Raw genomic sequence first — 144,179 nt, 5'->3', positions numbered from 1 at the left:
CCACTGTCTCATCTCCTGGTGATTCATTAAATTCTGCTCGTGGAGTGAACGCTCACCTGCCAAAGTAGGTTCAAGAGTTAATTCAGGGAATTGTCAGTTAAACAAACAAAAAAAAAAAGCAAAAACAGAGTGGAGCCTTGTTTAGACGTTCTGTTTAACAAATAACTTCTATCAGTCTTCTGTGTATTTTCATTCTCATGGGAACAAAAAAGCCCACTGCGCGTACTGTTAGTCCCCTTCGGGGTCACACGTCCTGAAGCCTCTGGGGCTCATCTCTTTGAACACCGTCATTGAGAGCTTCAAAAATAATGTCTGTTATTGAAACGCTTCAGCCAAGAGGCTGTTAGCATGTCCCTCAACCAGTCCTTGAAACTGGTCCTTGAATCCAGATTTCCCGGCTTAAGTGTGACCGTGATCTTCCGTAATTAATACACACCCTGTGTTTAACCCCAGGGTCCTGAAAATAAAGATACTTCTTGACCGAACACACCGGGCGCTGGACGTCTCCACGAACTGGGGGATGTGAACGTGCTTTGTAAACTTGAGCGGCTTAATCAAAGTGTGCGAGGACCCTGGAAACACTGGGAATGGAGCTGCAATTCTGGTTTTCTGTCACGCCAGCTACACAAGACTCCAGCTCACAGTCCTGTTAGGACTGGAGCCTTACAGCATGTTCCTTCACATTTGCTCACCCACAACCAGGACTCACAACGCGTCGGCGGCAGGAAGGTTGTGTGATTGGCGACAGAACCTGCTCTCCAAAATCTGCCCTGATTCCTTCCTGAGAGCAAGCTGTAGTCCTGTGCATTTGAGGCCGTCTGATCGTGTGTGTGTGTGTGTGTGTGTGTGTGTGTGTGTGTGTGCGCACGCGCACATGTGTATGTGTGCAATAGTTAATTTTAAGTGTCAACTTGCTGGGGCCAGGGGGTGCCCACAGTAAACCTTATTTCTAAGTGTGCCTTTAAGGGTTTCTCCAGATCAGATGAGCATTTGAATCAGCGGACTGAATAAAGCAGATTGTCCTCCCACCCCCACCATGTAGGTGGGCCTCGTCTAATCATTTGAGGGCCCGGATAGAACAAATGTAACTAATATACATCAGAGTGACATATATATGCATGTGTTAGAATATTTAATAGGTGTTACCTGTAAGGATACATATCCCCAGGCAATGAACCCCCCCCCCACAACGCCTACATGCCTGTCTGTCTTTGCACTGTTCAACCCTGAGGCACCACCAAAACCCATTTGCGCGTGGAGGAGGGGGCTGCCCGCTCACGTGTGCCCTTCTAAAAATGAGGTCTTTGGAAACAGGCACTCAGCAATAGGGGCCACCCCAACTTTTACGTCCTAATGAGAGTCGCACTCCAGCTCTCAACGCCAGAAAGCAAAGTCACTTCGAGTAAGAGCAAGGCAGCGAAGCTGGGCTGCAGGAGCGTCCCGCAGGGGCACGGTCCAGCCACGCCCGGGGCCGCGGGCGCGCCTCACCCGGAGCACGGGCGCATCGCCACGCGTGTTTCCTCACTAGTTAGGTTCCACGTTGTCTTTGCTTTTTCCTGATTGCACCATCCTTTTGATTATTATGCCCTTGGAAGCAAGCAAGCCTGAAGTGTGATCTAGAAACCGGAAAAGCTGTGCTTGAAAAAAAAAAAACCCTGCTCTGACCGCTCATTGTCAATCCAATTGCCAGTGGTCATCTTAAAATAAAAATAAATTTAACAGGGCAACTCACTTTGCGCTGGAAGGTGACCCGGTGGCCCCAGCGATCAACTTACAGGCAGTTAGCACCGTTGTGTGAGTTGCTTTGATGACTGAATGCCGGGACTTTGCGGTCCGCTCACTTCGAACCCTCACCCACCGCCGACATCTCACTCACCAGCCATTTCTGTCGCTGGTCCTGTGCCTTGTCAACTCCACGGAGCAGAAACGTTTGTCTGATTTGCATTCCTGTGTTGAATGGTGAGGTTGAACATTTTCAATAAGGAACTCATAGTTCCTTTGTTTTTGTGCAGCGTGAGCCCGCCTGGTTACAGGGTGTGAACTCGACAAATTATGCCAGAGATGACGCGTCTGATTAAAGGTGAGCCAGGCAGGGCTGAGTAAAAACAGCAGAAAGGCCTCCACGACTGTCCTTTTTTGGCATCTTGAGAGGAGAGATGCATATCCATCCGTAGGCACGGACGATGCCAAGAACAAAATTGCGTTAACCGTCTTCCACCCGATCATCGTGACAGCTGGTGCCGACAGCCCCGAATGTCTAATACGGAGCACGTGGGAACCGGCCTAGACTCTCAGCTTTAAAGGGAATATTCATCATCTCCGTAATGAAGCTCTGAAGACCAGCTCACTGATCAAAGAATCATAAAATAAAGAACGTGAGAGCTTGGAGGCCGTTCCTGATTGCATCTTTTTCAGCCCCTTCCTTCTTGTAGATGAGAAGCCCTTTGACTTCTCCACGGGCGGATTTTAAAACTTCCTGAACTCCTGCAGATCAGAGTCCTGAGATGGACATCGCACCCTGCAAGGGACTCGCACACACACACCCTTCTGCCACGACAAAGTCCTGCCTAGGCGTCGACTGGCTGAGTTTTCCCCACAGATGATTGCAGGAAGAGATGGGTCTTCCAAGTCAGGGATGTCGGTCGGGGCGACCGCCTGTTCAAGGTGATAAAAAAAATTTGCAAAACACCCTGCTAGCCTTTTCTCATTCAAAGTTCCAAGCGCCTACACTCATAACTGCTCCATATCACAAAGACGGAAGACGGAACCTTGTGCGTAAGTTACCACCGCCCGTTCACAGTGTGTAAGAACCGACGGGACGGTTTCTTCCGGATTTGCAGATACTAACTAATACATGTATCAAATAAATAAACAAGTTTATACTGCACAGCACGGGGAACCGTATTCAGTATCTTGCAGCAACCTGCAGCGAAAAGGAATTTGACAATAGACATACGTTCGTGCATGACTCAAGCCCTGCGCTGTGCACAGAAATGGACACAACGTTGCAAACTGACTGTACTTCAATAAAAATGTATTTAAAAACTAGAGTTTCTTCTGGATATTTCCTTCCACCTAACCTTGCTTGCATTGATCTAACACCTCTGTATTTATTGCTCATTCTTTCGTGACTCTGCATATAACCACACACCTAGCAATTAAAGACATGGGTCCCATCTCCACATTCGCCCGGGGGACCTCAAATCCCTAACTTTCACCTGCATAGTCCTCATTCTCGCCATGTTTCTAGCTTTCCACAGTAGACAAAGGAGACCCGCTCGTGTGCTTGGAGCATTTTGCTGTGTTTCTTCAGTACCGAACGCCACAGTTTACCACCACCCTGGCCTCCAGCCCTCCGCAAAACGGAAGCTGATTTTGTTTTGAAATGACAAAGCATCCACGGATGCGTTCGAACAGCCCTCTCCGCATCCGAGCTCAGGAAGTTGTCTTAAGGAAGATAAATGTCTCATAGGGGAACAAAGTAAAAAGTGGTGTTTTTTTTTTTTTTTTTTTTTGAGTTTTCAATCTACACCACCGGAATGGCAAAGGAGAAATGAAAGAGAGATAGAAATCTACTTGCTTCTGTGGACCAGAGGATAAAAATCAGAGAGCTTCTCCACATCCAGCCACTACGGGGCCAAAGTCCAGGTAAAGTCCAATGAGATGTGTCCCTTTTCCAGTTAGAAGGAATACCCTCGTTACCATAAAGGTTAAGCCTTCACACCCATCCAGCGTCACGGCTTCCCCGCAGCACCCTGAGCCGCCAGGACGCACTGCTCTCCTTCCTTGCCGGGTCCAGCGCGGGATCGGTTACCTAGAGTCGCTGACGGTGCACAAACCCACATGGTTAATAAAACCAGCTCCTTGCACTGCAAATCCCGAGAAATTATTCGTCATGTAGGACTGAAATTCGGTACTTGTTGAACAAGAAATTCCCGTTTCCCGGAACCCCCTCTGCTGGCAACCATCCTTCTGGGGTTTTTATTTTCTTGCTTTTATAAATCTGACTATGTTATTTTATTGATTTTAATTGAAGTGCAGTCAGTTACAATGTGTCAGTTTCTGGTGTCCAGCACAGTGTCCCAGTCATGCATACACGTACATGTATTTGTTTTCGTATTTTTTTCCATTAAAAGTTATTACAAGATATTGAACATAGTTCCCTGTGTTATACAGAAGAAAATTCTAAAAAGTCTATTTTTTATATATAATGGCTAATATTTGCAAATCTCAAACTCCCAAATTTATCCCTTCCCACCCCCTTGCCCCAGTAAACATAAGATTGTTTACTATGTCTGCGAGTCTGTTTCTGTTTTGTAGATGAGTTCATTAGCGTCCTTTTTTTTTTTTTTCCCCACATATGAGTGATACCATATGGTATTTTTCTTTCTCTTCCTGGCTTAATTCACTTAGAATGATGATCTCTAGGTCCATCCATGTGGCTGCAAATGGCATTATTTTATTCTTTTTTTACAGCTGAGTAGTATTCCATTGTAGAAATATAACATAATTTCTTTATCCAGTCATCTGTGGATGGACACTTAGGTTGCTTCCATGTCTTGGCTATTGTAAATACTGGAGCTATGAATATTGGGGTGCAGGTGTCATTTTTGCATTAGAGGTCCCTCCAGGTATATAAAACTCTGGCTCCTTTTAGATGCTGCATGTAAGTGGAATCCTGCAGGGTTTTGTTCACTTGAAAACAATTGTTACGAGTGTGCATCTCATATTAGGTGTTCCTCCCACAGCAAAATGGAAACAAACGGATACAGGGAACTGTTTGGAGGTGCTGTGTATGTTTATGACCTTGAGAGTAGCGATGTCTGCAGGTATCCAGATTCCTCAAACTGTGCACGTTAAATGTGTGCAGAATTTTCTTTTCCCCAGTTATACATGAGTAACCCTTCGGGCGGGTATAGGGAAGGGTGGGAGGAAGTTACTCAGGACATGACTTGGCCATTGTAAGAAGGGAAATCTTCAGTGAAGATGCACATTGCAAAAATGAATACATTGTCTCCTTATCCGCCTGCTTGCCTGGGACCACGTCCCTGGGGAGGAAGCTCTGCACGCTTGGCAAGAACAAAGATCTTACACTGAGGGGCTTTCCCCACAGTGTGGGGGATGCGATGGCTTCATTTGGCGCATGCACGTGCACACATTCTAGAAGCCGATCTGCAAACAAACACTTGCACAGGTCGCAGGACGTGTGACGGGACAAAGGCGCTGCTGGGAAGACGGTGAGACGGGTTTCCGCCAGGTGGCACTCGCCTTTGTCCCCAGGGCTCCGCCGTGCCCCTTTCCTCTGCGAGAGCTCCGCCGGGCACTCCCAGCCCGTGCACCCTTTCCCCCGCCTCTCTGTCTGCACACGCTTGGCCCCAGCAAGAGCGCACGTCTGCCTTTACCCTTGCAGCTAACGAAGGAGCCAGAGGAAGTGGCAGCGTCTGCGAGGTTAATCGGGTGGCTGACCTGGGAGCTCAGCTAGGAGCCCTTCTGCCTTTCACATGTATAAGCAGCTTGTGCCTCCCGCAGCGCAGCCCCACTGCCCTCCCCCCCCATGGCCAGAACCGCAGGACCCATCCATCAAGACACCAAGAATCACTGTGGCTCTTTTTTTTTTTTGGTTCAGTTGGGAAGGAAGAGCTGGACTGCGCACCCTGGCTGTGTGCCTTTCACGGGACCACAGCTCCCTCTGTGGTCCAGATGCCTCCCCACTTACCCAAAGGATGATAACCAAACTGGGGGAACATTTGCTTTGCTTCTTGGCACCTTGAAAACATGCACCTATCAGATGCGTCTGGTCGTGCGGCAGAGGAGCTGGCTGAGTTCAAACTTGTAAGTCCTCTGTGGGATTTTTCTGTGTCAAAGAGCTGAATGCCCCAAAGAAACACAAGGAGTGCTTCTACTTACAGGGCGATTAGAAAAAGACATACATGAGTCAGTGTATTGCAAAAAAATCACACTGAACAAACGAGACCACTGTGAGTTGCGGGAGGGGTTGCATCACAAAGAGAATTTTCAGAGACGGGGCATCTTTCTAAGACAGGTAGGATTCGATTCCCAGGAACCTTGTGAGGAAGCGAATGTATCTTGGGTTTGGAAGGGATGTGAATCTCTGGGTGTGGGGTGTGATCAGAAGGTGGTCTGGTGTAAGCAGGCTTTTCAAGATGACCTCCATGATTCTTGCCTCCTGGTATGGGTGCCCTGGGAATTTAATGAGCTAGTCAGTGTCCTAATTAATTTGCACTATATACCCAAGGGGAAGGGATTTTGAAAATTTAAATATGGACCCTCATCTGGTCACTGGGAGTTGATGGAAGGGAGCTGATCTTGGGTGGGCCTGGCCTAATCGGGTGAGCCTTAGAACACGGGTCCAGATCTTCCCCAAGAGAGAGAGTCAGTGTGGGGGAGATTCTCCTGCTGGACTTGAAAAGGCAAACAGCACAGCCACAAACTGCCCTTGGAGGGCGTCTAGGATCTGAGCATGGTCCCCAGCCAACAGTCAGCAAGAAAGCAGAGACCTCCTTTGTGCGACCCCCAAGACACGGATTTCCCAGACAACATAAAGGAGCTTGAAAGCAACACCTTCCCCAGGCGAGCCCCCAGGGAGGACGCAGCCAGCCGACATCTTGACTTCAGCCTTGTATAACCCTATGCACAGGACCCAAGCAAAACACTCCAGACCCCTGACCCAGGGTCTCAACACGTGTTGTTTTAAGATTCTAAGTTTGTGGTAATTTGCTCCGTGGCAATAGAGGACCAATATATAACAGGTTGATGTTTAAGATATATACATACAACTCAACAGTAAAATATCCAATTAAGTAATGGGCAGAGGATCTGAGCAGATATCTTTCCAAACAAGACATTCAAACAGCCAAGAGGCACATGAAAAGCTGCTCGACGTTATTCATCGTCAGGGAAATGCAAATCAAAGTCAGAATGAGATGTCACCTCTCTCATGTTACAATGGCTGTTATCAAAAAGAACAGACGTAAGTGTTTGTGTAACAAGCGTATGCTCTGTTGGTGGGAATGTAAATTGGTGCAGCCAGCATGAAATATATATGTGGAAAAATTATACGTATTGTATATATGGAATATTACTCAGCCACGAAAAGAATAAAATCATGCCATTTACAACAACATGGATGGGCATCGTGTTAAGTAAGAGAAGTCAGACAGAGTAAGACAAATACTGGAAGATCTCCCTTATATGTGGAATCTTAAAAAAATATTTTAAAAAACCCAAAAAACACTAAACATAGATACAGAGAACAGATTGGGGGTTGACAGAAAGAGGGAGGAGGGAAGTGGGCCAATAAGTAAGAAAAAAAAGAAGAAAGAAAGAAAAGAAGGAAGGAAGGAAGGGAGGAAATGAGACCCAGAGGAAAATGGAGGACTTGTTCCTGACGTGATGGGTGGTGACAAGGACCTAAGACTGGATGGTGAAGAAAGATGAATGACCAAGTGAGGGTCCAGTTTGCAGGCTTTGAAAACGCAGAACACGACGTTTCTTGGTGTAAATGAAAAACCCCTCCCACCGAATCCATGCAGCCATCAAGGCATCACGGCGCAGCCGCCCTCCCTCCCGACCGTGAGCCCTGAGGGAGCTCAGGTGCACATAGAAGCAATGATTTCAAGGAGCCCAGACTTTTGCACCTTCCCACACGTAGAAAAGTGCTAAATTCCTTAACCTGAGATGCCTGGTTTTGTTGATTTAACAGTCATCTCTTGATGTTCCGACTACCTGGTCTTTGTTGCAACGACTTCGGTCTGTCCTGGGCCCCCCTCTACCTCTTCGGAGCCGTCCCTCGGAGCACCCTGAGAAGCTGTCTCCCGGGCTTGCGGTCCTCAGGAAGTCCACCGAGTCAAACATCGTTCTCAATGCTCACACTGTGCATATTTGATTTTTCAATCAACATTTGCATTCCCGTTTTTCTTACTGTATAAACTACCCCCATAGCATGAGCAGACCTTTATTGTGAGAAAGATTGAGTTGACAGCTTTATTTAATCTAACATTTTAGAGGAGCCTTGTTGGAACCACGTCTGATTTCGTTTCCCCGTCTGCAAGACTGGCTTGGGTGAAGTGCCCCTTGCGTCGCTGACGCTGAAACGCTTCGAGAGCCCGCTGGAGGGGGTTGCAGACGCCACGCACTTGGTTCTCAATCAGAACTGAAGCCCTAGAAGGTTGGGTCTACATTTGCATTCGTGATTTTAACTGCCTAGGAGCTTGCCCTACCTCAGCTCTCACCAGCATCCATTGCACACACACACACACACACACACACACACACACACACACACACACACACACACACACGCCAGCAGCCCCGTGATAACATGACAACCTTCTAGGTCCTTCACAGAAGAGGTTGCTTTCCCTTCTGCTGGCTTCTTAAAAGCACCATCCTTGGGTTCTTCTGAAAATACATTGACCATCTAAGTAATGAAATTTTCATCTCAGGGAAAGCAAGTGTCTCCGTTCTTTTTTTTTTCTCTTTGACTGTTGCTCATGTGCAATTTTTTAAGACCCAGAAGAGGGAGCCCACGGCCATTGTTCTTGGCGTGAAACGTTCGCTGTACAGGAGACACGGGCTGTACTGCAACCGCCAAGCACACAGGCATCCATCACCGAGAATCAGTCCTACCTTGCAACCCGCTTCTGCTTTCAGAGCCTCAGGGCAAGGGAAGGCTCTCCTGTTGGTGGAACAAGAAAGCCCTCTTTAGTCTAGTCAGAAGCTGCGATAATTTTCAGGAAGACGTGGGCGCAAGGACGTTCCACTCTCTTGCAACAAAGGACAAAAGATGAACTCTTAAAGGATTAAGGGTTTTCATGAAACCCTTGATAATTTCCACGAAACTCTTAGTGAATTTCCAACGTCACAGAAAATGATTTAGAGGGTTGAATGTTCTCCCTTCGATAGCAAATCATCGGGCGTGGAAACTCAAGATTTCAAAGCATGTTCTCCAGTCACTTCAGTGATGGGCTGGGGTTTCATTTCACGCCAGAGGTGGACCTCCGCTGGCTCCTTGGAGTAAATCTTCGTCAGAAAGAGTCTAATTACTGCCATATAAAGTTACATGCCTGGTTAAATATATATATATATATATATATATATTTATAAATATATAAATAAATAAATATATATATATATAGTGAGAAAGAAATGTAAGAATTGTGCAATGCAAAGACAATGATGCACTGGATTTTGCGATGCATGGTCCTGCAAGGTGTGCAAACAGCTTTAAAGCAAAGAACGATTCCTCCCACAGGGAACACTGGGTCTACTTTTTATATATTTATGTCTCTCAGTGTATCCATTGACATCTCTCTGAAAGTTCTTTACATTCAAAGACAAACATGATGGAGGTATACGATTCTACACCATGAAAGTGCTCCTTCCGTTTGGGAAATAAAGCCTGCAGAATATTATTACATTATTACATTTTTTTCCCGGTGTTGAACTCTTGCGGCATCTTCTCTGCAGGTAGCTGGGTATAACCCTCGCATCTGTGTTATGAACCCATCTAGATGTAACTTCACTGTTACAGGAAGCTCACAGATCCTAAAAGGAGGTTGTGTTCTTGGGACCTGAGCGTTTTGCAAGGAATTTAAAATAAAACCTCTTCTACTTTTTTTTTTAAATTGAAGTATAGTTAATTCGCAAGATTGTGTTAGTTTCACAAAGTCTACAGCCAAGTGATTCAGATAAATATAAACATATATGTTCTTTCTTAGATTCTTTTTCATTGTAAGTCGTTGATTATAGTTCCCTGTGCTGTGCAGTAGGTCCAAAACCTCATCCGTAAGCTGAGGAATTTCCAGGAAGCCAGACAAGATATTACCTAGCTTAGACCTATTTTCAACTTCTTTATGCAAAAAAAAAAAAAAAAAAAGTGGAAATCATTCGTTCAGCAGAATTCAAGCAAACACTCTTCAGCGATGAACACAGAGAGGGCAAAGAATGGTTCCTAAATCCCGAAAGCAAAAACGAAATAAAACGAAGACAGCGTCCCAATTTCCAGCGTAGTTTACTGAAGGGCTGCATTTTCCATCTGACAGCATTGGGTGACGGGGAAGGACACAGAAATGCATTTATTTTCAATCTCCACGTCAAGACCTGCGTGTGTAACTCAGAGAGAATCAGAGATTGTGAGTTTGGAGAAATGCGTGCAAGTCGGTGGTGGGGTGAAAAACTCCAAAATACATGGGTGTTTTGTTTAAACCTGTGAGCGTAGGCATTGAAGGTCCGATGACTCCTTCCAGGTAAAGTTGGCGCCGCCCAGCTCCTCAGTGCCGCTGACCCTGCTCCGCCACATTTGGAATGTCCTTCCTTCTGGAAACGTTTTCACAGCCTAGACCCTGCTTTTATTTAATGCGTGATTAAGGCCATCTCAGCAGAAACAGATCTTCATCCTTTCCAGAACTGTTTGGGGTTCTGGCAATATTACGGGTCATTTTTCAACAGAGGGATGGGGGAGAGGGCACAGCTCATGGGTAGAGTGAGTGCTTAGCATTACTAATCTGAGGCGTCCATCCCCAGGACCTCTGTTAAAAATAAATAAATAAAAAGCTAATTAACTACCCCCCCCAAAGGAAAAAAACTAAACAAACAAAAACAATCGACAGGGGGATGGCTACAATGCCTTTGGGAAATTCAAAAATAATTTCCAAGATACATTTTTGACCCACGGCATCAGAGACCAGAAGGAGTAAGACAGGAGGAACTGACACAGCCATTTTGCATGTCGAATCTTCTTTGTAGCAACAGTGTTCCTGCAGCACATCTTCAGGTTTTATCAGCATGCTGAGGACAGACAGTCTCAGGGCAGCAATGTCCTCGTATTTGCCTTTGACAAATCACTTACCCAGTTCACCCAGTTAACATAAGTGGCTTTGGGAATTGCAACAGGAGAGCCAGCCGCATTTTACACGTTTTGAGTTGTTCCAAGATCAAGACAACAGTTGAACTATTTACAGCAGCCAAGGCATGCAAGCATCCTAGATGTCCATGGACAGATGACTGGATAAAGAAGTTGTGGTGTATTTATACAATGGAATACTACTCAGCCATGAAAAAAGGATAAAATAACGCCATTTGCAGCAACCTGGATGGACCTGGAGATGATCACACTAAGTGAAGTAAGTCAAACAGAGAAAGACACACATTATCTTGTCAGATATAGGTGGAACCTTAAAAAATGACACAAATGAACTTATTTACCAAACAGAAACAGACTCACAGACATAGAGAACACACTTACAGTTACCAGAGGGGAAGGAGGGCAGGGAATGATCAATTAGGAATTTGGGATTAGCAGATACAAGCTACTGCATACAAAACAGATAAACAACAAGGTCCTACCGTACAGCACAGAGAACTATATTCAACACCTTGTAACAAACTATAACGGAAAAGAATAGAAAAAAGAATATATATATATATATATATATACGTATAACTGAATGACTTCGCTGTACACCAGAAACTAACAAAACACTGTAAATTAATTATAGTTCACCAGAAAAAAAAAAAACAAACAGCTGATCTGTCCAGCAAGAGATGTGGGTCTCGCCGGCTAGCCACAGAGGACGGAGGCTTTGGGAGTTACACGTGATCTGTTGACCAGGTAACGCCAGCCAAGTGGAAGTCAGCGAGTTTCCCCCCAGTTTGCGGGGGGTGGGTCATCCCAGGCTCACGGTTAGACCCCCAGCTGTCGCTGCTGCTTCCTGGGTGCCGCCCCACACGTCTCGACCACTTGCGCCAGAAGACGTCCTCAATTTCAAATGCGTGGTGACTGATGGCTGTGGGTAACAACATGCCACAGACTTAAAAGAATGCTCTTTTCCTGAGAGACTGAATATGGAAGTAGACTATGGATGGGCCATCTATAAAATGAGACCTGTGACCCACGACTTGCAGCCGCCAGCTCCAGACCCCAAGCCCTGATGCAGAGTGACCCGCCTCCCGTAAGTCAGACTTGCAGGAAACCTCCCTGGCATCTCTGGTCCCAATGCCGGAGGCTCAGGAACTTCTCAAACCATCAACCCCAAATGGGTAGGACTTCATCGACAGCACACAGCTTCCCTGTGGTCTGCTTCTGCTTCTGCTTCTGACTGAGGACCAGGCACACCTGATCCTACCCGGGCACCGCGGTGAAGGTCCCCACCCCTCCGCCGGCCTCGGAGGCTCTGCTGACCTCGACGGCTGGTGGCCGACTCCCCCATTCCGGCAAACGCTCAGCCAACACGCTTGGCTCGCTCTCGTCTGGGTGACCTTCATTTATTTCCACACTCAAAATGCGTCACAGACTTAAAACGCAAACACTAAAACTATCAACTTCCAGAAGAAAACCCAGGAGAAAAATCTTACTGAATTCAGTGTCCACCAAGATTTCTTAGGAAACAGAAAGTGTGAACCACGTTAGAGAAAGAAAAAAAACCCTGATGAATTGGACTTGATCAAAACTAAAAACGCCTGCGCTGTGAATGACATCGTGAAGAAATGGGGAAAAAGCCACACAGTGGAAGAAAATTCTGCATAAAACATTTATCCTGTTGGCGCAAGGATGGTGTATTCAGTACGCGTTCAAGAACGTGTAAACAACTCAATTATAAAAGGCAGACAACCCAATACACTGTTGACTGGGTGTCTGAGCAAACACTTCACGCACAAAATATCTATAAATGGGGGCAACAGGCAGGTAAACCAAAGACACTCAGCACCGTGAGTGACCGGAGTGCTGCAAATGGCAGTGACAGTGAGCTGTACACACTTTTAGGTACGAAGTAAGCTGAGGACCTAGGGTGCAACACGGGGCATATAGCAAAATTTTTATAATAACACTAAATGGAGGATAATGTTTAAAAATGCCAAATCCGTGTATGGGACACCTGTCACTTATAGAACATCAGACAGCAACTACCCTTCAATTAAAAAAAAACTAAAATACAGTCAGTTACAATGTGACCATTTCTGGCAAAAAAAAAAAAAAAAAATTTTTTTAATAAATGAATAAAAACGACAGGGAGATACCAACACAAAACCAGGAGATTGAATAGAAATTTAAAAACCGGACAGTAATAAGCATTGGATGTGGACCACGGCTACGATACGTCGATGAAAAGAATAAAATAGAATAATGACTGAAAAATCGTGCTCGACACGAGAAAAGGACACAACATTGTAAACTGACTGTAACTCAATAAATTTAAAAAAGAGAGACTTAAAAAACACACACACACAAAAGTAAAATAAAATAAAATAAAATTAAATTAAAATTAAAATTAAATTAAATTAAATAACAAAATAAAATGACAGATAGCAACACCCAGCCACTCAAGAATAAATAAAAATTTAAAAAGCAGACAGTAGCAAGCATCGGATGTGGACCACCTGGAGTCCTCACACCGTTCCCTTTACAACTCATCACCAATTCACCCGCTCAATCGCACGTGAGACTTTCTCAGGAAAACGCTCAACGTGTTCAAAAATCATGTTTCTGCAGGGAAATAGAAAAATGCTGGTGTTTGGTGCCATCTAGTGGCTGCAAGTGTCCATTGCGCCTCAGAGCACCTCCGACAAAGGGAACAGACGGTCGTTTTTACCATCAGCGAACACGGAGAATCGTGTTTTCAGAAAAGACTGTGAACCCGCGCTCAAAATACTGAGACTTGTATTTTGTTTAATTTCAAAATCCTTTTTATGTATTTATTTGTTCATTTTTAATTGAAATAGAGTCTATTTACAATGACACCTGTATTTCTTTCTGAATACCTGACTTAATCGTGTCAACTGAGTTAAAAAAAAAAAAAAAGTGCAACATAAAAGGTGCGAATTCTGTTTTATTTGGCAGACTTTCTGAGGCCGTAAGCCTGGAAGGCAGCCTCTCTGCACTGAAGAGACTGGGAAGGAGCCAGGATATATGCATTTTTGCAACAACAACAAAAAAATCCCAGGTAGTCGGAACATCAGGAGATGACTGGAATTTAAAGAAAAACCAGGCATCTCAAGTTAACAAATTTAGTGCTTCTCTTTGTGTGGGACGATCCAAGAGTCTGGGCTCATGGAAATCAGTCCTTTGCTGTGAACCTTAGGGCCAGCGTCCTGTGTCTCTCCCTCCGGAGTCCCCTCCGAGGGCACCGCCTGGGCAGCTGCAGTGGTTGCTGGCTTGAGACCCTGGGATCAGGGCACGTGTTAGGCTGAGGCTGTGTTCAAGGGACAGAAATAGCAGCGACAAGAAGATGCCTTTCTCAGCACAGAGACACAACAGGGGTGTCCAGCAGAGCTGCTCAAAGCCGCTGATCATTCTAGCTGGCTGACTCCTCTGGATCGATCCAGAAGGACAGCCTTCGCCAAAGTGTTCATTTGTTTTTATGGCCAGTAGCAGACTCTTGCGGGAAAATGTCAACCTTCACAGCCACACGTTTCCCAGGAGAGATCGGTCCTTGGACACCCAGGTCCTTTGGCTTTCCCACTCATCCCGAAAAACCAGCTCACAGCCACCCTCGTCCTCCCCACAGTGCATCTCACGTGGGACGTGCCCACCTCAGACCTTGCGGCCTGCCATCTGTTGATCTGGAAAAAGGCGCCTGGAATCATGCATTATTTTGACCGGTAACTGATGAAGAGGACCTGACAGCAAGCTTCTCCTCTGTGTCTGTGTCTCTCCTTTTCTGTCTCTTCTAAGGACACTGTCCTTGGATGCAGGGCCACCTCCTCCAGGAGGACCTCCTCTCAGGTCCTTCACGTCATACCATATGCAAAGACCCTTTGTTGAAATAAGGTTGACTCCACTGGTTCTGGAAGTTACAGTTTGGACTTCTCTTTTTTGGGGGGTGGGAGGTCGCTATTCCATGCAGTACATCTCAGTAAGGAATTCACGCTCCAAATTGCCATAGAAGTCTCATATTGGGCAATATCCACTTTAAAAGCTGCAACAGTCACTCTCCCTTGCTTGACTGTATCACACGTTCTCCTCCTGTATCCCTTCGTCTTGCTCTCTTGCTTTGCAAGACGACACCATATTCTGTTTTTGTATAACTTTGTGTGTGCCTGACTCCAGATCCCACATACTTCTTTTTATTTAATTTTATTTTATTGAGTTATAGTCATATTACAATGTTGTGTCAGATTCCAGTGTACAGCACAATTTTTCAGTTATACATGAACATACATATATTCATTGTCACGTTTTTTTTTTTTTGCTGTGAGGTCCCACAAGATCTTCTATATATTTCCCTGTGCTACACAGTATAATCTTATTTATCTATTCTGCACATATATGCCTGTCACTTTCTACAAATTTCGAACTCCCAGTCTGTCCCTTCTCACCCCCTGCCCCCTTGGCAACCACAAGTTTGTATTCCATGTCTATGAGTCTGTTTCTGTTTTGCATTTATGTTCCTTTTTAATTTTGTTTTTAGATTCCACATATTTGAAATCTCATATGGCATTTTTCTTTCTCTTTCTGGCTTACTTCACTTAGAATGACATTCTCCAGGAGCATCCATGTGCTGCAAATGGCGTTATGTTGTCAGTTTTTATGGCTGAGTAGTATTCCATTGTATAAATACACCACCTCTTCTTTATCCAGTCATCTGCTGATGGACATTTAGGCTGTTTCCATGTTTTGGCTATTGTAAATAGTGCTGCTATGAACACTGGGGTGCAGGTGTCTTTTTGAAGTAGGGTTCCTTCTGGATATACGTCCAGGAGCGGGATTGCTGCAGACATCACACACTTCTTAAGAATAAACCCAGACTTTGTTTCCCAGTGAACCCCTGCAATACCTTGCCCAGTACCCAGCACATAACGTCTGGCCATTTGACATGAATTTATCCAAACCATAAGCCTTTCATTCTTTCTTTCTTTTTTTTTTTTTTTAAGAACAATAGCTATTTTTTCCCCACATCATTTCAGACTCATTCTCCAGTTACGCATGCCCTTTAGGTGAATCCAGGGAGGGTTTCAAAACCTTTTCTCATTTCATACATCATTTGCCGAAACGCCCTTTAAAGTGGAACGGAACACGAGGCTTTAGGAAAACAAAATTCTGTAGAAAATAAATTACCTTCGTCCTTCGTCTGGGGGCCCAACGCTCTCACCGTGTTCAGGACGACAGCCGAAGTGCAGCTGCGCGGGGGCCGCCGTGACTCCCACGAGAGCCCCGGGGCGCAGCCCCACAGCCAGGCTCCCTCTCGGGGGTCCCAAGGAAGGAGGAAGTTTTCATGGGGGACGCAGGGCCAGGGCGCATGGCACACTGTCACCTGATCTTGCTTCACTCAATCAAAATCAAGTTATCCTGTGTAGGGAAAAAAAAAAAAAAAAGAAGAAGACACATGTGCTGTCAGTTAGGGTTAATGCGAACGGCTTTAGTGCAGGAGTCCCGCACCCCAGCGCCGGGCACCGGGCGCCTGTGCTGCGCTGCTGCGGCGGGCCTGGCCCCGAGCCCTGGCCTTCTCGCTCTGGGGCCAACGCGCCTGCCGCGACCTGTCTCCCGGTTCATCAGGGTGTCACCGCGTGATCCGGGGGCACAGGGCGGAGAGCGTGGGTCCTCCCAAAATGTGGGCTCGATTGCACCCACCCCCTGCGCCGAAGTCACTCATCCCCGGCCTCCCCCAGCTCGGCGCCCCGGGGTCCGTGTCTCGGAACTGTCCCGAGCTATGGTCCTCAGGAAGTCTCTGAATAAAACTAAAAGTCCCCACCCTCATGCTGAACATCTTTTATTCCAGCAAGCAGAGTTTTGGGAACTGAATAGCCCCTACTCATGCACTTTCCAAAAAAAAAAAAATGTATATTTTAATACTTTGCTCACCCTTAGAGCTGTTCTTGGCAGGGCTGGAAATGGCTGCCCTGTGATGTCTTGTTTTCACACACTTGACAACCTGCACGGAATGAGCGTGTAAAGTCACATCCGTGTGGGCTAAGCAAGCAAGACCCCAGGCCGGGAGTTGCTAAGTGTTGCCTTGCATGTCAGCATTTGCCCTGCAGACGACCTTCACAGAAAAGCAATCGCGCGTTTTAGAGATGGGTTTACAACGAACTCCCCTCGAGACCGGACGATCAGAACAAGACTTGGCAGCCTGGCCGTGAGGCAGCCCTGAACACGTGCACCCAGGGGCCCAGAAAACGCTTCAAGTTCCTTTTCGTTCAAAGAGAACGGGTTGTACTTTGTATCGATATTTCTGAAGTAGTGGCTTCCCTTGTCGACTGAAAAAAAAAAAAAATGTGCAGCATGAGAGCTGGGAGCTAAGTTTTATTTGGGAGCAAAATGAGGACTGTAGCCCGGGTCACTCTGGGGAAATACTCCGAACAGCTAAGGGGGCAGGCGAGTGTACGCGTGAGCTCGCTGAAGGGAGCGGCGTGCCGGCAAGCACACACGTTTTGCAGAAGGCTGCTGCCGGCCTCGTGAAGGCCACCGCTGGTCGCAAGGAGCAGATGACTCGGTTAACGATGTTTAGCGCTTCTCTCGATATGACACGTTGCAAGAATTCAGGCTCAGAAAAATAGTTGCCTGAAAATCTCTCACCGCCGCAAGGTCTGATCTGCTAGTTTGACCCAGAACTCAGAGCAACCCATTCCTGACCTCCACCCTGGACGCCTTTCGTTCGTGAATACCAGGAAAAGTCTCTATAACCAGCACCTCTGCACAGAGAATACCAAATCAGTGATAGGACGGAAAAAAATACAGAATTACAAAATAACAGAGCATTCAGAATCGAGAGGAATACCCCGGGGAAGTTTGTAAGCCTTTGAAATTCCTTGATAGTTCGTTGTGAGAGCTCGTGTAGGAATGGGGCCACTGGCGTAGCCAGCCAGCATTTATCAAGTCGGCTTAATTCTCCCCAAGGGGATTTTTAATAAATATTTAATTAATAATTCCATTCTCACCTTTTGTCCCACTATCTTCCCAAGATACATTTGGTGACAGGCACCACATGTATATATTCATATCATCTTGAAGCAATATTGTATTCTGAAGGCGTCTCTGAGCATTGCAACACTTTCTTGTGTCTCAGTTTTTCACAAATCATATTCGAGACACAGCCAAGCCTTTTTAGTCATCGAGGAGACACGAAACACACCCTGAAAGACGAAAGCTAAGAAAATGCCCCCGCTCTGATGCACGGTTGGCGGGAGCAAGACACTTAATAGTCAAAGAAGTGACTTTTCCCACAAAAAAAAAGACATGCACCGACATTGGTGGAGTCATTGGTCATTATCGCCGCGAACGGGAAGCGACCGAAGGTTCACCAACAGAGAACAGGTCAATACGCTGCGCTATTTTCATACACAGAAGTAGGTCCAAGCAATGAAAAGATAAGAAATATTGAACGAACCTAGAACTGGACAAAAAGAGTAACCGTGAAGCTTAAGAACAAGCAGAGCAGACTGACAGTTGTAAAGACGGGGTTTTCCGGTGCTTCGGAGATCCCTGAGTTGCCAGAAATGCGCTGTATCTGAATCCGGGTGATGGTTACATGAGGGTCTACACGTAACGCTCCATCCATGGGTATGTCTCCCTGTATAAGTCGCACCTCAATCAATACGTTTTTTAAAAACAAAAAAATACAGAAAAAAATGTATCATTTCAAATTTTTAAAAGGAGAGATGAGGATGAAAAAGATGGATTCTTCAAACTACAGACTGCTGAATTTTTTTCTTTTTAATGCTGGGTCCCAGCAGAATTCTGGAATTATTTCATAAAAAAAAAATGTTTCTGAGAAATGGGAGTCATTCTGGATTCACTAGGAGCAGGTCACACTGAGGTAACGTGCTTCATGATATATGCAGTAGACTAGCTGCGCATGTCTGTTGTCATGCGGTGATGGTTAATTTTATGTGTCAACTTGATGGGGCCATGGGGTGCCTGAATCGTTGGCCAAACACGATTCTGAGTGTTTCCATGAGAGTGTTTTGGATGAGGTTAACATTTAAATTGGTAGACCGAGCCGAGCAGATTGCCCTCCCTCGTGTGGGTGGGTCTCATCCAATCAGGTGAAGCAGTCAATAGAACAAAACGGCGGACCCTCCCCAAAGCAAACGGGAATTCTTCCTGCCTTTGGACTAAACTGAAACATCAACTGTTTCTGCTCATGAGATCGTCACAAGTTTAATCACAGAAATAGAATCAAAAACTCCTGGGGAAGCATGAGCAGACATACCAACCTTGCACCCAGAACCTTCTAGTGCATTGCCAAGATTAGCAGGGGGGTTGGGGAGAGGGGGTCCTTTGGAAAGCTGGTTGCACAGTGACAACAGATCCAGGACACGTAAGGTCAGCACTGCCCCCGTCACTGTGGGGGGACACAGAGGGAGCTGGCTGCATTTTCAGAGCCAACTCAGAGTACCCATATTCACTTTTCTAACTGCACGTTGCTTTGAAGCCCTGCGTGCCTATCACAGACCGCCTGAACCCTAAGTGTGTTCACGACCGTGACAAGCAGCCTCCACTTCGTATGGTCTGTGGGACACACTTCCTGCAGTTCTCTGAAGCACGGGGTCAGGAAGGCGGTATGGATGACATAAAACAGCGCCAAATACGTCCTGCAAAACTGACCCTGTTTAAATAAAATTGCATTCATGTCTTCAAGTGGGTAAACCTTTCTCTCATACACACACACACACACACACAATCTGTATCCTTCTCCTTGGGAACCAGTCACTTTTGTGTCCTCCCTGGTTAAAACCTGTCGGCCAGGAGAGGTGGCTGCATGTGGGGGGGACCCAAGGGGTGCTGTTCCCCCATGGAAGCCCCAGGCTGTCAGGAGAGCAGCTCCTTAAAGGCTTCATTTGTTTTCTCGCAGTCTGACGGCTCATTTCTTAGTGAAACCCCCTAATGTCTTGTCAGAGGGAAAAGAGGATGAATCCTGTTTGAGAGGAGCCTATGAAGGATGGTTATGAATTGAAAAATCATAAAGAGAAGAAGCAGAAAGCCAGGCAGTGTTCTTCACCCGTGCGGCAGCCAGATGGCCCCTTAGGCAAATGCAGGGTAAGCTGTCTGCACACACGGGGTGGATGCATCCCGTGTTTACACCTTACAGCCTGAGCCCCGGTGCCCCATCACACTTTGCATGGTTCATAATATTTGTCTTTGGCTCCCGAAACTCCTTAAGTTAATATTTCATCTCAAGCAGATCTCTTTGTTAGCCACGAGAAGACCTTCTGCAACTGGAGCACAGAAGTCATCTTCTTCGGTGAGTGGAAAAGTGCTTTTCTTTGACACTGGGTTGCAACCTTCCTTGAGCTCTGAGCCAGGTGGAACCCCAGGGCTCAGACGACTGGGCGCGCCTCGCCGGGGCTCACATAATTAACTCTCCGAGATGTGGATCTCTCATGGGCGCAGGGACACTCTCTCAACCACCAGGAGGAAGAAACAGCTACGATTTTCCCTGCTAACCCCTCAGGGCCCACAGGCAAACTTTATGATTAACCTACGTGCAAAATAAACACAGTGCTTCCGTATCAGGAACCTATCTGCATACGGGGAGACTTAAAACATGATCAACCAATACTTCAAGGGTTCAACGATCAGATTCTTAACAACGTGTTCACTTGACGTAAGAAAATACTCATTCTGTTTTTCTACTGTTGACTGAAAAAAAAAAATTGCAAACCGAAAAGCTGAGAATTATGCTTTATTAGGACTTACTGAGGACTTCCAGCCCGGGGGGGACAGCCTCCCAGATGGCTCTGAGGGACGGCTCCGAAGAGGGAGGGGAGGAGCCAGGATATATAGGAGCTTTACAACCAAGACCAGGCGGTTGGAACATCAAACAATTACTGTTAATTAAAGAAAACCAGGCATCTCAAGTTTTAGCACTTCTCTGTATATGGGAAGGTGCAAAAGTCTGGGCTCATTAAAATCAGCCCCTTGACCTGCACCTTCGCTCTCTAGGGCCAGTGTCCTGAGCTTTCCCATCCTGAGTTCCTTCAGGGAAACGCTTGCCCTCCTGGGTGCCCTTTACCCCCCACCGGCTGCGAGAGCAGAGAGAGAAACTGGGGGCCACGTGAACCCAGGGAGCCGAGGGAGGGATGGCAGGCCCCCAAGTTTATCGTTTCAGTCCCCGCCTTTCCTGTCCGCGGGCTCGGGGTCGCAGCGGCCCTCCAGCGATGCTCTCCCAGCATCCTTCCCGCAGGTGCAAATGCCAGGCTTACCCGGGAAGCCAGGGGCTTTCTTCCTGAGGCCCCTTTTCTCAATCACATACACACACACACACACACAAATCCACCTAAAGCAAGAAACCCTTGCAGGCGCAGACTGGTGCCAAAGAAGACTCATTTCACAAGCTCTGCGGTTACCTGTCTCCCAGGGGCCAGGGGACCTCGCCCCGCCCCACCATCACCTGCAGAATCTCACTGGTTCCTTCAAAGCCCGGATTCGGGGGGTGGGGTGGGGAAGGGGAGGGACCCACCTGTCTGCAAAAAAAAAAAAGAATAGGGGGCCAGCCTTCTGCAGACAGATTCATTCAGGGCCCGTCTTCAAAAGGCTCGGCTTGAAAGGTGGGGTCACAGGTCCCCTTTCCAGGGCCCGTGTGGGACGGGACCGGGAGATTGGGTTCCATCCCAGGCACTTCTGCTTTGTTGGGAGAACTCCCCGGGGAGCCCAGAGGAGCCAGGTCCCTCCCGCAGCCCGACAGGCTCCCTCTTCTCTTCTTTGAGGCCTTTGGAGCGGCCTCCCGGGGAGGCGCACTGCGTGGCCTCCATTTACACAGCATCTTTGCAGAAGCCGGTGGAGAAAAACATTTATTGGGCGGGGGGGGGGGGCGGAATGAGAGCTCTGCCTGCTGTTTCTGCGCCACACTTCCTGTGCACCCGGTAAGGGTGAAGGAGAAGTTAGCCCCGTGAGAGGCCAGACAGAGGGGGCCCCTCACCTCTGGGCTTCTGCAAGAGCCAAACCTGAGGACTATGCAGCTCTAAACCTGCTTCTGGCAGCTGTTTATTTCCTACGTTGGGCAGGTGGCCAGCACGTGTGGGAAACTCCTTCGCGAAGCACCCAGCTCACGAAGGGGAACTGACGACGCCAGCGATGGTCGCCAAAGACCCTCTCTGCAAATTAAGCAACCTTTCCAGGGCCTGATGAGACGACTGTGGGGCACAAAGCAAATTCTGGTCCCTGGTGCGCACTTTCTACAGGTAATTTCCAAAGCAAGTTAGTCTCTGATTGCAGCTCCCAGAAACTGCTTACCCGGCTGGATTTAAACAGTCTCTCCAACGGCTCGCATCTTGAAAACTGGGTTTGTCACGGGAGAGAAATCCTGCTTAAAAGCTTTGGTTTCCTGCTGTGCATTGAATAAGATTTAAAAAAAAAAAAATAATGACACACAATGGGGAGGGTATAGCTCAGGAGTAGAGCCCCTGCTTAGCATGCACGAGGTCCTGGCTTCAATCCCCAGTACCTGCATTAGCAATAATAATTAATAATAATTATTATAATGCATGGATTTTTTTTATTCAGTGTAATTTGGTGCTAGCAGGATACACAGAAACTTTTTTTCAGCTTTGTGGAGATAAAGTTGACAAATAAAACCGTAAGATATTTAAAGTGCACGTCGCGGTGATTTGGCACATGCATACATTGTGGAAAGATTTCCACCGTCTAGTTAATTGACACATCCATCACCTCACACAGTCATCCTGTTTCTTTTTTGGGGGTGGGGGTGAGAACTGTGGATGAAAAATGTCACCTGCCGTATCAGTTAGAAAAAGGTGTTGCTGTCATGAAGCCGTCAGCCACTCCAGACGCCCAGACGGTGCCCTGTGGGGATTCAGGATGGAGAAAAACAGCTCACTGGCGCCAGAGAGCAGAGGTGCATATTAAAGGAATGATTTCAATGAGCCCAGACGCTTGCTTCTTCCTATACATAGAAAAGTGCTAATTTAGTTAACTTGAGATGTCTGCTTTTCTTGCATTTACAGTCATCTTTTCATGGTCCAACTACATGATTTTTGTTGCAAAAACTCCTCGATATCCCGTCTCCTCCCTTACCTCTTTGGAGCAGTCCTTTATTGTTACGTGAGAGGCCACATCTTGGGCTTGAGTCCTCAGAAAGTCCACTGAATAAAACGTAATTCTCAACTTTCAGATTGTGCATTTTTTTTGAGCCAGCCAGTGGAGACAACATTCATGTAATTTAGTTAATATTCTTGTATCACTGTCCGTGCATTGGTCTTGCCCATCCAGGATGGCCAGGTGAGAGGTCACAGCGGAGGGAAGCTCATGGGATGGTACCCGGTAACCTCATCCTCTGGTTTGCAACACCTCGTGTGTCTCCTCAATTATTTCAAAGCAAAACGTTTTAAAAAAAAAAAAAGAAAAAACCAAAACCTGGTGATGTTTTGGCTGGTCTACGCCCACACTTTAGAATCTGATGAAGAGAAAAATGCCACTTCCCTCTATTCTAAGCCTTCAAGGGACCCACAGGCACCAGCCCCACAGACCCATTCTCAAGATGCCTTGAGTCTCTTAACCTCTCAGTTCAGATCTGGGTCCAAGTCCAAAGCTGTGTGAGTGTATGTGGTGGATGGTCGCAGGCCATTCTCATTCTCATTTGCAAAGTCACCCCAGACACTGAATTGGCAGAGACTGAGCCATCAGCCCTGGGGGGCATGCTCGGTTGGGTTCCTGAGAGCCTCTGCTCCCAACGTCTTCATCAGCTCATCGATATGTAACCTTGGTTTGGGTGCGTTTCTGTTGAACAGACTCCTGATTTAATCTGTGGTTTTGACGCATTCACATTGGACTCTCAACCAACAGCACTACGGCTCGGTACCCGAATGAAGCTTATCTGACACGGGTTCTCTGTTAGGCCTTCTTCCGCGTAGAAACTCTGAACAGCACTTCAGCGCTGCCTGGGGGGCACTTTAAGCAGAAATTTCACCAACTCAAAGCACAAAAATGCAAAAAAAAAAAAAAAAAAAAACCCAAATTTGGCACTAAATGGATGAGGAAATGGAGGCAGAGGGTCACCTTCCTCAGCCTCAGCTGGGAGCTGGAATTTTTCCCCGGGGGCTGCAGGTCCTCGAATGACGGGGAAGGTACCGCCATATTGGTTTGGTTTACAAAGGAAATTGTAGCAAATAGTCACATTTGTGAACAGAGGACCCACAAGTAATGAGGACAGACTTTACTTCGAGGATCCCTGATAAACCTTGGCCCCTTGTATTCGTACCCCCACCGTAAGCAGCTTTTGGCAGGGAAGAGCTCTCTGCACGAGGCCCCTTTTTGACTGGTCACTAGTCTTAAACCAGGTGCCCCCATGCTCTACCATCCCCGGCCCGAGCACACCTTTCAGATCTTTTGATCACCCAATCCCTTGCCTAACCTGTTGGTTCTTTCCCAGATCAAAAAAAGTAGAAATGGAGAAGAAGTAATTAACAGATGACCAGATTCTCTCCCCTAGCACCCCCTCAGTAATCTCACAAACATACTGGGAGAACAAGGTCGCATCTAAAGAAAGATCAGGAGACGTCAACAAGCCTGCACGCAGGGGGAGGTGGCAGTAACTCTGACCCCCACCATCTCAATGGCTAACTAGGTCACGTCCCCTTTACCCTTTAAAACTTCATGGCAGGGCAGAATCTTCAGAGACAGTTTTTGTAGACACTGAGTCCAGCATCTCCCCAGATTGCTGGCATTCTGATGAAAACCGACCTTCCTTTCTACCAATATTTGTCTCTCTTGGGTACTGATTTTTGAGCAGAGAGCTGCTGGACCTGAGTTCGGTAACACCATGTGTCCACTCCCCTGGAACTAGGGTGGCCCTGTGACGTGTGTGTCCTACACGACTTGGCAGAGGGTGGCGGTCCCCATCACAGGTCTAAGAAGGGTTGGGAGCTTCTGCCTCTGTGACATGGAGTGCAGCCTCCCTGTAGAAATCACCACCCTGAGACTCCTTCCCGCTGCCCCGTGCTGTGAGAAGCCTGACTTAGCCACAGGGACGAGAACCAAGGCTGGCCAACATTCCCGGCGGGAGCCACCAGCCTCCACTCATGCACCCAGGCACTGCACGGGGCCATTTTGGGAGTCAAACCTCTTGCGTATTCAAGTCTCCCGTTCCTGCCCGTGCCTCACAGGGCAGACCACACTGCGCCTGCAAAACCCTGCAGAACCTCCAGCAGACGACCAGGAGGCATAACCCTTTGTCATCCATTCTCTTTCTACCTGCTGTGCACCTTCTCCTCGGAGACGGTTACCTTGACTTCCCAGGACTGTTTACCCAATCCCCAGATGATTTGTGAGCCTTCTCAAAGCCACGCATCTCTTCTAAGAATTGAAGAGACCAAATGGGATGCCTTAAGCATCCCTGAAACATCCCTAGATGACCTTCATCAATCAAGCAAAGACAGCTACCAGGAGGCTCTGAATTTTTTAAAATATCCATTGCTACCATTTTCCACTTTGTTTTTGAAGCATCTATGTTTTTCCCATTTAGGTGGGACTGACGTAAATTTTGTGTCAACCCTAATATTTATATTTGAGTATAGCTACCAAGCACTTCCTTCCAAGGCTTTCTCCAGATAGGGAGGAAGCAGGGGGGACCTGAAGGCATTGCCAAGCTCTTACTGTGCCCTGAAGGTTGATCAGCTCAAAGTAACTCTTCATTAAGCAGAACCACGCCCTCAAAACCCTGGAAGGATAGGAGGACCTGGTGTGAAAGAGAGTGACACCAGGATTTACAAAGCAGAGTTTCCCAAGTGTATCCCTAGCAAGGGGCGGGCAGCACACAGGATGCTGTGTTTATCTCAGGTACGGCAGCTTGCACCCCCAAAGGGCCTGCGACGGGCAGGCCTGGGCAGAGCAGCCCCGAATCTGTTATACGAGAACAAGGCTCAGCTTAATTACATGGGACTGTGGCAGTGATGAAACACGTCTCCAAGCTTCTCCAGGGCTCCGTGAGGATAAATCCATCCTGGGAAACAAGCCCCCGTTGCCTTGGCTCAGAATAAGTTCTCAGTCTCATTAATTACATGATAGCTCCAGAATGTTCTGGGGCACCACATCCTGGGGGTGTCTAGGGATGTTCAGGGCAGCTCAGCTTCCCAGATGAGACCAGCAGTGACGTCCAAAGCTGGGTTGCTAAGGAAAGCCTGTGGAGCTGGTGGAAAGATGCTGTTTGAAGGAAGGAACCAGAACAACGCCAGGTTTGCTAAAGACAGAGAAATAAAACAAAGCCACCCACAGTGCATCGGTGTTGTCAAAATGCATTAAGACTAAGGTTTGGGTCTGAGTGCAGTAACTGCCCAAATCTCCCAGCTCCTCCATATGCTCATAGAGAATGGCCAAGAGGCAGACTCATGATGTGTAAGAGTTCTCGTAAAAATGATGTGACGATTCCTCATAACCCCTTGTGAAATGTCTCTGTTCTACTGATGTTGGGCTCCTTTGAAACATCACCTGAGGGGGAAAAACTAACATCACTCTGTGTCTCTCTTTGAGCACAGTGAAATAGGAAAATTAAATAATACATCAATAAAAAATGAAAAATGAGGGGTAGGATATAGCTCAGTGGTAGAGTGCATGCCTAGCATGCATGAGGTCTTGGGTTCAAATCCTAGAACCTCTATTTAAACAAACAAACAAACCAACCTAATTCATTGCAGGCTATAAGGAAATGGCAAGATACATTCAAAGTCCTGAAAGAGAAAAACCTGCAGCCTAAGACACTCCACTGAGCAAGACTATCCTTTAGAACAGAGAGAGAGAGAGAGAGAGAGAGAGAGAGAGAGAGAGAAAGGATTTTGCAGACAAGCAAAAACTAACAGAATACAGCAACACTAAACCTATCTTAAAAGAAATGTTGAACGGTCTTCTCTAAATAGAAAAGAAGCAGGAGTCTGTAGAAAAGAGCAAACCACAGTTGGAAATGTGGTAACTACAATGAACAGCAAGAGAATACACATGAAGATGTAAAAAAGGACATCAAAATTATGAAACGTGGGAGAGGGAAGCAAGAAAATGTAGACTTTAAAAAAAATCTTTTTAGGGTGAGTTTGAGCTTATATGATTGCCTGTCTAAAGCAAACATATAGTAATGCGTTAACATACTTGAAAAACAGAGAAACCACAAATCAAAAGCATACAATAGAGTCAAAAAAAAAAAAAAGAATAATGAAGCAATATTGACTTCGAGATTTTTTTTTATTCTACGTCTCCTGGAGTGAATAGATGGTAATTCTGATCAGGGGAAGTTACCTTCAGCCATTGCCTGCATGTGAACTATTCATTTGGATCACAGTAAACAATAATTCAGTGCTATTGGCTGCAAACTAGATTCAGGAAAAGGGTAAGAAATTGCTTATCAGCTTCAAGAGTAAAAGGAAAGAGTTGCCAGAACTGGGTTTCTGGAACTTGTAGTCCAGTGCAACCCTCCTGAGAGTCTTGGTACCTTCCTACCACCTTGGTAGTACGTGGTAGACAGAATGGATGGTGCCTCACTGGAACCATATCCGTATCCTCAAATATACCCAATTTCCCCTGGAAATGGAGTGAAACAGCCATGCGAGACAGAGTGAGACATTTACAAAATTTCTTAAGCAGCTACTGGGGGTATCCCACAAGGCATCTTGATGTGGACTATTTCATCTTTTTTCTAAAGCAGGATCAGATTTGTAGAACTAATGTGAGACCAGGACTTCTTTCCACATCAGGATATTTGGCCTTTGAATAGCTGCTGTGAAACAGACTGAATGTCTTATTTCAGACACGTGGGGAGGCTCTCTATTTCTAGAAAAGGACCACTGACTCATTTCTACCGCAAAAGAGCAGTGTATTAGTTAGGAATTGCTGCATAACAAGTGATCACACTCAGTGATTGTCTCATTGCTTCCAGGCACAGCATGGCTGGGTCTTCTGCCCAGGGTCTCACAAGAATGAAATCAGGGTTCTGGCCAGAGCTGCACGTTCTTCTCAGGGCCCTTCCTCAAGCCCACTGGCTGTTGACGGGACTCAGTTCCTTGCAGGTGTATGGTTGAGGCTCCCAGAGGCCACCTGCTGTTCCCTGACACATGACGCCTCCCGTCCACAAGGCAGTTTGCTCCTTCAAGGACAAAAAGAGATTACCACTGCTGCCTCAGATCTCTCTGACTGCAGAGCAATGAAACGTAGCCTGGGATGCTTTCCACAAAACTGGAAAGACTTTAGACCAGAACAGGGATAAAGTCCACAAAAGTGCAGAGGAGATTCCCGCAGGCAACTGATGTCCACCTGACTGAGATTCTGCAGGTTCAAGTCACTGTCTTGGTGGGTTTCTCCACTGACTTTACAAACAAACTTTTTTTTTTTACTGCATCTATTGAGCTGATCATGTGGTTTTTGTCTTTTCTTTTGTACATGTGGTGTTTCTCACATTGATCCATTTGTGTATCTTGAACTATCCTTGAGACCCTGGAATGAATCCGGCTTGACTGTGGTATATTCTTCTTGGTAGAATTCCACAGTGAAGCCATCTGGTCCTGGAATTTTGTTTGCAGGGAGGTTTTTTTGTTTGTTTTTGTTTTAAATATTAGATTCCATTACACTTCTAGTGATCCGTCTGTTCAGATTATGTGTTTCTTCTTGATTCAGTTTTGGTGTGTGGGTGCTTCCAAATCCTCCAGGGATCTGATCACAGCGAAGAGTTTGATGTCTCCTCTCCTGGAGTTACCTGGCGCTCCAGGGAGGAGCCTCCAGGTAAAAAAGACACTCATTCACTTCCGTCTCACTCTTCCCTACTCTCACACCAGCCCCAATTCTCCTGTAAAAGGTCCAGGTGGAGATAAAGAAGTCTTGAGCTCTTTTGTTAGTCCCCCCCCCCCACAAGCTGATTGCAGGTCAACAGAAACCAGCCTTCCTGTCTGCCGTTTGCCCTTAAGTTAAAAGCAGACCCCTGCAGTCTCAAGGTCTTTTTCTCTCTTTCTTCAAAGATAAGCCCTGTTATCTCTTCCTTAGATCTTTTCTGAGAACTGAAAAAAAAAAAAAAAAGAAAGAACGAAAAAACCTCAGGAAACTGTCGACAGCTAAACCACTCACCCAGCATAGGAGCAGGAAACAAGATACCAAAATGGATAAGAACTCTGGGTCCTTTCCTCATTTAAAATACAATCCCGTTTATGTCAGAATGTGGATTAAATGGTAGCTAAAAAAAATGTAGCAAGTATGGCCAAGACAATGGCATCTCGAGGAGTTATGGTACGACAGACATGATTGTGAGTTGAGCATCTTCCCTCTCTGGGGAAAGAACAAAGCTGAATATCCTTCGTGGCCCATGGAGAACCTAACCCCGTACAGGATGGAGGAGGGCAGTGGAGAGAATCATACAATCATAATTCCACAAAGAGAGACCAGGGTTCAGGATGACTTCAAGCCAAAGGGTGTCCTGCGGGCTGTCGGGTCCTGAAAGATGATGTGGGAAAACTCCATTACACGTCTCCTTCCTCTTCCTGCATTTCCTCTTCTTGCTAATTCCTTTAACCTTCTCCCTCTCTCTTCGTCCACTCTGCCGACCCTAGCTTCATCTTCTACCCTGCAATAGGCTCCTCATAGGATGCCTGCCTGACATCCATTTTCTCCTTTGTCTTTATTATCTGAAGCCTGATTTTATTGTAGGTGGCTGTCTGCCTAGCTTCAAAACTTAAACTCATAGTCTCCTGTTGCCCTGCAGAATCTCCAATGACGTGTGATCAGAGGCTGTGCGGTGGCTCCCCTGTGAACCCCTCTGAATGTACAGTGCCTTCCGTCTTTCGTCTCCTGCCCTGCGTCTTGGACATGATGACTGGGACTTGGAGGCATCACCTTGAAACATGAGTTGACAGTGAGAATGGAAGTTCTGAGTCAAGAGGACTGGAGTAGAAAGACACGTGTATCCTGGTCTCTGAAGGCAATGTAACAGTCACACAGACCCTGGCCTGTCTCCTTCAGAACATCTCCAGAATAAACCTCTGCCTTGTTGAAGCTCATTGCATCTTCTTTTATATGCAACTGTATCTACTCCTAACTGACATCCAGCCTCCAAACGGAGGTCTCTCTCTCCCTGGGTCTCACTGTTGACTTCTTATAAGCAGGAAAAGGAGATACAGAGAAAAAGGATAAATTATCCTGGGGGTAGGTATCCAAGAAAAGTACAATGAGTATTTTTTTTCCTTAATTTTCATTTGAAATCTGTGTCTAGGTTATATCTTCCTTTTCATGCAAATACCACTCTATTTTTCAGTGGAATGTCAAGGAAACCAAAATTATTACTTATAATACATAATTGTACAGACAGCTCTCTCTTGGTGTTGCTGGTGACTAGGTTCTTATCTTGTCACAGAAAGAATTCAGACATGAGACAGGGAGGTGAAGAAAGTGAAGTGAGGATTTATTAAGGGATGGATAGGACGCTCTCAAGGACAGAGCGGGCAGACTCAGGTGAGCAGCTGCCCTGAGTTTCTTTGGCAAGTTGTTTACATAGAGCATAAAAATGAATGGGCGGGATATTCATTGGAGAGGGGAGGGTTTGGGGTTATATTTCCTGATTTTTTATCCCAATTCTACTTTCCCCAAGGGAGGAGGGATTTTTGTCCTTGTTTAGTCTGGATCAGAAGTGTCATGGTGTCAGTGCACGGTGGATACTGCTAATCTGCAAGGCTAGTTTTACTGAAATGAGGGCATAATGAGAAAAGGTTACATTCAGACACTGGAGAGTCATGCCTTTCCCCACCTTTCTTTGTTGGCCTCCAGGACACTTGTCACCCCAAAATGTGTGACCACTTATCAGCCCAGCGGTTCCTGCTTTCCTTTCTCTGCCCAGGGACCCCTGCTGTTTACATGATGTAGGGCTTCCTGCATTGGGCCCGTGCCCCACCTTTTGGCCCAGTTCCTGCCATTTGGCCTATGTCCCCCTGTCTCTGCTCATATCTAGCTCTCTGCCTGCTCTGACACTAGCAATTGAAGAGATGCATTGAGTTGAAGGCCAGTTTGATGTATCGCTGCTTCTTCTCAGGAGAAATTTAATTTCTCCTGCATTGAAAAGGAAGACATATGTCAAGAGAAATAACTTTTCGTCCATTTAGTAGAGTCCAGCCACCCTCACCACCAGGGAAAGACTGTAGAGATAAGGAAGAGGGTAATAGATAAGGTTTCCTTTACAGGAGCAGGTTATTGATTTGTATCTATATTGTGCCGTCAGTAAATGTCTTCTGTGAGACGTGGAGGGGGGAGAGGATTGCGGCAAACATCATTTCACAAATGCTCCCGGAGTTGTTCTGAAAGACTGCCCCCGTCTTCCGCCCTTTTTCTACAAAGAACCATAGCCCTGGAGAACCATGCGTCTCCTCTCTAGACAGCCCGTGTTAGGGGAAAATGTTGCATGAGAACAAAAACCATCCACCCTCATGCTCGCCCTGGACCTTGAGGGATGAAAACACACGTTAGTCTCTACTTTACTACGATATTGTTATTCCTCCATCACTTCAAGGCAAGTCATTTGATGGTCCAGGCAAGCTTTCGATTGCTCATTACAGGAATGGCCCCAAAGACGCACCAAGTCTTCAATGGAAAGAAATCTCAGCAGACAGTATGCATGCTGAGGCTCTTTGGATCCCTCCCATGCAAACCCTCGCCACGCGGCTTCCCCCAACCCTAGACTATCGTCACTTGACCCGTAACTCAGTGCGAATCCACACTCTTTCATCGAATGACCTGCCTTAACCCAAACCCTCAAGTCTTAACAAATCCTTCCCCTGCCTGCGTCTGAGATGCCACCACTTTTGTGGGATGCTGTTTCCCCCACTGGGGCAACGAAGTAAACTTTGTATCATCAACAGGTTGCGTGAGTGATATTTGGGGAGCCAGCTTGTGACATCTCCACACACCTCTCAGTTGTGCCAAGAAATGTTTAATCCCATCCCTGAAATCAAATATTGCCACATTTAAAACCTTTTTTTTTTTTTTCATTCAGGAGATCTTTGGCAACCTGTCCTTTTCAAAAGGAGAATCATAGAACGAGCTGCATTTTGCCCTGATATTGAAGATCTATTCTGTCTACAGGTGCCAGTTACATTGTGTTGGATTTCAAATTTCCTCCTGAATGGAGGGGGGGTGAGTTTCCAACTCTCTCACCTGACACTCGTAACCTGTGTTAGAAAGCACACACACATGACTGTGTGAAACTATCTGCTTTAAAAAAAAAAAAATTTAAGGGAACTCTCATAAAAAATTCTCCTAGGAGCTGGATAGCAGTGAAACTTGACCAAGTATATAGATAAAACCATAAATAAAACTCAACAAGCAAAAAGCCCACTGCAGAGAGACACAAACACTGCGACATCATTGCTATAAACGTGGTGAAAAAGTATTTGAAATAATACTCTATCCAGTTTCAGGCAAAATATCAGCATAAGGAAAATGTGAACGCAAGTGTACTTGTGTCCCGTGACTCCTGTAAGCAATGGCCATAAACTTGGTTACTTGAAACAACAAAAACTTATTTTTCTTATGGTTGTGATGTTCACAAGCCTAGAGTGGGTCTCATGGGGGCTAAAACCAAGGTGTTGGCAGGACTTGGGCCCAAAGGGTGAATCTATTCCCTTCTGATCTCACCATAAATGTCACCTCTTCAGATATGCTCCCCACCAACCATTATGCCATCTAAAGTCATCACGAAAACATCGTCTTATCACCCTGGTTCAGTTATCATTTTCTTTGTCTGCACGGTCCTTTATTCACTCGGCCGTCTCCAGACGAGAATGCAAAAGCGAAGAGACTAGGCATCGCACCTTTGCCATCAGAACCAAAACGGATTCTGACACATGCAAGGTAAGACATTCCATTAACAGCACAGAAATCATATGTGTATTTAAATACTTTATCAGCTCCCAAGAGATGCTGAAATGATTATAATTCAGTATGATTTTTTGCCTGCCTAGCTTCATATGCGCATTCTTCCAATCATGTATACATCTATATAATTCCAGTCATGTGTACATATATATGTCGTCTTTTTCAGATTCTTTTCCATTATAGGTTATTGCAAGATATTGAATATAGTTCTGTTTGCTATGTGGTAAATAAATCCTTGTTGCTCATCTGTTTTATACGTAGCAGTGTGTATCTGTTAATCCAGAATTCCAACTCAAATTGATAACAATTTAGCCAGACTCATCGAAAAAAAAAAAAAAAACGGAGAGGGTTGAAATCAATAAAAATCAGTAGTGAAAAATGGAGGAATGACCACCAACAGCCCGGAAATACAAAGGACCGTATCCTTTTAAATAAAATTATATTTTTAAATAAAAATATATGATATTGAAGTCTCAGAATATTAATCATTCAATCCTAATACATTGAGTGAACTATAAATAATAGTACAGTTGGAGGAATAAAGAAATTCTAAACTCAAAAAAAAACCAAGTATTCAATTGTACATTATAGTCATTCTACGAAGATTTATTGGATTGAACTGACCGTGAAAGTTCTCACCCTAATGGGGACTGTCCCCTACTCTGAGTTAATTCCTCTAGATTAAATGCCGGGGCGGGGGGGGGGGGGGTCTTAGAAAGACAGTTCTACTGGATGTTGACCTTCTGGGAGTTGCCAACGAAAGGTACACTGGCTCCTTCAATCAAAGCGTGCCGTGTTTTGCCCCCCGCCATGCCTACCCACCAGTGTGAGCTGCAGAGGGAACTTTGCATTCACCCGAATGTCCAGAGGGGAATCCTGAATCACCCCGTCCCACAAAGAACAAACTTTCATGCCCAAATCAGAACGCCCAATCATACAGGAGAGAAACGTTCTCTAAATGCCAGAACGTGTCCACGTCGGAGCCCCTCAGAGCAAAGCCAGCACTAAACGATTAGCAGCATGGGGTCCTTTATTTCCTTCACCTCCTCTCATCTGTTCTGCATTAATTATCTTCTGACTTCCAGAAAGCAGACGGGGTGGCTGAGCCACATACTCTGAACAGACTCCATCAACTCCAGCCTCTCCCCATTGCTTCAAAAAAAAAAAAAAAAAAAAAAAAAAAAAAAAAACCCACAAACAAAAACATGGAAGAAGCTTGGAAATTCGTCCCTCCAAGGAGGTAATTAAGCTCTCAGACCACCCCTTGTGCACAGTTTGGGGTTTTATTTATTCGCTCAGGGGCACATGTCACAGAATTCGTCTTCCATCTAGAGATGCAGAAGCTCAGATGCTAAATTCTGACCGTGTGAAACACAATGCTGTGTAGAACATACCAGAAACCTCAATATAATCAAGCCAGATACAAACCCCCACCCCAGACCCACTGAATCAAAAGCTACGTTTCCACAAACCCTCAGCGTGTTTTTCGCCCACACTGATGTTTGAGAACCACCGTCTGAGGTCTCACCTTCTCGTAAGTAGGATAAAATCACACGCGGTGTCTGGTTTCTGGAATCACATTAGCGTTCGAACACAGCAGAAACCACAACGAACAGAAGCCATTCTCGAGACAATGACTCAAACGTCCGCGTGTCTGATGAGATGAGGCAAAACTGACCGCCAGCAGGGAGTCGGTGCTTAGAAAAAGATAAATTACTTCTTCGCGAATCCTGGGACGAAACACATTGCCTTTCTGCGGTAAAGCGTCTTCTTGAAAAGGATGCGTTTGCCTTGAACTTGTGCGTGAGGAGGTTTTGGGTTGGAGGGTTGTCAGGTTTGGTCATGGATGGCTCACGCGCAGACCTCACCTGACGTGGTTATCCGGACATAACCGTGGGCGCACAGTCCCTCCTTTTAAATGAATAAAGATGGGTATATATAGAAAGGAAATAAAATTTGGAATCTCAAAGAGATGTCTGCACTCTGATGGTCATCGCGGCGTGACTCACAGCAGCCACCACACGGAAGCAATCTGTGTCTGTTGATGGATGGATGGATAAAGAAATTCTGGTATGGATAAAAAAAAAAAAATTTCAGCCTTAAAAAAAAAAGAAAGAAGTTCAGCTATTTCCAACTGGGTGAGCCTGGGGGACATGATGCCACGTGGAGTAAACCAGACACAGAAAGAGAAGCACTGCCTGATTCCGCTTCCAGGTGACATCTTTGAGAGTCAAAGACACAGAAGCACAGAGTAGAAGGGTGGTCGCCAGGGGCTGAGAAGCTGGGGGGATGGGTGATGTTGGCTAAAGGGTAAAAAAGATGACGTAGGATAAATACGTTCCGAGGATCTCGTGCGCAGCATGGTGGCGTAGTTAATTATGCCGTACGCTATACTGGGAATTTGCCAAGAGTGTAAATCTCAGGTATCCTCACCACACACACACGTAAATGGTAACCAGGTGGGTAGATGGACGTGTTGATTTGCTCAAGTCCAGTCTTCGTTTCATCAAGGCTCAAGACACGTACCCTATTTATCAAAACATGTTGTCTATGTTAAATATACACAATTTTGTTTTTTAAATAGGAGCAAAAGCAATCTATATCTTAAAAAAAATTACAATGAGTAAAGAGACATCATTTGAATTTGGAATTGAAGGGGTACCTCCATTTCTCCATCTGGTATTTAATTTTCACCCAAGATCCTATTGAGAATCTTTCCCGCCCAATCCTTGGAAGGAAAACCTATCGCTCTGCCCCCAGGCTGCCTTTGCAGAGATGAATCCACGGTTATCGGTTCCAAACGCCTCATTTTGGCTGTATTCTCCGGGTACATTCAAGACGGCTAAACATCCACCAGGCAGAGCTTTCAACAATCCAAATTCTGCCTTTGGTTCTGCTTGAAGTTTACCCTCAAGTAGACGCTTTCAAGACATACGCAGCTTCAGTGAGTTTAGCCCACAAACATTTTATTTCTTTAATTATTCAGCAACACTCATTGCAATACACACCATGTGACACATTCGTATATTTTGTTGCGTTACCTGGAAAACTTTATATTGATATTAACGTCACGGCTGAGACAGCCGATGTCTGAAAATTTTAAGGACGTTTTCCCCTAGAGCTAGAATCAAGGATAACATACGTTTGAGCGAAAAGAAAAGGAATCCTATAATTCTGTTTCTACAAAAATTAGCATAAGATGAGGGATTGCTGAACACTTGTAGACCTGGACAGATGTTTGGTTGTGTGCAATAAAATCACACACTATGCTGGGCACTGGTTTTTGCCCCCAGGTAATCACGGAGCCCAGAACTGCGCTTATAACGTTTCTGTTTCCTTAAGTAGGAAATGCATACTACAAAGAAACACTCCATGTTGAGTGTCATGATGTGGATTGGTGTGTTTAAATTCAATGCAAATGTGCTTTTCTCTTTTTTTTTTTTTTCCCTGCTCCTAAAATTAAAACACTATCAGTTAAAAAAAAAAAAAGCTCACATCTTGAGTGTCCTGGCTTCTTATAAGTTACTTCAATTCTCGTGCTACAAATGGAAAAAAAAAATGGGAGAACAATGACCTTTCTTCAACATATACATTCTTAAAGTCTGGGTGTAATGAAATTAAAGGATGCTTCAATCTTTAAGATGCTGTCTCTTTCAAATCAGCACAAAAAAAAAATGTATTCTGCAGACCTTTCAAATGATTTGAGGTGGTTCTTTATTGCTGTAATCATTGGGCTTAAGAAACCTCACAGTGAAGTTGTATCATTAAGGGATCTCGTTGTTATAAAGAAAAAATGGACGTCTTCATTTATCTGCAATTCACTTCCGATAGTACCACCATGAGAGTTCATCTTTTAAGAGATGGAATATCTTACTATTTTATCAAAGAAAAGATAAATTGATTCTATGAAAGTAACTGATATTCCTTCAAATCTGGAACATGGACAAAATGAGGTGAATACAGTCGGTCTCTCATTAAATTAAATAAAATTGCAAGGTATTTCTCCAAATGAAAAAGCAGTCAGTATTCAACCAAGGACGGATTCAAAGAAATTTCTAAAATCATTCTCCAGGTGGGGCGAGTATAGCTCAGTGGCAGAGCACATGCTTGGTACCCACAAGGTCCTGGCTTCGATCCCCACTACCCTCATAAAAAAAAAATGAGAATAAGATAAAATCATTCTCCAGAGAGAAGCAAAAGATGAAGTGTCTTAGTATTTTTTTAATCTCTGCAGAATTAAAAAAAATTATAACCAATTCACTTCATACTGTAGTTCACTGGATTCATCCTAGTGGAAACCATTCTCACTAACCATTTATAGGACACGAAATTTTGACTTCAGAAGCTATAGCTCAACAATGAGACTGTTTTCACATATGCAAGCAAAAATGAGTGAACAAGAAAAAACGAAAGGCAAAAATCCATGTGAAAAGGGGGTCTAACCACCTTTCCTGAGGATGTCCTCTCTTTCTGATCCACTACAACCCAGTTCAACTTTCCCCACCCTACTCCAGGTTCCCAGAGAGTGACTTGGATGAATGGCATCAAGCAATTACCTACCTTCAGCTTTCATTAATCAGAAGAGCGAGATACACCAGCAGAAGGGAGGAGTGAGAGACAAGAGGGAGGCTGACCACATTCCTCCCTGGCCAGGTGTCCCTTCCTACACAACCCTCAAAGCCTCAAGATTCTGGTAAGTCTTCTCGCTCCTGCTCCTTCGTGACCCAGATCTTTGCACTCTTGCCTGGAGTTTCCCTGTGTCCTTCCCACACCTTTGAAGCCAGGTCCTTTGTAAAAATCATCCTCCAATCACAAAACTTGAGGCTGCCGTGTGTTCCCATTCGGAACCCACATCCCCCTCCCCCACCATTTTTGAAAGAAAACTTGCTGGCCGATTTAGGGTTTTAGGCACGGACTCAGCTGCATGATTATAACCCTATGATATAAAACCCATCTGCTGCCAACACATTCATTTTCTGCTGTGTTAGTGGGTAAGCCTGTCAAACGGTGGTTTCCTTCTGTTTACCTAAATGACAACTGAAATGCTGTTAGGTTATTTGAGATGGTGTCTAGAGAATGCTTTGGTTTCAAATGACTTAGAGGAATCTCTTGACTAGAGGTACTTAAGGCTTCGTTGACTAGGACAGCCTGTGAATTATTTACATGCAGCATGAAATCTGTAATTGTGAATATAATTGATAATGCAATGCCTACGGCAGGAAATAAGGAACAATTTCCACAGTCCTGCTCTTAAACTTTTACTTTTGTTCTTAAGACTGGTCACAGGGAGGGACTTGAAGCTTTCGAACCAAGCCAAGGCACCTAGGAAAGCCATCACTGTGAGTGATGAGAGATACAAGACTTGAGAAATCCATACAAAATTCAGCAATATAAGTTAATTTAACTCCTTCATGTCCTTTAGCAAGAAAGCTCTTACTGAAAGAGGCGGATTTGGGAGATGAAGCCTGCACGTTGATAAAATTAACGGATTCTTTAGGTATTTCTTCTTGCAAGGAACACTAATCTAACCCAATCTTTAATTTCTGTTACACGTACTATTTATTACTCACAGCATTTAACCACACCGTTATGAGGGTATCTCATTGCAGGTATGTAAATGTGGGAGGTATTGAGGAGTAAAGGTGAATTTGAGAACAAAATTCCTTCTACAATATCGATATAACGTAACCAAAGTGTCATCTGTTGCTGTGGTATGGCCAATTTCATGCTATATAGGGACAATACTATTGAGTATTGTCAACATTGCTTGGGAATTTCCCCAAAAGCTTTGGATTTATACTTTACCTAAAATACTGGGGAGCATATAGTTCAGTGGTAGAGCATATGCCTAGCACACACAAGGTCCTGGGTTGAATCCCCAGTACCTCCGTTAAAAATCAATAAATAAAAACCTAATTACCACCTCCTTCCCCAAAATAAATAAATAAATAAAACTTTAAACTTTACCTAAAATACAGACAAAACAACTGCCTTTTAAGTCCAGAGTCTCAATTTGAATTTGGGTAGGAAAAATAAAATAAAATGTTTGGCCTACTGCTTGTTTCTGAAACTCAGTGTTACACTTTTTCTGATACTCAGTCACACTTCTTGTCTGAGGTCCTCAGGGTTGCTCTAAAAGATGTAATAATTATTTCCCGGTATTTCAGAGGATAAGCTGATTCAAGGTCACCAACCTAAAAGGAACCACTGGGAAAGAGAGAAATAGAAGAGTTCAGAGACAACATTCAACCAATGACTGATAACGTTGAAAATGATGGCAGCCTTTGTGTTATCTTGCTCATGTTCAAACATCATCAGATTCTCTGGCTAGCCAGGTTATTCAATCACTTTGTAAACCTTTAGAATGTAATGAATTCCAGTGAGACTTAGTAAAGAACTTTATCAAAGCAGATGGGTTTAAAGGGTATAAACGTCCCCTACTCCAAATCTTCATCTGCTTGCTTTTTTTTTTTTTTTTTTTGCTTTCAAATTCCTCTTCTGCTCTTGTCAATGAAACTAAAGAGGACGTGGATCTGTCAACATCCACTTGTGTGAGAATCCAGGAGTCCTGGGACGTCGACAGAGCCCACTGAGCAGGTGAGAAACCAAGATTGAAGCAGAAGAGAATAGAAATAACACATAAGCATGGGGAGAGGAATGCAGTGGGGTGTACATGAATCCTGAATTTAAAATAGATGGAGGTAGGGGGGAAGGTATAGCTCAAGTGTTTGAGCGCCTGCTTAGCATACACAAGGTCCTGGGTTCAATCCCCAGCACCTCCTTCAAAATTAAATAAACCTAGTTACCTCCCCCCATCAATCAATAAATTAATTAATCAGTTAAATTTAAAAAATAGAAGGAAAAAATCTTTTTTAAAAGATGGAGGTAGGAATCCCAGATCAAAACGCTTGAGCAAAGTGATGATGGAAATCGGCAGGTAAGATAGAAAAGAGGACAGGTGAGACTTGGCATCTGGAATCAAGACTGAGCTGGGAATTCTATGAATCCATGCGGGAGGGCTGAGTGGGACATCTGCTAGGCCTTCCCTAAAGGATGCAGGCTTGGAGTAGCCAACCTCACATGGTGCACTTGGTGGCCACTTTTGACGTGCCAGGCAGATTGGGGATCCTTGCCTTCACAGAAAGCTCAGGAACCTAGGTCCCCCAAGACATGAGAATCAAGCAAAGGTGACGCTTTGGGGAAGGAGACGAGAGTTAGGAGACGTACATGATGGGGCAGACTCCAGCTGTGTGCTGTCCCCGCCATTTCCTGTTCGTGTCAACAGCACCCTGTGGAGGGCTTCTGCGACTTCCCCTTGAGACGTTTCTCTTCTGCTCCTCAGTGTGCTGAAGACTGGGACAGTCCTCTGCCAGTGGTTAACTGGAAACCGGATGTGATTAGCACGGCTACCTCAGACCATTGGGTGACAACCTTGAGTTCCCTGGGAGTAGGGGGTTTTGGTTGGCGAGAGTGGCTCCTTTCTCTGGTTGTTATTCTTTCCTGGTCTCGCCACACTGGTCCATTACCATCAGGGTTTCTGAGATCCTAACCCACATAAATCACACCAGGAACATTCTTCAGCTCAGGGCGTGTTTCTGGGGAACCCCACCAAGACCCACAGTCCTTACGGAGATCAGAGAGGGGCAACACCATTGTGTTCATTGTGCTGAAGGGAGAAATCTGAGGGGTTTTCATAAATGGGCTGACATTTGAGTAGGAGTTCAAAAAATAAACCACATTTGGATAATCTGGGGAATTGGACATTCTAGGCGTGGGCGCCATTGTGGACAAGGATGTAGCAAAAATAGTTGGAATAAACTGGTAATGCAAAATAAGACCGCACAATCAGAAAAGATGAGTCCTTACTCTTATTTAACCTCTTTGTTTAAAAACAGCAAAATAAAATAAAATAAGATAAAAGATGTATTCCTGTTTCCCCACTACATGCTAAGCAGTAAGAGGAAAACCCAAAAACCAGTGTCCTGGGGCTTCTGATTTAGTTAACAAAATCGTTTTCCCATGTCTTGCCAAAGTGGCTAACGAGAAAACCAGTGACAATACATTTACGAAGATGAAACACCAACGATGATCTATGTGGAAGCGTTAGCAAAAAAGCTAATTCCTCCAATTATTCTCCTTTATTTTACTGTTCAGCTTGGGCATGTTCTATGCATAATGTTTATTTGTAATTTGCTAAAACTTGAAGGCGCTAAAAAGAGTTTGATGAAAACTATTTGCTGCCCAATGAAATTATCATTTCTCTTGTGAGCTGCAATTTTTTTCTTTTTCTTTTTTTTTTTTTCTATATAAAGAAAACCTTATTAATTATAGGACAAAAACTTATTTGGGTTAATGTTCAAAAGCCGTAAGATTTGAGTTGCTTCTAGATTTGGAAAAATAAGTTATCCACACTCATCCAAATTTCTTCTTTCTTCAGTTACTTTTGCCAAACTACTTTTAAAAGTGAATGACAGATATGCTGTGTCTGGGAGTTCTTTATTGATGTGTTTATCTTTCAATTGAGATGTAATCTGTTGGTTAATAAAAAAAAAAAAAAGAAGCATTAAATTCAAAATCTTTGAGGATTATACATAAAATTCGAGGTGAAATTTTTGGCCAGTCTCTCTTAGAAAAACATTCATGTAGGTAGAGTCACCTAAAATCAGTTGGAGAAAACCAAAACAATGTGTGATTGTTAAAGTACCTCCCTGTGGTTTTCCTTTGGTGGTTTTAAAAAACAAGAATGACATACTCCAAAGAAATGCAAAATCGTAGGAAGAAAACATCTATTCAAACTTTACATCCCAAAAGTCAGATGCTCCCAAATGATCATTTTTTATGTCCAAAGCCCTGGGCACATGTCTGAAAGAAAAGGCCAGCAAGTGCTTTCTGCAAAGAGCCAAAGAGTTAAAACTTTTGTGGGCTATAGAATCTGCTTCAAAATATCCAACTCAGCAGTTGTGGCAGGAAACAGCCACAGACAGTACTGATATGCAAATGAGTGTATGTGGCTGTGTTCCAATAAAACTTTATTTATAAAGGCAGATGGTGGGCCAGACTTGACGAATGGTTCACAGCCTGCTGACACTTGAAATAGAACAATGTGGCCGTTTCCAGGAGCTTATTAAGAGTTTGCAGCTGATATGTGAGGCCATGGAATCTCACTTAGATCCTCCGTTCCCCGAATCCTCAGTTAAATGTTCTGTTTCATTTTCAAAGCACGTATCTCTGCCTCTACACAGGAGCTTGACCACAAATCCATTTAAATTCTTAATGAGGAAGGTTCTGGAGACTCTCAGCGAGGAATTCTCTTTTGCCTCTGCATTAGTGACCACAGGCTCTCAGGAGCCTTTCAGGACAACGCCCTGCTCATTACCAGCAAAATTCTAGCTCTTAGCATTTCACAGGGAGTGATTAAAGTAAATCCCATCAAAGGAAATGCTTGTCTGTATCTGGCAGTGCTTCTCAAAATACACACGAAATCTGAACCAGTGCAGAAGTCCTACCCAGCCAGGCTCTAGAAATTTCAAGTTACAGCAACTCCTCACTCTTTCCAGTCTGACTTTGCATCAGTCTGTTTTTTTTTTTTTTTAATTTTTTCCCTATAATGAAGAAATTATTGAAGGGTATCTTTAAAAAACAACAAAAGGAAAAGATTACTTTTGGATTCCAGAGGAAGCTCAAATGTTGGGGTAAAACAAGAAAGTGCTGATACACAAATGCATAACCTATTTTAGCTCCATTAAAGGAATTATCTGTGAAGCACGTGGCTTGCGCTGAAAGCCACTGCTCACCACTCCCAGTAGGTCAGCACCCTTGGGACGAAATGGTATCACTCTCTCCTTGAACCTCATCAGTCAGCATGTGCAGGTAACTCCTCCTCACATCTCTTGAGCTGTTTTTTGTTGTTGTTGTTGTTTTTTGTACAGTTGATTTACAATGTTAGGTTAGTTTCAGGTGTACAGCAAAGTGATTCAGTTATCTATATATATATATATACATATATCTTCTTTTTCAGATTCTTTTTCATTATAGGTTATTACAAGCTATTCAATATAGTCCTCTGTGCTGTATAGTAGGTCCCTGTTGTTTATGTATTTTGTATACAGTAGGGTGTATCTGCAAACCCCAAACTCCTGATTTATCCCTCCCTGCCACCCTTCCCCTTCGGTATCCGTAAGTTTGTTGTCTATGTCTGTGAGTCTGCTTCTGTTTTGTAAATAACTTCATTTGTACTATTTTTTAGGTTCCACATATAAGTGATACCCTGTGATATTTGTCTTTCTCTGTCTGACTTACTTCACTTAGCATGATCATCTCCAGGTCCATCCATGTTGCTGCAAATGTCATTACTTTATTCTTTTTTATGGCTGAGTAGTATTCCATTGTATAAATATACCACAACTTCTTTATCCAGTCATCTGTCCATGGACATTTAGGCTGTTTCCATGTCTTGTCTATTGTAAATAGTGCTGCTGTGAATATTGGGGTGCAGGTGTCTCTTCAGATTAGAGTTTCCCCTGGATATATGCCCAGGCATGAGACTGTTGGATCATATGGTTAGTCTATTTTTCATTTTTTTAAGGAGCCTCCATACTGTTTTCCACAGTGGCTGCACCAAACTGCATTCCCACCAGCAGATTACGAGGGGTCCTTTTTCTCCACAGCCTCTCCAGCATTTATTATTTGCGGACTTTTGAATGATGGCCATTCTGACTGGTGTGAGGTGATACCTCATTTTAGTTTTGATTTGCATTTCTCTGATAATTAGCGATGATCGAGTATCTTTCTCATCTGATCCTGGGCTCCTGTTACATCTCTTCTCTCCATTCTATAACTCTGGATCTTAAGCATCAAGGTCTCCAGTACAAACTTCAAGCTTTCTCCTGGGAATATTTTTGTTTCCTCAGGGTCAGAATTCAAAAAAAAAAAATAGTATTTTATTAAGACAGCTTTTTCTAACTGCACAGATAGAAAGAACCAGTTTTGGAAGAGTTTCGTCTTAACGAGTTTTCTCCAAAGAATATTCTGGCCACACAGTGTTAAATCATTTTTTCCTTAGTCACAGGTTCATAGCTATCATCAGGCCATTTTTCAAAAATGTGCCCCAGAGAAAATCCAACTAAGTAACATGATTGCAGTGGAAGTACTAGGTCAGCCTTCCTGCCAAGCCCTCTGGAAAGAGATGGCAGGTACCCTCCATTTAGTCATTCTCTCAAGCAACTGATAATTATTTGTGTTGGTACGGAGTGCCCAGGAGTGGGCTAGACACAAAGAAATATAATGGAAACAACCTAACGCAGCAGGACCAAAGTTCAGATAAGGAACTGATTTGGTTAATAAACAAGGTGCTACTGGAATGCGCAGGGAACTACATTCAAGATCCTGTAATAAACCATCATGGAAAAGAAGATGAAAAAAATATATATGTATAACTGAATTACTACGCTGTGCACCAGAAACTAACACAAAATTGTAAGTCAACTATGCCTCAGTAAAAAAATTAATAATAATAATAATAAAAACAGAACAAAAAGAAAAGAAAAAGAATGAACTGACTTTTGGACGTTCCTTTTGTCTTTGCAATGTTGATCCTTTTTTTAATGAATGAGAAACCTCAGGATGTTTTAACATGGATTCAAATGAGCTAGAACACACAACACATACACACACTCACATTAACATACATACAAAATGTGTGTGCATGTGTATAAAATATATATTTTTTTACATGCATTTTTTCTGTGTAGATACAAACACAGGACATATATGCATATACATTTATGTGCATGTACAAGTAAAATACATATATACAGATAAAAAACATGTGTGCACATGTATACCCATATTATGGACATGCAAATACACAGACATTTTTATCACTGATTCAGATACATCATACAGCTATATATGTGTAGAAATAAAGACACAAAAGAATGTAAGAATATACATATAGAGAGAGAAGGAACTGATTAGAATTAAATCAGTCATATTTAGATCGATAAAACCAGAAAGAGATAAGATATAGAAATAGACAATAGATAGGCAGATAAAAGATGATAGGTAGATAGATGATAGATAAATGATAGGTTGAAGAATGGATGGGTGGATTGGTGGGTAGCTGAGTGGATGGAAAGATAGATAGGAAGGATGGATGGATGGATGGATAGATAGATAGATAGATAGAATGGCTGGCTGGCTAGCTGGCTGGGTGGATGGATGGACAGACAGACAGACAGACAGACACAGATAGAATCTCTCTTGCAAAGGCAAGCTTTCTCAGCCTCAGCACTAGTGACATTTGGGGCTAGACCAACCCCTGTGATGGGAGCTCTTCTGTGTGCTCCAGGAGGTTGAGCCGTGTCCCTGGTCTCCATCCGTCAGATGACAAAAGCACCCATCTGCACCACTTCTGACCCCCAGACATTGCCCAGCATCCCCTGGGGTAAAGCCACCTAGACTTTGCTGCAGAACAAGGGCGTCCCAGAGACCCACGGTGATCTGCTGCTGTTCCAGGGTTCCCCACACAGTCAGCCCCCAACGGCTCACATGGTTATAGGATGTGGGTGAGTCCTGAGGAGAAAACCTCCCACAGGGCAGATACTGAGATACTGAAAGCAGCAATCTGTTCCTCAGCTCCGGGAGAGAAATGCTGGGTTCTGAGTTCATCTGCAGCTCCCCTCTGCCCTTGGGTGGTCAGACTTGCTGGGCAGAGGAAGGGTACATCTGTGCGTCTGTCCCAGCCTCATGGCCCACATGGTGAGGGACGAGACACTTGGAAGAGGCTGAGATCATCACGACCCCATAGCCAGGGCACGGGACAGGATGGACTGCCTTAGGACGGGGTGGGAGGTGCTGCAGTGACTCACCAGAGGGTGCAACTCTGGGGTGATTGGAGACAGAAGCACAAGCTGCCCTTGGCCAGACCATGGCGCTCACCAGCCCCCGATGTCAGCCACAAGCGCCAGCAGCTCCTGGGACGTCCTGGCGTGTAGAAGGGAGGCCCTGAGACAGCAGTGGACAGCACCGGGCAAGCTGGCTCCTGGGCTCCACTGCCTGGAAGGCACACCCACCCCCCTCTGAGCCCAGATGTCACCTGCGGATGGGAGATGGCGGGAAAGTCATAAAGACAGCGTCTTTCCTGAACGGATGGCGTCGAGTCCTATATTGGACTCCAATAACTGCATTGGATGAATTTTAATTCCTTTATGCATCACCCTCCAATTAGCACACACATACACACCAGACACTCCCCACGCATGCACGCACACACACATGCGTGCCCACTCCACATGTCTGCAAGCATGTGTAGACATGACCATGTGCACACATCGATGCTAAACACACTGCACATGCACACAAAGCACGCCATACGTCTATGCAAACCACACATGCAAGCGTGCACACACACCACACACATACATGCACCTACTAAACCCAGCACAGTGCACACAGGCACACAATACACGTGCACATGAATGCACTCCCCCCACACACACAACCACACACACACATACCCAGGCACACGCACACATGCACACACACCCGACCTCAGCACTTGCCTCTGGGAAAATCAGATGCTCTGCATTTTCCCCGCAGATCTGAGCGCAATATGAACAAATGAACGCCACCAGCATAGCCGAGGAGAGGAGCTGCTGTGTGTGAGGAACCTCAGGGTCTCAGCCCTCACTCCTCAGGCTCTTGGCTCAGCAGGCCACCGCCTGGAGGTCCTGGGCTGGCTTGACACCCCCTCCCCCAGAACTACCCCCGTCTGTGTTCCTGGGTCCAGGACTGTATGTTCAACCTGGTCCTTCAGTCCCTGGAAGACAGCTGATCTGAAAGACTTTTCTGTTTCTGAAAATCAACTGCATGTCAAGATCCCAGTTTGGGAAAGACTTCCACGGTGATGCAGTTGTGAAAATAATATGACACTAGTTCATGGAACTCACTCCTCCATCTTCTTGAGTTTTCCTTCCTCGGTGGAATTAAAATGAAGGACTTCATGAAACGTGCTGGATGAAACCGCGGGCGACTTGCATCTGCGGTTGTAGACGCTGCAGAGGTGGGTCAGGGCGGGATGGAAGCTGCACTCTCATTTCTCCAAAAAGCCTCACTGAAATGAAAATATGGAACTACGAAAATCCTGCACAGTGAGACAAAAAAAAAAAAAAAAAAAGCATGTGGCTGCGGGAGGGACGTTGCCAAAAATAAAAAATATCAACTGTTTTCTGAGAGACAGAAAGAGGAAGTGAGGAGGTGAAATCTAAAATCTAGAGTAATGGTGGTGACTTTATTTTTTTGGATAATGCTCGATATTGTAACACTTTTAAGCACGCATTCAACATGCGTACAGATAGACTTGTCAACATATGACATAATAGTAAGGCTAATTTTTAATTAATGTTTATTTTCTCCTGTTTAGCAAATAAAATAAATATAGATAGAAGGCATGAGATTTTTTCCATACCCAGATAGACAATCTTCCTTCCTCCCTGGGGGAGCCCATAGCTTCTTTATCAGCCACTAATTTAGAAGAGTCAGTGAGGGAAAAGAGAAGGTGGCCATCCATTGGCAGCTTGAAGGCTGTCTCTCCCCAAAACATTTCCAGCCTCAGGAGCCTCAGCCAGTGGAAGAATCCAAGTGACGTCTTATTTTCTGAGAACCAAAATTCAGGCACTACGTTGGCTGGAATGTGTGCAACGTTGGAAGACTTGTGCCTTCCTCTCCAAGCGAACGCTATTTCCTCTCTAGTTCTGAGCGCTGTACAGACATCCAGAATGAATCTCTCTGTGGTCCTTTTCAACACCCTGGGGTGGTGACATCAGTAAAGAAAAGTGACCCAGCGCCCACACAGTCATCCGTCCTCTCCACTGAGACAATGACCCCCCCAACAGTGGGACCCGCCAAATCGACTGCAGCCCCATGTCCCAAATGTGTGTCTCAGAACCCCTCCCCCACGGACGGGTGTTTATTGACAATACAGTTGTCTCTAAGCTGATCTAAACCACACCACACTTCTGAGCCAAAAAACTATAGAAAAAACTTGCCTGATCTTCTCTGAGCTTGAGCGGTCTTCGTGTTAGCTGAGAAGATGATCAACAGACCGTGAGGTTCAAGTGTTGGCATGATTAGCTAACCCACGGCTAGACCCCCAACAAATAACCCCACGTGGCAATTTCTCTCTCCCTACAAGCTATTTGCTAACACAAATTCCTATCAGGTAAATGAGATGGATTTTTGCCATCCAGATAGAGAAATGGGAATTATCTCATAACAAATCGATGGTTAATGGTTCCAAAGAGAAGTTGGATTCTATTCTTACATCCAGAGAGACAGAAAGCAGATGAGGGCCTGGAGGAAAAGGGATTGGGGAGTGCCTGACCAATGGTGGTGATGTCTTCTTTTGGGGTGATGGAATTGCCTTGGCATCAGGTAGAGGGCATTGAGGTTCCATGTTGTGACTACACTGCATGCCAGTGAACTGCACACTTTACAATTATATATTGTGTAATATGTTGTATTGTATAGCCACATACATTATGTGACCTTCACTTCCATTAAAAGAAGAAGAGGAAGAAATGGCATTCTAAATGCCTGTGTCATCCAGAACCACAATCAAAAGCGGGTATTAAAGACCAATCAACATTTTGCTTCAGCGAAACGAGTCACACGCAATTTCAAGATGCCGTAGGTAAGTGGCAGCCCCCACAGCAAACCCTCAGTCCTGGAAGAACCAGGATTTCCGTCTGCCACGATGGCAAAGAAATGTCAACAGTGGGCAAGGAGCCCACAGTCTGGCTCAGTGAGGCGGGACTGACCCATCCCAGCAAACGCAAGGAAAGGAGTGAAAACTGTGTTTCATAGTCTCCCTCCTTGGAGAGTTACAGGAATACAGTCATTGGAGTACAGTAATGCCACCAGTGTTCCTCGATGCACCAGACAATTCCAACTGGCTTTCCAATAACCCTCGTCAACTTCATGGGGACTTTGGTATCGATTCAAAATTTTTAAAACAAACCAAAGACGAAACCACAGAGGGGCGTGGGTGTAGCTCAGTGGCAGAGCACATGCCTGGCATGCAGGAGGTCCTGGGTTCCATCCCCGGTACCTCTGTTAAAAAAAAGCAAACCAAAACAAAGCAAAACCACAAAAAATTAAAGAAAAATACCACAGAGAGAATAAAACATGAGGGATGGCCGGGGTCTTGGGGACGGAGGGACTTTAGGACCCTGAAACTATTCTGTAAGATGTTATGATATGATGGTGGACAGAGTTCATCACCTATTTGTAAGAACCCCCAGGATTAGGCAACAGAAAGAGTGAACGGTCCATGTAAACTTTCAGTGAACTAAATTTTAGTTCACAATATTTCACTTATTATTTTAGTTTGTAATTTTGCCATTATAGTTGTAGGACTTTAGTTAATAACAATGCAGCAATGTTGGCTCGTCAATGATCAAACACGAACCCCACTCATGCAAGATGTGAAAAATAAGAGAGATTGTCCTTGCGTCAGAGGGAAGAGGGCATATGGGAACTCTCTGCTTTCTGCTTTGGGTTTTTCTGTAAACCTGAAACCCCTCTAAAAAAAAAAATCTATCAGTTTTTAGAAATAGAATGAAGCTTAAAAATAAAAATGAAGTGAAATAAACCTCTTGCTGTCCAAATTTAAGCCAAGAGTTGCCCTTCTGTTGGTCCATCATGACTCCTTCACTGTTGAAATCAACATATTGTCTCTTTATCACAAGACGAAAAAAGATTGTAACTCTGTGTAACGTCGACAGACGTTAGCTAGATTTATTGTGGGCTCATGGCTCACCATATTCAAATACCAAGTCATTACGCTGAACACCTGAAGCTAATCTAACGTTATATAGCAATTATACCTCAGTAAAGGAAAAAAACACTCATTAGATGCTCAGAATTTTGAGGGCAACGTCAAAATGAGCTGACATCCTAAGTGGAGATACCTCTTGGCAAATACATCCATTACGGTTCTGCCAACATTGGTATTCCTCAATAGCATCTACTTTTTTTTTTTTTTTTTAACACTCAAGGCTCCATGAACTTGAAAAGAAAATGTGCTCAGCACACAGTGTCCTTACATTTCATAACTGCATATTGGGTGCTGTTTTCTGTATCTTTTAAAAAAGATCTGTTTTTAAATTTTCTTTTCTACCTAAGAATGGCAAAATCGTTTGAAAAGCCAGAGCATTTATCTAAAAGGATTGGAAAATCTTTAACCAGTGTCCCTTATTTCCACACATCAGCCGCATGTGGGTTTTAGTGACATAAAAGGGCTGATAAAAAAGGGAAAACAGACTACAGATTAGTTACAAATAACACCCCGAGTTGCACAGCCCAAAGTAAATTATTTATGTTAAATGCTGAAATCTCTTAAAAACTGGGAGGTGCCAAGCAGCTCACAGGATCTGAGCACCCGTGTACTCAGCCACCTCCTGGGTGATCATGTTTGATACACTTTAATGTTCTCATGACTCTTCATGCTTGACCTGCAAATGGACGAATAATTTTTTTTCAATATTCATTTCCCACACCTACAAAAACAATGATACCAAATTCTACCACACTCAGCAAAACGAGATGGGTTTCTATTTGGTGGCACACAGAACTATCAAAATATGTGAAATACGAATAAATTTTATCATTAAAATTTATATATAAATACACGTTGAATTACTATTGATTATTCACTAATTACCAAACATTGGAACACTTCCTTGTCATTACTAAGCAGTGTAGCAAACATAAAAATGATTATCATTATCACCCAGTATACAAAACATAAGAAAATCTATTATTATTACAGAAATAGAAAAGAATCAAAAACGTATTATTATTGTTATTGTTAAGCAAGGCTTATGATGGGTTCTGCACTGAATACCAAACATTATGATAAACTCTTGACATTAAGTATCTTGTGCTGGTTGGACAACAGTCACGTGACTCTGTTCCTGAGGCAAAGCCAGAACCCAACCCCAGGCTGGTTGGATTTGAAGGCCAGTCTTCCTAACCCTGACAGTCTGATGAAAACATAAACATTGAATTAAAAAAAAAAAAAAAAAAGACAATGCTTCTATTTACAACCACAGATCCCTTTGAAGAAGAGGGACTCTCCTTAAATAGAAATCTTGGAGTTCTTCGGGGTCTTGGGAGGCACTGGATATGTGCCTTGGGGAAAGCAGAGTGGATTTTCCAAAACAGTGGATAAGGAGAAGTTCAGGGAGCCAAAGGGTATTTACAAACGGGCTGCCTCACCTGAGAGGAAAAGCGTTTGCATTTCTCCATTCTAAACTATCCCCACCCCACCCCCACCACTGGCAGGCAGAAGACAAGGAGCATGAAATTCAATTTTGGCCTCAAAATATGCAACTATAGAAATAAAGAGAAACAGAGAATCAATGGAGAAATAGAAGGATGAGTGGATGAATGGATGAGTAAAAGGGAAGGGTGGATGGATGGATGATGTATGGATGAATAGATGGATAGATGGATTATGGATGGATGGATGGTGGATGGATGAACAGATGGATGGATGGATGATGGATGGATGAATGGTGGATGGATGAACAGATGGGTGGATGGATGGATGATGGATGGATGAATGGTGGATGGATGAACAGATGGGTGGATGGATGGATGATGGATGGATGATGGTTGGATGGATGATAATCTATACTTGTGTGTGTAAAACACTGAGATTTTTTAGAAACAAAATTTACAGGAAATCCATTCTATTTCCTTATTTCCACCCCTTCTATTCCTCAGCACCTGCTGGAGTGATTCCAAAAGTGAACACATTTGGTCTAATCTCTTTTCATGGAACCTTGTTTCTAAGCAATAAAAAGTAACAAACAGAGAGCAGACCAAAACACACAACATTTGCAAGAAGGCCCAGAGGATGAAGCAAACTCAACAGCTTTCAAACAACAAGCCTCAGGGAATCTAGAGCTGAGGTTACATAAACTTGATCTAACCTTGACATCAGATGCATTCCCCACTTTGCAGCATTTAACCTACAAGCTGAGATGCTCGTGTCTCTTGAGGGAAAAGCATCCAGAGGAAATAGCAAAGGAGGGTCCAGTGGTCTCGTATCCCAGCCAGGTAGCCTGCAGGCTGCAGCACCTGCCCTATTGACATAGCAATGCTATTCAGATGCTTAGAAACTTGGTGGGGAAACAATGCTCTTTTTTTTTTTTTTTGCACAAAATGTAAATGACTCAATGTGGAAACAAAACAAGTAAATGTATCACCTTTGGAGCATCTTCATTTCACCTAATTCAAGGTAGTTCAAATTTAAATAGGATGACTGGCTCTTTTTGGACGAGGAAGGGAGGTCTCTGTATTTCCAAAGGGTGTGGCAAAGTAGGAGCTTCCCTGGGAAGTCTTGGAAGGTTAATTCAATGTATCAGTTTCCTACAACAAGGAGGCAATTCTGTGTCATCTTTCTCAGAAAACTTGCCAGAATCCCGTGGAGAAGTATCTCCACCAGCAGTGATTTTCGCGTCTTCATTCTCCTTAGTTATGGGTTCTGCTTTTTCGCGTGGGGAGTGGTGTCGTTTCCTACCCTTAACAGCTTTGTAAGTGGACTGGGAGGACAGCCAGTGTCTGAGGGCGTGGATTCTAACACGGGTCAAACCCTCCAGAGACAATCTGTACGGAGAAGCATCTCCTGGTCAAAATTGTAGAAAAGGACATCCCATTTGTCACAGAGTCACTCTTGTTTGGTTGGGGGGCTGGCTGGTGTTTCTCTAAAGACCCAAGCCCGGCATGGTCACTCGGGGTGTGGTTGTACCAGGAAGCCAATGGCGGGTTGGCAATGCATTGAGTCTTGGAAGCTGAAACATCTGAGAACATGGAAATGTGAGCCGGGACTGGTCGGCCAGTTCTCCAAAGGGCTTCATGAGTGGCTGTTGACTAACGAAGATGACCATCAGCCTTAACACTGGTCATAAAAATCCCTAAAGTAACCCCAGCCGCCAAAACGGGATGGAAGCCGCTCCAAGCCAAGGCGTCAACTCCTGTTGCGCTTTTTACTGACGTATGGTTGATTTAAAACGTTCTGCTGGTTTCACGTGTACAGCAAAGTGATTCAGATACACATACGAGATTCTTTTCCATTGCACATTATTGCAAGATGTTGAATAGAGGTCCCCGTGTTCTACAGTAGGTCCTTGTTGTTTGTCTATTTTATGCACGGTGGTGTGTATCTGGTTATCCCATATGCCTAGTTTGTCCCTCCCCAACCCCCTTCCACCCTTGTCGTCCTTGAGTGCATTGCTAAGGGTGTGCACTCAGGAACGGTCTCGAGGGGGGTCTCGAATGGTGGATAATCCCAGACTCAAAATCAAAACAGGGTCACTCCATTGCCCGAGGAACCCTGGTGCACCCAGTGGTGCCCTGAAGCTGGGGTGTTGTCATATTTTAGGGGAGCTTCCATCTGAATCTTTGCTCCTTTACTCCTCATTTAGGGCCCTTGCCCTGATCTTCCCTTAGGCTCCTTTGGGAATTGCCACATCCCGTGGAATCAGCACACAATTCGGAGTAAGGCTGTTACGGACTGAGTTATGTCTCCCCACCCCCAAATTTAGATGCTGAAATCCTAACCCCATGTGTGGATGAATTTGGAGACGGGACCTTTAGGGAGGTAACGGAGGTCTCACGAGGTCCCAAGGCAGCACCCTGATCCCATAGGGCTGTGCCTTTGTAAGAAGAGGGAGAGATACCAGAGCTCTCTGTCTCTCTGTCTCTGTCTCTCTCTCAGCATGTGCAGAGAATTGGCCACGAGAGGACACAGAGAGAGGACGGCTGTCTGCAAGACAAGGACAGACTAATCTTAATCTCAGATTCCAGACTCCAGGACTTCCAGTGTGGGACTGAGAGCTTCTGTTATGGGAACCCCCAACTGACTCATACAAAGAGTTTCCTGTTTGTGTCCTCTAAGATTCCTTTAAGACCAACCCTTGTGCCCATTACACATTATAAGCCCTTAATAGCTTTTTACTGAATCAAGATACGTTTCTAAAGATTTCATTCTCGGAAGGGCAATACAAACCATCTGAGGAAAAAAAGTGCTGGACAGCAGAGTGGTCACGTTCCTTTGGCCATATTATCAGTGAATAAAGCAAGCAGAATGGAACGATAATGTGTTACAGAGACCTTTTCTTCCTCAAATTTATCTTGGCAGTATCGGCTATTTGCACATCCCATTTAAAGTCAGGTTGCCAAGCTTTTTAAAAGAAATCTTGCTATAATTACGATTAAAATGAGAGCGAACGAAAGAGAGGCTGCCTGCATCTTTATGCTACCAAATTTTCAAACGTTTAATATAGTACATTTCTTAAACTATATTCTTCAGTTATGTCTGTCAGTAGGACATTAAATCTGTGTTGTTTTCCTCATTTGTTCTTGCGTTTCTTTTGGTAGAACCATCGAAAAGACCTTATTTATTTTCTTATTAGTATAAATGGTTAATTTTTTTCATATGATTAAATATTCTTCTGTCAGTGTATTGAAATGAAATTGACTTGGCTTAATGATGTTATAAACAGCAACTTGATAAACTGTCATTGATTCTATGTTTTGTCTAGAAGGGTTGTTTTGGTTTTGTTTTTTGGGGGGGTTTTGTTCACATCCATATAGAAAATGACACTTGCAAATAATATGATTATCTTTCTTTCCAGTTCTTGCACTTTTTTTTTCTTGTTCTGGTCTGGTTGTGCTGGCTAGAACCTCCTAGGTAGTGTCACATAGAAATGACATTAAGTTATCCCTGAATTGTTTGTGATTTTAAGGGCAGCACTTTCAAAAATTTCACTATCTGGTAGAATGTGCAAGTACGTTATTTTGTAGGAAGCTTTTATTTATTTTTTTAATTTTTTTTTAACATTTTTTATTAATTTATAATCATTTTACAATGTTGTGCCGAATTCCAGTGTAGAGCACAATTTTTAAGTTATACATGAACATATATATATTCATTGTCACACTGTTTTCTCTGTGAGCTTCCACAAGATCTTGTATATATTTCCCTGTGCTGTACAGTAGAATCTTGTTTGTCTATTCTACAATTTTGAAATCCCAGTCTATCCCTTTGTAGAAGCTTTTATTCGATTAAGGAAGCTTTGATTTATTTCTGGTTAGTGAAATCATGAATGCATGCTCAATGTTTATCAGTTATTTTCTGCATCAGTTGGCAGGAGAAGTGCTTTGTTTTGATTTCATTTTGTTCTTTCCTTCAATTTGTTCATATTTAATGTGCAGTCAGACATTGTAAGGTTGAACCTTGCGTTCCCAACATAAACCAAACTGAGTGAATGGCTTACTTAATTTGTTTTGCTGGCACGCAGCTTCGAAATTTGCCATTTTTACTCACAGTGAGATGGCTCTGTAATTGTCTTTCCTGTGCTTTCTTTATCAAGTTTTGGTATAAAAATATCCCCAGCTTCAAAAAAAAAAAAATGCTTTGGAGATGGTCCTTGTTTTTCTGTTGTCTGGAGAAATTTGGACAACACTGGACTTTTCTGCTGTTTCACGGAACTACATGAACCTAGCATTTTCTTGGTGACACGCTTTCTAACTGCTGACTCAATTCATTAAATTTCTATAATATTTTTCAGGTCTTACACAGGTATTTCAGACAGTTTTGGTAAAATACAATGTTTTACGAATGCATCCTTGTGCCCAAGTTTTTAAATGTAAAGGGACAAAATAATTCAAAATGATATTTTATATATATTATATATATATATAATATATATAAAAATATGTAAAAACACTATTTCGTCTTAAGTTATATCTGCGTTTTAGTATTCCATGGCACATTCTATTTCCTTTGTACGTTCAATCTTACCAGAATTTGGTTGATTTTACCACTTCTATTTCAGTGTGCTTTTAACTGTATTACAAATTAAAATCTAATTTAAAAGAAAATTAATGTGTTAAAAGTAAATTTTTAAGGAGAAGAGGTAGAGCTCATTGGTAGAGGGTATGCCTAGCACACATGAGGTCCTGGGTTCAATTCCCACTCCTTCCATTATAATAAAAATTAACAAATAAACCTAATTACCTCCCCCCCCCCAAAAAAAAACCTGAAAATAAAAATAAGTAAAATTTTCGGGAGGTAGAGTGCATGCTTGGCAGGCATGAGGTCCTGTGTTCAATGCCCAGTACCTCCTCTAAAATAAGTAAATGAATAACCCTCTCCCCTCAAAAAAAAAAAAAAAAAAAAAAAAAAGAAAAGAAAGGAAAAAACTTTAAAAAGCTAACAAAATTAAATAAATAAATTTATAATAAAGAATAAAAATTTAAACAAATCACTAAAATTCAATTTTAACTTAAAATGACGTTTATTTAAAAAAAATTTAGATGCTTTTCATCTTGTCTACGTGGTTCCTTTCTGTTTCATTTTGCTTTTTTAATATAAGAAACCCTGTGCTTTTCCTTTTCTTTCTTCCTCTTTTGTGTGTGTGTCTGGCTGCTCTTTTTCTAAGCTCCCAGGTCGGACGCTTGGCTCTTTTCGTCGATGCCATGTGTCCCTTCCCTGGCACAAACACTGCACCTTCCAGGTCACGTCCGCGCACCCCCCAGCTTCTGAACCGTGGACATGAGTAGCAAGTGGACAAAACATGGAAGTGCCAATGTCAGTAGAAGGGTGCAGCCAGGTTTCAAAGATAAACATTTGCCCCTCCGCTCCCCCGTGAAGGTGGCTGTGTTCTACCCTCTCCCCGGGGAATTTGGAAAGAACGGATGCTCTGGGACGCATTTAGGGAAAAACATGCGTGTCTGGGAGCGGGAAGCAGGGACAAAGGGAGTCAGGGGTCAGGGGAGACTTCTGCGGTCGGAACAAAGGAAGCAGGAAGATGCATCGCCGTGCCCTGAGCCTGGGCTCAAAGCATCGTGACTCAGGTGACCCGAAGTGGCACACGCCAGACCCACGTGGGGAAGCCCCAGAGGGACACAGCCTTCACGCCTGTGTCTCTGCACGTAGACCAGAGGATTCGTGGAAGATGCCTCACGCCTCCCACCTTCCTGTGGGCGGAAGACACAGGTGCTCGCTCTGTGCTGGCTTTGGAGAGCAGGGGCGATGGGGTTTGGTACCCGGGTGGGCAGTTCCGCAGGCGAGCGGGACCCAGGCCCCTCCCAGGCTCCCTGGCATCTTTCCTTTTTCTTCTTCTTCTTTTTTAAAAAATTTTTTGAGGGAGGCAATTAAGTTTATTTATTTATTTAGTGGAGGGACTGGGGACTGAACCCAGGACCTCATGCCTGCTAAGCATGAGCTCTACCACTGAGCTCTACCCTACTCACCCTTTTCTTCTCCTTTTTTCAATTTTTTTTTTTTAAATTGAAGTTATTGAGGTACAGTGGGTGTGCAATGCTACATAAGTTTCAGGTGTGCAACATAGTGATTCACAGTTTATAAAGACAACACTTCGTTTATAGTTACTATAAACTCCTGGCTCTATTCCCTGTGTTGTACAATGTATCCTTGTATGTTATTTATTTTACACCTAATAATTTGTTCCTCTTCCTCCCCTGCCCCTGTCCTGCCCTCCCCGCTTCCCTCTCCCCACTGGTCACCACTAGTTTCTTCTCTGTATCTGTCGCTCTATTTCTCTTTTGTGACATTTGCTAGTTTGCTTTATTTTTTTCGGTTCCACCTGTAAGTGGGATCAGCCAGCCTTCGTCTTTCTCCGTCCGACTCACGTCACTTAGCACGATGGCCTGCAGCTCCGTCCAGGTTCCTGCGTCCGTGGCAGCTTTCCGGCGATGCTGAGTGAAGGAGGGTCCGCACACCTGGTTCGCCTCCCCGGGTACAAGGCAGGGGGAGGGTTAACTGACCTGGTGAGCATCGTCTGTGTGTACTGACCACTGCCTTTTTTTAAAAAGGCTGTTCATCATTTCTTTTTTTTTTTTGCATTCATTTTGATCTTTTTCAACGTTGCACTAACATCGCACAGCTCCTGACGTGGCCATGGGGACTGACTGCTATTGTGTCGTGTACAAATGTGCTGGCAATCAGATTTCCTTTTGGTTTCAAAACAGCACCGTATCTTGTGTTCTTCACGGTCCTGGAACAACCCACATCTTGTGTCCATCGATGGCACTTGGCCAACACCGGTTGACATCTTATCTGTCTTAATATCACATTTACAAACACGTATCCGTGATTCCTGATGTAGCATTTACACGTCAATCTGTAGCTTCTTTGCAGGGATTTTTTTTTTTTTTTTAAATCTTCCCTTTTAATTTAGTTAAAAAGAAAGAAACCATCCATAAACACGAACTGGTCAAATGGAAATTGTAAAATGTTCTCGCTTGCTAGAAGAGGGTTTAATTCCAATAAGCACTTTTTTTTTTTAAAGTGTAGTATCATTTCCTTGTTTTAAAAAAAAAGTCTGTGGTTGTCATGACTGAGTTTTGAAAGCTCTTGTGGGTTCTACTGTGTCCCCCAGCCGCCCTTACCCCCCAAAGATACCCTGAAATCCTAACCCCAGTATCTCAGAAGGGGACCTTATTTGGGAACAGGGTCTTGGCCGATGCAATCAGGTTTCAGACACTGAAAGTAGCCAGACCCGAAAGGCCGCATGGGTACGTGGTTCAGTTTATACAGAATGCCCAGAACTGGCCAGTCCGCAGACACAGAAGGCAGATCCATGGTCACCAGGGGCTGGGGGAGAGGAGGGAGGAGTGACCGCTTGATGGATACAGGGGCTCCTGTTTTGGGAGGGGTGATGAAATGCTCTGGAACTGGACAGAGGTGGTGGCTGCACAGTGTGGTGAACACACAAGCTGCCCCTGAATTGTCTGTTTTATGATAGTTCAAGCAGCAGGGGAGGAAGGTTGGGGCACTCTCAGAACCTCTGTCTCTTTCTCTCTGTGTGTATGTGTGTCTTTTACTCTCTCTCCCGCTCCCCAAATTCTGACAACGCAATGTGTCACCAGACAGTGCCAAGTGTCCCCTGGTGGGGCTGCAGGAACAAAGCCCATCCCAGCTGAGAAGCGTGGGACTAGGTCTAGCAACGCAGAGAACCGAGTCCCCCGTGTGCACCCCGAGGCCCTCCGCCCTCCCTGCCCCGCATTGCCCACGGCTGCGACCACGCCCGCGCGGCTGGGTGTTCCTTCTCTGCCTGCCACCCCTGCCCGCTGCCCGGGCCCGCCTTCTCTCAGGCCACCGCTGCCCACGCGTCCACCTGCTTTCTGCAACACAGCTCCTCCGTTCAGCCCCAAATGCACCCAAGATGCCGAGATGCCACCACACCGGCTGGGGGCTTTTCCAACAGTCGCCGTCCCCTTTTTCCACCACGAAGAGTCCAGAACCTGGTACGCAGACCCCCCCCCCCCCGTCTCGCACCCGGGGTGGCATATGCTTGGAGCTTGTTGGATACAGTGCAAGCGAGAAGCAGCCTGTGGCAGCTTCCAGGAGCCTCTTCGGAACGGCCGGCTCTGGGCCACATGTTCTTCTTCGAAACCTCCAACGTCCCCTGGAGTAAAACAAAAGTAATTCTGAATTCTGACGGTTTGACCTCTCTTCCTTCTCAATTCTGTTTTTAATTTCAGCAGAACCTTCTGGAAGATGCTCGGATCCCAGGAGTTGCCCCAAAGAAGGTCGTTTCAGGCATCATGCAAAGGGAACCATTTTTTTTCCCCCAAACCCTTCAGCCTTATTCAAGTCGGACACCAGCATGAGACATGGGCCCCGCCAGATTCTGTCTCCTGGTTTACGTTTATTGCAACACCTTATACACTAATAGTAATTACGTTCTGATCATCGCTTGAGAGAAATGCTTTCACATATGTTCTTGAAGCCTCAAAACATTGCTGAGCAACACATCCCACTGCTAACGTTTCCAAGGAGGAAGCAATTTAAAGCATCGAGGTTCTCCAAGGTAGGATTCCAATCATACCACTTGGCTTGCAACAAATAACCTTCATTTAATCATTAAAAAAAAAAAATGGGGATGAGCTTTCCTCACTCTGTGACAAACACACCACCTCATCGAATGCGATTCAAAGCTCTTCTTTGAGATCTAAACACACACGCGCATAAAGAAGCACTTTATTTAATAAAGCATATCGAAAGTCAAACAAAGCAAAACAAAAATTACCTTTTTTTTTTCTCCCAAACCACTGAAACAGAACTAAAAGGACGACTGCAAACACACGCACACACACACTCCTTTCCTTGCAAAGAAATGTGCTGCCATTAGCTGGAAGAACGTCTGATTATACATAATTACACAGTGATTAGGTTTGCAATGGCACTTTTATTATGTGTTGCATTAGATGGTTAGCATAATTACAGCAACCCGTTTCAAACTGTTATTAAAACCACGTAATCGCTCGACGGGGCTGGGTGACAGCACAGAGCTGACGCTCTCTGGAACACATAGATGCTAAATAAAGCCTCCCCCAGCCCATCGAAAGTTCACTCCAAACACAGCGATTTCAGAATGAAGCAACTGCTTAAGCATCGAAATGCAGCTCAGAGGAGCCTTTCCTGGTAAAACCTAGAATAGGAAAGGAAAAAGAAAAAAAAAAAAAAAAAGACGAAATCGGCAGATGGAAGAGACTTCTGTGTGAGGATTTTTAACGCGTGCTGGGTTGGAAATGGGCAAGTTGTCAGTGATCAGAGGTGTGATTGGATTGAAGGCTATTTGAGGAAAAATACAGAAAGGGAGCGATGCAGATGAACTTTTGTGTTTCCTGGTCAGGAAATACATCGGAAACAGGTTGCGGTCAGCAGAATTCTCAGGCGGCCTCAGTTGTGGGGTGAACGAAGGCCCCCCCAAAATGTATGTCCACCCAGAACCTGCCAAAGGGACCGTATCTGGAAACAGGGTCTCTGCAGATGGGATGACGTGAAGGACCTGAGAGGAGGTCCTCTTGGAGGAGGTGGCCCTACATCCAAGGACAGTGTCCTCAGAAGAGACAGAAGAGAAGAGACACAGACACAGAGGAGAAGCCACGTGGAGACGGAGGCAGAGACGGGCGGGAGGTGGCCACCAGCCCAGGGATGGACGCCTGGGGCCCCCAGAAGCTGGAAGAGGCAGGAGGGACCCTCCCCTGGAGCCTCGGGAGGGAGCGCGGCCCTGGGACACCTTGACCTCAGACGTCTGGTCTCTAGGACTCGGGGATTCATGTTGTTTGAAGCCCCGCAGTTTGGGGTCATTTGGTGTGGCCACCCCAGAAAATGAACAGAATAGCGCTGTGTCCTCACCAGCCGGTCTACGAGAAGCAGAGGCCAGAATTCCACCTTCTGCAGGATGGGTAGTCAACTAAAAAGTCGCAAGGTTTGTTTACACAGTGTTCTCACCCTGAATTCCCCGTCCCTGGGGCTAAGGGTGTCCTGCTACCTACGCAGGCAGGGAGGGCACCTTTCATAGCGGAGATTTATGGGCCGCTTTCAGAGAGACAGACAGGAAGGTCAGAGAGTCCTTCTTGCACGGGCTGTTTCTTAAGTAACTCTAATTCAAAATCATCTGTATGCCGTTGAGGCCTTTTTGGGGGGGGACCTGCCTTGGGTCCCAGCACCCCTAAGGACAGAGAGGGGAATTGGTCCCGTCCTTAAGAAAGCCATGGCTCTCACACGTCACAATCCCGGAGGCCACCAAGACCTACTTTATCCACATCACTTCCTCACGTAATTAATTCTCTTCTAATTCTGTAAGGAATGGGCTCCCCGGCCAGAAGAGTCGGGTGCCCGCAAGTGTCCACGGCCCCCGAGGCTGCACCCCAGGGGAAGAAGCCACGGGGGACACGGGCACCCAAGCAGAAACGTGGGGTCCAGCCGGGGAACGAAAAAATCTTGCCAGCCGTATCAGTGCACAAAGGATGCTGCGGCCATCAAGGCATCAGCTGCCACCACCTTTGCCCACAGCGAGAGGGCGGGACTCAGGGTGCGGACAAGCAGGCAGCCGGGCCTCTGCAGCCGCCCCCGGTGGGGCCCCTGAGGGAGCTCAGATGTGGACGAACAGGACCCTGGCCCCGGAGAGCTGGGTGCACATCAAAGGAGTGATTTCAGTGAGCCCAGACCTTTGCACCTTCCCATGCACGGAAAAGCGCCAAATCCCTTACCGTGAGATGTCTGGCTTTCTTGCATTAACAGTCATCTTCTGATGTTCCCACTACCTGGCCTTTGTTGCAAAAACTCCTGTACACCCTGGCTTCTCCCCTGCCTCTTTGGGACAGCCTCGTAGAGCATCTGAGAGGCTGTGCGCCGGGCTCAAGCCCTCAGGAAATCCGTTGAATGAGACATAACTCTCAACTTTTAGGTTCTGCCGTTTATTTCAGTCCACAGGCCCAGCAGAACCCAGGTGAGCCCAGCCAAGAGCAGGCTTGGATTTCCAAATCTGGTGATGTCACAGGCAGCAAAATGAAATGTCATCTGTGGGGGAATAAACCACGTGCAACTTCTCTGTGCTCACAGTTCTTGAATAAACGCTGTGTTTTAAGAGCTTCTTGTCCAGAGAGAGAAAATGTTTGTGCAATTTTCTCTACCGCTTGCCAGGGAACAAAGCCAACATATGAATCCTAAAATGCCTTTTGAATGGACCATACAAAAATACTTCACATTTTCATTCATCAGCATACACACTGTTTTTTTTTTTTTTTTTTTTTTTTTGGCTTGATTTGTTGGAAACATTTCACTCCGCTCCAATACCCAAAATATATTTTAGGAAAATGCATGCGGGTTTGGTCCTGCAATGTGGCTAAGCGCACCTGGAGCAGACCTCACGACTGTATCTCTTTATGTAGAAACAGAAGATCACACGTCTTGGTGGGATCACAGGATATTTCAGAAATGATGGAACGGACACTTCTGTGCCAGGCGTCTCAGGGAAACGCAGGGGGATGAACACTAAACTCAGCGTTAACATTACGACTCACTTCAAATCCACATCCTTAAGTCAAGGAAGGACTATTAATTTCAGTTGCTAAGTCTACACTCAGGAAAAACAGCCACGTCTCACCCACGTCTTCGTAAGAGTCGACTTAAACAGTGCAGGCTGAACGATACATTGTTTTATATCTTTAAAATACGTTATTACAATTATCCACATAGTAGCTTGTAAGCTTTGTTTTTGTTCTGAAGGCTATGTCTAAACAAAATATTAAATGGATACAGGCAGTGACATGTCCTCGTTCACAGAGCTTGGGGCTGCTTTATCCATTTGTTTGTTGGTTGGGTTTTGGTCCATGTGTTAAAAGGACCTCCAGTTCAATAAAAGACAAATGAGAGACATTCATGACTAAATGTTCCCATCTGAGTCACCCTGAGATAAGCAATTAACATTGGGAACGACAAGGTCTACGGACACAAACCATCTCCACCCCCAGAAACCGGGCAGCAGTCTGTTTAGAGCCCAGCGAAGTCGCGTTAGACGGACAAGATCAGAACTCCAGTGAAAAAACTCAGGACGAACACGGTTCTTTTTTCCATGTTTCCTGCAAGTCCCGATCGCTCGGTATCAAACAAGACACACAAAAACCAAACAGTGTTGATGTGTCCACGGATACCTTCAGGGTGATCAGCTCAAACATTTTAAATATTTTTAAATGTAATCATCACCCGGCTTGCACCTAGCCTTAAGCTGTTCATTTATAACAAAGGAAGTTCACCATGGAGGCAAGATTTATTTGGGGGGTTTTGTGACGTTGGAAAGAGACACTGTCATTCTAAGTGAAGGAAGCCAGAAAGAGAAAGAAAAATCCCATATGATATTATTAATATGTGGAACCTAAAAAAAAAAAAAAAGGACACAAATGAATTACTTATTATTTATAACCTAGTTGACTGATTTCTCGAATATGTGTCAGCACATTTATGACTGGATTACCAACTTCTGTTAATTCTTATTTTGGGGTTGGCTTTATTCCCTTGGTAACCATGCAAGTTTAGAAAGCCAAAGTTCTAAACTGTTCTTGGAGACAATGAATAGTACATATATGTAAGTTTTTAAAACGGTTTTTTCTCTCAATGAGTTGTTCTTTCTAGAATGAACTTTGTTTACCCCTCCCCCCCAAAAAAAAACTGACATGATTTAAAAGTCTCAAGAAAATTTAAAAAAAAAAAAAGGGAAGAAAAGTAACAGGACTTTGGAGATTTTTTGAAGCTGTTCTTTCCGGAGAAAAGACGCTACGGGTGATGTCTCCTCGAAGATGCGATCTAGTTTTTGCTTTAGTCCTGCGACCTTATAGAGAACTAACAAAATGAGCTTGAGAGAGACTGAGAAGTAGCAAGTGAATGTTTCTCCTAATTCTCCAAGGATGCTTTGCAAATGGAAGTAATTCACCTGTAGGCAATGGTGGGATGATGCTACCCAAGGGGCTGCAAACAAACACAGGTTTAAAAAAAAAAGAACTTCTTTTCCTTAGAGAACTTCTACAACTTAAAAAAAAACTAAAAGCAACATTGAATTAATTAAGTCTGATTTCTGCGTTGGGCACAGGTAATTGGGGGGAGGTAATCAGGCTTCCTTATGTTTTAATGAATTTTTTATTTTAGTTTTTAGTGGACGGACGGGGGGTTGAACCCAGGACCTTGTGGATGCTAACCACATGCTCTACTGCTGAGCTATGCACCCCAACCCTTGATTTAGGCATTGGATTTCCTGCTGCATGATGTTTCTATAAAAATATAATTTCAGCTTCCCTGAATGGAATTTGTTTCAAATTTGAGAACTTCACAAAGCGTGTGGGTTTGAGGTTTTGCCTACACACTGTGATTATGACTTAGTTGACTGACTATGCTCCTCAGAGGACAGACACCTGGATGTGAGCTACGTATGTAGGATTATTTTTTCTTTCAAGGTTAAATGGAGACAAGTCAAGATAAGGAGGGTTTTGTTTAAATGAAAATTGTAGCCAAATTAAAAAAGATAAATTTGGGACTTTCTCTCTGTATATAATTTGTCTACTATATATGAAAAGTGTCTAATATGTAATTCTATATATCTATCATCTATGTAACTATTCATCCATCCATCCATCTAATCTATCCATCCGTCCATCCGTCTATCTATCCATCTGTCCATCCATCCATGTATCCATCCATCCATCCATCTATCCATCCGTCCATCCATCATATCTGTCTGTCTGTCTGTCTACCTATCCATCCATCCATCTAATCTATGTATTTACCTATCTACCTACCCGTCTATCCATGTATCTCCCTAAACGTATATACACACACCCACATATAAAAATTGTATCTGTGATCTGTGTTGAATACCAACAATACATTGTGCTAAGCCAGTGGTTCTCAACCAGCAGCAATGCCCTCTCTTTCCAGGAGACACTTGGCAACGTCTGGGACCTTTTTGGTTGTCACAATTGGGGCTGCGGCCTCATTCCTGGCATCTGGTGGGTGGGGAGACCAGGACGGCTGCTCGACACCCAACAGTGCACAGGACAGTCCCCACTACAGCAAAGAATCACCTGGCCCAAACACCCTTGGTGCCAGGGTTGAAGAACTCTGGGCTAGAGGTTAGTGGGGAAGTATTCAGCGGGCTGCATTGAACGTGCACAGCAGGGAATGGTGCCCACGGAGCGACGGGCAGGACGACACAGATGCTGGAGGAGGATCTGAGTCGTGCCCATCTCCCTGGGGCTGCCGCCACCGGCCACCTGGCTAGTGCCCTGCCAGCATGTCTCTCCAGGCAGGCTGTTGCTGTCCCGGTCAGTGGCATGCCGCATTCACGGAGTCGAGCATGACTCTGTGCACTACATGCTCTGGAAGAGAAATAATACACAAAGTCCCTAGACAATTTTTAATGAATTTTGAATAAATTGTGTATTTTCTTTTAGAGTGTTTTTTTTTAACGAGGGGGAAAGTGGATGAGCCAGGGCTTAAAAAATTTTTTTTCATTGAAGTGGAGTTGATATATCATATTTTATAAGCTACAGGTGTACAGTAGAGTGATTCACAATTTTTAAAGATTATGCTCCATTTATGGTTATCGTAAAATATGGGCTGTGCTCCCCGTGTGGTACAATGTATCCTGGTAGCTTATTTACTTTATACGTAGTAGTTTGTACCTCTGACTCCCCTCCCCCTGTCTTGCCCTCCCTCTTCCCTCTCCCCAGTGGTCCCCACTAGCTTGTTCTCTGTTCTCTGTGAGTCTGCTTCTGTTTTCTTACATTCACTAGTTTGTCGTTATCTGTTTAGATTCCACCTATAAGACATATCACACGCTATTTGTCTTTCTCTGTCTGACTTATTTCGCTTAGCATGATGCCCTCCACATCCATCGAGCTTGTTGCAGATGGTAAACTTTTGTTCTGATTTTATGGCAGGATAAAAACTTCAAAAAAAAAAAACAAACAACTTTCTTGAACCTCCCAAACCTCAAAACATGTCTCGTTTACCCTTCAAGATTGAAAACCTTCAGATGGCTTTTGAGTGCAAACGAAAGCAGGAAGTGTTAGGGGTGGAGTTGGGTGTTGGTGGCCAGAGTGTGACAAGTCGGGGTGACGATATTAAGGAAGGGGTATCAGATGAACGTCCTTCGGGCTTCAGTGGTACGTGACAGCTGCTCCAACGCAGTGCAGAGCAGTCAGAGTACTTCAAATGGGTCACGTCTCCTTTTTCCACCATCCCTGAGAAACACGCCTCCTAAGGATGCTGCAGCTGATTGCATTTTCCAGAGACGACCTGACATCTCCCACCCACAGGTCCTTACCTCGCCGGGCCTCCATTAAGAAGTGGAGTCCAAGCCCCTCCCCTTGCAGCTGAGATAAACCTACTACATCCCACCCATCTTGGTCTGCTCGGGCCGCCATAACAATGCATCATGGACGGGGGGGTGGAGGGGGTGGCTTAAACATCACACATTTATTCCTCCCGGTCCTGGAGGCTGGAATCTGAGACCCAGGTGTCAGCAGGGCTGGTGTCTCCTGAGCCCTCTCCCCTTGGTGTGTGGACGGCCGTCTCCTCCCTGCGTCCTCCCGTGGGCGTCCCTCTGTGTGTGTCTGGGTCCTCATCTCCTCTTCTTTATAAGGACCCCCTTCTATAGGATCAGGACCCACCTAGTGACCTCATTTTACCTTCATCCCCTCTTTCAAGACCCCATCTCTTAATACAAGCACATTCTGAGATGCTAGGGGTTAGGACACCAAGATATAAATTTTGCAGGAACACAGTTCAGTCCACAACATCACAGAACCTGATGGAAGGGACGCTTCCAAGACGAGATTAGGAAACCCTGGGTGGCCTCCTCCCGTTTCCTCAGGGATGCCCCCTGCTGGAAACCAGCCCCCAGGCCACATGGAGGTGGTCCCCAGGACAGCCCCTGCCGAGCCGTCTTCAAGTCATCGCGTTCCAGCTCTCGATGGGGTGACCTCTGAATGCTCATTCCAAAATAGGACCGGCTCGGGGACGAGGGAGGGATAAAGTGGGCGTTTGGGATGAGCAGATGCACACTACTGTATATAAAACAGATAAACAACAAGGACCTACTGTACAGCACAGGGAACTATACCCAATATTCGTATAATAAACCATAATGAAAAGCAATTCATTACGTATAACTGAATCACTATGCTGTACGCCAGAAACTAACACCACATTGTAAATCGACTCTACCTCAATTAAAAAATAATATAAGTAAACGTTGAGAAAACCAAAAACAAAAATAGGACTCGCTCTATCTACATATGGGACTAACCTCATGGCAGCTCATGAAAAACCCGAGGGTCAGTGGGAAGACAGAGGGCACCACTCGTACACTTTCGTGTCTATTCATGACGGGGGGGGGGGAAGGAATCCAGCCCTTTCCTACATTCGACTTTTCTGGCCGCCTTCCCGTGAATGTCCCCAGGCTGGTGTGGCACCGGGTGGCAGCCAGCTGTGGGAGCACACGCGTGAGCCTGCCTCGCGAGCAACGGCTCCCTGGGGCCCCAGCTCACCGCAGCCCCACGGCCACCCCACAGCCACCGCGATGCAGGGAACAATGACACGCCGCGCCGCTGGTTGTGAGCCCTGACGGCGACGCTGCTGGTGTCCTCTGGGTCTCTGCCCACGGCAGACACAGTCCTACAAAGAACTCTGAGAGCAAGAAAATCGGTAACACTAGCTCCAAAGGGAGGTCGGAGTTTTGAAACTGTTCATTTTTTTTTTTTTGGAAATTTAAATTTTTCATTGAAGTTTACTTGCTGCAGCATATTATAGAATTTACAGGTATACAATATAGTGAGTCACAGTTTTTAAAGGTTAGAGTCCATTTGTGGTTACTATAAAATATTGGCTGTAAGCCCCATGCAGGACAGTATGTCCTTGTAGCTTATTTATTTTGTCCCTAGTAGTTCGTACCTCCTAACCTCCTTCCCCTGCCCTCTCCCCACTGGCCACCACTAGGCTGCTCTCTAGATCCGTCAATCTGCTTCTATTTTCTTATATTCGTGTGTATTTTTCAGGTCCCATATATATGTCATATTGTACAGTATTTGTCTTTCTCTGTGTGGCTTATTTCATTTAGCATAATGTGCTCCAAATCCATCCATGTGGCTGCAAATGGCATGATTTCATTCTTTTTCCTGGCTGAGTAGTATTCCATTCTATAAATACACCACATCTTCTTTATCCAGTCATCTGCTGATGGACAGTTAGGTTGCTTCCACATCTTGGCTGTTGTAAATAATGCTACTAAGAACATGGGGGTGTGTGTATATTTTCAGGCTAGTATTTCCTTTTTTTTTTTTTCAGTTATATGCCAGGAGTGGAATTGCTGGGTCATATGGTAGTTCCATTTTCAGTTTTTTGAGAAACCTCCATCCTGTTTTCCACAGCGGCTGCACCAATTTACATTCCCACCAACAGTGCACCTGCCAACTGAAGCCATCATTCTGCGACAAGTGCATGCTTCATGGGTGGGCTGGATCCTGGAACATTCCTGCACCATCAGCCTGGGTTGTGACACCTTGGCAGACCGCCTCCCAGCCCCCCGGCACCCCTCCCCATCATTTTGCCCTGACAGCAACGTGAGCCCTGACAGCGACATCCTGAACACTGATGGCCAGCTTGGGGGTGCCTGCGAGGATGCAGTCTGTCCTTAACAGGAAGCGGCTCAACCCATTTCATCAAATTCTCACACGGATCTAAAGTAAGACAAGCTGATGTGCTGGATGTCTGGGGCTGCTGGAACAAAGTGCCCCAAAGAGCGGGGACTGAAGGCACCAGAAATGTATTGTCCCATTGTTCTGGAGACCAGAAGTCCAGAGTCACGGTGTGGGCAGGGCTGGCTCCTTCCAGAGCCTCTGAGGGAGGTCTTTTTCAGCCTCTCTCCTCTCCCAGTGTCTGCTGGCAGCCAGCAGCTCTGCTGGTCCTGTGTTTGTAGGGACATCACTCCCATCTCTGCTTCCTTCTAACCAATGCTTTCTCCTCTGTGTGCGTTTCTTCACCCCCCCCCCCACCGTTTTCATATAAGGACATGCATCCATGCATCACTGAATCTAAGGCCCACGTGTTTCATCCAGGATAATCTCATTTCAAGGTCCTTAATCACATTCGCAAAGACCACTTTTCCAAATAAGTTCCCACTGATAGGTTCCAAGAAGACATATCATTTTTTAGGGGGAGGGGGGTGGCGTCACTATTTAACCCAAGATCTGAACCTCATGTCCATCAACTTTATAAAGACATGCTAGAATCTCAACCTTTTGGGCAAAGATTGTTGAACCCCCTGCCGGGAATTCACATTCATCCAGATACCTCCATATTCCTCAGTGGTAACACATTAGAAATATGAGATTAATAAACATTTTCTAGTACATTGTACAATGTAGATCCACATCCTCCAGTCGTAGTGGCTTCATGGTCTGCAATAAAATGCCCCGTCTGCCCCCACGGAAGGCTGGATCCATTGACGGGTGCATCACCCTCCAAGCCACACATCTCCATCCCTTGAACACTCCTGTGACTCTTCTGGAAATCTGGAAGCCTTCTCACTGTCTCCGGACAAACCCACAGCCACTCCTCGCTTTTCACAGCTTAGGGTCCATGTCTGATGTTCAGTGAACTCCAGCTCTGTGTGCATCCGTTCAGCAGATTAAATTTCACTTCTAAATTGTTTTCTTTTTTTCATTCTGTACTCCTCAGGGATCTCACACCACAGAACACCCTCCACCCACGAAGGTCTCTGTCTCTCCGTATTTTTAACTTCAAGCTTATCGGGAGCCCTCGCCTCATGTTCCTTCTCGCCTAAGAGGGCAGCCTCGGATTCAGGAAAATTCAAAACAAATGATACCAAACCCCTGTCTTGTCCTAAAGTTCCACTGTTTAGTATGCAAACACATTGTCTTGTTGGTGGCGGCGCCGGCCCCAGACACACACCATCTACGCGTGCTGAATACTTCCTGTTGTTCATTTTACCATGTGGACGTATCTTTGCTGTTAAGTCCACAGATGAGGTAAGGCTGGCCTCTTTGCTTTCTGAACATAGGTGGAAACTTCTCGTTCTTTCAACGTCCATCAGATGGCAAGTTTGTGGGCTCATTTTGGATACTTCTGGCATTGCCTGTTTTTATTCAAGTGTGCCCACATTTTGTAAGAATGTGCTGACTCACAGTTCTTGTGCTGCATGGTCATGCCCTTCACTGAGACCTACCCCTTCTGCAACTTTCCCACAAAACAAAACAAAAAACACCATCGCCCTTTCCACTTCTCTCTGTCCTTCCCAGGGCTGTGCTGCACCTGCTCCCTCCTGCACAGAAGGCTTTAGACGCACGGACATCTTCCACTATTCAATAGGGTCTCTGTATTCCTCAGGGTGTTAGTCTGAACAATTGTAACAATGACCTGCATGACATGTTGTTACCTCAGTGACACGAGTCCACCCGGTGGGAAGGCTGTCCCCCACCAGGAGCTGAGTTTTCCTAGTTCCAGGTGGGTCTTCATATGCCATTCTTTGGGGCTCTGCTTCCTTATTTTGCCCAGCTGTTTTGGGGAGGGGGGCACTCTCAAAACAAAACCCTCGACCCCCTCCAGACCCAGTGCCTACAGGATCTTCACTCCTACACTGGACAGACAGAGGATTCCAGAATCCCATCAGTTCTGCAGAAATCTCATACCTCGCAGTGTCAACAGCACAAACACTGCCCGGTTGCAAAGTGGCAAACCCCCCTGGTGCCTGCAAAGCTCCCCCACGTTCTTTACCTCTCCCGCCCCAGATCCAAATCCTGGTAAAACAAAGTTAGCTGCGTTGCTGTCTTTCCCAAGAGCAGAGCTGAGTCTTATCTTACCAACCAGCCACGTCTTTTCCTTAGAAGGACATGGACTGCACGGTTTCGTTTCCTCTCTGTGGGTGTTTTCCTTCCCTCCCATATCTCAAGGCATCTTAACAATAAGAAGCGTTCTTATGAATTCAAAAATAAACAGTAATTAGCGGCATGAGGTATTCACAGCCCATCATTTGGGGGCTCACGTGGGTTGGTCTGATTATACCCAAGAAACCATAAAAAAAAATTAAAGTGGGAAATCTCTAACTCCACTGAATACAGAGTATATGGTTTTCTACCATGTCTTTATTTTAGGTGTCTTTTTGGTTCTGTTTTATTTTTGCCTCCATCGTCTTCACGGATACAGACTGAACTGTAGGAACAACAAAAGTGGTCCTAATTATGTGTCTACATGTAGTTTGTAGTCTCCCCTCCCCCCCCCCTTTTAAACTAAGACAGTCCGTCATCTCTGTTGGGCATTAATAATACTGTTACTATCTCTCTGTCTATAAAAAAAAAAGTATGACTGCACCAGTTGTCTGGAAATAATACTCTTCGACCTGTTTTGCCAATGACAATGGCACTTCTCCTGTTTCATCACCATGCTGGGACCTCATGGACTTTATGACCCTTGGACATGGCCGGAAACTGGACCGCACGTACCTTCAGAACCTGGCAGCTCTCATGATTCCTTTATTTTAAAAAATTATGATAACACAGCATCGCCTGGGAGGAAACAAACTGAATAGAAGAGGATGAGCTGAAAAGAGTGAATGTTTCATCTGCCCTGGGTAACGCCCGCCACGGCCCCAAATCAATGCCCCTCTTTATAGGAAAGCCTTGCTTTGCGGACCCACTCAGGATTTTCAACGACTTCAGAATCAGTGCTGCTACACCTGCTTTCTTGGCTTTTCCATTTGCATGGACTATCCTTTTTTCCATCCTCTTATCCTCACAGTCTGTATGTGTCCTTCTCCCTAAAGTGGGTCTCCTGTATGCAGCATATTGAAGGTGCTTGCTTCATTATCCAGTCTGCCACTCTGTGTCTTTTGATTGGAGCATTTAGTCCACTGACATTTACAGTAATTAATGACAAATGTGTGTTTACTGCCATTTTGAACTTAGTTTTTGCAGTTGATTTGGTATTTCCTCTTCGCTCCTTTCTTCTTCCTTTTGTGGTTTTATAATCTTCCTTTGTCTTATCTTGGATTTTATTTAGTTTTTGTGACTCAACTGTCAGTTTCTGGCTTGTGGTTACCCTTTTTTGTAAGTCTATTAGCCCATTACTATTATTGTATTAAACAGATAGTAATATAAGCTCAAACTCAACGACTTCGGAATCACCTTTGCTTTTACATGACACAAACAGACCTTACACTCTAAGTTGTCCCTTATCAATATTACCTGGAGATCTTTCCAACAATCATGTGCAGAGGTCATCCTTGTTTACTTCTTCAAACGGTTGTAAAGTTATGCATCCATTTATTTCTTTTACTGAAGTAGAGTTGATTTACAACACTGTCAGTTTCAAGTGTGCAACAAAGTGATTCAATTATATATTATTTTTTCATATTATTTTCCATTATAGGTTATTAAAAGATATTGGAGTTCCCTGTGCTCTACAGTAGGACCTTGTTGTTTATCTGTTTTATGTACAGTAGTGTGTATCTGCTCATGCCAAACTCCTATTTTATCCCTTCCTCTCCCTTCCCCTTTTGGTAGCCATAAGTTTGTTTTCTATGTCTGTGAGTCTCTTTCTGTTTTGTAAATAAGTTCATTTGTGCCATTTTTTTAGATTCCACATATAAGTGATACCATGTGATATTTCTCTTTCTCTGTCTGACTGACTTCACTTAGTATGATCATCTGTAGGTCCATCCATGTTGCTGCACATGCTTTTATTTCACTCTTTCTATTTTTTTAAGTGGACTATTCCTTAGAGGAGAGCTAACAGTAAAAATCAACAGAACGTACACATGGTTCTGATGTACCCTTTCTAGCTGTGCACCCAGCTTCCCCCATGATTAACATCCTGCATTTATCACAACAAGTGACTCAATATTGACACATCATCATGACCCACAGTCCTTGGTCTACATGATGGTCCACTCCTGGTGCTGTACATTCTGTGGGTTTAGAGGAAGGTTCCACGTCGTATAATTATGACAGTCTCTCACCGTGTCACAGCTTCAGTGCCCCAGCCTTCATTAATTCATGACACCCCCATCATGTCTCTCTGCATAACTCCAGCAGCCTTCTGCTGGGAATCTCAGCTGTCAATATGCACCAGAGTCCCCTGAGGGAATGACAGAAATATCTACGCCTGGGTCCCCATTCCTTGAGACTAGATTCAGTTGGGCTGTGGTGAAGCCCGGGTACACGCAGAGTTTTCTAAAGCTCCAGCTGGTTCTAACCACTGCTGTAGGTCCTCGAATCTTATTCTCAACTCAGCAGGCAGAGGAACCCTTTTAAAATCGAAATTCGACAGTAACTCTGCATTTTGCTCAGAGTTAGGGTTGCCAAATAAAATGACGAAGGAGGCTGATTGAATGGTAATTTCAGATCAATCACAAATGACTTTTTAGACTAAGCAGGTTTCAAATATTGAATGGGACTGACTTACACTATAAAAAAGATTATTCGTGGTTTATCTGAAATTCAAATTCAACTCAGCATTTAGTGTTACTATGCCCCAAAGATTGGATGGGACATATTTAGAATAAAATAATGATTCAGTGTTTATCTGAAATTCTCATTCAACTGAACGTTTCCTGTAAGTCCCACATATTTTATGGACATACTTTTACTGTTTATCTGAGATTACAATTCATCCAGGCGTTAAGCATAAGTAAATCCAAAGATTGCATGGAACATGCTGACACTAAAATTCAAATTCAGCTGGGTGCTCAGTCTAAGTACATCCCAAATATTGCACGGGGCATCCTTACACTAAAACAATAGTTTGTTGTTTGTCTGAAATTCAAATTTAAGTGAGTGTCCTGCTTTTTTATCTATTCAGTCTGGCAACCCAACCCGGATTAAGAAGCAAAATCCTTTCGAGGTCCTCCGGGACCGCACCCTAGCCCTGCTGCACCCCCCAGCCACGCCAGCCACGCCGTCCCCGCCACGTCCCCACACACCTGAAGGTCACGCCTTCCCTGCGTCTACTTAAATTCCACCCCTCCTGGGGGACCTAATATAGGTACATACAGATATGTGTATAGACCTATATAATCACAGAGATAAACACATGCATATATTCTGTAACATAAACTGCTAATATATACTTACAGACATGGGACTATGTAATTATGAACATGGGTAATGACCACACGCTGTGGTACGCTCTCCCGCCTCTGGTCCTCCCACGTTGTTATTCCTCGTTTAGTGCCCAGTACTTTACATCCTCTTAACAATTCTGAGTGCGGGTTGTCCACCCCCCTCCATGCAATCTGAGTCCATGGGTCCCAGGGTTTTCTCTGCTTTATCCAAATACCCCTATGTCGGGTGCCTGGCACTCGGCGGGAGGTGGGGCGGGACTCCGTCAGCACCCCCTTGGCGGACAGACTTGCAATTTCAAAGTCTGCTGGAATGGACCGTTTTCCCCCAACACCTCCACGCACCTGGGTACCAGTCCCAAAGCCACTGCAGCGGGAGCTGGAAAGCGGGAGGATTTCCACAGTGCCTTGCCGATGACCCGCTGTAAAGTCTGCACCCCTTGTAGGGTGGGGCAGTGCCTGTGGCCCCCAAACCAGGCTCCGTGGGGTGCTGCATTGTTAGAGGTTGTTACAGGATATTGGATATAGTTTTCCGTGCTACGTATTAGGACCTTGTTTATCTATTTTATAGATACGTGTTTAGTCTTTTTATTGAAGTACAGCCAGTTACAATGTGTCTGTTCCCGGTGTACAGTGCAGTGTCCCAGTCACCCACACACAGACAGACGCTTCTTGTCATATTGTTTCAATCTCCTGCTTCCCTCGCCAGCACCAAACAACTTTAAAAAACAAACAAACAAAAAACCCTGGCTTTATCATGAGACAAGCTAGTGGCCACCTCGTCACGAGACTTTCAGATTTTCTGAGTCTCGTCTCCACATGGGTTCTTCCAGATCCACGGTGGCTTCGCTTTGCCAGATCCCCACACACGCCTCGGAGGGGGGGACAAGGGTGCCTTCGTCACCCGTGAAGGAGGAATTACCGCCGCAGCCGCCATCCTCCAAGGTCGGGGCTTGTGTTTCTTATTTCGTCACATCTTCTTTCTGTTTTCAAACTTCCTCCTTGGACCGATAAGGACTGGTGACTGCAACAATCTGTATTTCTCAGGTAAGAATTACCAAGTGTTTTCTTACTTCCCTCCAGGGAGTTAAGATAAACTCAGACCTCAGCAAGGTCTAAGATAATTCTAACCTAATCCATCACTTTATAAAAACAAACAAAAAAAGCAAAACAAAAAAACCCCACCAGGTTTCCAAATCTCTCAATCTGTGTCTCCTGCAAAATCTTTTAGGGCGTGCTCTGAAGTCTGTGTCCTCATTACAAGAACGTCTGTGGAACATTGGGAAAAAAAAAATAGGAAAGAATATCCTAATCCAGATGTCACCTTTTGGGGACATCTTCCTCCCTTTTGGGCAATGTCATCTTGTTATACAATGAAGACCAGAGTGTGTTATAAAATTTGGACGACTGCTTATAATCCTTAAAATTTAGGCACAATGCTCCCATTTCGTTGACTATTTATGAAAAGTTTGAAAATTCCCTTCCATGAACAGACCTGCTTAGAAGTACACGTTCCCTGATTTTTCGGATGTTGAAAGTTATCTCTATGGATTTCTCTGTGATAAAAACTGCTCTGACTCACGGGTGTCATTGTCCGATAGGGTCATTACAACAGAGTGTCACGGACTGCTGGGCTTAAACAACAGACATTTGTCCCTCTCGGTCCCGGAGGCTGGCATCTGAGACCAGGCGTGAGCAGGGCTGGTGTCTCCTTGGTGTGTAGACGGCCGTGTCCTCCCTGTGTCCTCCCGTGGCCGTCCCTCTATGTGCGTCTGGGTCCTCATCTCCTCTTCTTAGAAGGACCCCATTCCTGTGGGATCAGGACCCACCTAGTGACCTCATTTTACCTTCATCTCCAAACACAGCCCCATTCTGAGGTCCTGGGGGTTGGGACGTCAACATCTGAATTTGTGCGAGGCGGGGAAGCACATTTCATCCCATGACCCCGGGTAATTTTGCCCATGAAGCATTCAATAGTCCCCAAAACTCAATTCTGAAAAATAAATTTCGAGATAAAGAATTACAGGACCAAAGTATTTGATTGTTTCTAACACCGTAACGTTACAATGCTCTCATCAGCATGGGACATTTCATCTTTATGCTGTCAGGCTGATTTGAAAAAAAAACTAAAAGGCCCAAAACTCCGTCACATTTGGTCTCAGTCCCATTTCTTTGATTATTAGTTAGCAGAAAGATTTTTTTTTTCTCCCTGTGTGAAATCCCCATGGCTGTGCCCTTTTCTGATGCGCTCTGCTTGCTTGCTGTAAATGCGTTTCTATTTTGATTATAACTCCATTAACATTCTTACATTTTTCGGTCGGCAGCTCTGGTCACCCGTTAATCCTATGACTCTGCCTCTCTCCACTTTAGAATGTCCTCCTATGATCAGCCAGGGATTTGCAAACCTTCTGCAGTACTTTCTTCTAGCCTTGTTTGATGTTTGATTTTTACCCCTCTCTTGATTTATTTTTTAAAAATTCATCTTATTTTTATCAAAAACTAAAAAAAAAATTATACAATATTTAGATGTTGTGATTTTCCATTGAGAGTTATTATAAAAGACTGGCTATCTTCCCTGTGTTGATATATATTTTTCCTCTCTTTAAATCGAATCCTCCTGAAATTTGAGTTTTCTTTCATGGTCACATCTCTTGTGCTTCTTTTTAACAGCATATGAGGTGAATGTGTTAAGCAGTTTTTAACCCGACATAGGTCACAGCTGACGCTAGAATATTATTTCTTACGTCCAGAGACACGCATGATGGGATTTGATACAATATTAGTCATGTTACTTTGCAGTACTTGGAGTTCCCGGGACGTTCCAGAGACCAGCAGGTGAGCTTTAGCTCCCTTTTAAGAGCGTGAACACTGACCCAGGTGATCAGGTGTAATTTTGGAGATTCTAGGTCCTCACACTGTGCACTGACTCATTGACACTCACGTGCTCAGACTGCAGATATGAATGGAAACCCCGCTGACATAATTTGGAACAGAACTACGCATGTCTTTCATGAAATCCCTCTTCAGTCATCACAGTTACTAACCTGCTTACTTTCTAACCATCCCTGTGATTCCTTGGGTAAAACGTAACCTTTAAAGTCCAAGTTCAGAAATTCCATTAAACAGCAACCACAGGGGCGCAGAATTTGAACTTCTCTTTCAGATGAAGGATGTCTCTTTCTGGCATCTGGGTTCACGTTTCCGGCAGCATTATCCACCTGTGTTCCCTCAGGACCACAGCTTAGATCCTCCGTGAACCTCTCTGGCATCTGAGAACTAAAAACTTCCCTGCCGACCTTGGGTGAGGAACAAAATCCACATCTTCTAATGACAGGCTGGTCTAGCCCAGACAATGTTATGTTTGCAACGCCTACCTCTAGGGTTTGCTTTGAAATCTCTTAAGAAAAGCCTCGGAGTAAACAGACACACGTAAAAACATTGTTTTTAGAAGTCAGCACGCCATACGTGAATAAGAGCAGGCTGACAGCCAAACATTCTCGTACTTTTTCAGATTTTCAAACTTCCACTTGTAGAGAAGGTGGCTGAGGGTTCTGTTTGATTTTAGTGACGGAGGATTGACTGACTTAACCTAAACAGGCAAATATTTAACCACCTGGCATTCCACGTTGGATGCGTTCACGGCTCTAAGCCCATTTGGGAATTCACGACCTTCCCAGCCAGGGCACTGTGTGTGATACCCCCGTGGTGAAAACGTCCTTTCTGTCAGCAGAGACGGCATCGCCAGGTCAGCTTCAAGGAGCATGAACACGTATGTTGGGTCCAACACCTGTTCAACAAGTGAAGTGGATGGGGGGTTCTGCTTTGCATGAGATAGCTCTCGAGAGCCAGGAGCCAAAACACAGCCCTGCGGATGCTTGCAGACATGGGGATGCAGCTGGGCAAGCCTTGGATTACTGTGGGGGTCCTCATCAGAATGTAAAATAACTTTCACCACCTTTGATCAATCTTGATGGACCTGGTTCCATCCGTGGAGGTGTAAGTGCGCAGGATTGTAACAGAACACAGCCAACTAGCTGGGTTATCATGAACTCCTAACACACTGAACCAACGCACGCCCAGCACAGGGCTGTCCGCGACCAGGGAGAAGTAAGAAATGGGATCCCAAAGCTACCAACAACGGTGAGCACTTACAAATCCTTGAATCACTCCTCGCCGGGAAAACGTTCATTGGTGACAAAGGAAGACAGCCAGGCGCCCAGAAGTGGCTTTGCAACAGCTTACCTGAGAAATGGGGACGAGGTGACGGAGCACGGGGAGTGACCCGGGCTGCTCCCGCTGCGCGACTGGCCTCAGCTGAATGAGGGTAAAATCCAGCCACTGAAACCGGAAACCGTGTTCCTGTGCCTAAACTCGCCTCTGAATTAGAGCATAGAATAGAACATGTTAGAACATATATTCCAGGATGCGTTAGAACAGAATCAATCATAGAGCATGTCATATCTAATATTATATACAAATTGTAGAGTCTGAGGCAGCCGAATATTTCTTTTGGAATATATATATATATACATATATATATTAGGACATGCAATAACACATATTATAATATATATATCACAGAACAGATTAGAATGTATGTGATATAAATAATACCTAATATTATATATAAAGTCTGAAGGCAGCTGAACATTTCCCTTGAAATATGTGTATTAGAACATATAATAAAACATATTAGAATATACACCACAGAATAGATTAGATCTATAATATTTAGTAGTTATATATATATACACATTGTAAAGCCTGTGAAGGCAGGAAAACACTTATTTTAGAATATATTAGTACATTAGAATATACTGGCATGTAATATGTATAATTTACGTATAAATTGTAAAGGTTGTAAAAACAACGTATTCTTTATTTTTCATTTATTTTTTAGCACTTGGAACACATTTATTGATTTATTTTTTAACATAAGAGTCTACGGCTTTATTAATAAAAAATAAAATTTTCAACTACTTTCAGTTTTCAGCTTTATACTATTTACCTTGTGGAGTACATAGCAAAATCCTGCCTAAACAGACCTACAGACTGATTTCTCTGAACATAATCATTTCGGAAGAATGCGTCTTCCTAGTTTATTGGCAGTGGTATAATATATGTGTCCCTCAGTTATTATAAACGTATTATTGTTTATTTTAACTCAGAATAGATACACGCCTCCTACACACACATACAAATACACATTAACAATTTTATACATACGTGTTTTGTATGTTTGTTTTGGCAGGGGGTAATTAAGCTTATTTATTTTTAATGGGGGCACTGAGGATTGAACCCAGGACCTTGTGCATGCCAGGCAGGCTTTCTAGCGCTGAGCTATACCCTGCCCCACCATGCATACATATTTTAAAAGAAGTGTCCAGCTGTCTTCACGGACCACCATTTTTACCTCTGCTCTATTAACACCACTACCCCTGCTGGGGCATTGAATTTATAGCCCATTCTAGGTCCAGGCAGAAATTACTCTTTCCGCATAACAGAGTTCAGTATCCGTCCTCCCCACCGCCCCACCACAACCAAATGCGCATCCTAAAGGCGGTGATCACCCTATCATGCCTCGCTTGCAGAGATTTTTTCCTCTTTTTTTTTTGCCTTTCAAGTCATACGCCGTGGTTTTCCGAAGAATTTTTACGGTCGTCCCAGATGAAAGCTGCTTTTGTTCTGCAAGGTGTTGCGAAACCCTCCCAGGATATTTATAGGAACAGGTAGGTCTGTGGGCACGCTCAGGGCGGCAGAGGAAGGGTCAGATCAACCCTGAAATCCAGAGTTTAACTCTGAAAGTTTGTTACTCTTTTTTCTTTTTTTTCCTTCTCTGGCTGCCCTTAGAAGGGACAGTCATGCCTTTCATTGGGTGTGAAACCGGAGCCTCGACCCGCGGCCCTCAATGAGCCAGCAGGACCGCGGTCACCTGGCTGACTCCGCGCGGAGAGGGCGCGCGCTCCGCGGGGAGGCGCGCACGGGCCCCGCGCGGACCGCCTCGGTCGCCCCGAGGCCCTCGGCGGGGCAGGGCCCGGTGGCCTGAGCGCGGGGGACCAGTCCTTGTTCTTCCCAGGCGCTCAGGCGACGCCGTCCGCTCCTGGAGCGCATTTTTCGCATTCCAGCTCAAGATTTGGCAACCGGCAGAGAGCAGGCGTCAGGCCCGAGGGGTTGGGAGTGGAGGGGGGGAGTGTGGAGGAAAGCCACCCACCTTGTGCGGAGGAGAGCTGGGGCAAGGCTGGCAGCCCGGGGCCAGAAAACCACACCCAGAGCCGGTTCTGATTTCCTGTTCCTCCCACCAGCCCCCGCCCCTCCCAATTAGCCAAGCGAGGCAGGCCGGGCCTGGTCTCCGTAAAACGCCTCCGTGCCGAAGTTGACCTCACGCGGCCTGACCTCTGCGACAGAATGCGCCCCCCACCCCGCCCCGCCCCGCGGACTCAGAGGCCGGACACCCCCTTCGAAAGGCGGAATAGCTGGAATCCCGCCGAACAGGGGGGTAGGCACCGTGCCCTCTCGCTTCTCAGACTGGGCTCCGCGGACCGGCTGCACGGATAGTACTCGGGATCGTTCAGAAAAGCAGGTTCCAGGCGCTCCTGGCCGGGCCTGCGAGGTCCAAGCTGCATGTGACCAGATTCTCCCCGGGAAAAGGTGACCAGATAAAATACAGGACGTCTAGATACATTTGACATTTTTTTTGGTGTCACTATAATCAAATATGCCCTAGGAAAAGCAAAAACTATCGTTGTGTGTCTGAAATTTAAATGTATCTGAACGTTCTGTGTTTCTTCTCCAAAATTGTCCCTGGTGTGTCCCAACCAGCGGCCCATCAAAGTTGCAGGCAACTGCATCTGGCTGTTCTCTGTCTTATTTTTAAAAACAATTCTTTTGGGATGATGATAGATTTTTCGGATGCGGCCAAGAAACGCACGGGGAGGTCCCGCGAAGCCCCGCGCCTCCCGCACCGTGCGCATCTGGCATCACCCCAGCCCCACAGGCCAGGGCTGGAAGCCGACGTGGTCCGGGGTGGGGAGGGGGGGTCGGTTATCCGCCAAGACCTGGGGCCCGCCCGCCGGGACGCGCGGGCACCGCGCGGTCTGTGGGGCGCCCTATCCGCTTCGAACTCCAGGTTTATTTTCTAACTTTACTTTTCTTTGGACCACGCCCTCCGGGTCCCCAGTCGGTCCCGCCTCCCAGCCTTCCGGGCTGGCGCGCAGCGAGCGCCGCGGCGCGCCCGCGCATCCCCCGCGGGAGCCCGGCGGGGACCCCACCCCCGGGGCGGCCCCGGGCGCGGAGGGCGCGCGCGCACCCCGCTCCCCGCGCCCGCCCCTGCTGGGGCGGCGGCAGCCCGGGCGCCCCGGCCCCGCGGCCGCAGGGCGGGGCGCGGCGGCGCGGGCACCACCCCCGGGCGGGCGGAGGGAGCGGCGGCCCCGCCCAGGCCGCTTCCGCCCGGCCGCACTTTTGCGCGCACGCAGCGCCCGCGCGGGTGGCGGTGGACGCGGGACCCGAGGAATGAACAGGGAGCCGGGCGCCCGCGGCTGGGACCCCGCCTCGCCCCCGCCTGCCCCGGCCGCGCCCCGCGCCGAGGCCGCGCCGCCGCCCCCGCCGCCGCCGCCGCCGCCGCCGCCGCCCCCCCAGCCCGGCCCGCCGCGCCCGCCCCCCGAGGCCGCCGGCTACTCTCACCAGCTGCTGCTGCTGCTCCTGCACTGAGCGCCGGCCCGCGCCCCGCCATTGTCCCCGCCGCGCCGCCCGCCGCGCCCGGACGCCGACCGGGAGGCGGGGGCCGCGCATGGGTGGCCGCCGCTGATGCCGCCGCCGCCGCCCCGCCGCCCTCCGAAGCTGCGTCCCGGGAAGGCCGGCCCCCCGCGCCCCCCGGCCCGGCCCGGCGCCCGGGACCTGAGCGCGCCCCCATGGAGGCTCCCGGGCCGGCCGCGGCGGCCGCCGACTCCCGAGAGGGCCTGGGGGCCGCCCCCGACGGGGCGCCCGCGCGCGTCCCCGGCCCCGAGGCGCCGGCGCCCCAGCCGCCCGCCTACCGCCTGCAGGACTTCGACACGCTGGCCACCGTGGGTGAGTGCGCCGCGCGGGGCCCCGCCGCAGGGGCGCGTGGCGCCGTCCGGGACGCCGGCGTCAGACAAAGCGCTCGGGAGCCGCCGCCCGCGGGGGCCTGTTCCCGCCCGCTCGGGGTCCTCGCGCGCGGCTGCCCCTGCGTCCGGGGCCCCCCCGGCTCCCCGAGACCCGGAGGGCTCCACCCCGCGCCCCGCGAGCCTCCCCGCCTGCGGGGGCTCCGCCCTGCGTCTCCAAGAGGTCCTTACTTAACCTCCCCGCCCGCCCCTCACCGGCCACCCCGGTGTCTGGGCACCCCGACTTCACAGAACTTCCTGGGGGGGTCACCTCACATTGGGGTCCTCGCGCGCCCCCCAGGCAGGGACGCTCAGGGACGGAGGCGGCGCCCGGGAAGGCACCTGCAGACCTCACCTCGGCCAGCCTCCCCCTCTGCCTGGCGGCAGGATGCGCCCGCGTGGACTTCAGACCTTTTCCTGGGTTTGGGGCTCGGGTATCCCGTGGCATTTTGGGGGCGCTGGGCAGCGTTGGCGGTGCATTACACATATCTTCATACCGCGGTACTTTCCTTCTGTGCACCCGAAACTTGGCATTCTTTTCTCAGACACAGATTTCCTTTTGTCGTCTACCTTTGAACCTAGCCACTGTTAGGCAGCTGGAGGTAAAGGTTTCCAGTTTCTTGGGCGCCTGGACCCCGAGAGGTGTTTGTTTATGGGGCTCCTCCCTGAGTAGGGGCAGAACATCCCGACCCCACAGGGGCGCTGGATTCAGGCTGCCGGCACCAGCCAGCCTGTGGCTTCTTAGCAACTGTGTTGCTAAGTGGGCTCTGCCAACCTGCTGCTTGTCAGGAAGAGTGAATGGGGAAGGGGGGCACGCCCTGTGTGACTATGGGACAGGGGTGTTCAGGCACTTTTTGAGGTCCTCCTCCTCCTCTTTTGGAAAGGAGAAAGCATTGGGCTCAAGATAGTGGCTTGGTTTTAATAAGACGGAGAGGCACCGCCAGAGTGGCATTGAAGCCTTCTGTTTTCCTTTGGTTTTTCTCTTGCTGGTGAGGAAGGGGTCACCAGGGACCCCTCTCAACGTCTCCATCTTCCCTTTCTCTCCCCCTTTCTTTTTCTTGGTCTCTTTCTCCGTCTGCCTCTCCCTCCCTGTGGGACGCTGTGCTGGGCTGATGTAAAAGCTGGCTGTGTTTGGCAGGGCCGCAGAGTAGGGACAGTAACCCAGACCCGTGCAGTCACACCGATAGGTGGAAACACAAGCCAACAGTGGAAAGTCGTGCAGGACCTGCCAGCCCTTGGCACATGGCTCCAGCGGCTGTCTCTCCTCGGGGCACTTAGGCAGGTCTCTTGTGAAAGGTGCCGGGGCACTGGGCGGGGCCCGGGGAGGTGTGTGTGGCGGGGAGGTGGCTGGAGACATGATGCAGCGTGTTGTCTGCAGTCCTGGAGTTGAGGGGGGCTGGGGTGGGGCTGGGGTGGGCCTGTGGGGGATCTGCCAAGTGGGTATAGGGTGCCCGGTGAGTCGTCTTGTCCTTAAAAATAGACGGTCACTCCCCCTGGGGACCAAGAGGTGCCGAGCAGGGAGGAAAGAGCTCTGCAGTTGCCTTTGCCTTTCTTAATGAAGATGCTTGTTCCTCAAGGATAACTTCCTGTGGGCCCCAAGGGTGAGAAGGGAGAGCCAGGTCACCCATGTTCAGGATGTTGGACCAGCAGGGGCCTGGGACTCAGGTGTGCGTGTGTGTCTGTGTGTCTGTGTGTGTGGTGTGTGTGTTACTTTGCAGCTTTGTTGACTTTATCACCCTTCAGCAAAACCTCTTTCTTTAGTATTAAAGATTAATTTGAGCATGATAAATCTGAGACTGGGAATAAACTTTAAAAAAACTCCCAAACTCTCCAGAGCTGTCACAGTCACCAGGAACTTCAGATCGCAAGGTTAAACACAGTCGGCAAATAATAACCCCCTCAGCCCCGGCTTGACGTCTCTTCTTCCTAAGCTTCCAGCTCAGAAGACTGAGTTCCCTTTTAAATGATCCTGGGCCCTCCCCCCCCCCCCCCCGTTCCTAACTCCCCCATTGCAGGCAGGCACCCCCAGCAGCTCTGCATCGCCTGAGGGCGTTCTGTGTGCAGCGTTCCAGCTGAGCAAGGCTGTTCTCCACACACAAAACAAAACCCAAACAAACACCAAGCAAACCACCCACCCACCCCCTGTTCGCAAACCTCTCCACCTTTCTTAACGCTCTACAGTCCCCACCCCTCAGAAACTTCCAGAATGAGTCAGGCTGGAAGGACCATGCTGGCTGGGCTTGTCCCCCACCCCCACTTTGGATGTTTTAAGTCCTGGCTTCACACAGTTGTGCATTTTTATCTGCTCTGATCTCCACCCCTGTGGGTGAGCTTTTTTGTTTTTTTCTTTTCTCTCCTCCCTTCCTTTTCGCTGCGAGCTGGACCCCCCGGGGGAGGCGCCTGGGGGACAGAATTGCTGACTCACAATGCCCCAAAGATGGTTGCAATGACTCCGACATCTCAGCGCAGAGGCAGCAGGTGGACACAGGTGTGCTTCTGCCTGAGGGAGCAATCATACCGGCGGTGGCTTTGCAGATGGCGAGACCCCGGCAGGAGGCACCGTGAGGCCAAGACCCAGCTGGGAAGACGGCCACGTTCACAGGGTGACCACGACACCTTGGAGGCAGAATAAGGAGGCAAGCTGGGGATTGTGTGGTCTCACGTGTCCTCCTCCTGTGCTCCTGCACACACTGTCTGTGGGAGATGGTCCGTGTTTCTAGATTGACCACTTCTCCGCAAATCCAGTTCGGGAAGGATGCTCGGCTTGTGTGGGCGAAAAATCTCAAGATGGGTATTTTTCAAAGAGCATGGACGGCACCCTGGGGCCCGTCGCGGCTAAACTGTGATTTCATAGGGTGAAACACTCCACCTCCTTGGCCACGTCACCTGTGACAGAGGCAATGGGGTGCAGCCCCCCTGGGCCTCGTTCCTGGTCCGTGTAACCGAGCTTGAGTTCTGGCCGTGAGCACGCACGATCGTGCTATTAAAAGGAAATGTTCTGAAATAATGATAAATGCACAGGGGGTTCCCCACCCCCCACCTACAGTCCGTCCGGCATCCTTCATGAATTTTTTTGACATCCTCTGTAACTGTAGCGTGATCTTTTTACCAGGACCTCAGCATCCTGCTAAGAGACCGCAGACCCTGTTCAGCGCTCCCACTTTTCGGTGAAACTTCTGAGTTTTGGAGTCGGGGTACGTGTGTGGTTTTGTGCAGTCTTATCCTGGGCGGCCACCACCGCGGAAATCAAGGCACAAAACCCACTGCCTCCCGACGGACCACATGCCTACACCGGCCACTTTATTTTGTGTTTTGTTTACTATCACACACATTGCACCAGTGGAAAGTCACAGTTTTTTAAGTTCTAGAAGACCTTCCGTGATGAGTAATTCATCAGACACTGTTCTCTCTGAAAGCTCTGGTGGTCATTTTTCTCCACACTGGTAGAGTTCCCTCCTACAGTTTTGGTTCCCTAGAATCGGCCTCCCCCCCTTTTTTTTCTGCCCTGTCTCCCACCTGAGCTGTCATTTCCTCCCCAAGCATCACCCAAGCACACCCCTGGGTTGGGTGGAATCCGGACCGGTGAGATTTTGCCGTGCACGTGAGTGACCGGCGTGGGGACAGGGTGGACAGAAGCAATTGGAAGGGCATGTTGTTTATTGCTCAGTGATACCCAGAAAATTGCTCCTGCCTTCCTGCCTTCTAAGCGTATTCATCTCGTGTGGGTGCTTTAGAGGATGTGGGTTCAGCGCCGTGAATGGTAGTTGCAATTTAAGAGCATTGCAGGGATTTAGAAAATTAGATGGAATATGACGAAAGAATATTTCTGAATAAGAAGTCCTTCAGGCTGAGCTTCCTCATTAAAAAAAAAAAAATTGAAATGAAATTCAGACAGCGTAGAAGGAACCATTCGAAAGTGGACCGTCCAGTGGCATTTCAAACATTCATCGTTACCCAACCAGCCCGTCTGCCTGGTTCCAGAACATTTTTGTCACCGTCAGCGGACACCTCGCACCTGTGAGCAGTCATTCCCGTTTTCCCACTGCTCCAGCTGCCAGTAAGCCCCGTCTGCCTACTGTCTCCGAAGATTTGCCTGTTCCAGTGACATTTTCCACACTTTTCCTTCTCAGTTTCCATCTCCAAGGGGGACGGATTGGGGGGACTTTGGGAAGAGAAGCTTAGGAGATGGAGAGACAACAGTTCCTGCTCAAGAGGAGAGGAGGAAATGGGCTGGTGGAAAGAAAGTGTGGGATGGGAGAGGGCCGGTGAGGACAAACTGGGAGGAGAGCCGTTCAGTCAGTGAGAGAGACAGGGGTGGGCAGGCGGGTCACAGACATGTGCACACACAACCTGCTGTCCTGGGTTGGTTGAAGTCTCCGTACACCGCTCTCCTGCCCCCTCAAAAATTCATACCATCTTAGGACCTCAGGAAGGGACCTGATTTGGAAACAAGGTGTTTGCAGACATGATGACGTGAAGGACCCGAGAGGAGGTCCTCCTGGAGGAGGTGGCCCTGCATCCAAGGACAGTGTCCTTAGAAGAGACAGAGGAGGAGGAACACAGACACAGAGGAGACGCCACGTGGAGAGGGGAGGGAGGCGGCCACCAGCCCAGGGACGCCTGGAGCCCCCAGAAGCTGGAAGACACAGGAAGGACCCTCCCCTGGAGCCTCGGGAGGGAGCGCGGCCACCTCCCCACACCTTGACCTCAGACTTAAGGTCTCTAGGACTCCGGGGAAGATGAATTCCTGTGATTTTAAGCCACAACAAAGCCAGAGCCCCAGGAAGCTCCTCCACCTGCCAGAGAGGACTGCAGAGCGGACTTCCCCGTGGCCTTAGCGCGTGGTCCATGAATTGGTTTCCCCGAATGCCTCCCTGGGTGTGGGGACAACCCTCCCCGATGACTTGGGGCACGCATGTGGTTGGGGACATGAGGCCTCGATGCTGGTCTCAGACCTGGCTCTGCGATGGGTCCCTCCACCGCCCGGGACCACCAAGGAGGCCGGCTCTGTCCCTGGACGCAGAGGGCGGATGCAGTCCCCTGTCCCATGACAGAGCATTCCCCTCTGCTACTACCCCCGCCCCGGCACCCTGGAAGCTTGTCAGCACAGAGCTCTTCCTGGGAGACGCGTCTTCAGAATTCTCAGTAAACCTCCTTCCGTCTCTTTGGGAGTGACTCCCCTGGGGCTTTCGTGGTAGTTCCCCCAGGTTTTTCTTTTTATGGCAAACACCCGTGTGTCACCACCTTCGCCACCATTGAGAAGCATTTCCCCTTTTCCTTTTCTTTGAAACTGTCCAAATGCTGGCTCTTGCTGGGAAGAACAGTGAAGTACCAGGAAATAAAGTTTCGCTTTTTCAAGGTCTCGGACGGCGTGCGGGGCAGAGTACAGCCATCCGCCTTGATTTTCTCAGGGACCTCCAGGAGGGGCGGGGGACTGGTGGGTGCCTTTGGGAGCTTTTCCCCCCAAAAGATGAGGATGCTGGCTGATTTGGTTTCTGCTGAGAGCACTGTTCCTGGTTGCCAGGTGGCTGTCTTATGAGTAATGTCCTCACCTGTCCTTTGCTGGGGGAGTTAGGGCTTCACCGTATGAATTTTGGGGTGACCGAGACAAGAATCATGGGTAACTTCCAAGGTTCTGGGGCTAACGAATCAGAAAGGTGGTGGTACCATTGGGTTATATTGGGAGGGCTCGGAGGGGTGGAGGCGTATTTGGTGGGAAAACACCAAGTGTTCCGTCCTGGGCATGTTAAGTTTGACGTATCTGTGAGATGTCGTGGGCACAATCTCCATCATCACTAGCACCTTAATCACCACCTCTCCCCACCTCCCGCCACCTCCGCCATCTTCATCACGTCTGACACTTGTCAAGACGAAAGTTTTTTCTCTGATGTTACCCAAGTTACAAGTGCACAGCACAGTGACTCACAATTTTCAAAGGTTACACTCCACGTATGGTTATAAAATACTGGCTAGGCAACTCGTCTCGTACAATATATCCTTGTAGGGTTTTTAAACTTTTTTTTTTTCTTGTTACGATTCGTTTCATGGCAGCTGGTAATCATCACATTAGCAATGGTGGTTTCAAAAGTTGTCACACACCAGCTGTGCTGTCATTGCTCGAGGTTGATCTGATAACCTGGTGTCACAGACATTGGCCATGTAAGATGCGTCATACAAATCAGATCTGGTTTATCCCCAGCGTTTATGAAAACAGACCAAGGAAAAGAACTAGGTCTGGGGACACATGCATGGTCTTAATATAGTGAACGTTTAGCCCTCCCTGATTATTACAGAATCACGATAGTGCGAATATTTGCAAGTAGCTTATTTATTTTATACGTAATAGTCTGTACCTCTTAACCCCCTTCCTCTATCCTACCCTCCTACCCCTCTTTCCTCTCCCCACTGGTCACCACTAGATTGTTCTCTGTGTCCATGAGTCCATTTCCTTTTTGTTAAGTTCATTAGTTTGGTTTATGTTTTCCGACCCCACAGATAAGTGATGATACAGTGTTTGTCTTTCTCTGATCATGAAACTTTTTTTTAAAATTGAAATTCACATAACGTAAAGTTTTTTTAAATTCAACAATTCAGCGGCATTCTGCGCGTTCACAGTGTTGGGCAACCACCAACTCTGTCTAATTGCAAAACATTTCCATCATCCCAGAGGGATCCTCTACCCATTAAACAGTCACTCTCCACCCCCTCCCCCAGCCCCAGGCACCACTAATCCACATGTCTATGGAGTTGCCTGTTCTGGGCGTTTCCTATAAATGGAGTCACATCCCATGTGTCTTTCTGTATCTGCTTCTCTCTCTGAGCATCCTGTGTTCAAGGTCCATCCATGATGTAGCTTGTGTCAGAGCTTCACTCCTTTTCCTGGCTGAGTAATATTCCCCCCACGTGCATGTGGACCCCATTTGTTTATCCCATTGTGTTAGATTGCTTAGAGAAACCATGTATCACAGATTTGGAAGCTTAAACAGCAGAAATCACGGTCCTGCAGGCTGGAATATGAGATCAAGGTGTCAGCAGGGCTGGTTCCTCCTGAGACACCTCTGTTCTTCTCCTCCCTGTGTCCTTAATGTGGTCATCCCTCTGTGTCTGTGTCCTAATCACCTCTTAAAGTGACACCACTCCTGTTGGACTAGAACACATTCATTTTGCTAGTCTCATTTTACCTTTAAAAGATGTTTTTGGGGTTTTTTTGTTGTAGTTTTGTTTTGTTTTGGCATTGGGGGGTAATAATAAGGTTTTTATTTATTTATTTTTAATGGAGGTATTGGGGATTGAACCCACGTATGCTAGGCATACACTCTGTCACTGAGTATAACCTCCCCCACCTCATTTTACCTTAATCATGTCTCTGAAGATCCTGTACCAAATGCAGTCTCATTCTGAGGTCCTAGGGGTTAGGACTTTAACATAAAATTCTTCGGAGGTGGGAGGACACAGTTCAGCCCAAAACACCATGAATCTTTTAATGCATCAGATGATACCTCAGACCCTTGGGGATTCCCATGCTGCATAACTGAGCTTCACCCAAGGGAGATTCGGCTCATTGGAAGTAGGCACACCTCACCAAGGCAAACACCACCAACACCACCACCATCGCCATCATCACCATCACCACCATCACTGTCATCACCACCATCATCTTCACCACTGTCACCGTCATCACCACCATCACCATTACCACCATCACCACCATCATCACTGTCATCATCACCATCACCAGTCATCAACATCATCGCCATCACTGTCGTCACCACCATCATCACCACTGTCACTGTCATCACCACCAACACCACCATCACCATCATCACCACCACCACAATCACCAATCATCAGCATCATCACCACCATCACCACCATCGTCACTGTCATCACCACCATCACCATCAACACTGTCACCGTCATCACCACCATCATCACCACCATCATCACCATCACCATCATCATCGCCACCATCACCATCATCACCATCATCATTTCCCAAACATAATGCAGGCTCATCTCATCTTCAAGGACAGATGATGGTGGTCTTGCATGGATCTGGAGTTTGCTCTTTTCAGCAGGCATGTCATGCAGTCACCCCTTTGGTGCACAGAGCATCTCCTGGTTCTAACTCCTGAGTTAGAGAGCTGAGGGCTGGGTGGGGCCCCGGCAGAAACCCTCTGCAAGGTCATCCTTCATTGGTCTCCTGTTCTGATCTCTCTCGTGGTCCTTGCCACTGTTTCTGTGTCCTATGGAAGCGGTAACAAATTACCGCAAACTCAGTGGCTCAAAACAACATGGCTTTATTATTCTACGGTTCCAAGGGTTAGGGACCTGAATGTGGGGATGACTGGGTTAAAATCAACATGTGGGCAGAGCTGGGTCTCTTTGGGAAGGTCCAGGGGAGAATCTGTTTCCTTGCCTTTTTCAGCTTCTAGAAGCCGCCCGAATTCCATGGCTTGATGGCCTTCCTCCATCACTGACAACGGCATTGCTGCGTCAGTCCCTTCTCATGCTGCCATCTCTGTTTCTCTCTCCCTTGTCTCTCTTAGGCTTCTGAGAACCCTTGTGATTCTGCTGCAATCAACCCAGGATCATCTCCCTGGGGAGGATGAGGGGATTAGCATCTGGCACCAGCTCCCTGAAACTCAGTTCCCCCTTTGCCATGTGAACAGACACATCCCCAGCTTCCTGCGATAAGGACGAGGCCATCTTTGTGGTGCTGGTGGGGGCATTACTCTGTGTGCCACACACTGGTTTTTCTAACGTGCTGTGCACCCCTCGCCTGAAATGTGCCACCACTTTGGAGAAGGCGGTGGGCTGGGCAGCTGCCCCCAGGGTGGCCTCGGTCCTGGTCCAACGGCATCGATTTCCATCAATGGGAAAACCATGGTAACAATGAAAAGTTGTTCCATGACTACACAGAGGGAGAAATGCTGGATCTGTTTACCAACGAATGGGGCTGCATGTTTGTGTGCGTGTGTGTGTGTGTGTGTGTACACACTTGCTCGAGCACTGGGGAAGGAATTAACGAGTTAATTGGGGCTGTCACATCTGTGCCCTCTTCTGCGAGGCTGGAATGGTGTCCACCACTAATTGCCACCTCCGTGGGCCCCCCCCCTTGCCGAGCACGCAGAACCAGTTCTGATGTTGCAAGGGCGCCCCAGGGACAGAATGGCTCAGAGGTGGGATGACAAAGCCTTACCTTCCAGGAGCTTCCGGCCCCAGGAGGGACCTTCTGACCCGCAGCTCTGAGCCACGTGACCCCAGGGCGGGGAGGTGGGGTGGGTGGGCACGTGGAGTCCCCAAAGCCAGGCTTGTGTCCACTTGTGGGACGGAGATCAGGTCAGAGAGGGAGGACTGCTCTACAGGGGTCTTGAGAATGTTCATGAATTTGAAGCATAAAACCAACACTGCGAGAGCTCTGTAAGCAGCTTCCAATTGTAGGAGCATTTCCTTGCATTTCACGGGTGGGGTCTCCCATCCTGCACTGGGTTAGGTGGACACGATGCTACATCTTTTTCTACGTCCTTAAGGCACTGAAACAGAAGTCCACTTGGCATTTGGGTCACATTCGAATTGGAGAAGACGTTGTAAGTAGTCCCTCTGCTTTGGAAGTTTCCAGCGAGTCTTCCATTCAAACATCCTAAGTGTCCCCGAGGCTGGACCCGTCAGAACACCCTTTATCAGCCATGACCGTGGGTGGGAGAGAAGGTGTGTGCCCTGTGGTGCCAGGCGGAGCCCCGAGTCTTGCTGCCAGTCCCGTGACTCAGCTTGTCCCCAGGTGGGAGTTCCCTGTCGGACACCTTGGGGGGCGCTCCTCTCAGCCTTTTATCTCCTGCCAGGGGCTCCCGGGGCCTCCCCAACACCTGCTCAGCCCCTCCCGTCCCATTTTCCAGGAGGACTGTCCAGGCTAGAATCGTGGGCATCTGAGGTCCCCGCCCACTGGGTGGTTCCACGTTTCCAGAAAGCTCTGCCTTCCACGTCTTTTGTGCTGCTTCCCCCACATACCCATTTGCAGATTCACACTGGCGTTTCCAACCAGTTAACAGCAAAAGCGCACTGTCTCACAGCGTCCCTGCTCAAATGCAGGAGAATTCTGCAAATGGATGCTGTCGTGTTGTGAGCTCATCTCACGGGCGGGCGCTGTATGAATTCTCTCGAGGTGGTTTGTTTGGGGAGGTAAATATATATATTATTTTTGGTGGGGGGACGTAATTAGGTATTTATTTTTTAGTGCAGGGACTGAGGATTGACCCCAGGACCTCATGCATGCTAAGTACCCCCTCTACCACCGAGCTCTACCCTCCGCACTGGACGTGTTTTTGATGAGACAAATCACAGAGGGAGTTTGGACTGCCACCTCCGCAGGGTCCTTGTCAGATGGCTGACAATTATTTGCCTGGTGATTTCAGCCTGTTTGGATGGATCATTATCTCGAGAGACTCTTCACCGAAACAAAGGATCCCTGCAGATCTGAGGCTGGGTGTGGCTGGCGGGGCTCCGTGGAACAAAGTCCTTTGTAACGCAGACGCCACCTGGGGTCTGAATTGGGAGGGGGCGGCGCAAAGTGGGACTTGGGACTCTGAGCCCAGGCACGCCTGCCTCTGCCTGTGTGCTCACCGCCACCCCTCCCAGGGCGGAGTTGGCTTGCAGGGAGGCAGGGAGAGGTGGGTGCTCAGCTCCTTTACATTTGGGGACAATTGCCAAAAAAAAAAAAAAAAGTCATTCAGCGGAGATTGAAAATTCTATCTTGGACTGATACTCTCCAAAATCAGAAGGGCGTCAGGAAGGCAAACTTTCTACAATTTCCTCTTTTGGAAATTCTGCCTGAGCAGTGTTCAGCCTTACCCCTTAAGGGAAAAAAGTATATATTACCCAGAAAGAAAAAAAAAAAAAAAGCAAACCGTCTAATGACTCAGAGTATCGCCTGGATCCTCGCGTATAAATAGTTCTAGTTGGAGGTGGCGTTCACTCAGGAGCACTGTCGTTTAGTTTACCCTTAAGCAGGTTAGTTAGCATTTTATTTTGGTAGCAGCTTCTGGGGTATCCATACACTGTGTTGATTTTGGTCAAAGCTTCTGGTCTACCTTTTTTCTTTAATTTTTGTCTTTTTTCTAGATTGATTTTCTTGTTTTCAGTTTCATTGATTCCTGCTTGAGATTTTTTTGTGTGTGTGGTTTCTGACAGTGTTGTATTTTGAGCGAGCTTCTGCGCTGCTCCTCTTGAGGGTCCCAGAGAGCCGCAGAATTGGCACTGGGACCCAAGAGAACTGCAGAGCCAACGCCATCTCTTCCCACCGCCTTGCAGGGAGCCGGGTGGGTTCTAACCCTCGCGGCCGGGGGACCCTCTAGCGGCGCCCTGCTTTCACGTGGGTTTCCGCTTCTCTGTCCCAGCTGGTGCCGGCCTAGTTCCCGTCCCCCCTGCACGTAGCAAAACCCCCCAGCTGCTTCCCCGGACGGCAAAAAGTAAGCGTGGAGAAGGGGACCTGGCGGTCACCTGCTCCAGAAGCCTGTCTGTAAACACAGGGCACTGCAGGACAGCTGCTTGGTTTCCTTAAAAGCAAAGGGAAGATGAGGCCGCAGGCAGAACATCCTGCCGTGCGCGCGGACTCCGGGTTAGCGTCAGAGTCTCCGTCCAGGACGCTGGATGCTCTCGGCAGAACCATCCCCTGGCCGGGTGGGTCCTTCACCTCCTGTGTTGTCGGAGGGAGCTCTGCCCTCTTTGTAAAAGGGGCAGCCTCCTTCTGCACTGAGCTGGCCAGTGCAGTCGTGTGCTTTCCTTTCTGCCCTCAGCAGCAGTGCGTGGTCCGAGTGCACACGCGAGAGTTCCCGGAACATGCACAGGTGTGCACACGCCCCTGTGCGTGGAAGGTTTTTGGTGGATGGGGTGACAGCCCTCCTGGCTATTGAAAACACTCTGATTGTTCCAACTTGAGCACTCTGGTGAAGCCTGAGACCGGCCGCCTCTTTGTAGGGCAAAGCAGCCTCCATCCTCTTCCAGAGCTCGCCGCCTGGGTTCCTGCTGAGGGAGCAGGGCGGGTGGTTCCCAGGTGCACAGGCCCGTGATCTGCCCCAGAAGCTGGTTTGCAAATTGTCCCTTTAGAACGTCCTTGCTCCAGAAGCAGTGCTGCGTGGAGGTCCAGGCTGCTTCATTTGCAGCCCGGAGCAGACGCCGATGCCTCGTGACACACATCCCGCGGTAAGAAGGAAGCAGCAGTGGCACGAGCACGGAGGAGGGCGCCAGCCAGCGCAGTGCGGGGGTCACTCGGGGGCCTTGGGTCTGACGCGTGACAGAGGGCACGCCTTACAGGAGGGCCGTCAACAAAGAGTGACGAGCTTTCCTCCCGACCCCGGAGGAGTGGACGCGTCCTCTTCCTGTCGGCTTTATTTGTTGCCGGCGTTGAACTTCACCTCCCAAGTGGGTGGCGTGGAGGCACCGTGGGGAGCAGGTCCCCGGCGTGTCCCGGCCGGGCCCGTGGAGGAATGTGTCTGGGGGCAGGACACCTCCCCTTGCTCCAGCCAGGCAGCTGCCAGGCGCGGGCACGGGGCGGCGGACTCGTTTCGGTTTTCTCAGTACGTGTTTGGATTCCATGTGCTTTTCCAGGACGCACTTTGCCTGCATCACCCAGAGATCAAGGGTGGGTTCTAACCCCGATCCAGGGCCACAGGGGACATTTTTAAGACAACTCCCATGGACCCTCCTGGGGGTTGATGCAGGCTCACTCCTGAGTCTTTGGGGAAGGAGGGTTGTGCGGTGGGAACTGGACATCCCTCAGCACAAGGGAGAAAATCCCGGAGGAAGATTGTTGCGGGAAAGCATGTCTCTGTCACATGCTCAAAGGACGCCTTTGATCTTGGAGAAGAGGTTGTGGTTGGAAGGGGGGACCTTCAGAGAGACTTTCAATGGAAGACACCTGTCTGGCTGCGATGTCATGTGTTCAGGGTTTTCTGAATGCCTGAATTTAGTGCCGTGGGCTCTGAAATGATAGTGGAATCAATACCAAAAGGGAGTGAAATGGGCAGATGCAGCGGTGGAGGAGGGTGCAGAGTGTGTGCTTCGCGTGCATGAGGTGCGTCCCCAGCCCCTCCATTAAAATTAAACAAACAAACCTAATTACTTCCCCCCGAAAAGTTAAAAAACGTTAAAAAAAGAATGCAAAAAAAAAAAAAGTAAAGAAATAAATCGTAAGTAGTCTTTCTTGGCCTTCACACCAAAGGCGAGGGTCATTGTCACGTCGCTCTGCCCACACCTGTCTTCTGAAGGCCCCCGCCTGACGGGTGCACGACACCCAGGGGAGCTCACCGGAGGCTTGGCCGCTGCCATTACGAGTGCTGGCCGGCTGCCGGGGCCCGCTGAAATCGGGGTCCAGCCCTGCGTGCGCCGTGGCTGTTTCGCATACGTAGAGTCACGTATCCGCTGACCTCATTAGACTGACTCACACGTCTTCTAGTGACCGTCCTCAGCATACACCCTCCTGTATTGGCCCCCGTTCCTCAGCCCCGCCTGCATGGAAGTTGGAGCCTTGATTTCATTATTAGGTTGACCCAGTTTTTGCTTAGAGAGCTAGATTGTCTTCATAACGTGGACCACGTAAACCATCTGCTGTCCAGAGGTGGACCTCCCAGCGTCTCCGATGGGGCAGCGGACACTTGCCACAAGAAGTGAGCGAGAGCGGAGTTGCAGCAACCCTACGGCTGTCCAGTGTGGTGGTCCCCGGTCACGTTCAGCACGCTAGAAACGCAGTCGCCCCGAATCTGGAGCCGCCGTGAGCTTGTGGCCACTGTGCTGGACAGCATGGACCTCGACTGTGTCTGTCGCCATAGAAAGGTCAACTGGGTTGTCTTATTCCAAAGTCATGGTTCTCAACGGGAGGTGATTCTGCCCCCACTGGACACTGGGCAGTGCCTGGAGACATGACTGATTGTTACAATTGGTGGGTGGAGACCAGGGACACAGCTCCACACCCCACGGTGCACAGGATGCCCCACATCAGAGAGTCCTCCAGACCCGGGGTCAGCAGTGCTGAGGCCGAGAGCCTCTGGTCAATTCATGAGAGACTGTGTCTATCAATCAGTCAGTCATCTGTCTCTAACATCTATTTATCTGTCTGTCTGTCATACCTATGCATTCATCCAGGACATTTGGGAACTCTTGTCTCTCTATTCCCTAAATGTTGGTGTTTTCAGAGCAATGAGGTAATGTCACCCTCCAACTGGAAACCTGTTGACATAGGTTACTGCAGCTCTCTCTTTATCTGTCTGTCTATCCATCTGTCCCTCAGTCTATCATGTCTATCCATTCGTCTATTCATCCATCCATCTACCCATCCATTTATCCATCCATCATCCATCCATCCATACATCATCTATCGATCATCTGTCCATCCATCTATCTATCCATCCATCCGTCTTTCCATCCGTACACCCATCCATCTGTCCATCTATTCATCCATCTCTCCGTCATCTGTCTATCCACGCATCATCTGTCCATCCATCCATCCATCATCTATCAGTCCATCCATCATCCCTCCATCCAGCCATCCGTCATCCATCCTGTCCGTTCATCTATCTGTTTATCCATCCATCCATCCATCCATCCATCCATCCATCATCTATCTATAGCAGTGGTCTTCCACCAAGAGCAGTTCTGCTCCTCAGGGGACACTTGGCAGTGTCTGGAGACATTTTGATTGTCACAACGGCAGGAAGGGAGCTCTTGGGATCTGGTGGGGGGAGGAGACCAGGGATCCTGCTCAGCATTGACCCGACAGTGCACAGGACGCCTCCCACCACAGAGAACTGCCTCACCCAGAATTCAGTAATGCTGAGCTTGGGAAACCCTGATCTGAAGCAGGACACGTTTTTGATAACTTTGGGGGGAACTTTGACATCATCACATGCCACCCTGGATGCAGTTTAGGTGGCTGCACCTTTCACCTGCTCGGCTTGTGTCGTGAATGCACAACAGAAGAGCGACCTTTGTGCTTCTGGGTGATGACCAAGCCATCTATGCAAAGCTGCAGATAGCTGCTTTTGGAAAGCCCCGGGCAGAGCCGGGAATTCCAGGCATTTCCTCGGGTAGCCCTTGTTAGCGTCGGGATCCAGGTGGCGAACTTCCTGCGTTCCTTTTTTTCTTTTGTGCTCACACACTTTGTGTCTTTGCCCGGGAGAGAGTGTAACTTCGTAAATCGTCTGTAAATGGAGGAATTGTAGTTCTAAAATGTCTATTATTATCTTCTTGTCCATTTTTTGTCTTTTTACAGTGGGATGCTGTGAAACTGGAGGTTGCTTGACTCAGCAGAATCTGGGAGGAGTTACTTGCTTTTGTTTTTTTCAGATCTGTCTAGACTAGCAAACTCACAGAACTAACCCCTCCCTCCCAGGGCTGAGCCGAATCCTGTCCAGTTTATTCAGCAGATCTTTGAAGTTACATATTCCAAGTTAAAAAAAAAAAAAAAAAACCTTCAGAAGTGTATCCAAAACACACACTCTTTATTTTTTTTTGTAAATTTTGCCTATCAAGATGCAATTCACATAGCAAAAGATTCCCCGATTCAAGGTGTCCTGTTCTGCAGTTTTGAGTTTATTTACAGTTAACACATGTTCTTTTTAAAACACCTTCTAAACATTTTTTCCCCATAAAACAGAAGTTTGACTGTGCTTGGAATTTGCAGCAGTAATTTCCCAAATCCAACTTTTTAGAGGAGGACTGTATGCTTCAAATACTTAAGATTTCATATATTGCAGTTTATGTATTTATAATCTTTTCTGATATTACCACGAGGAAGAAAAACCTCACGCGGTTTCACCACGATAAATTCATTCCTTATGACCTAGCCATTATTTTGCAATAATTATTTAACATTTTTTTTTTTTTTGCAAACAAGACACTTTACTGGAATAATTACTGAACAAGGAAGTACTAAAGGTAATACTTACACATTTTAGAAATTAAATTATGGGCAGAGTATTTAGAGAATTCACAGATTCATAAGCATATTAATTGTTATGTTTCATTAAGTTGATCAGTTTAACATAAACTTAACTATTCTGTAGATAAAAGATTTGTATACTTCATAAATAAAAAATTAAGAAAGTTATACAGAGCAATGCATCCCGTTTTTGGTCCCCAGGTGTCCTCTCCCCCTGACTCTGTCTAGGTTCCTGTCCTGGTCAGTCTCTTGTATCTTTCTGCAAACATGTTTTCAACATACAGAAGCAAATACCATTGTCAGGAGGGGACCGACATTCTACTAACATGCTGCCTACTTTCAGCCTGCTTAGATATTATCTTAATTTTTTTTTTTTAACGATTTTAAACATTTCCAAACTAATTTCACCAGCCTAACCAGTTAAAGAGATAAAACCTTTGCCTCCGTTGGGTGGAGGAGGGGAGTAACTCCTGACCGCTGGCAGCTGGTGTTCCTGGTAAAGGAGGATGATTGCTGGCAACTGGGGTGCACTGATGATGGGAGGGTGTGAGAAGGGCCCCCCAGCTTTCCCCAGGGTGGCCACATGCCCCCGCTGACTCTTGGCAGCCCGGCCCCTGGGTACCAGCCTCTCCTTAGGTGTCTGCTGGATTCCTTCCCGCCTCCTGGAGCTGCCGGGGAACTGTGTGGGCTGTTAGAAATGGGACTCTGGGGAATTGTCAGGTGGGCTGTGATGAGCTTTAATCTCCCATTGGGGAAATAGGCTTACAAAATCCGCTTCTGTCTGCATCTGTCTGTCAGCCGTCCATCTGCCTGTTGTCTGTATGTGTCTGTTACGTCCATCCCTTCCTGTTTTATTTAAACAATTCTAAAATTTTAAAAATTGAAGTACAGTTGATTTACAATGTTGAGTTAGCTTCTGGTGTCCAGCACAGTGATTCAGTTATACATGTTATGTATATATAGATCCAGTTGTATATATAGATTTTTCATATTCTTTTCCATTATAGATTATTGCAAGATATTAAATATAGTTCCCTGTGCTCTACAGTAGGACCTCGTTGTTTATCTATTTTATATATAGTCATTTCTATCTGTTAGTCCCAAACTCCTGATTTGTCCCTCCCCCCGCCTTTCCCCTTTGGTAACCATAATCTGTTTTTTTTTTATGTCTTATGAGTCTGTTTCTGTTTGTAAATAAGTTTATTTGAATCATTTTTTTTAGATTCCACATATAAGTGATATCATATGTATTTGTCTTTCTCTGTCTGACTAGCTTGAGTTAATATGATCATCTCCAGATCCATCCATGTTGCTGCAAATGGCATTCTTTTATTCTTTTTCATGACTGCATAGTATTCCTTTGTGTATACATCTTCTTTATCCAGTCATTTGTCAGTGGACATTGAGGTTGCCTCCCTGTCTTGGCTGTTGAAAATAGTGCTTCTATGAACCCTGGGGTGCAAATATCTTTTCTAGTTAGTTCCCTCCAGATATATGTCCAGGTGTGGATTGCTGGGTCATATGATAATTCTGTTTTTAGTTCTTTAAGGGAACCTCCATACTGTTCTCCATAGTGGCTGCCCAGTTTACACTCTCACCAACAAGTGTAGGAGGGCTCCCTTTTCTCCACACCCTCTCCTGTTTTTTTATGGAAGTGAGCGGATACAGTCAGGTGAGAGAAAAGCAGGCAGGTGGGCTGGTCCCATCACTCCGGCTGCTGGACCTCCAGGAAAATAGACTGAAAAGCCGTGTTAGGATGGAGAGACCTCTACAGATGCCTTTAGCAAAATGTCTCTGCTCACATCTGGAATCTGGATTGAGGACGCAAGGCTCCTTGAAGATTGTCACGTGCGACAGAGGACTCATTAGGGTCTAAGATAGAGGCGACATTTTAAAGACCTTTTTACTATGAAATAGTGTAAGACTATTAATCCAGTAGTTTAGGACTCACAAGAAGTTATAAAATAACACAGCGAGGAGAGTCCCTGTGTGGCCCCTCACCAAGGACCCAGTGATAATATCCTCTATAAACAAAGGACGTTGTTAAAACCACAAACCTGGTTTGTAGGCTCCCCCGAGTGGGCCTTATTGGGGTAACTGTGGAGGTAATGTAAAGGCTCTTTGCATGAAATCTGAGCTAAGATTCTGGGTTTTTCCCTTGGAAAAAAAATTGCACCTGGGACGCCACCCTGGAGATCTTTGGGTTAAAAAATGAATTGGAAGCTTAGAAATAATAATTAGTACATATATGTAAACTACAAAAAAAAGCTCAGTATACTGTCTGTATGTATTTACATGCAATATAATGTGTGTGTGCAGTCATTCTATAATGATTCTACCTAATAAAACTGAAAAAGGAGCAAAAAATAAAAAAAGAGTGGGTTAGAAGGATGAAGCTGGTGTCTTCACGGGTGGATTAGACACACGGACGTAAAAGACGGATGTTGACATCTCAGACCCCCTCACCCATCTCCGCAGCCCTGCGTCCCCTGTTCAGAGCTGCTTCGCTCCCGGGGTGGCCCGACAATGGGAAATAAGTGCGTCTGTCTGTGCATATTTAAGAATTGTTTTTTTTTTTAATGACCTGTTACCTGCCCCTCCCTGGCTGTGGGCACAGGACTTCAACTTCATCCTGTTTACAGCAGACCCTTCAAAGCATGAACTCAGTCATGTGTAGGGAACCGTTAACAGCTTCTGAGTCTCCGAAAGAGGAAGAAAAGAAAAAGGTGAAGCCTCGTCAGGGCAGAGGAGTGGTTTTAATTCCCGAGTTCTCAGCAGAATACAGGAAATCCAGGTCTCAGTGATTATGCACGTTTAACAGATCTTTGCTAATTTCTCTTTTGATTCTCGTCGACAGATGGTCGTGAGCCTCCTGCTATTTCAAGTTTTCTCCTTTATTTGTAAAATCATGTGTCTTCTTAAACATGGGCTGCAGTGGTTCATTTCTACCCCTTTTTCATCCTCAAAGAGTAGGTACAGCCTTTGTGATGGGACCTTTCATTGTTTATTTGATTCCTGCAGTTTGCAGGGAAAAAAAAAAATTGGGAAGCCAGTGTAGTCATTGGGCAGCATAACAGTCAATTTAACTACCTCCGTTTTTAGCGGAGGACATTATGCAAATTTACACAAGGCTGTGGAATTTCCTCCCTTGCTGTTAAAAACTGTGCTTCAATAAAGCATGAAGAAGTAACACGGTGGGGAGGGGCTCGCTCAGTGATGGAGCGCACACCTCGCACGCACGAGGCCCTGGGTTCAATCCCCAGTATCGCCGTTAGACAAAAAAAAAATAAAATTAATAGACCTAATTACCTCCTTCAAAAACAAACAAGTTGAAAAAAAAAAAACACCAAAGTTAAAAAAAAATACTCCTTTACTGTGGGAGACATAATTTAAAAAAAAAGCAAACACAACTTGTAAAAAGGGATGTGGAATTTGGCTGCGCTTTTGGTGAAGCTTCCTCTTTCAGAGTCTCCAGGAGAATTCCCCTTCCCTCCGGGGGCGTGTTTCTGGCGAGGACAGCCAGGGGCTTGCCCCGCCGGAACAGAAACCCAGGGACGTCTCCTTTGCCCGGAGAACAGGGCTCTTCTTCAGTCATCGCTTTCTTCTCTCCGGGAGCAGATGCACTGTTCACAGGTTTCTTTTGGATAAGCTTTTGGAAAGTTCATCCCTTTTTTTTTTTTTTTTTTTTTATCAATTCTGATTGATCTCTTTGAGTTTCTCCTCCTCAGCTCTCTGGACAAAGACAGTTGAATGTTTGTGGTGTCCTCAGTGTTGGCCTTTGAGTTGCCCCCAGTTTCCCAAACCACATCAGTGTGTCAGAGACTTGCCCGGAAGCCCTGTTGGGATATGTGAAATATGTCCATTTGCATTTCCAGATGTCCTCAAATAGGAGGGAGCTCACAAGTCAAAATCCTGTTAGGTTCTGTGTGCAAAAATGTGCATGTGTAGTGTCGGGGGGTTAAATAACTAGGAAGCTAGAAGAATCCTGGCCATTGCTTGGTTAAATTTGCACGTGACCACCAAGCTGGGAGGCTTAAAACTAGATATTCACCCTCCTCAAGTCTTGGAGACCAGAGATCTGAGGTCAAGGTGTCCCAGGGCCACGTTCCCTCTGGAGGCTCCAGGGAAGGGTCCCTCCTGCCTCTTCCAGCTTCTGGGGGCCCCAGGTGTCCATCCCTGGGCTGGTGGCCGCCTCCCTCCCGTCTCTGCCTCCGCCTCCACGTGGCTTCTCCTCTGTGTCTGTGTCTCTCCTCTTCCGTCTCTTCTAAGGACACTGTCGTTGGATGTAGGGCCACCTCCTCCAGGAGGACCTCCTCTCAGGTCCTTCACTTAATCCCATCTTCACCCCAAATAGGGTCCCTTTCCCAGATGCCAGGGTTAGGAATTGAACCTGTCTCTTGGGGGACACAATTCAACCCTCAGCAAGTAGGAGGAGAGATACAAGGACTGCGTGTCGGTGACCCAAACGGGGCCAGGCCACCTGTGGGGTCCTCCTCCCAGCACCAAGGTTGAGCGGAGCCCAGATGTCCAGATGTAGACTTTCCGGCATTTCGGTAGTGGATTTGCTGGGAGAAAGGAGGAGACCCGTGGGGGTTGGAGGGTCCTGCCAGCTGGGTGGAATCAGAGGAGGTGGCCCCCCCTGACACTTCTGTCATTACCTGCACTGATTCCCAGACCCCAGAATGAACCCAAAGTAGTTTATGTTCTTTTCTTTGTCCTATTGTGACTTCTGAGTAAAGAGCCACCTTTCAGTTCCATGTGTGTTCGTGGCAATCCCGTTCATAATTTACTTCTGCAGGTTGTCTAAACATCCAGGATGGAGCTGCCCGCGTTTCACGGACGGTCATGTGTGTGTCTCTGCATAATCAGGCGTGTATCTGTACTGAGATGCACCCTGGATAGGCTGATGGCGTTCTTCTGGGTGGGCTGGAATTTTATAATGTCTGCTGGTTATGAGCAGAGAGTCTGTCTGAGTTTTCCTTTCCCAAGCCCCCCCCCCCCCCCAAGAATACAAACCTGCATGGTTTTGTATGTGAGTCTTGAGTTTTGAGGGCTGGGAGGGAGGGCTGGGTGTAGAGGAGGGAGGCGGCTGGAGTGGTGGAGGAAAGCAGACAGAACAGAGAAGACTCAAAGGCTTTGAAAGGATGGGGGATTGTCCCGGAGGAGAGGGGAGACCTAAATGTGTCCCATTCTCCCATTGAAAGACCAGAATCAGACTCGGAATGGCCCATAAATCGAAGCCACCTCCCTCATCTGGAAACAAAGACCTCTTGTAATGTTGGAGGAAAAACCGCTGTATTAGACTATGAAAAGGATGTGCCCACCTTAAAAGTGGCTCAGTTTTGCAGAGAGATTTCCACGGCTAACTCCAACTGTCTGAAATCCACGGGCCTGCTGGGCTTTGGGATTCGGCATTTTTTCGGAATTTGGGTGCTGGTTCTTTGATGACACCCTCGATGGAGTTTGGACAATGTGATTTTTTGACGGCATAACTATTTCTCTAGTGAGAGGAATGAATATTCACCCAAAAGGGGGAAATGAGGACCCCGTAGCTTCCTGTTAAATCAGATCTGCTTTTCGTACTTGGGTGAATTTGTGAAGACACTTTCAGACTAAGAACTGTGTTCGATTAGTTGATTTTCATCTTTAAAACTTAAACTGTGGAAATAACCTTGACTCATGAGTAAAATCTCTTTCTCTTCTTTATATGACCGCCCAGCTTTGGGTGGGAGGAGGGGTTGCCAGAGTCAGGAGACAGTGTTTTCTGGAAGGGTCTCCCTTATCAGGGAAGGAAAACGTAGCCCAGAAGCAGTTGAAAGGACTTCTTTAACCATTTTTTCCCCAGTTTTATTGAGATGTGTTTCACATTAGATGTTATATTAGCTTCAGGTGTGTAACATGGTGATGTGATCCTGGTATAAATTGCAAAATGATCCCAGTATGTCTAGTTAACATCCATCCCTGTATAGTTACACATTTTTTTCTCTTGTGCTGTTAACTTTTAAGATCTACTCTCTGAGCAACTTTTGAATATACAGTATTGTTAATGACGGTCATTATGGTTGTATATTGTATGTGTGTGCCTTATTTATAATGTAACTGTTAGTTTGTGTTTTTCAACCCTCTTCACCTGTCCTCCCCATACTCCACCTCCCACCTCTGGGGACCACCAGTCTACTCTCTTCCTATGAGTCTGGCTTTTTGAAAAGACTCCTCATATAAATAAAGTGTCTACAGTATTTGTCTCTCTCTGTCTGACTTACTTCACTTTGCATAATGCCCTCTAGGCTTATCCATGTTGCCCCCAATTGTAGGAATTCCTTCTTTATGGCTGAATAATATTCCATTTTGTGTCTTAACGAGCAGAGGTGGGTCACACAACCATCCTTACCTGCAGTAAAGCTAAAAAAAAAAAAAAAAGGACTTTTCTGCTTCCTAAAGGGAGATGTTGGGAGCCGGGGATGTGTATTGGAGAGCCTGCTCTCACCAAGCGGGAAAAGCTCTATTTGCCCTTTTTGACTGCAGTAACGACTCAACACCACCACCATTACTTGCGTTTTCATCTTCAGTGCATTTAAGCCAGTCGGCGTAAAAATTACAGCGTGCTGGCTTTGCCTTCAGCGAGGAGGTTTTTCTGTGTCATCCTGTAATGTGATTGTGGCGTTGAGGGACTCCCCCCGTCCACACGTAGCCTGTTTTGAGATCTGTGTGTTTATAGCTCACGCAGAAAGCTTGAAAGGCATCTCGGATAGAGATGTAAGAAGGTCTGCTGAGTCATAGCTGTGTTGTCATTCTTTTCGTGATTAGAATCCAGACTGTTGATACATTTATATTGTAATCTACCCATCCTATTGGACAGATGGGAGCAAATATGAATCCAAAAGGGGTTAATTTCTTTGCCCAAATTCGGAGATCAGATCAAAGGCAAAACTTGCACAAGATGCGATGCCAGTGTCCCCCCCCGTCCCACTCCTGTGCCTTTACCTAATTTCCCCAAATAGGAATGCCGCTGTTCTTGTGGAAAAACTTAAACTGAATCAGTTCTCTCCCCTCAAAGCCCTGTCCCTGCACGCCTCTCTCTGTCGGTCTGATTCCGCAGAATTTTATCAACATGATACTGCCTTGCTCTCATACGCTTCTATTTTTACTTCTGAATTATCTCTTGATGAGAATATACTTAAAATTTTTATTAGGACTCATCACTGGCTTCTTTCCCCACAGCATCTTCCCTTCGTTTTTGCACATGGCTTTCCCCGTCTGCAATAATAAAATATTCATGATTGGAACCTTCCTTTAAAAGCCAAGGTGACTTATGAGTGTCTGCCCCCTCTCCCAGCCACATAAGGTCCTAGATGTGTTTATTTATTTGGGAATTTTAATTTATAGAAAATGTTTTCCCCCCAAAGTCTTGCTTAGGTATAACTTTAATTCCCTTTTTGTGTTACCACGTGCAATGAATGTCATGCCCAAGGCTGTGAGAGAAGAAAGAGAAGTCCTGGGTGCTGTGGTTCTGTTGGGGGTCCTTTTACCCATTGAGCCATTCTTGAATTCCTGTTTCCCGCTCTCTCATTAGGTTGATTGCCATTTTTCCATCGTTCTCCACATCTCCTTCCTCAGAAACACCCCTTCCTCTGCACTATTTCTTAGGTGGACCGGGGCAGAAAAGATAGCTGCCTCGGATAAGCTTCCGGAGTCCGGGCACTTAGCAGCTCACCCATACAGATCTCCACTTCTCTACCCTCTGAGTTTACCTCCTCTCTGGCCAGAGATAAAATTCCTTTGGATCTTTGATCTCATAACTGCATCAAGGGATTGCCAGCCTGGGTGAGGGGTCGAAGATGGAGTCCATCCCCGTACAGTGAGGCGAGGAGGAGGAGGAAGGGCTGGGGGGAGGCGGAGGGGGCGGGCAGGAGGGGGAGGAGGACGAGGCATTGGGTTGAAGAAGTCACGCCAGGGTGCAGAAGAGCATTTGACTTCCCTTTTGCATTTGCACTCTTGATTTCCCGTCATATTTGCAGTGGTTGCAATTTAAAAAAAAAATGTTTCTCTCCATGGGTCCCTGTATCACCAGATTCTGACCCATGGCAAGTTTTCAGGTAGACCAGGTGCGTTTAGCTGGCGTTAGCGTGTTAAAGAAAGAACCGCGCGTGTGTGTGTGTGTGTGTGTGTGTGTGTGTGTGTGTGTGTGTGGTGGGGAGCGATGGCTGTCTTTCTCTTGTCTTCATCTACAAGACCTGTAGACAAAAAGGGTCACTGAAGGAATGCACTTAGCAGACTTTTCCAGTCTGCTTCGCCCTGTGTGTATGTGCTTGTGTATTTTTTTCTGGGACGACTCGCTTGCAGAAAAGATTGTCAGTTGCCCCCATTAAGAAGCAATTCGGGGGGAGGGTGTAGCTCAGTGGTAGAGCACATGCCTAGCATGCACAAGGTCCTGGGTGCCATCCCCAGTCCCTCCATTAAAAGTAAAACTAATAAATAAATTAAGTAAACTAATAAAATAATCAAGCAATCAGATTACCCCGCTCAAAAAAATAAAATACAAAACCGTTGACCGGCTAGCGATCCGGGCAGGTGCCTGCGCTCGGGCCGTCGCCCCGCCGCGCATCCCGCGGCGCGCAGCCGTCAGGGCCGCGGGTTGCGCCCGGCCCCCCGCCCGGGTATCCGGTCCCGGGACGCGCCGGAGCTCACGCCGGGCCCCCTCCGTCTGCAGGCACGGGGACGTTCGGGCGCGTGCAGCTGGTGCGGGAGAAGAAGGCCAAGTGCTTCTTCGCGCTGAAGGTGATGAGCATCCCGGACGTCATCCGCCTGAAGCAGGAGCAGCACGTGCACAATGAGAAGTCCGTGCTGAAGGAAGTCAGCCACCCGTTCCTGGTCAAGCTGTGAGTGCCCCCCCTCCCCGGGGTCCTACCCCCACCCCGCCTCACCCTCCCGGGCCCCACGTGGGTTTTCTTGCAGCGGCTGGGGGCGCAGGGTGCGGGCGAAGCCTCGGCCCGGGGGGGCGGGGGTGATGCTCCTGAGCCGGCTCAGCTCCCGGTCGGGCAGGTGTGACATCCTGCAAGGACCCCTGAGCCTCCGCCTGGCCGGCTCCACGGGCAAAGGCGCTGTTTCCACACGTGCCTTCCCCGGGGCAGCGGGGTGGGGGTGCCTGCCCCGCTCCCGCCCCAGCCGCACATCTGAAGGGGCGCGGGGTCCCGCCCGAGGCTGTGTCCCCTCCTGGCATCTCCGTCTCCCTGGAGAGCCTGCCCGGTGGCTTCTTCTGGGACCTCACTCACCTGCTCAGCTTCCCTCACTCACGTCCTTCGCTGAGTCCCCTGTTGGCTGTGAAGCATCTCCATGCACGGGCTCCGCAGAGCCGTCCAGCTGCACGTGCCTGCCATGCACCCAGTAAACCCCTCTTTCTCCCACGCTGCTTGTTAATAGAGGGTCCGACCAGCTCCCACGGAGGTGCCGGCGTGCGGGCGTCCGCAGAGGGCTCTCTGCCCCATCCGCAGCTGCCCTCCATCCGATCCCCACCTCTCCCCTCCTCATGCCCCTTCTCAGGTGTGCCCGCCGCCCCCCGACCCCCAGCAACTCAGGGTCCTAAGGGCTCCTCACGGACTCAGCCTTCGCCTCTTGTCCACTGCTTTTCCCTCCGTTGTCCAGTCTTGGAAGGACACCTGCAGTAGGAGGTGGGAGGCAACGTCCACCTGGCAGCCTAGGGCCACCCCGTCCCCTGCAATGCCTCCTTCCCCTGCCTCCCCCGGCCCCTGACCCCTCCTACCTCACCAGTACCTGCCTTTCTTCTGCGATACCCCCGCCTAGGCACACTGACCGGTGCCCTCCACCGTGGTCTCAGAGCATCTTATCCGTCCCCCAGCAAAGCCACCGGGGCCACGTCCCCAGGTCCTGAAACAGCGTCTCACTCCGAGTGGGGACGGGTTGCGTGCTTAATGAGTGAGCATAGGGAAGTGGCTGTCTTTTCGTCCCCCTTTCCTTTTATGGAGCTGAAAGGCAGTCTTGGGCCGATGTGAGTCTCGTGCTTTTGAGTCACAAAAGCAGAAGGAGCTGGTGCATCCATGTCACCAGCCCTCACTGGTCAGCTCCGCTGCGTCCCCATTTGGCCGGAAGAACATCTCGTTTTGTCTCTTCTGTGAACTGAAATAGCGACTCTGGGAAAGGACTTCAGTTCGCTCGGGTTTTCAATACACATTTTATAAAGGAGACGTGCTCTCCTTCAACTGCTGCCCGATCATGCTCACGTGGTTTACGAGAACGGTCTTGGACTTTTACCAAATGCAGTTAAGTCTCAAGCCATAAACTCGGGGTGTGTCCCACAGGGTGCTTTGCGGCTTGAGTTTTCTAGCAAGGCAGTGCGCCTGGCGGCTGGATTTCAGTCTGCTCTGGAAACCAGGTGGCATGGTCTGTCCCGTGTTTGCGGTGAAATTAGGAAGAGAAGCAGACGGAATTGATGGTGGAGAGAAAAAAAAATCTGAGACGCTGTTGTTGAGAAGACAGAAGTTTGGGGAAGAGGGAAGAAGCCAATGGGAGGAGTGATTTTCAGGGCTGAGTTCTTTCCTCGGCTCAGGCGCATCCCCCTGGAAACGTTAGGGTGATGCTTTAGGGAACCTTGGGTGAGGGCTTCCAAGGCTGGGAGTTCCACCTTATTGGGGGTTGATTGTGTCCACCCCGTAAAGAAAAGATGTGCTGAACTCCTTACCCCAGCGCCTGTGAATGTGGCCTTATTTAGAAATTGGGTCTTTGCAGGTGTGATGAAGATGGAAGTTGGGGTCCTATAGGAATAGAGTGGGTTCATCCTGCATGACAGGTGTCCCTGTAACAAGAGAGGAAGACACACAGAGACACACAGTAGAGAAGGCTGAACTTGGGGGTGACGAGGCCACCAGCCAAGGACCCCCAGGGATTGCTGGCAACCACAGGGAGCCAGAAGAAACCAGGATGGACCCTTCCCTAGAGATTCCAGAAGGAACCGACCCCACCGACACCTTGGTCTTGGACGTTCAAGCCCCAGCGCGGTGAGAGGTTACGCTCGTGCTGCTTAAGCCTCCCAGGTTGGGGTCTCCGCTGACGGCCGTCCCGGGAAACCAGTCCGCACCCCATCACCCACCTGGAGTGGGGACCAGCCCAGCAGGTGGGCTCGGGGGAGGCTTTGTGACTAAGCCAGAGACGTCCCCAGGATAGAACCCTGGAGCTTTGGGGAGTTAAAAAGGACAGAGTTAGCGGTTTTCCTTCCCGGGTGTGGTAGATGCCTCAATCCAGAGGGACCTACATTCTGTATCTCGATGCTCCTTCTTTTCAGATAAGGATGGAAGCTGTTGTCTCACAGAGGCAGTCGGGTGGAATTTGACCCTGAGTTATCTAAGTCAGGTTTTTTTTTTTTTTTTTTGGTGGCGGTGGATTAGGTTTATTTATTTGTTTATTTTTAATGGAGGGACTGGGGATGGAACCCAGGACTTTGTGCATGTTAAGCACACGCTCTACCACTGAGCTACGCCCTCCCCTCTAAATCCCTTTTAGGGAGTGTGGCTTCTCCACACCTGTGTAGCTCCGTAATGTGACAACGTGTGTGCTACCTTGATAATCCTGACTCCCATTCAGCTCACTGGGTACGGGGTACAGCTGAGTCTGGTCTTTTTATACGTCAGGTCCACCTGGAGGTGTGGCCAGGGGGCAGGACTTTTTCTTTGTTGTTGATTCTATAAGGTCATCCATCTGAGGGTCTGTGTTCACGTTCTGTCTTCTTACAAAGACACCATTCCTGTGGGATCAGGGCCCACCCTAGTGACTTCATTTTACCTTCATCACATTTTTAAAGATCAAATTTCCAGATGCAGTCATATTCTCAGGTTCTGGGTGTTAGGGCTTCAACATACGGATTTTGGGAGAGGGGATGCAGTTCAGCCCAGAACACCTATGTAGTGACTTGCTAAGAGTAGGTTTTCCAGTGCATGAGGCTCTGTTGACAGTGTACGGGTAGCATTTGGATAGTTTCTGTGTAACAGTTGAGCGACCACGCAGTGTTTAAAAGCTCAGTTTATGAAAACAAGACTTATCCTGTGATCCAGCAATCCCACTCCTGGGTTTATATCCAGAGAAAACTCTAATTCGAAAAGATACACACACCCCAGTGTTCACAGCAGCACTGTTTACAATAGCCAAGACATGAAAACAACCTAAATGTCCATCAACAGATGACTGGATAAAGAAGATGTGGGTATATTTATACAATGGAATACTACTCAGCCATAAAAAAGAGTAAAATAATGCCATTTGCAGCAACATGGACGGACCTGGAGAATGTCATTCTAAGTGAAGTAAGCCAGAAAGGGAATGACAAATATCATATGATATCACTCATATGTGGAATCTAAAAACACACACACACACACACACACAAATGAACTTATTTACAAAACAGAAAGAGACTCACAGACGTAGAAAACAAACTCATGGTTACCAAGGGGGAAGGTGATGGGGATGGAGGGATAAATTAGGAGTTTGGGATTTGGATGTACACACCACTGTGTACAGAATAGATAAACAAGAAGTTCCTACTGTACAGCACAGGGAACTATATTCAATGTCTCGTGGTAACCTTTAATGAAAAATAATGTGAAAAGGAACATATGTGTGTGTATGCATGACTGAAACATGATGCTGTGCACCAGGAATGGACACAACATTGTAAACTGACTATACTTCAATTAAAAAAAAAAACTAGGCTTAAATGATTTAGGGTGTAACTGGGCTCTTGAAATGCCCCGTGCACAGCCTGGGAGAGAGATCACGCTGTGTCAGACCAGCCCCGCCAACAAGTGAAGTTGGGCGCTCGGGGCCACGTGGTGCGTCACACGATTCAGTGGGAAGAGGCCCACGAGTAGCGAACCGCCCGTAGCGCAGTCTCTCTTGGAAAGCAGCCACTTCCCCCAGCATCTGCTTTCTGCACTCTCCAGAAACGTTGAGAAGGCTTCGCTTGTCTTTACTCAAAACCGCATGGAATTCTGATGGTACCAGATAATCTCACAGAACAGAGGCTCAAGTTTGAAATTCCACTCGAATGATCTGGCAAGCCCGCCCCGTGGCGTTATCAGCGTTGGGTATGTGAAGGGCTACTGGTTGTATTTTTGAAAGTAGGCCAGGACATTCATTACACACACATCAGAGAACGCATTCTGTTCCGGGAGACAGCCGTTCCGAAGGCCAGCTCAGCCACTGTGGAGATAATTTTAGAAGCGCTGAATAACTCCCTGTTCACAGTGCAGAAGAGTATGTCACACGGTCAAGAAGTCCCGGGGAGAAAGGCTCGTGTTCTGTCCAAAGACCATGACCCCACGTCTGCTGCTCTCCTCTTATGTGTTTAGAAATTGCTGGCGTCTTATTTAGAGCTGTTTGGATCTACAGTAGGGCACTGTTGACATCTGGGGCCAGATAATTCTTTGTTGTGGGGGCTGTTCTGTGTAGTGTAGGGTCTTTAACAGCATCCCTGGTCTCTGCTCCCCCCTGTATGCCAGTAGCTCTCATTCCCCAGTGGTGATGACATAAAAATGTCTCTAGACATTGACAACCTGCCTCCTAGGGTCTGAAATAGTCCTCAATTACAGACCACTGCCATAGCTAGATAGATACATGGATAGACAGATGATAGCATTAATAGATTAGAGAGATGGATGGATAGGTAGATATGATGGAAGAATGGATGGATGATGGTTGGATGGATGGATGGAGGATGGATGGAAGAATGGATGGATGATGGATGGATGGATAGATGGATACATAGATGGATAGATACATAAGATAGATGGGTGGGTGGATGGATGGATGGATGGATTGATGGATAGATTCATGGATGGATGGATAGATGGACACATAGATGGATAGACAGATAAGATAGATGGGCGGATGGATGGGTGGATGGGTGGATGGATAGATAAGATGGATGGATGGATGGATAGATACATAGATAGATACACAGACAGAGAGGTAGGTAGGTAAGAGGAGCTGCTGGCAGCTAGTCGGTGGAGACCAGGGAGGTGGAGACCTACAGTGCACAGCACAGCCCCCCACCGCCCCCAACCCGAAAATGAGTGTATTAGTCTGCTATGACTGCCATGACAAAGCACCACAGAGTAGATGGCTTAAACAAAAGATATTTACTGTCTCCCCATACTGGAGGCTGGAATCTGAGATCCAGGTGTCAGTAGGGCTGGTGTCTCCTGAGCCCTCTCTCCTTGGTGTGTGGACGGCCGTCTCCTCCCTGTGTCCTCCCGTGGTCATCCGTCTGTGTGTGTCTGGGTCCTCATCTCCTCTTCTTATAAGGACACCAGTTCTAAGGGGTCAGGACCCACCTTAATGACTTCATTTTACCTTCATCTCCCCTTTAAAGACCCCATCTCCAAACACAGCCCCATTCTGAGGTCGTCAGGTTAGGAGCCAACATATGAATTTGGTGGGGGCAGGAGGGAGGAGACACAGTTCAGCCCATAACAGCTACAAACCAGTTTATTTACTCTTGTCCATGCTGAGACCTTTGCACATTCACAGGATACTAGTATCTCAGCAGTATATATACCTGTGTCTTAGCATCTGTCTGTACCTGAATCTTAACATCTGCCTATGCATCCATCTTCCCCTGTACCAGGACTGCTTCCATCTGTCTCTGCTGAACCTTTGCGTCTGTCCATACACGTATTTCAGCATCTCTCCATGTGAGCAGCTTAATGTTCTTAACATGTGCCTGTACACACAAGATAGCCTCTGCCTGTACCCATGACACGTCTCTACCAAATTTTAACATCTGTCTACACGCAGATCTTAGCCTCTGTCCATCTCTGTGGGACTCTTAACATTACCTAGAGGTTTATCTTGACCTGTAACTACACATACCATAACATCTACCACTACCAAATCTTCACATCTGTCTGTACACGTGTCTTGCCATCTGTCCATCTATGGGACTGTCTCAACATCTTTCTAGAGATACATCTTCACCCGTACTGGGACTCATTCCATCTGTCTCTACCAAATCTTCACATCTGTCTCCATACGTATCTTAGCATTTGTCCTTCCATATGACTATCTTAACCTGTAGACTTATCTTACCTACAGACTTTAATCTACCTGTAGATTTATCTTGACATGTACCTATGCACCTAGCATCGCATCTGTCTAGACCACATCTTCACGTGTGTCTGTACCTATCCCACCTGCTTCTACCAAACCTTCATGTCTGTCCACACACGTAGCTCACAGAGGTCCATCCACAGGAGTATCCAGACACACATCTCACCCCGTGTCCGCACACGTCAGGTAACTTCTGTCTACGCCACATCTTGACATCTGTGTCCACCCGTCCCCCTCCGTCTGTCCGGGGCGCAGCCTTCAGTCCCACTGTGGTCCCACAGGTTCTGGACATGGCATGACGAGCGCTTCCTGTACATGCTGATGGAGTTCGTGCCAGGGGGCGAGCTCTTCAGCTACCTGCGGAACCAGGGCCGATTCTCCAGCACCACCGGGCTCTTCTACTCGGCGGAGATCGTCTGTGCCATCGAGTACCTGCACTCCAAGGAAATCGTCTACAGGGACTTGAAGCCGGAGAACATCCTTCTGGATCGAGACGGTCACATCAAGCTCACTGACTTCGGCTTCGCCAAGAAACTGGTGGACAAGTAAGTGACCGTATCTCTCCTTTCCCCCCAACTCCCCGCCCCCTGCCTCTGGCAACCAGCTTTCTGTTGTCTGTTTCTGTGAATTCATTTTTGTTTAGATCCTGAATATAAGTGAGATCATATGGTATTTGTCTTTCTCTTAGTATGTGCTCATCTTTAGATACGTCCATGTTCCTGCCAATGGCAATAATTCACCCTTTTCATGGCTGAGTAGTATTCCATTGCATACATATACCACAACTTCTTTATCCAGTCATCTGTCAAAGGACATTTACATTGCCTACCATGACTTGGCTGTTGTAAATAGTGCTGCTATGAACATTGGGGTGAATGTTTCTTCTCTAATTAGTGTTTTTTTTTTTCCTGGGTAAATACCCAGAAGTGGGATTGCTGGGTCACATGGCAGTTCTATTTTTAATTTTTTGAGGCACCTCCACACTGTTCCCCACAGGGGCTGCACCCATTATGGTCCCACCAACAGTGCACAGGGGCTCCCTTTCCTCCTTCCTTGTCACTTGTCTTTTTGAAGGTAGCCTGGCTAACAGGTGTGAGGTGATGTCTCAAGTGAGATTTTCTTTTCTATGAAGCCTTTGCTGCACATGGAGTCAAGGAGCCTTCTCTACCCAGACTCCCTTCTATTTTTCACTCTCAGGTCTTTTCAGACGGCTTTCCTGACTCGTCTCCTGGGCAGCTTCCACTCTCTGGCTCTCAGCTCCTGGTCCTTCTGCAGCCTGGTGGGTCACATGTTGCACAGTTTTGTTTTTTTTTTTTTCCATTATTTTTCATTGTCTTTTGGAAGAAGGCAGAGCTGAGTTCATGTAATCCACCACCTTTGAGAAGAAGGGATTATGCTTTTAAACATTTTGAGGTCATCTTTATGTACTTAAAAAAATTCTTTTTATTTCTTACAACAAAACACCAAAATAGTCCTCTTGTGGAACAAATCTGTGATTAGTTCTACTGGCATCCTCTCAGTAAAGGCACAAGTACGTACACTCTTTGTAAATAAGTGGGGTTTTTTTTTTTTTTTTTCAGGTAGACTTCTTTTTTAAAAAACATTATTTTATTTTATTTTATTTTTAATTCTTTTTATTGACGCGTAGTCAGTTTACAATGTTACTTTCCGGTGTACAGCAAAAGGATGCGGTTAAACACCGTAAATATGTGTTTGAGACGGATTCTGTAAGGTAGATTTCCAAGAATGGAATTAGTAGGACAAATGTTTTCAGCCTTGCTAGCACCAGACAGTTGATCGCATTAAGCACAGTGAAATAAAGTCTAATCTTTCATAGTTCAGGATAACGATACCTTTTGGATTAATTCACCCCAGTGATCCTGAGTGTTCTCTTTAGCAGAGGAGCAGTCTCTGTAAGGAATCTGAAAAATTGTGTAATATACAGCGGACAAGAGTGCAGAATTCAGCAGAAGTGAGGCTGAGGCCCTTGCAAAGCCGTACGTGTTGTATTTTCATGCCTCCTTTAGAGCCCCGTCTATAAAGCACATACTCTCCCCAGATGCAATGATGCCACCTAGCATGTATAGAATAAAAAAGTAGCTGCTAATGTTTTAAATCCTGTGCAGTTAAGCCAGGACCACCCCTTTAGAGGAAGCACTGGGGGCTTCTGTTGGGCCCTAAAGGTTTTTTTTTTTAATTAGTTTTTTTTTAATTGAAGTATGGTCAGTTTGCAGTGTGTCAATTTCTGGCATACAGTGTAGTGTTTCAGTCATACATATACATACATAGATTCATTTTCAGGTTCTTTTTCAAGATAGATGACTACAAGATATTGAATATGGTTCCCTGTGCTCTGCAGTAAAAACTTGTTTATCCATTTTATATATAGTAGTTAGTATCTGCAAATCTCAAACTCCCGATTTATCCATTCCCACCCCCTTGCCCCCCTGATAACTGTAAGTTTGTTTTCTATGTTTGTGTGTCTGTTTCTGTTTTGTAAATAAGTTCATTTGTGCCATTTTCTTAATAATAAATTTTTTTTAATTTTTATTGAAGCCCGATCAGTTCACAATGTTACATCAATTTCTGGTGCACAGCATCAAGTTTCAGTCATACACGTACATGCATATATTCCTTTTCATAGTCTTTCCCATTATCGGTTACTACAAGAAAAGTTTGGTTTTTGAATGCAATCCTAAATTTTTATTCCAAAGAAAGGGGCAAGACCGCAGGGGTTTAGATACACTTTCTCATGTTCTGTGTTGGCCGTTTCTCCTCCTTCACATCACACCTTCGCTTTCTAGGATTTTGGTTTGTTTTGTTTCGGGGCGATTTTGCTGGGGCTTGTGTTTTGTTGTTGTTGTTGACCCCTCATAAAAATGTAAGCTTTTTTTTCCTCCTGTATCCCCAGCGGTCCACCCAATCAGCCGGTACACACAGGCATTAAATAGAGACACTCAGACAGAGTGGGCGATACACCCAACTCTTACATTTTTTAATATCATCACAGCCGCTGAGAGCAACGTGCATTCATCCAAAATTCATACAGTGTTCCATGTCAAAGGTCAGAGATGCATATTTTGTTCCCCTGGACAATTTTAGCTAGAGCAGCCCTGTGCAGTATAAATCTGATGCAGACCTCCTGCGTTATTTGAAATGTTTAAGTACCCCTATTTTAAAAAGGATTATTTTATCCATGTAGTCGATTTAATTCAATATATTCCAAACATGGTCATATCAATATATAATCACTATCAACCCCGAGGGACTTTCCTAGAATTTTGGCTGCTGTGTATTTGAAATTCCACGTGCCTTTTTAGCCTTACGATGCTGTCTCAATTTGGGTGCAGGATTTTCATCCATCAGAAATACGGGAAATGCTTTATTTAGCATCCACGACATTTGTAGTTGGGGGAGGCGTAGATTCACATGACCAAGCTCTTCAGAAATAAAGGTTTTCAGTAACTGCACCCATATAGGCTAAATTAAATTGAAGTTCCGATGAATTAAAATCAGATTAGAATTTCAGTTCCTCTGTACGTTTGAAGTGCTCAGATGCTATGTGTGGGTAGTGGCTCCTACATGGTAGGTCGATGAGGAAGATACACCAGAGTCCCATTCCGTGACGGGATGGATCACTTTGTAATGCAGCTGAATTCAGTCTGACTTTCCCCCATAGAATTTCATCTATTACATTGCTGAGAATAAAATGGGATGCTTTTACATATAGGAGTGAAGACCATTTATATATATGGTAAAATAAGAATTCTTTTTTATGGAATGAAAGATTCTTTAAATTCTTGAGTGATTTACAATTTTCCAAAGTGTCACGTACTTGATTTCCTGTATTCCTTTTTAAAAGTCGGGTTTATAACATCGATGCTCCCCCCATAGGTATACCCTGTCCTTTTTGTTTTTTTGAAGTCATTTTAGAACCTCCCAGTTTGCAGATTACTAACTAATAAACATAAAATAGACACGCAAGTTTATACTGTAGAGCACGAGGAGCCATATTCAATATCTTGTCATAACTTATGGTGAAAAAGAACATGGAAATGAATCGATGTATGTTCCTATATGACTGAAGAATTAGACTGCACACCCAAAAGTGGGACAACATTGTAAACTGATTATACGTCAATAAAAATATATATATATTTTTTAAAAAGTTGTTTTATTTGGAATCCTCCGTCAAACAAAGCAGAAATAAAATGTTTCACAACTTCCCTGGGTGACATGTTTGGCCCGTGAGGTTCCCATCAGTGACCGTGTCCTGTGCATTTAAGATGACGTGGATGGAGACACTTCAGTGCTCCTTTAGGTTTTGGTTTCTGGGATCTTGCTAGCAACGACATGGAACTCGATCTTGTAAAATCACGACTTCACATTCTCAAACAGACACAAAAGTGGAGAGAACTGTGGATATTACATCCTTTTTTTTTTTTTTCACTTTATTTCACTTTATTTAGCGTTTCGAAAATCATTACCTGTGGCCTCAGTGACCACCAATGGTACTAGCGCATTTAAAAAAAAAAAAACAAACTTAGTCTCATGTTATTTTCAATCCAAGCAGCCTTTTTCTTCTTAAATTGAAATCTAGTTGATTTACAACGTTGTCTTAGTTTTTGGTGTACAACAAAGTGTTTCCATTGTATGTATGGTTTTTTCATATTCTTTTTCATTATAGGCTGTTACAGGATCTTGAATATAGTTCCCTGTGCTGTACAGTAGGGCCTTGTTGTTTATCTGTTTTATATACAGTAGTGTGTATCTGCTCATCCCAGACTCCTAATTTATCCCTCCCCGCCTTTCCCCTTTGGTAGCCATAGGTTTGTTTTTTATGCCTGTGAGTGAGTCTGTTTCTGTTTTGTAAATAATTTCGTTTGTATCATTTTTTTTAGAGTCCACAAGTAGTTAATATCACATCATATTTGTGTCTCTCTGTCTGACTGACTGCACTTAGTAAGATAATCGCTAAGGATCCTTGAAGTAGTTGCAGTCTGTTTGCCATCAACACACACACAATTTTAGAATTCATCTAGCCACACCTCTTCATTTCACAGATGAGAAATCTGAGGCTCTGAGAGGTGAGACGATTTGCCCCCTTTCGGACAATTGCCAGGTGTTAGTACCTTCTGACTTCCAGCTTAAATGTGTTTGCATTACCAGGGGCCTCTGTCAGTGGAAGCACCTCAGACCAGCAGTTAGGAGTGAAGGGTGGTGGCCATGGGGACCACTTGCCATACGTTGGACCCCTGGTTCTGCCACATTGTCTGTTGTATGTTGTCCTTGCCCCTGTGTGCCTTACTGTGTTCACCTGTGAAATGAGAATTGTTCCTGCCGTATAGGATGATGGGTGAGGAGGGCTGGACCTGCTCATTGGGAAGTATTTCCTAAGATCAGTTCCTGTCACATAGCAAGCATTGAGAAGACAGTATGTGCTTCTGACTTTATCATGCCCAAGCTCCCACCATCACATCGTCACCGTCGCCATCACCATTACCACCACCATCACCACCACCACCATCACCACCATCACCACCACCACCACCACCATCACCACCACCACCACCACCATCATCACCATCATCACCACCACCACCACCATCACCACCACCGTCGACATCATCACCATCTCCATCATTGTCACTATTGTCACCATCACAATTGTCATCATTACCCTCACCATCACCACCATCACCAACATCTTCACCATCTCCGTCTCCATCACTGTCTTCATCACCATCATCATCAGTGTTATCACAGTCACCATCGTCACCATCATCATCACCATCTCCATCATTGCTGTGGACTGAACCGTGTCCCTCCAAAATTCATGTGTTAAAGCTCTAACCCCCATTGTAGCTGTATTTGGGGATAGTGTTGTTAGAAGGTGAGAGGTCATGAGAGTGAGGTCCTGATCCCATAGGATTGGTCACCATAGAAGGAATTTATTTCTCAGCGCTAGAGGCTGGGAGTCCACCATCAGGATGCTGGCTGGTGAGGGCTTCTTGCTGGCTTGTAGATGGCGTCCTACGGCCTCCTCACATGGTAGAGAGATCTTTATCTCTTCCTTTTCATACAAGTCATTGGGTTAGTTCCATCTTAGTCTAGCACAACGTCATATTAACTTGATTACCTCTGCAAGACCCTATTTCCACATAAAATCACACTCACAGGGTTTAGGACTTCGGGGGAAACACAATTCAACCCAGTACAGATGCCATGGAAGGAAGTGGGGGGGGGGTCAGGAACACACGAGCAATTTGACATCTGTCCTTTACAGAGAATCCTGTCTCTCTTTGGGTAACACAGCCCTGTCCCCCTGGCTCTAGTGGAGCTGATAATAGTGAGGAAACTTGAGCACAGCGGGTGTCACCTTCTTTTCTCTCCAAGAGCCAAGTGAGCAAAAAAATAGAGAAGACCAGGGGCGTGGATAATTCACAGCCAGGGCCAGCAGTCTCGCAGTCCCATCCCGGGCTGTCTGTCCTGCAGTCTGAAGCTCTTTCTAGCGATGTACGTCTCAGTGCATCCAGGAAGCCTGGGGACTTTGTGCAGGAAGGTTTCACGTGAGCAAGGTGTCAGGCCGCCTGAGTTTACTTAGAAACTGAAAAGTCACACAGCCTTCGATCTGGGCCTCTTACCCTAGGATGGAGCCTGGAAGAGACTCACCTTTCCAAATGTACGTGGAGATGATGTGCCCAGCGCGGATACGGTTACCTGCGGCCACCTCCACCTGGCCTCGATAGCCAGCTGAGATCTCTAGGCTTCCAGCCGGATTCGGGAGGCCTTACACGTGCTACCCAGGCTGCGGAGAACAACATAACCAATTACTTGGATCATTCAGCTGAGTTAAAGAATTCCATGAGCCAAAACCACCAGGGTTGACTGAACGGAACAGGCAGATCTACTGTGACGGCCTTGGATTTTTGCCCTGTGTTAGAAGACAAGATGGACCCAAATGATTTCCAAGCCGTCTTTGCTGCTAAACATCCCAACAGTCTTAAGTCACACTTTTAAGAAAAGACAGGCACCATTCAGAGCTTTTGCTAGAGGATCAGGGATTGCTCACGGCTCCTGTGTCAACATTGTCCTGATTCTTTATTTGCTGTTTTTGATGGTGACCCAACCACTGCTCTGTCATATACAACTTGCACCTTATGTTAGTGACTTATTTCCCTATGCATTAGACACAGAATTTTTTTTCTTTTTCTTTTTTTTGGAATTTCTCACATTTCATTTATTTTTTTTAGGGTTAAAATTTTTTTTTTAATTGAAGTATCGTCAGCTACAATGTGTCCATTTCTGGTGCACAGCACCATGTCCCAGTCATGCACATACATACATATATTCATTTTCATATTCTTTTTCGTTAAAGGCTATTGCAAGGTATTGAATATAATTCCACCTTTTTTTCTGTTTGAGGTACAGTCGATTTAGAATGTTGTGTTAGTTTCCAGTCTATAGCAGAGTGATTCAGTTAAACATATGTATGTATTCTTTTTCATTTTTTTCATTACAGGTTATTATAAGATATTGAATATAGTTCCCTGTGCTCTACAGTAGGACCTTCTTGTTTATCTATTTTATATATAGTCGTTCGTACCTGCGAATCTCAAACTCCCAATTTATCCCTCCCCACCCCTTTCCCTACTAGTAACCATAAGTTCGTTTTCTATGGCTGTGAGTCTGTCTAAAGAGAATTCTGTTGCAAGGAAAAGCATGAATGCTTCGTCCATCTGTTGTGCAAAAAACACAGACCTTAGGCAGCCCAGGGAAGGGGGGGACCCAATAAAAAACACCCACTCAACGAATCAGAAATCTCCACCTTCTCTGCTGAGTCCGTCTGGGCTGCTAAGAATGTGTTGCTTTCGGCCAGCTGTCCTCTAGGTGGGGCTGAAGACTACATTTTTGGCAAGTTTCAGCTCATCTAGGGGAGAAATCCTTTGCAAACTCTCCACTGGTATAAACCCCAGACATCCCAGAGCTCCTTAACCTAAGGATTTCCAAAAGCCACCCCCCGATACTAAAATGACAGCGAACCCTGGAAAGCACGGAGAACACTTCCAGCCTTTCGCATAGCAGGTGGGAAGCATGCTCCGACGTAGCTGAGTTTCGCCTGGGAGGACGGAAGTAGCCGTTGCTTTGTGGAGCAGACGTGTGGGCTCCTGCGGGTCATTCCGAGACGGGGCTCACGACTCAGTCCTTGAATGCGTCACTTTATGGGAAAACAAGGATCGTAGGCTTTTTGCTTCTGAGTCAGAAACACAAGCACGCAGAACAAGACACAGCCGTGACCCCAGGACCATCACTTGGATTCTGTTTTGGCTCATGAGTGTCTACAAAGGGAACGTGTCAGCTAAGACCACATGGCTATTCTCCACGGTGTGGGGGGGGGGGTCTAAGGCGTCACGTCTCTCCCATCAGTTGCTGTAACATCCAGTGCTTCTACGAGGCATGCCTTCGCCAAGCGCGGCTGACATCTGTGGACCCCCTTCTCTGTCCTCAGGACGTGGACCCTTTGCGGGACGCCCGAGTACCTGGCCCCGGAAGTCATCCAGAGCAAGGGCCACGGGAGAGCGGTGGACTGGTGGGCGCTCGGCATCCTGATATTTGAGATGCTCTCCGGGTGAGTACAAGTCTCCGGCACGTGCCTCCCCTGCTCGCCTGTCCTGGGATTGTCAGCCCCTAGGATGGGGCATTGGGGTGGGGTGGGTGGCGAGGCAGACTCTCGGGGTGCAGGCTCACCGCAGTTTCCCACTGCAGCGATCAGCGTGTGAGCCGACGATTTGGTTTGCTTTCCAAAGAGTAAAAGCACAGGCTAGAAGGACCAGCAGTGCACATCTGGTGAGATGTCTGTTCTGTCTCTCAGCGTCCCACTCTACTGAGGATACACTGTTCGTCTTCTGCACGGACTCGGAGTTGTTTGTAGAGCTGGGTGATGTACCTGTTGGATAAAGATAAATAAATGCGATTTAGGACTTTACAAATGGTTGGCCGGAAAAAAAAAAAAAAGAGAGTGTTCTTTCCTGAAATCCCAAACATGCCTTGAGGGAGGTTTGGAATCGGGTTTCCCCTGGTCCAGATCCTGAGAGGTTGACCGCCTCTCGGGCGGTCGGCGTGAAGTGTTCAAGTCTGGCTTCTGAGTAAGGCGGGTCTCTGGGGGTCCTCCAGCCGGAAACAGAAAGCAGCCCCCCCCTCTTGGAAACCATGGACCTAGGGGTTCCCCTCATCCAGTGAACTCGGGGCTCTTCTGTCTGATGGGGTGGCTGACAGGCAGGGCAGGGGGTGCCCAGGACTCTTGCCAGGGGCCCCTGGACGTGCTGCCTCCCCACCTCCACCCACCCTCTCTCCCCTTCCCGGTGTCCTGCTTTCTTCGGTGTGTGTGCTTTCTGCTGGCCAGTCTTGCAGGCACTATGAGTCCTCTCTGGTTGTGGCAAAGCCTGGACCCTGTTCCACACCTGTCTGGTTCCCTGCAGGACAGGCCCCCAGCTTTCAGGTGGAAAGGAGGAGAAAGAGGAATTCTGTGTTGAGCACATGGCCAGCCAGGCTGGAGTCTAGGAAGCCTTGTGTTTGTCGTCCATCTATTTACCATCTGTTTATCAATGTGTTTATCTATCATCTACATCTACCTTCCTACCTGTCCACTATATATCTGTCTATGTATCAGCCATATCTATCGATCTATCATCTCTCAATCTGTCAGTATCAACCTATCAATGTATCATCTATCAATGTCTCTCTGTCTGTCAGTCTATCAAATCTATCTGTCCATCCATCCATCTGTACTTTGATCCATCCATCCCTCCCTGCATCCATTTATCCATCCATCCATCCCTCCATCTATCCATCTATCCATCCATTCATCCATCCATCCATCCATCCATCCATCTAGCCATCCATCCATCCATTCATGTATCTGTCCATCTAATCTATATGTCTGTCTGTCTGTCTATCTATCTATCTATCTATGTATCTATCTATCTATCATCTAAACACCTATGTATCTATACATCCATCCATCCATTTATCCATTTATCCATCTATCTATCCATCTGTCTGTCTGTCTATCTATCTATCTATCCATTCATCCATCCATTTATCCATCCATTTATCTGTCTATATATCTACCTATCTATCCATCCAATCTATCTATCCATCCACCCATATACCCATCCATCAATCTATCTGTTGATCTATCTATCTACCCATCTATCCATCCATCCATCCATCCATCCTGTCGTCTTTCTGTTTGTCTGTCTATCCTTTTGAATTTTCCAGTGCTCTTCACTCAAATGCCTCCAGCAAATCACATAGAATCAGATTCCTTCACGTCCACCCTAACGCAAGGCATCCCAAGCTGAGCGGTTGGTTGACATGAGTTCCATGAAGCATCAGTCCACCAAGAAGAGACAAAAAATTGTAAATACTCCTGCAGCCGTATCTGATCACACAGACGCCAGTAGCATTTTTTCCTTCCCTACCATTATTGACCACGAGAGGGCAGCGTTGCCCGAGCAGAATTGAATCCTGGCGCCCGGTGAGTTTGGTAGAATGGGGTTCCTGTGTCCTCTTTTTCGTCTTTGCTGTTAGCATAGACTGTCGTACTAGAGGATGTAATAATACAGCCTGTCGTTAGTAAAGACAAAGATACTGTGACATCATGATGTTGACAGAATGTCACAGAAAATTGTTAGACTGGAATTACTAGAATAATTATTATCAGAGCAAATAATAATAATGGTTAAAATAGAATAGCATAGAATTACAATGTAATATTAGGATATACTAGAATTATTATTAGGGATCTTAGATAAACGTAATTATTAGAACGTTACTAGGTTACAATATATTACAATGTAATAGAGAATTATTAGAGTAGAAATGTTAGAACAATAATTAATATTAGTGTAATGATAATTAAAATAAATAGAATAGAATAGAAATACAATATAATATTAGGGTACATTATAATTATTACTGTTATTATATACGCATACTATTAGAATCGTATTAGAATATATTACTACATTAGAGAATATATTTTTATTCTAATAGTAAACAGAATGTTAACAGAGTATTTCTAGTATTTCTAGTATCCTACTGTTAACAGTCTACTAGAATGTTAGGAATTGAATAGAAATAATGTAACTAGAATCTAATATATTATTAGGTGCTGTTATTAGAATAATTGGAGATTAATGATTAAAACCCTCTCCTGACCCCAAACATTGTAAGTTGAACGTTGCATTTCGTAAAGGGAACTGTGTTCACAGTCAGCATGCTTTTATTTTGCACAACTCCAGTTAGAGTCAGGGTTTTCTGAGTGGCTATTTTCAGAGCCATCGGTCCCTGTATACACACTGCAGCCCCAGCTGGCCCTTCCTCCACGTTGCTCGGCTCTCCCCGAGTCCAGCCAGCCTCAGCCCTCGCCTGGACCCATCCCCAATGTCCTCCTGTCTCCTCCGGCCACACGCTCTCCTGCCCACAGCATCTGTCCCAGGCAGCCACTTAAGGGATCCCCCACTGACACCAGCCAGACCACGCCGTCCTCCCTTGCAGCCCTCGAGTGCAAAGACGCAGAGCTCCCTACTGTACGGGGCTCTGAGGTGGTCTGTCCACGATCCGCCCATCTCAGACGGTGACCTGGCCCCTCTCCTGGCATTGCTAGCCTTCCTACTGCCCCTCCAACACACCATGAGGCCCTCCGGTCCCTCTCCCTGCCAGCCTCCTGCAGGGCATTGCCCCTGCTGGTCCCTTCTCTTCTGCTCTCAGGAAGGCTCACCTGCAACCTGACCTCAGAGCCCTGCCCCCCCTCCCCACTCTGTCCCAGCACCTCCTTCTCTTCCCTTTATAGCACTCATGGGGATCTGAAACCAGCTGGTTATGTGTGCTGACTGCTCAGGAGGTCACCAGATGCAAATTGTGCTTCTTGAACCAGGAGACTCATGGCGGCCGGTGGGAGGACGTTACTGTATGGAAGGTGGAGATGACTTTGTTTTTTCAAAGTCCTTGTCTCCAGTTTACTTGGATTTCTGTTTCTCTATTTTCGCACCTGCAGCAGGATCCAGCGCAGACTGCCTTGTCTGTTCATTTATTGCTTTCAGTGGTTGTTTAAATCTTTCCTGAAGTACAGAAGAAACCATGTGTTAGGTAAAAGCTGCCGTGTGATTACGGTGGGAGAGCATGTCATAGCTGGGCTTTTATTTTCATCCACTAAGAAATGTAAGGTGCGATTGAAAATGTGTAGCACATTGCAGAAAAGTCACTAGTGGGTTTTCCCAGGAAAACCCAGCTCAGCTCTTTTTTTTTTTCCCCCATCATCTGCTCCTTTCAAATCCACCCTTGTGGAGAGTTGACCAGCACAGACGTGTTTTTAGGGAAGGTGGGATTTGTGTGCATTTGGACCCACATCCACATGGCATGTTAGCTGCAGTGCAGTGGTTCTCAGACATCTCGGCCACAGGACCCTAGAAGTTTTCAGCAACCACGTATCCTAAAAGTTATTACATTCCTAAAACTTATAAACACTCGTAAGTGTTACTACTGACCCCAGAGAGCCTCCACTGATGTGGGTTACATCTGCCAGTGTTTACCACATTTGAAATTAAAACAGAAATTTAAAAAAACTCAATTTGCATAAAATAATACACTCACCAATGGTTACCACGAATCAGGTTTTCAACGATACGGTAACGGTACTTCCTGGAGTAAAAAATCTTTGGAGAGATGAGTGGCCTGGTTTCACATTTTTGTTCCTCCCTTTCGTGTCCAGCTTAATCCAAGGGGGCTGCTTTCTTCTGTCTCACTCTGTCCGGCACGATGTGTTGTGTTGAGGGATAGGGAGAAAATGCAGCCACGTTCAGATTTATAGTCAGAAGAAGGACACCACCACAGAAGTCGTAAAAAAAAAAAAAACCTCCTTGGGGGAACCCCCTCAGGGTTCCTTGGAACCCCACTTTGAGAATTGGGGCTGCCACGCCAACGGCAGGGTACGTTTGCCCCCCGACGAGCTCATGCAGTGGGCGCGCCCACACGGCCGCCACCCCCGACGGCAGCAGGGCGCCCCGCGCCCCGCGGGAGCAGGCAGCTGCCGGGCGGGGGTGGCCGGCGCCTGGGCGCTGTACGCCGGTCACGCTGGCGACAAGCACCACTTCCCACCGGGGCGGCCGGGCTTCGGAGCTCATCACAGCCAGGGACGCAGAGGGATGCGGCCCTGCCCTTGCCAGCGCGGCACCTGTGCTCACACCCGAGTGGGATGATGTCACGTGGTGCACAGCCACATTTCTGCATTTATTTGGAATCTTTCATTTTTCTGATGGATCTACCTCTGCTTCTTATTCATTCATGTCTGTTTTTGTACTTCATACTTCTTTTATTCATTTATTTGTTTGTTTTTCTACTTTCTTTTCTCTGTAATACATTTGTGTGTCGGTTTCCTGGGGCAGCTGGAACAAATGACCACAAACCAGGGACTTAAAACCACAGGCATCCATCCTCCCCCCCTCCTGGAGACCAGACGTCTGAGGTCAAGGTGTCGCAGGGCCGCGCTCCCTCCGAAGGCTCCAGGGGAGGGTCCTCCCTGCCTCTTCCAGCTTCCGGGGGCTCCAGGCGTCCATCCCTGGGCTGGTGGCCGCCTCCCTCCCGTCTCTGCCTTTGTCTCCATGTGGCGTCTCCTCTGTGTCTGTGTCTCTCCTCTTCTGTCTCTTCTAAGGACACCGTCCTTGGATGCAGGGCCACCTCCTCCAGGAGGACCTCCTCTCAGGTCCTTCGCTAATTTCATCTGCAAAGTATATTTCCTCTTTAGTCTGTTTCACATTTTTTCCTGTTTCCAGATACTAGAAGGGATACTAGTCTTAGTTTGTGTTACCTGGACTACAGTCTTTATGTGTGGGAATATGCCACAGACAGTACATAAGTTTACGGCGTGGCTGTGTGCCAGTAAAATTTTATTGACAAGAACAGGCTCGGGGCCATAGTTTGCTAATCCACAGGGTGTAGATCTTTGTGCCTAAAGATACCAGCTGGAAACCAGCCTGACTGTCACTCACCTCCCAAAGTAGGACGTAGGAGAATTCATCTACTGTGGAATCAGGTGTTGGCTTCTGTAGGGTTGCAGACAACCTGAGCCAGAAGAAGACACAACACAAGGTCAGCCATCCTCTTCGATTTGGCCTCAAAGATTCGTTGAGCACCTACTGTGTGCAGGGCGCTGTGTCTGCAGGAAGAAGACGGATGTCCACTCATGCTCTAGTGGGGGGGGCATTTTTAATGCCACCCAGGTGACCACATTGTTCATCAGATGGTCTTGGGGTTCTTGCCTTTTCTCTGCTGGCCTGTGGTCCATCATGCTCGGCCTCTTGGAAGTGACCCCTCGCCTCTAGTCCCGAACTATCCACCACTCCTCCGTGTCAGGAAAGAGCTCACATGAAATAATTTACCTTCTGCCCGTGGTGGGCAGAGAGCGTCATCCTTAATGCGACAGGGGTGATCCACCCTTGCTCGCCCACTAAAAATCCATGTTTCTGTTTCTTAACAGGTTCCCTCCGTTTTTTGATGACAACGCCTTTGGCATTTATCAAAAAATTCTTGCGGGCAAGATAGATTTCCCCAGACATTTGGATTTCAGTGTCAAGTAAGTAAACCAGTTCCCTCATCATTGGATGTGTTTAATTTTAAAGCATATTAAAAAAAAAAAAAATCACAGCCAAGGCATCTGCCTAGCCGGGTCCCAGCCCTGCCTTATCCCCTGTGCTGTGCTGAAATGATTTTGGGAATTCATCTAAAGGCATTTGTTACTGTATTTAATGAGAGAACCGTTTTGTTATTTGGCAAGTAGGGCCTCCCTCCGCCCTGCACCACCCGCAGGTTTTGTGCTTGGCACAAGTGGTGATGGATTTAGCAGAGTTTATCTTTTCTCTCCCGCTTCAATTAATCTCATCCCTAAAATCTTTTCCGGTGAAAACATTGAGTCATGAGTTTGTTGCTTCAAGACTTTCTGCATTGCTTCACTGTTACTCAGTTTGGGTATGCATTTTTGTGGCTCTGGGTGGGGGGAAAGAACTAATTTTTTTTTTAAAAGATAAGGGTGCTCTCGGTTTTCCAAATACCTTACTCCATGAGTCAGCTCCTGGCCATCTGGACCGTATGCTGTTTCACTGTCTCTCCCAGATACATCGATAGGTGCCCCACACTCCTGCTGATGACAAAATGGAGTTAATTATGGTTAGCTGAGAACTAAGCTTTTGTCTCTTTTTCTTTGCTACATGTTTTAAAAGTAAGCCATGGAAACTGAGTGCAGAGAAGTCGTGTTATTTCATGACAGTGTTGGCCTTCTAGGACCACTGGCTGCATCCACGTCTTGTCTCTCAGTGGTCGGTGCGCTCACTGTCCGGAGAGGTCCTTGGTCTGCATCCTGTGTTTCTCTTGGCTTGTGTGGGCCGGAGGTTGTGTTTGACGCACCAGGCAGGTTCTGACAGATTTTAGGAAGAAAACGAGGCTCCAGCTAAACATAACCATCCAGAAGGGACACTCTATACCATGAATGGTCAGATAGCGAGGTGACAAGGGAACTATGCACCCCAAAGCCTGTGGCTCTAGGAAGACACGAAGGAGCATCCTAGGATTTCTCTCCCACGTCTCACATCCCATCAGCTTCTAGTGATTCTATTTCAAACGGATGGCAAAACATGTTTAAGATGGGGTTGCGCGTGTACCAGCAAGTCGCCGGTGATTGGATGGGGTTAACGTCTGCCGACGCCCACGTCCAGCCCTGCCCCGGTACGCTGCCTGGGACTCTTCCTGGGAGCACTTGTGCACGGCTGCCATGGGCGCGACTCAGCTGAAGCCAGGGAGACACTTGCTTTTGATCCGCAGGAACTCTCTCAGCGTCCTCACAGTCAGCCACCTTTTTCTGTAGGCATCTCCTGGTGTTGGGCAGTTCAGAAGATGCCCTGATGGAACGCCCTTCCTCTTCCAAGGAGTGTCTTAAATTCTCCCAGGAGATGTCTCCCCAAGACAGGGGAGGGTCCATAAATCTGAGGTCGTTTATTGGGTTCTGTTCATCCACTGAGTAGGTTTCCAACATTTTGGGGACAAGAAGGTGTTAGAGAAACAGAATAACCCTAACCACAGTTCTGGTCTCCTGCCGCCGCCTCCTCCTTTTTCTCTTGGTTTATCTTTACTTTTAAGAGCGAAGCAGCAGAAGCTCTTCTGGAATCCTTTGGACCCTAATGAGTCATTTCTTGCCCAATTTACTGTCCCTCTGTGGCTGTGAGTGTAGAATTCTGAGTGAATTTTTCAGGTGGTGTGTTGGTTCATGCAGCCTCAGCATCTGACCACGTCCGTCTGTGTCTCGGGATGGACGTGAAGATTCTTGATAAGATTGCATCTAATTGAAGAGGATTGAAAAGCTTTGGGGCTGGCTGCCAGCTTGGTAGAACTCATCTTCACAAGCGTTTCTTCATGCCTGAAGGTGGTCCAGGAGACGCCAGCTGGCACCGGGATCCGAAGTAAGATTTAGAATTTCAGCCGCGGTGAATCGAGGGGCTGCCAGCAGACACACAGCCCGTCCCAGGAGCGATCTGCGCCCCCACACCCACTCACCTCTCAGATGCTTCCCGAGTACCTACCTGGCTTTGACTTTTCTGGTGACCCCTTTTCCTCTGCACCCTTTCCTTTCAGGGTTGAGTGAGGGTTTTACAAGGCTCTGATTTTGTATCTTAAATACGTCTTTGTCTTCTTGGAATCCCAGTACAGGCAGCTTTAATTATAATTCACTGCTAGGGTGGCAGAGGTGTTAAAAAAAAAAAAAAAGCAAAACAGGAAGAAGAAAAAACACAGGTGTTTGGAGATGTTTTGGGAGTGTGCTATTTGGTGACATTGTGGTTGGGTTTTTTTTTTGCTTGTTTGTTTTGTTTTGTTTGGGTATGTCAGAATACTGCAGGAGACAGTCCATAAGTACAGGAAAGGTATCTAAATGTTTCAGCCCTCTTGTGTTCCTCTTCCCTGCTCATGAGTATGTGCTCTGTACGTGATGGGTACAAAGCCCCAGCCTTCCGTAAGCCAGTGTCCCCAGCTTTTCCCTTTGAGGTGGAGCTGCGGAGAAGCCTTCAGGGAGCCCGGTTCTTCTTAAGGACGTGTCGTGTTGGGAAACTCTGTTCCAGCTTCTCCTTGACAAAGTTTGGGATCAGTAGGAACCTGGGAGACTCAACCAGTCCAGACCTGAAGGACCCCGGGTCACCAGAACCTCACATTTCTCACTTGACCAAGCACCTGAGCCTCCCCGGCTGCACACGGACCCCAGGACGTTGCCCGAGTCTGGGTCTGTGCTCCTGACCCCAGAGTATGGGGGGTCAGGAAAGTTTAGATGTTGAACACTGACTCAGGGGTTTTGATTGTCCTGGAAAAAAAATCCTTATAGGCTTGAAGTCCTCGAATATTATTAAACATAATATATTCAGTGTATTACACACTTACACACACGCGATACTTTTTACCTCCTTAACTGTTGCCCTCTGAGCTAGCCTGTCTTCTGAAGGTGCTGAAACCCATCAGTTCCCACCCTGACTGACCGCCTGCTGAATTCCGACACCGTCTGCCACTTAGAAGGAAGATCTAAGTGACCCAGCAGATGCGAAAAAGCTCCAGTAATTTGTACGCTTCTGGGAAAGCCAAGTGTGGCAAAAGAAGAATGCCACGATGAGCAGACTCCCGGGGCAAAGCGTGGCCGTTTATTTCGGTAAAGGCACATGGCAGGGACGACCTTGACAGGTATATTTGAAATGAAGCCTCAGAGTCCCCGGGCCAGGTTCATTTTCCGCTCACGTTCAGAGGCGTCTCTTCTCTTCCATGATTTAATCAACGTCTCCCCCCTTATCTAGGTCCCCGTGGGCTGGCAACTCCCGGCGTTGCATAAATCGCTCAGGCTTTTATGGCCGTCAGCCTGCCGCGTTGGCCGGCGTCCATATCGAGATGTCTGTGTTTCTGTCTCCTTCCCCCATGCAGAGACCTCATCAGGAAATTGCTTGTTGTCGACAGAACAAGGCGACTGGGAAACATGAAGGTAAGTGTGTTTGCGTCCGCGTGTCTTGAGCAGGGTGCTCCCAGTGTGTGCCTCACCTCCACTTCATACACATCAACAAAGGCAGAGCATTTACATGCAATTGTTGGCCACGTTTCCGGTCTGGGATTTGGGGGCATTAAAAATCAGACTCGGTCTACACCCTGTCTCCTCATCCCTCCACAGGAGCCCGTGACTCCATGGTGATCTCGAAGTTACTCATCATTATCTTATTTATTTACTTTTCTATCTTTAAATAGCATCATTGAACTAGAATTCACAGAAAATTCAGCTTATGCATTTAACGTGGACAGTCCAGTCTCTTGTACTATATTTGCAGAATTGTGCAGCCATCACCGCAGTCAGTTTTAAAGACTGTTTTCATCCCGTCCAAATGAAACCATGTGCCCTGGAGATATCACCTGCCTGTCCTTCTGTCCTTCCTTGCCCTGGGCAACCTCTAGTCTACTTTTTGTCCATATAGATTATCCTTCTCTGGGCTTTCATAAAGATGCAATCATAGAAAACTTGGCTTCTTGTGTCTGGCTTCTATCATGGAATATCCTGTGTTCACCGTCCGTCCACATCGTAGCCTGTGTCAGAGCTCCACTCTTTTTCATGGCTGAGTAATATTCCCCTGTGTGGATGGACCCCATTCTGTTTATCCATCCATCCATCCATCCATCCATGGACGCTTGGGTTGCTTCCACTTTTTGGTGGTGGTGAATATTGCTGCTGTAAACATGGGTGTGGAGGTTTGTGTGTGAGCTAGTCATTATTTTAGAAATCGTATGCCATGTGTGATTTTCTCAGACTTTTCATCTGGAGGGAGATATATGTAAGGGACTGACTTGTGTAAGCGGTGTGATGTTCCCTTTGCCTGTTTCAGTTCTGTATTGACACCGCTGAATTTGAGACAATCCAGGGACCTCTTCTTAGCTGTTTCTAGGCCTGGGTGTCTGTGGAGGAACTTGGACACGGATTAGTGTCTTGGCCCTGTCAGCTGCAATCTTGAGAGACAAAGTAGAATTGTGCATGAGACTTGAACCCCAGAGATCTCTCAGGCTCTCTAGTTTTGGGGGTGTATTCATTTCTTGGGGCAGCTGTAACCAATAACCACAAACTGTAGGCTTCAAACAACAAGAATTCATCCTCCCCCAGTCCTGGAGGCCAGATGTCTGAGGTCAAGGTGTCCCAGGGCCGCGCTCCCTCCAGAGGCTCCGGGGAGGGTCCCTCCTGCCTCTTCCAGCTTCTGGGGGCTCCGGGCGTCCCTGGGCTGGTGGCCACCTCCCTCCCGTCTCTGCCTCCGTCTCCACGTGGCTTTGCCTCTATGTCTGTGTGCCTCCTCTTCTGTCTCTTCTAAGGACACTTGTCACTGGATTTAGAGTCTACCCTAATGATGTCATCTTAACGTGTTTGCATCTATAGAAACCCTCTTTCCAAACAGACTCACATTCACAGGTCCTGGGGCTCGGGGACTTCCACGGAGCCTCTGGGGCAATGGGGCAGTGATGCACAATTCAATCCGTAACAGGTCACATTTGTCCAAGTCATTCATGGACCTTGGCCCGTGTGTTCAGGTCCTCAAGGAGGGGGCTAAAAGCTAACTTGGACATCACTGGTGAAAGAAACAAATCTGCAAAACAAGAAAGTTGTTCATCCAGTACAGGACTGCTCCTCTCCTCCTGGTGCTACTCATTCGGACTGTTTCTCTTTTTCCTTCCAAACATACCATTGTGTTTAACGCCTTCATCCTCTGTGGACAGTGCCCTGTCCTCCACACCTGGGGAGTTTCTAGCAGCTACTTTCTCTTTCACTTCACTTTCTATTTGTTAAAACTATCTGTCTACCTACCCACCTACCTATTTATATATTTATTGTCTGTCTATCTGTCTGTCAATCCATCCATCTAATCTATCTATCTATCTATCTATGTATCTATCTATCCATCCATCTATATCTACCTACCTACCTACCTATCTATCCATCCATCCATCCTTCCATCCACCCAACCATCCATCCATCTGTCCATTCTGTGTCTTATCTGTCTATCTACCTATCTTTCTATCATACCTGTTTATCCATCCATCGTGTCTGTTATCTGTCTAGCTAGCTAGCTTGATTTCATTTATCATTATACGTGTCTGTCATCTTTTACCATCTATCTAGCATCTTTTCCTCTATCACTTATCAATCATGTCTGTGTATCTATCCATGTGTTATCTACCTGTCTGTCCGCTATCTACCAGCTTATGCATCTGTCATCTGTCCTTCATTTATCAGTCATCTCTGTCACCTTTCATCATCTATCACCTATACCTCTTTTATCATCTTCCATCATCTGTCTATCCATTATCTATCTATCTATCATCTGCCGTCATCTGTGTCTAGATGTCATAATACCGTAGCATCCATTCCAGGTTTGAACTTCTAGAGAGTAAAGTTTCAGTCTTATTTGCCTAGTCTTAGCATCGCTCAAGGGAACACTCCACAGATACGCACTGTTTGACTTACATAGGGATGGAGAGAAATAGGGAAAGGAAGAGAGCTGTCAAAGTGACAGGGTTGGAAAAAAGCAGAAAACACTGACATCCCTGTTTCTTTCCTTTTGTAACTGAGGATTTTCTTTTTTGAGAATAAGTCACTTAAGACTTTAAAAAATATGAACTGATACAAGTTTTAAAAACAAGCTTAAATTCAGATGCATTGGCTCCTGTGTCACAATAGTTCACATATTTCTATCTTACAACTTCACACCTTTAATTGATTAAAAAGTGGCTACAAATATGATTTTTAAAAAAGGAGAAGGAGGCAGTTGAAGGCTTGCAAGGCACTTGGGAGGGATTTTCAGAGGTCGTGGTGCTGCTGGTGTCTGCCAGCTGGCCTTTGGTGCCGAAGCTGAGGCCCAGGCAGACAGACCTTAACGCACATTGTTATCTGGGAGATGATGCTGGGTGGCTGTCAAGCTCTCCGTGGCTGCAGTCCCGGTCACGTGACTTACTGGCTGAGCACGTAAGCACTTGCTTGGTACAGCAAATTGTAATCTTTAGTGAACCTCGGCTTCTGTGTTTTTTTAAGTGAGCATACTTTTATCTGAAGAAAACAGCTGACAGACTCAGACCTCACCGTGTGTCAGTCTAATTTTATGACCAGAGACTGAAGCACAATTACATTTTGGTCTTTGTGGCCCCGAGTAGTGTACACACACGAGCATCATGGCTAGATTTGTTTCCACTGTGAAGGAAAGCAAATGGAAAACAACTGCATTCATGTTTTCCCCTAGTAGCTCACACTCTAGGTACGAGGACTCGGAACATAGCAACCTCTTGTTGGTTTGTTCCATTATTTGTTTTCCTTATACTAAATCGTGTAGAGATTCCTTGGAATATTTTCTTCCCTGTCAACGTCCTGTACACTGACGACACACGTTTCTTTCAAAGAATGGAGCAGAGGACGTGAAGCGACATCGGTGGTTCCGGACCGTGGACTGGGAGGCTGTCCCACAGAGAAAACTGAAGGTACAACCTCCGTCAACAGGCAGCTCCTAGCTGGGTAGCTCTCCTGAGCCAAACACAGGCTCTGACGCTGTGACTGACTGACTTCTGACTGATACGTAATCAATTTGTTCAGTGCAACCATTCATCTCAAATTGTTCATAAGCCAAGTTCCCCGTTCAGGGGCCATCTTAGCTGAACAGTCACCTTATGGCGATTAAGACCCTGGCTTTTGCAGTTGGATTTTTTTTTTTTTTTGAGACCTGGCTCCATCCTTCGCTAGTTCTATGACCATGTCTTATGATCTGTCTCACCCCTTTCCTTTCTAATGGGGAACAGTGGCTGGAATAACACAGATGATGTGTGTGTCCAGCTTTTAGGCATATGGCGCAATGATGGTGGTAGACAGATGAAGAATATTCTGAGGCTCACCTTTCTTTGAGCTTTATATGTTTCTGGCAGGTGTCCTCAGTGGTAATGGTCTCACGTTTTCACTTTAAAGTCAATGATGAGACATAAATAATGCCTATGCCTGGGCCCCAGACAAGACTCTAGAGACAGAGCCTAGATCAGCCAACATGTGATAACCTAACATCCCATTCCTCTCCAAACACGGCTTTGTGTCTTGCTGACCCCGCAGCCCCCCATCGTGCCCAAAGTGTGCAGTGAGGGCGATACCTCCAACTTCGAAGCCTATCCTGAGAACGACTGGAACACGGCCCCTCCGGTGTCGTCGAAAGACTTGGAAGTCTTCAAGAATTTCTGAGGACAAGAATCCCCGTCTGGAAGGTGCAGGTTTACTTTTAGTAATTAAAAATGTTAAAAAAAAAAAAAAAATCTACCCACAAACAGGTGGAGCATCGAAAAACAAAATCTGAACCAGAATGCCTAAGTCAATAAAAGTTTTTATAAAAACAAACAAGAAAAAGTCAGCAGGGTTGACATGACCTCCCGTGAAGGAGATACCGCGCTGACTGGGCAGAGCACCTCTACCCCGTGTGGAGCGGAGCAAGGCAGGGTCCTTCCCAGGGGCAGCGTGGGGAACACTCCGGCGCGTGTGGGCGGCGGGGCGGGGGCATCAGCGCCACCGTCGGCATCTCATTCCCCGGACCCACCCACCTGCCGGGACAGAGTCTGTACTGCTGAGTAAGACCCCTGGGAGGTGGGTGTGCGCCTAAATATTGGGAAGCACAGCTCCGCGGTTCCTGTTTGGGAATCCCTGAGTTCTAGACCAGAAGGCTTGCTGGGTATTTGGCTGTTAAGAAGGCATCATGGGAGAACACCTCATAGGGGATTTGCTAAGCTGAATTTGAGATTTAAAGGATGTGATTTTTTTTCAGTCTCTTAATTTCCGTGAAGCTTTGAAGGTCTTCGACTTTATGACTTTGAAGGTCTAGTTTGTTTGTTTGTTTTATTTACCTTGTATTTTTCGCCCCCATATCTAAGGGCTTGTTTTTGTCTTTTAAATTCAAAATTTTTTATTTTTTATTAAAGTAGAGTTGATTAACAATATTATGTTAGTTTCAGGTGTACAGCCAGGAGATTCAGTTATACATACAATTTTCTAGATTTTTTTTCCATTATAGGTTATAGGATATTGAATACAGTTCCCTGTAATATATAGTAGGTGCTTGTTGTTTATCTGTTTTGTATATTATAGCTTTTAATCTGCTAATCCCAGACTCCTAATGTATCCCTCCCTTCCCTGTTTCCCCTTTGGTAACCGTACGTTTGTTTTCTATGTCTGTGAGTCTGTTTTGTAAGCAAGTTCACGCCTCATTTTTGTAGACTCACAGTGAAATTATTTTTCACGTACTTTGGCCCATGGCGGGGGACACTATTTGATGACATTCTTGATGAACCTCTGGAAGTCAGGGGATCATTTCATGATCACATTGCTTTCTGTTTATTCAGCCAATCTGGATTTTGCCCTTCTAAAAGCCAGGCACGTTAATATTTGAATCTATCTCAGGGATTTAACGGGGAGTAACTTGCACATGAATCAGGACAAAGATCTGGTTGTTTTCCGGTAAGGGTGGTTCGGTGTGATGATTCTGTACACAAAGGTAATTTCTTCATGAAGCAGAATTCTGAGCCCATAGGTGAGACCCATGGTCGGCTTAATTACAGGATTCCGCAGTGGCGAGGTAACCGTGTGATTAGGTGTTCGGTTTTGTATGCGTTATCACTTTTTGGCACGGGGCGGAGGTGACTGGGACAGCTGTCAGGGGAACGCTCGCCTCACTGCGCCTTGATGTTTATTCCATCATATAATATTTTCTCCGACTGTGAGGTCGTCCGGCGAAGCACGTTGAACCCAGGTTCCGGTTTACTCCGATCTCGGCGTGGGTGAGGGTGGGGTAGTTGTGGAGGAGAACGTCACAGAACACTGAAAACCCACCTTGGAAATCCTGATCGATTTCTCTCATGAGACATGTTCTGTCCTTAGAGTTCAGGCTGGTGGATCTTTGCTGTAAGAATTCCAAAGGAAAGCTTAGTTTCTTTTGTATGATTATTACTGTTCTTGTTAGAATTACAGACGTTCCCCAGGTATTTAAAAACGAACCAGATCTTTCATCTTGTTTCATGCCAGAAACGGGACAATTGGAGCCTGCCTGGGACAGGCGGCTGAGCCCGTGCAGAGCTGAAGAAAGGTCTTCACGGGACCAGGACATTCCCACGTTTCTGGACGTGTGGATGTGGACCAAGACGCTGCAGCCCTGTTGGCCTCCGTGCATCTGTCATCGTTTAAGCAACTGGAAATCCACTGCACAGTAGGACGTTTAGAACAATTGTTTGCTGGTTGATTTTATCTTCTGTTTCAGCTTTTGTGTTCCTACTGTGATAGCTTGGTTTTTTTTTTTTTTTTTTTTTTTTTTCCTCATAGACTTGACGTTACACGTTTGAGCTGAACTTGTTGAGATACAACCACAAATTGCGTGTGGGTGCGTGCGCGTGCGTGTGTGTGTCTGAAAAAGACAGTGTGATTGGAGCACAGTTTGTCCAGTGTTTCTGCTTTCTAGAGGTTATGGTTTTTATGTTTCAGTATTTTTTTTCAAGAATCTATTCTCTTGGGGACAAAAGTCTAAACAGTATGATGTGTGCAGTTCTGAATCATCTTATATGCATTTTATGGTTCTACGTGAAGAAAATATTATATGTCGGTCTGTATCCAACACCTTTAGTGCTTCGTGTCTGGAAACCTCGGGTCTTGAAACCAGAAAGAAAGGGAAGGGGATGGGGGTTTCAATTTTAGTACGAGACTCGCCATTGACCATGAACGTTATTCAAGGAGTTTTTCTGTATCACATTGAAAAAATGTCATGCTCCGCAGAGGGACGGCTGCCTATGAAAAATGCCAGCTGAAGTCCCTCGCCTAGAACCCATTTCCTAAAGCGTGACAAGTAGCTTTCCGATTGGCTCAATGAGCTTTCCCGCAAAGGTTCTCTTTTCCCTTCGGTTTTGGGAAAAGTGAGAAACGGAACAAAAAGCGATGGAAACATCTGAACCCCTGCTCAGTTTTCGGTTCTCCTTGGAACCGTTCAGCGTGAGTCCGTGTAACCACACGCTCTGGTTTCGTAGACCTGGTGGGCTTGTGCAGAGTGACCACTGACTGAGATGTCTTTGTCTTTGGACCTGGTTCTGACGACGCCCCGGAGGTTTACTCCGCCGTGTCCTTCCCTGAGGAGTGACCCCACGGCGGCCGGCTGTTGAGTAGGCGTCTTCTCCAAGACAGGCCATGAGTAGAGGTCCTTGGGGCTCGTGTGGTCTCCAGTTCATTTCCTCCTCTACTCTTCTGCTCCTGCTTCCTGGTTCTAAACTTTGCTGTGAAAATCTGCGGGTTCTGCGTGTTCTGGGTTGGCTCCGAGTGGCTGAGACCTGTTGTGCATCCGGCCATCGGACCCAACCGTCACCTCCCCGTGGGGTCTGGGCATTCGAGGAGTGGCTTCCAGAGCCGTCAGGGCGCGCAGGGCTTCACCCAGCAACTTCTTTCCTATTCCTCTTCTCTCTTGCTTGGCCAAGGAAGGTCCAGCTCCTCCAGTAACCGGGATGGGGGCAGCGTCTGCCGTGGAGGTGTGCTGGTAAAAATGGTCTGGGGGACCCCACAGCTGGCAGCCCGCTCCCAGGCCCGCGCCTCTCGGGTGCACTTGGCTCAGCGGCCGCTGATTCGCCGGGCCGGGCCAGGAGGGTGCTTCATCCCGCCGTCTTTGCCACGTCTCTTTCCTGCAGCCACGTCTCCCGCCGTCTTTGCCACGTCTCTTTCGTGCAGCCACGTCTCTGGGTGTGCGGAGCTGCCTTTTGGGAAAACCATACATTTTTTTTTTCTTAAGCAGCAAAAATGTCAAAGGAGGTGCAGCCCCCTATCAGATTTGGCCAGATTCCATTACAAATCAGAAGGGAAGGCCTGCCTGGAGGGTGATGGGAAGACAAGTTACACCCATAAAAGCTTTAAATTGAGGGCACTAACCCCCCCCTTCTCATTAATGAGCAATTCTTCAAATACAAATCAACTCTGTAGGTGAGAGTGAGTCCGCGATTTAGTAAAACAAACTCTTTACAATGAATAACTCAATAAAAAGTTATTTCCAGAGGGCGCAGCTGGATGAACGTCACCGTAGAACTGTGTTTTTTCAGCCTGTGCTTCTGAGTCGCCGTGCTGTTTGCATTAAGCGGAGGCCCAGCACGGACTGAAAACCTCGGCACGCCATTCCTGGGCTGTTTCCGTCCTCGGATGTTAGGACGTTAAATCAGCAAAGTGAACTCGGACTGAGACACCGGGTGCACGAGGGAAAAAGCCCCAGGCTCGTGTCCTCTGCCTCTAAAAGTAAATCAGAATGATTATTTTGGAGAGCCTTGGGCTTAAAAAAATAGAAAATAAATGAAACACCTTCCTTGAACACAATACCAAATTGTACAGGACACCCGTTGCCCCCCAGACCTCTTTTTGGGTTTCATTCTTCCTGTCCGGGGCTTCCTATGTGCTTACATGAAGCTAGTGGCAAGAATGCACCACAGTGCATTGCCTTAGTTTCAGACAGATACGCCGGAGAAGCAAACTGCGAATGCATCAATGTCTTTGTTCTCGGAAAACACAGGAATCAGCCATCAGGCATGCAAAACAAACTGAAATTCAAAAGGATTTCCAAGAACGCCAGACGGCGTTCAGGTCCCCTTCAGGACACTCAGGTGCATTTCAGCATCCAAAGTGTGACCTGCCCGTGCGTGGCTGGGGTGATGGGGCCGTAAATTAAACGGTGTGATGTAATGCAAAAAATTGGTGTGACCAAAACGTGTCTTAAACTCGTACATCACTCACGACGTACAACTGGAGAATAATTTTTACTTGGTGGAAATTCTGAAATTTTCATGTACGGGATTGAAAATGATCAGCCTGCAGAGTTTTGAAGAAGATTCGTGGAACTCAGCACAACCTTCAGAGCTGGCAAGTGATAGATTTATTTTGTCCTATGCAATTTGACACGTTGGCAATGGTTTCTTAAGTGAGGACGCTATTTAAAATGTCTGTAGGAAACGTGTACATTGCAAGAGGTGGACGGAGTGTCGCCAGCCTGCCTTGTTAGGCACCTGTAAAGCCAAGAAGGATGTAAAACCGCAGCTCATCCTACAAGCGTATCGTCCGCAGTCATTGGCCGACGTCCAGTTCCTTCCCCGCCAGTGTCAGAACCCTTCTTATCAACAATGTGTCGTCTGCCGGCAATGGGAAAAGTGTGAAGTCTGCTGTCGGTGACACACAACATGCAAAAGAAGCCCCACCAGCCACATTGGGGTGTCCGTGCCCCCATCGCCACGATGCTTGAAAACGCCACGCTCCATTCCTGGTCCTGGGGCGGCCGCAGCATCACACGTTTGTACGTGTCTCACACGGTGTCCTGTCTCAGTCTCTGCGTCAGGCCTCACCTGCTCCTGATGGCAGAGTCCCCGGCAGCGCTCGGGTCGAGCGACGTGACTTTCATTTGCCACTTCTACGTGCCGTTGACCCGCGTTACCTCTCAATTTGGAACCACTGTAACCAGGATCCACGGCTCCATGCTGTCCGCTGACCACGCTGAGGGACCACTTTGTTGGCAGCCAGGACCACTCCCAAATCCTCGCCCTGCCCTACGAGTGCAAGGAAGATTGTCTGTTTTTTTCCCCTCATCCCTGTGATTTTGCATCAGAAAATGGACACCATCCCAGAAGCCCTCAATCGCCCAGTTGAGATTTGAAATGAGACGCCTGTGTTGTCCTTTTCCCAGTGGTCCATCTACCCAGCGAGTATTTCAGACCCGTTGGCCGCATCCTACGTGCTGCACCATGTGTCCCTGTTTCTGACTTAGCTAATTCAACTTGAGTGGATGTAACCAAAAACAGAAAAAAGCACAGGCATAGTTGTCTTAATAATGTGTTTGAGTCGGGTGTGTGTGTGTGTGTGTGTGTGTGTGTGTGTGTCTTGGTGGAGGTGGAGCGTGGAGGGATGTTTCCCCCAAGGACGACGTTTTGGTGTCAGGTTGGTTTTTGCAGACCCAGGGAGCAGCCCTTCGTGACAAAAGGGAAATACCCCGTAACGGTTTCATCTCAGCTGTGTTTCAAAACGTTCCGTTGATCTGCTGTTTGATCCGGTGGCCACCTCTGTGATTTAAGTAAAAGTCATTCAGGCAGTGTTATCACACCTGGGATTTGAAGCCTTTCGACTTCCAGGCTGTCTTGCTTCGGTCCCTCAGATTGGTTCCCAGCTCTGCAAGGCGGTCGTGGCTTCCTTCTTTCCGGTGAGAATGGACCCCCTTGAGCAGGTGCGGCACGTCCCCGGCGTGTCCCCCACCCGCATCCCTGCCGGGTCATCCCAGCTTCTCGTGTGCATAAAACAAACAAAACAAAACAAAAAACAACAAGAACAAAAAGCCTGTTTCTAACCCTGTCAATTCCTTGCACAATGAAAATCACTGTGATTTGTATATATAAAATTTGACTGCTGTCTAATTTATGGAATGATACTATGGATTCCAAATTTGTTTAATAAACTTTGTATCTTTGAAGATAAAGTCAGTCTCTGGTCTGCTTCTTCTGTCATGGGAAAACCTGTAGCTTTTCTGCTCTCATGGTATCTGGGTGTTAGCACTCTTACCTTTTCTTTTGAATTTCGTATATTTATTGAGATGCAATATTCAAAAAATTGTATTTGTCTCAGGTTTGCAACATAATGATTCTACATACGTGTATATATCAAAAAACACCCCACGTCTTTTTAACATCCATCACCTTAACGTAGTTACAAAGTTTTTTTCTTGTGCTGAGAATTTTTAAATTCTGTTCTCTTAAAACAACTTTGAAATATAAGATTTAGTGTTACCGTCTCTTCTTCAACTGAGGGACGGATGGTAAATGTTTTTGGCATTGCGGGACACACGGCGTGCGTGAGCAGCCCTGGACAGTATGTAAATGAAGGGGTGTGGCTTGTGTTGAAATAAAGTTTTATTTATAAAAAGAGCCTGGGGGGCCAGATTTGGCCCTCAGGCTGCGGTTTGCCAACCTCTCATCTCATGCCTGAGGGTGACTTTGCAAATCGCCTTTGCACCTGGTTAAAAATTTGCTGTCATCACGGTCATCAGTCAATAAAATAGTGGGTTTTATTTTTTATTTTTATAAACTATAGTCAGTTTACAATGCTGTGTCAGTTTCTGGTGTAGAGCACCATGTAGTTTTTTCAATCGTAAGATGTTTGGCATACAGCATTCTGAGAAGGTGTCCCCTGTGTTGGTTTGATACATTTATGTATTACAGCATAATCATACTTGTAGTACACAGCCATCATTTTTTTTTTTGTGGTGAGGAGAATTCAGAACTAGTCTCTTAGCAAGTGTGATATTTATAATACAGTATATTGTGTATAACCACTGTGTTGCACATTGGATCTCCAGGACTTACTCATCTATGGCTTGTAACTTTGTGCCCTTCGACCAGCATCTCTCCTATTCACCCCTCCCCTCCTGGCCCCCGGTAACCTACATTTTATACTGTTTCTATGTGTTTGGTGTTTTTACATTCCACATATAAGTGAGATCATGCAATATTAGTTGTGTTTGTCTGTCTGTCTTTTCACATAGCACAACGCCCTCAATGTCCATCTATGTTGTTGGAAATGGCAGAGTGTCCTTTTTTCATGGCTGAGTAATATTCCACTGCATGTATGTAACGAGCCATACCTTCTTTATCCAGGCATCCATAGATGGACACTTAGATTGTTTCCATATCTTCGCTACCGTGAATAATACTGGGGGTCAGATACCTCTTTGAGATGCAGATCAAAGCCACAGTGAGGCATCACCTCACCCCTGGCAGAGTGTCTATTATCAAAAAAGACAACAACTAAAAAGTGGAGGTGCAGATGTAGAGATAAGGGAACCCTCCTGCACTGTGGGTGGGAATGTAAATTGGTGCAGCCCCTGTGCAGAACAGTTTGGAGGTCCCTCAAAAACTGAAAAAGAATTAATTTACGATTCTCAATCCCACTGCTGGGTGCATACTAACATGAAAAATATCGCAAACTAACATACCTGCCCCCCTTTGAAGGTAACGAAACCGAAGCCAAGGGAAGCTAAGGTATTCCCACAAGATCTCACAGTTAATATGTCATGGAGCTGAGATTTAAACTCATTGGAAGGCCTGCTCACCCCAGTCACCCTGTGACATTTCAATCGTGAAAATATTCGGAGGCTCACTGAAGAGACAAATTCTGGATTCTCTATATTCTGATGAAAACATTGGATACTGGGTCAACCGTCCGGTGCTCAAGACCTCCAAGGAGTATATTGATAAGAGCATTGAGGATTTGACATTTTGTTTCCCCTTAAGGCAGAAAACCATAACCTGCTTGAACCCCTTTGAGAGTCAAATTTATTTTCACAGGCAAGGGACCTTCCAGAAATACAAACAAGAGGCCTTTTTATAAACCTGTGCAGCTTCAAGTTTTAAAAAGCTAAACTTGAACAAAAAGAAAAATTATGACCTACCCACATGCAACCCACCCTTCATAGAATGGTAAGCACAAAGTATAGCGTTAATTATGGCACCACCGGTAGGGCGGGCGGTGAGGACGTATTGATCTCACATCACGGAAGCTTTGCACCTGTCGAACAGTGAGTGAC

The 144,179-nt window shown here is 46.5% G+C and overlaps 2 protein-coding genes and 1 non-coding gene across 3 annotated transcripts; 1 reads left to right on the top strand and 2 right to left on the bottom strand.

The window, feature by feature from the left end:
- Positions 1 to 46,967: 46,967 nt before the first annotated feature.
- LOC123612243 (uncharacterized) lies at positions 46,968 to 80,939 on the bottom strand. Its single transcript, XM_074359672.1, has 4 exons — positions 80,843 to 80,939; positions 80,528 to 80,752; positions 78,559 to 78,693; positions 46,968 to 59,307 (listed from the first exon to the last, which is right to left on the bottom strand). Exons 1-4 carry the CDS (start codon positions 80,937 to 80,939, stop codon positions 58,646 to 58,648), a joined length of 1,119 nt encoding a protein of 372 aa, XP_074215773.1. The 3' UTR covers positions 46,968 to 58,645.
- A 1,003-nt stretch (positions 80,940 to 81,942) lies between these two features.
- PRKX (protein kinase cAMP-dependent X-linked catalytic subunit) lies at positions 81,943 to 142,076 on the top strand. The gene is made up of 9 exons (XM_074359080.1): positions 81,943 to 82,380; positions 107,075 to 107,243; positions 113,763 to 114,026; positions 121,991 to 122,110; positions 128,021 to 128,116; positions 131,488 to 131,545; positions 134,983 to 135,060; positions 135,677 to 135,825; positions 137,630 to 142,076. The coding sequence occupies exons 1-8, from the start codon at positions 82,224 to 82,226 to the stop codon at positions 135,800 to 135,802; spliced, it is 1,068 nt and encodes a 355-aa protein (XP_074215181.1). The 5' UTR covers positions 81,943 to 82,223; the 3' UTR covers positions 135,803 to 135,825; positions 137,630 to 142,076.
- Positions 88,621 to 88,752, bottom strand: LOC123612255 (small nucleolar RNA SNORA72). The gene has a single exon (XR_006719460.2). It is a non-coding gene; the product is annotated as a small nucleolar RNA SNORA72 (small nucleolar RNA).
- Positions 142,077 to 144,179: the final 2,103 nt, after the last annotated feature.

This window comes from Camelus bactrianus, chromosome X, assembly GCF_048773025.1.
Source record: "Camelus bactrianus isolate YW-2024 breed Bactrian camel chromosome X, ASM4877302v1, whole genome shotgun sequence".
Lineage (NCBI taxonomy): Eukaryota > Metazoa > Chordata > Mammalia > Artiodactyla > Camelidae > Camelus > Camelus bactrianus.
The sequence above is the reverse complement of the archived record's forward strand: the minus strand, read 5'-3'. Positions and strand labels throughout refer to the sequence as shown.

Coding starts and splice junctions, on each gene's coding strand:
- LOC123612243 (XM_074359672.1), bottom strand. CDS start 80,939: ATGCAGCTTGGACCTCGCAGGCCCGGCCAGGAGCGCCTGGAACCTGCT. Junction 80,753..80,842: donor CAGCCGGTCCGCGGAGCCCA/GTCTGAGAAGCG, acceptor CCGGCCTCTGAG/TCCGCGGGGCGGGGCGGGGT. Junction 78,694..80,527: donor CCAGCTCTCCTCCGCACAAG/GTGGGTGGCTTT, acceptor GCTCTAATTCAG/AGGCGAGTTTAGGCACAGGA.
- PRKX (XM_074359080.1), top strand. CDS start 82,224: ATGGAGGCTCCCGGGCCGGCCGCGGCGGCCGCCGACTCCCGAGAGGGC. Junction 107,244..113,762: donor CACCCGTTCCTGGTCAAGCT/GTGAGTGCCCCC, acceptor GTGGTCCCACAG/GTTCTGGACATGGCATGACG. Junction 128,117..131,487: donor CATTTGGATTTCAGTGTCAA/GTAAGTAAACCA, acceptor TCCCCCATGCAG/AGACCTCATCAGGAAATTGC.